This window comes from Microcaecilia unicolor, unplaced genomic scaffold (assembly GCF_901765095.1).
Source record: "Microcaecilia unicolor unplaced genomic scaffold, aMicUni1.1, whole genome shotgun sequence".
Taxonomy (NCBI): domain Eukaryota; kingdom Metazoa; phylum Chordata; class Amphibia; order Gymnophiona; family Siphonopidae; genus Microcaecilia; species Microcaecilia unicolor.
The window spans coordinates 1-136,343 of record NW_021963245.1 but is presented as its reverse complement, the minus strand read 5'-3'; the positions used below and the strand labels follow the sequence as shown (position 1 = coordinate 136,343).

At 43.0% G+C, this 136,343-nt stretch overlaps 1 protein-coding gene and 1 pseudogene across 1 annotated transcript; both read right to left on the bottom strand.

Annotated features, from left to right (window-relative positions):
• Nucleotides 1-31,349: 31,349 nt before the first annotated feature.
• Nucleotides 31,350-81,752, bottom strand: LOC115459104 (annotated as a pseudogene).
• A 23,846-nt stretch (nt 81,753-105,598) lies between these two features.
• LOC115459103 (TRPM8 channel-associated factor homolog) lies at nt 105,599-125,018 on the bottom strand. Its single transcript, XM_030188970.1, has 5 exons — nt 124,983-125,018; nt 121,448-121,682; nt 112,975-113,214; nt 107,952-108,289; nt 105,599-106,123 (listed from the first exon to the last, which is right to left on the bottom strand). The coding sequence occupies exons 1-5, from the start codon at nt 125,016-125,018 to the stop codon at nt 105,800-105,802; spliced, it is 1,173 nt and encodes a 390-aa protein (XP_030044830.1). The 3' UTR covers nt 105,599-105,799.
• Nucleotides 125,019-136,343: the final 11,325 nt, after the last annotated feature.

Here is a 136,343-nt window from a genome sequence, read left to right as displayed (position 1 = left end):
GTATTGTCCATGTGAAAGTGATTGGAGGGCATGAAATTATCTCAACAGCCCAATAGAGAGAAAGACCCAACCCAATTGGATAATATATAATATAAGAATGGGGTCAGTCACTTTCTCTCTCTCCCCCCTCTCTGGAGGCAAATGCCTGGTGGAGATATCTATCTCATATTAGATAAATGGCAAGTTATACCCTCCCTATGTGGGGACATGGTGAAGGTGTATGTCACATGTCAAAAGCAGGAAGCTAAGCAGGTGCAACCCTGGTCAAGAACTGGATGTGTCAAAGTAGGGGACCAAAATCAGTGTTGTAACCTTTTGCTGTATTGTCCATCTGAAAGTGATTGGAGGGCATGAAACTATCTCAACAGCCCAATAGAGAGAAAGACCTCAACCCAATTGGATAATATATAATATATGAATGGGGTCAGTCTCTTTCTCTCTCTCCCCCCTCTCTGGAGGCAAATGCCTGGTGGAGGTGATCTATCCAGATAAATAGGCAAGTTATGCCCTCCCTATGTGGGGCCACCCACATGGTGAAGGTGTATGTCACATGGCAAAAGCAGGAAGCTAAGCAGGTGCAACCCTGGTCAGGAACTGGATGGGTCAAAGTAGGGGACCAAAATCAGTGATGTAACCTTTTGCTGTATTGTCCATGTGAAAGTGATTGGAGGGCATGAAACTATCTCAACAGCCCAATAGAGAGAAAGACCTCAACCCAATTGGATATATATATATGAATGGGGTCAGTCTCTTTCTCTCTCTCCCACCTTTCTGGAGGCAAATGCCTGGTGGAGGTGTGTATCCCAGATTAGATAAATGGCAAGTTATGCCCTCCCTATGTGGGGCCACCCATGTGGTGAAGGTGTATGTCACATGGCAAAAGCAGGAAGCTAAGCAGGTGCAACCCTGGTCAGGAACTGGATGGGTCAAAGTAGGGGACCAAAATCAGTGATGTAACCTTTTGCTGTATTGTCCATGTGAAAGTGATTAGGAGGGCATGAAATTATCTCAACAGCCCAATAGAGAGAAAGACCCCAACCCAATTGCATAATATATAATATATGAATGGGGTCAGTCACTTTCTCTCTCTCCCCCCTCTCTGGAGGCAAATGCCTGGTGGAGGTATCTATCTCATATTAGATAAATGGCAAGTTATGCCCTCACTATGTGAGGCCACCCACATGGTGAAGGTGTATGTCACATGGCAAAAGCAGAAAGCTAAGCAGGTGCAACCCTGGTCAGGAACTGGATGGGTCAAAGTAGGGGACCAAAATCAGTGATGTAACCTTTTGCTGTATTGTCCATGTGAAAGTGATTGGAGGGCATGAAATTATCTCAACAGCCCAATAGAGAGAAAGACCCCAACCCAATTGGATAATATATGAATGGGGTCAGTCTCTTTCCTCTCTCCCACCTTTCTAGAGGCAAATGCCTGGTGGAGGTATCTATCTCATATTAGATAAATGGCAAGTTATGCCCTCCCTATGGTGAAGGTGTATGTCACATGGCAAAAGCAAGAAGCTAAGCAGGTACAACCCTGGTCAGGAACTGGATGGGTCAAAGTAGGGGACCAAAATCAGTGATGTAACCTTTTGCTGTATTGTCCATGTGAAAGTGATTAGAGGGCATGAAATTATCTCTACAGCCCAATAGAGAGAAAGACCCCAACCCAATTGGATAATATATGAATGGGGTCAGTCTCTTTCTCTCTCTCCCCCCTCTCTGGAGGCAAATGCCTGGTGGAGGTATCTATCTCATATTAGATAAATGGCAAGTTATGCCCTCACTATGTGAGGCCACCCACATGGTGAAGGTGTATGTCACATGGCAAAAGCAGAAAGCTAAGCAGGTGCAACCCTGGTCAGGAACTGGATGGGTCAAAGTAGGGGACCAAAATCAGTGATGTAACCTTTTGCTGTATTGTCCATGTGAAAGTGATTGGAGGGCATGAAATTATCTCAACAGCCCAATAGAGACAAAGACCCCAACCCAATTGGATAATATATAATATATAATATATGAATGGGGTCAGTCTCTTTTCCTCTCTCCCACCTTTCTAGAGGCAAATGCCTGGTGGAGGTATCTATCTCATATTAGATAAATGGCAAGTTATGCCCTCCATATGTGGGGCCACCCACATGGTGAAAGTGCATGTCACATGGCAAAAGCAAGAAGCTAAGCAGGTACAACCCTGGTCAGGAACTAGATGGGTCAAAGTAGGGGACCAAAATCAGTGGTGTAACCTTTTGCTGTATTGTCCATCTGAAAGTGATTGGAGGGCATGAAACTATCTCAACAGCCCAATAGAGACAAAGACCCCAACCCAATTGGATAATATATGAATGGGGTCAGTCTCTTTCTCTCTCTCCCCCCTCTCTGGAGGCAAATGCCTGGTGGAGGTATCTATCTCATATTAGATAAATGGCAAGTTAAGCCCTCACTATGTGGGGCCACCCACATGGTGAAGGTGTATGTCACATGGCAAAAGCAGAAAGCTAAGCAGGTGCAACCCTGGTCAGGAACTGGATGGGTCAAAGTAGGGGACCAAAATCAGTGTTCTAACCTTTTGCTGTATTGTCCATCTGAAAGTGATTGGAGGGCATGAAACTATCTCAACAGCCCAATAGAGAGAAAGACCTCAACCCAATTGGATAATATATAATATATGAATGGGGTCAGTCACTTTCTCTCTCTCCCCCCTCTCTGGAGGCAAATGCCTGGTGGAGGTATCTATATTAGATAAATGGCAAGTTATGCCCTCCCTATTTATTTATTTATTTATTTATTGCATTTGTATCCCACATTTTCCCACCTTTTTGCGGGCTCAGTGTGGCTTACAATAAGATATGAATAATAGAAATACATTTGTAATAGCTTGAATATGGAGTACATTGTACAGAGTTGTGTGAGACATTCGATTATCATTAGGAATATAACAATGGGACATCAACATAGAAACATTGGGAGGAGACATTGGGGCAATTGATTACAGGATGAGGGATCTGAAGTGGATGTATGTTGCATTGGTGAACAGTGAGTATGGACTCTATGTGTTTTGGTTCTTTCCGTAAGTTTGTTCAAACAGATACGTCTTCAGTAGTTTTCGGAAGGAAGCTTGTTCGTTAATCGTTCTTAGGTTGCGCGGTAGTGTATTCCAGGCCTGCGTGCTCATGTGGGAAAAGGTTGACGCGTGTAGCGTCTTGTATTTCAGGCCCTTGCAAGTGGGGAAGTGGAGGTTGAGGTATGTTCGGGATGACCTTTTAGCGTTTCTGGGTGGTAGATCTATTAGATCAGACATGTACGCTGGGGCTTCGCCGTAGATGATTTTATGGACTAGTGTGCAAACTTTGAAAGTAACGCGTTCCTTAAGTGGAAGCCAATGTAATTTCTCTCGTAGTGGTTTCGCCCTTTCGTATCTTGGTTTTCCGAGGATGAGCCTGGCTGCTGTGTTCTGGGCTGTTTGAAGTTTCTTCATTATTTGCTCTTTGCAGCCCGCGTATAGTGAGTTGCAGTAATCCAGGTGGCTGAGGACGAGGGATTGCACTAGGCTGCGGAAGACGAATCTTGGGAAGAATGGTCTTATCCTTTTCAATTTCCACATGCCGTAGAACATCTTCTTGGTTGTATTGTTTGCGTGGGTTTCGAGTGTTAGGTGGCGATCGATGGTGACTCCGAGGATTTTTAGTGTTTCTGAGACTGGGAGGTTTAGGGTTGGTGTGTTTATAGCGCTGAATTCATTTGTGTTGTATTGGGAGGTGAGTATCAGGCATCGGGTTTATGTGGGGCCACCCATGTGGTGAAGGTGTATGTCACATGGCAAAAGCAGGAAGCTAAGCAGGTACAACCCTGATCAGGAACTGGATGGGTCAAAGTAGGGGACCAAAATCAGTGATGTAACCTTTTGCTGTATTGTCCATGTGAAAGTGATTGGAGGGCATGAAATTATCTCAACAGCCCAATAGAGACAAAGACCCCAACCCATTTGGATAATATAATATATAATATATGAATGGGGTCAGTCACTTTCTCTCTCTCCCCCCTCTCTGGAGGCAAATGCCTGGTGGAGGTATCTATATTAGATAAATGGCAAGTTATGCCCTCCCTATGTGGGGCCACCCATGTGGTGAAGGTGTATGTCACATGGCAAAAGCAGGAAGCTAAGCAGGTACAACCCTGATCAGGAACTGGATGGGTCAAAGTAGGGGACCAAAATCAGTGATGTAACCTTTTGCTGTATTGTCCATGTGAAAGTGATTGGAGGGCATGAAATTATCTCAAAAGCCCAATAGAGAGAAAGACCCCAACCCAATTGGATAATATATGAATGGGGTCAGTCTCTTTCTCTCTCTCCCCCCTCTCTGGAGGCAAATGCCTGGTGGAGGTATCTATCTCATATTAGATAAATGGCAAGTTATGCCCTCCCTATGTGGGGACATGGTGAAGGTGTATGTCACATGGCAAAAGCAGAAAGCTAAGCAGGTGCAACCCTGGTCAGGAACTGGATGGGTCAAAGTAGGGGACCAAAATCAGTGATGTAACCTTTTGCTGTATTGTCCATGTGAAAGTGATTAGAGGGCATGAAATTATCTCTACAGCCCAATAGAGAGAAAGACCCCAACCCAATTGGATAATATATGAATGGGGTCAGTCTCTTTCTCTCTCTCCCCCCTCTCTGGAGGCAAATGCCTGGTGGAGGTATCTATCTCATATTAGATAAATGGCAAGTTATGCCCTCACTATGTGAGGCCACCCACATGGTGAAGGTGTATGTCACATGGCAAAAGCAGAAAGCTAAGCAGGTGCAACCCTAGTCAGGAACTGGATGGGTCAAAGTAGGGGACCAAAATCAGTGATGTAACCTTTTGCTGTATTGTCCATGTGAAAGTGATTGGAGGGCATGAAATTATCTCAACAGCCCAATAGAGACAAAGACCCCAACCCAATTGGATAATATATAATATATGAATGGGGTCAGTCTCTTTTCCTCTCTCCCACCTTTCTAGAGGCAAATGCCTGGTGGAGGTATCTATCTCATATTAGATAAATGGCAAGTTATGCCCTCCATATGTGGGGCCACCCACATGGTGAAGGTGCATGTCACATGGCAAAAGCAAGAAGCTAAGCAGGTACAACCCTGGTCAGGAACTAGATGGGTCAAAGTAGGGGACCAAAATCAGTGGTGTAACCTTTTGCTGTATTGTCCATCTGAAAGTGATTGGAGGGCATGAAACTATCTCAACAGCCCAATAGAGACAAAGACCCCAACCCAATTGGATAATATATAATATATGAATGGGTCAGTCACTTTCTCTCTCTCCCCCCTCTCTGGAGGCAAATGCCTGGTGGAGGTATCTATCTCATATTAGATAAATGGCAAGTTATGCCCTCACTATGTGGGGCCACCCACATGGTGAAGGTGTATGTCACATGGCAAAAGCAGGAAGCTAAGCAGGTACAACCCTGATCAGGAACTGGATGGGTCAAAGTAGGGGACCAAAATCAGTGATGTAACCTTTTGCTGTATTGTCCATCTGAAAGTGATTGGAGGGCATGAAATTATCTCAACAGCCCAATAGAGAGAAAGACCCCAACCCAATTGGATAATATATAATATATGAATGGGGTCAGTCACTTTCTCTCTCTCCCCCCTCTCTGGAGGCAAATGCCTGGTGGAGGTATCTATATTAGATAAATGGCAAGTTATGCCCTCCCTATGTGGGGCCACCCATGTGGTGAAGGTGTATGTCACATGGCAAAAGCAGGAAGCTAAGCAGGTACAACCCTGATCAGGAACTGGATGGGTCAAAGTAGGGGACCAAAATCAGTGATGTAACCTTTTGCTGTATTGTCCATGTGAAAGTGATTGGAGGGCATGAAATTATCTCAACAGCCCAATAGAGACAAAGACCCCAACCCAATTGGATAATATATAATATATGAATGGGGTCAGTCTCTTTCTCTCTCTCCCCCCTTTCTAGGAGGCAAATGCCTGGTGGAGGTATCTATCTCATATTAGATAAATGGCAAGTTATGCCCTCCCTATGTGGGGCCACCCACATGGTGAAGGTGTATGTCACATGGCAAAAGCAGGAAGCTAAGCAGGTGCAACCCTGGTCAGGAACTGGATGGGTCAAAGTAGGGGACCAAAATCAGTGATGTAACCTTTTGCTGTATTGTCCATGTGAAAGTGATTGGAGGGCATGAAATTATCTCAACAGCCCAATAGAGAGAAAGACCCCAACCCAATTGGATAATATATAATATATGAATGGGGTCAGTCACTTTCTCTCTCTCCCCCCTCTCTGGAGGCAAATGCCTGGTGGAGGTATCTATCTCATATTAGATAAATGGCAAGTTATGCCCTCACTATGTGGGGCCACCCACATGGTGAAGGTGTATGTCACATGGCAAAAGCAGGAAGCTAAGCAGGTGCAACCCTGGTCAGGAACTGGATGGGTCAAAGTAGGGGACCAAAATCAGTGATGTAACCTTTTGCTGTATTGTCCATGTGAAAGTGATTGGAGGGCATGAAACTATCTCAACAGCCCAATAGAGAGAAAGACCCCAACCCAATTGGATAATATATAATATATGAATGGGGTCAGTCTCTTTCTCTCTCTCCCCCCTCTCTGGAGGCAAATGCCTGGTGGAGGTGTGTATCCCAGATTAGATAAATGGCAAGTTATGCCCTCCCTATGTGGGGCCACCCACATGGTGAAGGTGTATGTCACATGGCAAAAGCAGGAAGCTAAGCAGGTGCAACCCTGGTCAGGAACTGGATGGGTCAAAGTAGGGGACCAAAATCAGTGATGTAACCTTTTGCTGTATTGTCCATGTGAAAGTGATTAGAGGGCATGAAATTATCTCAACAGCCCAATAGAGAGAAAGACCCCAACCCAATTGGATAATATATAATATATGAATGGGGTCAGTCACTTTCTCTCTCTCCCCCCTCTCTGGAGGCAAATGCCTGGTGGAGGTATCTAGCATATTAGATAAATGGCAAGTTATGCCCTCCCTATGTGGGGCCACCCACATGGTGAAGGTGTATGTCACATGGCAAAAGCAGGAAGCTAAGCAGGTACAACCCTGGTCAGGAACTGGATGGGTCAAAGTAGGGGACCAAAATCAGTGATGTAACCTTTTGCTGTATTGTCCATGTGAAAGTGATTGGAGGGCATGAAATTATCTCAACAGCCCAATAGAGAGAAAGACCCCAACCCAATTGGATAATATATAATATATGAATGGGTCAGTCACTTTCTCTCTCTCCCCCCTCTCTGGAGGCAAATGCCTGGTGGAGGTATCTATCTCATATTAGATAAATGGCAAGTTATGCCCTCCCTATGTGGGGCCACCCACATGGTGAAGGTGTATGTCACATGGCAAAAGCAGGAAGCTAAGCAGGTGCAACCCTGGTCAGGAACTGGATGGGTCAAAGTAGGGGACCAAAATCAGTGATGTAACCTTTTGCTGTATTGTCCATCTGAAAGTGATTGGAGGGCATGAAATTATCTCAACAGCCCAATAGAGAGAAAGACCCCAACCCAATTGGATAATATATAATATATGAATGGGGTCAGTCACTTTCTCTCTCTCCCCCCTCTCTGGAGGCAAATGCCTGGTGGAGGTATCTATCTCATATTAGATAAATGGCAAGTTATGCCCTCCCTATGTGGGGCCACCCACATGGTGAAGGTGTATGTCACATGGCAAAAGCAGGAAGCTAAGCAGGTGCAACCCTGGTCAGGAACTGGATGGGTCAAAGTAGGGGACCAAAATCAGTGATGTAACCTTTTGCTGTATTGTCCATGTGAAAGTGATTGGAGGGCATGAAATTATCTCAACAGCCCAATAGAGAGAAAGACCCCAACCCAATTGGATAATATATAATATATGAATGGGGTCAGTCTCTTTCTCTCTCTCCCCCCTCTCTGGAGGCAAATGCCTGGTGGAGGTATCTATCTCATATTAGATAAATGGCAAGTTATGCCCTCCCTATGTGGGGCCACCCACGTGGTGAAGGTGTATGTCACATGGCAAAAGCAGGAAGCTAAGCAGGTGCAACCCTGGTCAGGAACTGGATGGGTCAAAGTAGGGGACCAAAATCAGTGATGTAACCTTTTGCTGTATTGTCCATGTGAAAGTGATTGGAGGGCATGAAATTATCTCAACAGCCCAATAGAGAGAAAGACCCCAACCCAATTGGATAATATATAATATATGAATGGGGTCAGTCTCTTTCTCTCTCTCCCCCCTCTCTGGAGGCAAATGCCTGGTGGAGGTATCTATCTCATATTAGATAAATGGCAAGTTATGCCCTCACTATGTGGGGCCACCCACATGGTGAAGGTGTATGTCACATGGCAAAAGCAGAAAGCTAAGCAGGTGCAACCCTGGTCAGGAACTGGATGGGTCAAAGTAGGGGACCAAAATCAGTGATGTAACCTTTTGCTGTATTGTCCATGTGAAAGTGATTGGAGGGCATGAAACTATCTCAACAGCCCAATAGAGAGAAAGACCCCAACCCAATTGGATAATATATAATATATGAATGGGGTCAGTCACTTTCTCTCTCTCCCCCCTCTCTGGAGGCAAATGCCTGGTGGAGGTGTCTATCTCATATTAGATAAATGGCAAGTTATGCCCTCCCTATGTGGGGCCACCCACATGGTGAAGGTGTATGTCACATGGCAAAAGCAGGAAGCTAAGCAGGTGCAACCCTGGTCAGGAACTGGATGGGTCAAAGTAGGGGACCAAAATCAGTGATGTAACCTTTTGCTGTATTGTCCATGTGAAAGTGATTGGAGGGCATGAAATTATCTCAACAGCCCAATAGAGAGAAAGACCCCAACCCAATTGGATAATATATAATATATGAATGGGGTCAGTCTCTTTCTCTCTCTCCCCCCTCTCTGGAGGCAAATGCCTGGTGGAGGTATCTATCTCATATTAGATAAATGGCAAGTTATGCCCTCCCTATGTGGGGCCACCCACATGGTGAAGGTGTATGTCACATGGCAAAAGCAGGAAGCTAAGCAGGTGCAACCCTGGTCAGGAACTGGATGGGTCAAAGTAGGGGACCAAAATCAGTGATGTAACCTTTTGCTGTATTGTCCATGTGAAAGTGATTGGAGGGCATGAAACTATCTCAACAGCCCAATAGAGAGAAAGACCCCAACCCAATTGGATAATATATAATATATGAATGGGGTCAGTCACTTTCTCTCTCTCCCCCCTCTCTGGAGGCAAATGCCTGGTGGAGGTATCTATCTCATATTAGATAAATGGCAAGTTATGCCCTCCCTATGTGGGGCCACCCACATGGTGAAGGTGTATGTCACATGGCAAAAGCAGGAAGCTAAGCAGGTGCAACCCTGGTCAGGAACTGGATGGGTCAAAGTAGGGGACCAAAATCAGTGATGTAACCTTTTGCTGTATTGTCCATGTGAAAGTGATTAGAGGGCATGAAATTATCTCAACAGCCCAATAGAGAGAAAGACCCCAACCCAATTGGATAATATATAATATATGAATGGGGTCAGTCTCTTTCTCTCTCTCCCCCCTCTCTGGAGGCAAATGCCTGGTGGAGGTATCTATCTCATATTAGATAAATGGCAAGTTATGCCCTCCCTAAATGGGCTCATCCACATGGTGAAGGTGTATGTCACATGGCAAAAGCAGGAAGCTAAGCAGGTGCAACCCTGGTCAGGAACTGGATGGGTCAAAGTAGGGCACCAAATTCAGTGGTGTGACCTTTTGCTGTATTGTCCATGTGAAAGTGATTGGAGGGCATGAAACTATCTCAACAGCCCAATAGAGAGAAAGACCCCAACCCAATTGGATAATATAATATATGAATGGGGTCAGTCTCTTTCTCTCTCTCCCCCCTCTCTGGAGGCAAATGCCTGGTGGAGGTATCTATCTCATATTAGATAAATGGCAAGTTATGCCCTCCCTATGTGGGGACATGGTGAAGGTGTATGTCACATGGCAAAAGCAGGAAGCTAAGCAGGTGCAACCCTGGTCAGGAACTGGATGGGTCAAAGTAGGGGACCAAAATCAGTGATGTAACCTTTTGCTGTATTGTCCATGTGAAAGTGATTGGAGGGCATGAAATTATCTCAACAGCCCAATAGAGAGAAAGACCCCAACCCAATTGGATAATATATATATATGAATGGGGTCAGTCTCTTTCTCTCTCTCCCCCCTCTCTGGAGGCAAATGCCTGGTGGAGGTATCTATCTCATATTAGATAAATGGCAAGTTATGCCCTCCCTATGTGGGGCCACCCACATGGTGAAGGTGTATGTCACATGGCAAAAGCAGGAAGCTAAGCAGGTGCAACCCTGGTCAGGAACTGGATGGGTCAAAGTAGGGGACCAAAATCAGTGATGTAACCTTTTGCTGTATTGTCCATGTGAAAGTGATTGGAGGGCATGAAATTATCTCAACAGCCCAATAGAGAGAAAGACCCCAACCCAATTGGATAATATATAATATATGAATGGGTCAGTCACTTTCTCTCTCTCCCCCCTCTCTGGAGGCAAATGCCTGGTGGAGGTATCTATCTCATATTAGATAAATGGCAAGTTATGCCCTCACTATGTGGGGCCACCCACATGGTGAAGGTGTATGTCACATGGCAAAAGCAGAAAGCTAAGCAGGTGCAACCCTGGTCAGGAACTGGATGGGTCAAAGTAGGGGACCAAAATCAGTGATGTAACCTTTTGCTGTATTGTCCATGTGAAAGTGATTAGAGGGCATGAAATTATCTCTACAGCCCAATAGAGAGAAAGACCCCAACCCAATTGGATAATATATGAATGGGGTCAGTCTCTTTCTCTCTCTCCCCCCTCTCTGGAGGCAAATGCCTGGTGGAGGTATCTATCTCATATTAGATAAATGGCAAGTTATGCCCTCACTATGTGGGGCCACCCACATGGTGAAGGTGTATGTCACATGGCAAAAGCAGAAAGCTAAGCAGGTGCAACCCTGGTCAGGAACTGGATGGGTCAAAGTAGGGGACCAAAATCAGTGATGTAACCTTTTGCTGTATTGTCCATGTGAAAGTGATTGGAGGGCATGAAACTATCTCAACAGCCCAATAGAGAGAAAGACCTCAACCCAATTGGATAATATATAATATATGAATGGGGTCAGTCTCTTTCTCTCTCTCCCACCTTTCTGGAGGCAAATGCCTGGTGGAGGTGTGTATCCCAGATTAGATAAATGGCAAGTTATGCCCTCCCTATGTGGGGCCACCCATGTGGTGAAGGTGTATGTCACATAGCAAAAGCAGGAAGCTAAGCAGGTGCAACCCTGGTCAGGAACTGGATGGGTCAAAGTAGGGGACCAAAATCAGTGATGTAACCTTTTGCTGTATTGTCCATGTGAAAGTGATTGGAGGGCATGAAATTATCTCAACAGCCCAATAGAGAGAAAGACCCCAACCCAATTGCATAATATATAATATATGAATGGGGTCAGTCACTTTCTCTCTCTCCCCCCTCTCTGGAGGCAAATGCCTGGTGGAGGTATCTATATTAGATAAATGGCAAGTTATGCCCTCCCTATGTGGGGCCACCCACATGGTGAAGGTGTATGTCACATGGCAAAAGCAGGAAGCTAAGCAGGTACAACCCTGGTCAGGAACTGGATGGGTCAAAGTAGGGGACCAAAATCAGTGATGTAACCTTTTGCTGTATTGTCCATGTGAAAGTGATTGGAGGGCATGAAATTATCTCAACAGCCCAATAGAGAGAAAGACCCCAACCCAATTGGATAATATATAATATATGAATGGGGTCAGTCACTTTCTCTCTCTCCCCCCTCTCTGGAGGCAAATGCCTGGTGGAGGTATCTATCTCATATTAGATAAATGGCAAGTTATGCCCTCACTATGTGGGGCCACCCACATGGTGAAGGTGTATGTCACATGGCAAAAGCAGGAAGCTAAGCAGGTGCAACCCTGGTCAGGAACTGGATGGGTCAAAGTAGGGGACCAAAATCAGTGATGTAACCTTTTGCTGTATTGTCCATGTGAAAGTGATTGGAGGGCATGAAATTATCTCAACAGCCCAATAGAGAGAAAGACCCCAACCCAATTGGATAATATATAATATATGAATGGGGTCAGTCACTTTCTCTCTCTCCCCCCTCTCTGGAGGCAAATGCCTGGTGGAGGTATCTATATTAGATAAATGGCAAGTTATGCCCTCCCTATGTGGGGCCACCCACATGGTGAAGGTGTATGTCACATGGCAAAAGCAGGAAGCTAAGCAGGTGCAACCCTGGTCAGGAACTGGATGGGTCAAAGTAGGGGACCAAAATCAGTGATGTAACCTTTTGCTGTATTGTCCATGTGAAAGTGATTGGAGGGCATGAAATTATCTCAACAGCCCAATAGAGAGAAAGACCCCAACCCAATTGGATAATATATAATATATGAATGGGGTCAGTCTCTTTTCCTCTCTCCCACCTTTCTAGAGGCAAATGCCTGGTGGAGGTATCTATCTCATATTAGATAAATGGCAAGTTATGCCCTCCCTATGTGGGGCCACCCACATGGTGAAGGTGTATGTCACATGGCAAAAGCAGGAAGCTAAGCAGGTGCAACCCTGGTCAGGAACTGGATGGGTCAAAGTAGGGGACCAAAATCAGTGATGTAACCTTTTGCTGTATTGTCCATGTGAAAGTGATTGGAGGGCATGAAATTATCTCAACAGCCCAATAGAGAGAAAGACCCCAACCCAATTGGATAATATATAATATATGAATGGGGTCAGTCACTTTCTCTCTCTCCCCCCTCTCTGGAGGCAAATGCCTGGTGGAGGTATCTATCTCATATTAGATAAATGGCAAGTTATGCCCTCACTATGTGGGGCCACCCACATGGTGAAGGTGTATGTCACATGGCAAAAGCAGAAGCTAAGCAGGTGCAACCCTGGTCAGGAACTGGATGGGTCAAAGTAGGGGACCAAAATCAGTGATGTAACCTTTTGCTGTATTGTCCATGTGAAAGTGATTGGAGGGCATGAAACTATCTCAACAGCCCAATAGAGAGAAAGACCCCAACCCAATTGGATAATATATAATATATGAATGGGGTCAGTCTCTTTCTCTCTCTCCCCCCTCTCTGGAGGCAAATGCCTGGTGGAGGTGTGTATCCCAGATTAGATAAATGGCAAGTTATGCCCTCCCTATGTGGGGCCACCCACATGGTGAAGGTGTATGTCACATGGCAAAAGCAGGAAGCTAAGCAGGTGCAACCCTGGTCAGGAACTGGATGGGTCAAAGTAGGGGACCAAAATCAGTGATGTAACCTTTTGCTGTATTGTCCATGTGAAAGTGATTGGAGGGCATGAAATTATCTCAACAGCCCAATAGAGAGAAAGACCCCAACCCAATTGGATAATATATAATATATGAATGGGGTCAGTCACTTTCTCTCTCTCCCCCCTCTCTGGAGGCAAATGCCTGGTGGAGGTATCTATCTCATATTAGATAAATGGCAAGTTATGCCCTCCCTATGTGGGGCCACCCACATGGTGAAGGTGTATGTCACATGGCAAAAGCAGGAAGCTAAGCAGGTACAACCCTGGTCAGGAACTGGATGGGTCAAAGTAGGGGACCAAAATCAGTGGTGTAACCTTTTGCTGTATTGTCCATCTGAAAGTGATTGGAGGGCATGAAACTATCTCAACAGCCCAATAGAGAGAAAGACCCCAACCCAATTGGATAATATATAATATATGAATGGGTCAGTCACTTTCTCTCTCTCCCCCCTCTCTGGAGGCAAATGCCTGGTGGAGGTATCTATCTCATATTAGATAAATGGCAAGTTATGCCCTCACTATGTGGGGCCACCCACATGGTGAAGGTGTATGTCACATGGCAAAAGCAGAAGCTAAGCAGGTGCAACCCTGGTCAGGAACTGGATGGGTCAAAGTAGGGGACCAAAATCAGTGATGTAACCTTTTGCTGTATTGTCCATGTGAAAGTGATTAGAGGGCATGAAATTATCTCAACAGCCCAATAGAGAGAAAGACCCCAACCCAATTGGATAATATATATATGAATGGGGTCAGTCTCTTTCTCTCTCTCCCCCCTCTCTGGAGGCAAATGCCTGGTGGAGGTATCTATCTCATATTAGATAAATGGCAAGTTATGCCCTCACTATGTGGGGCCACCCACATGGTGAAGGTGTATGTCACATGGCAAAAGCAGGAAGCTAAGCAGGTGCAACCCTGGTCAGGAACTGGATGGGTCAAAGTAGGGGACCAAAATCAGTGGTGTAACCTTTTGCTGTATTGTCCATCTGAAAGTGATTGGAGGGCATGAAACTATCTCAACAGCCCAATAGAGAGAAAGACCCCAACCCAATTGGATAATATATATATGAATGGGGTCAGTCTCTTTCTCTCTCTCCCCCCTCTCTGGAGGCAAATGCCTGGTGGAGGTATCTATCTCATATTAGATAAATGGCAAGTTATGCCCTCACTATGTGGGGCCACCCACATGGTGAAGGTGTATGTCACATGGCAAAAGCAGAAAGCTAAGCAGGTGCAACCCTGGTCAGGAACTGGATGGGTCAAAGTAGGGGACCAAAATCAGTGTTGTAACCTTTTGCTGTATTGTCCATCTGAAAGTGATTGGAGGGCATGAAACTATCTCAACAGCCCAATAGAGAGAAAGACCTCAACCCAATTGGATAATATATAATATATGAATGGGGTCAGTCTCTTTCTCTCTCTCCCACCTTTCTGGAGGCAAATGCCTGGTGGAGGTGTGTATCCCAGATTAGATAAATGGCAAGTTATGCCCTCCCCTTTGTGGGGCCACCCATGTGGTGAAGGTGTATGTCACATAGCAAAAGCAGGAAGCTAAGCAGGTGCAACCCTGGTCAGGAACTGGATGGGTCAAAGTAGGGGACCAAAATCAGTGATGTAACCTTTTGCTGTATTGTCCATGTGAAAGTGATTGGAGGGCATGAAATTATCTCAACAGCCCAATAGAGAGAAAGACCCCAACCCAATTGGATAATATATAATATATGAATGGGGTCAGTCTCTTTCTCTCTCTCCCCCCTCTCTGGAGGCAAATGCCTGGTGGAGGTATCTATCTCATATTAGATAAATGGCAAGTTATGCCCTCCCTATGTGGGGCCACCCATGTGGTGAAGGTGTATGTCACATGGCAAAAGCAGGAAGCTAAGCAGGTACAACCCTGGTCAGGAACTGGATGGGTCAAAGTAGGGGACCAAAATCAGTGATGTAACCTTTTGCTGTATTGTCCATGTGAAAGTGATTGGAGGGCATGAAATTATCTCAACAGCCCAATAGAGAGAAAGACCCCAACCCAATTGGATAATATATAATATATGAATGGGGTCAGTCACTTTCTCTCTCTCCCCCCTCTCTGGAGGCAAATGCCTGGTGGAGGTATCTATCTCATATTAGATAAATGGCAAGTTATGCCCTCCCTATGTGGGGCCACCCACATGGTGAAGGTGTATGTCACATGGCAAAAGCAGGAAGCTAAGCAGGTGCAACCCTGGTCAGGAACTGGATGGGTCAAAGTAGGGGACCAAAATCAGTGATGTAACCTTTTGCTGTATTGTCCATGTGAAAGTGATTGGAGGGCATGAAACTATCTCAACAGCCCAATAGAGAGAAAGACCCCAACCCAATTGGATAATATATAATATATGAATGGGGTCAGTCACTTTCTCTCTCTCCCCCCTCTCTGGAGGCAAATGCCTGGTGGAGGTATCTATCTCATATTAGATAAATGGCAAGTTATGCCCTCCCTATGTGGGGCCACCCACATGGTGAAGGTGCATGTCACATGGCAAAAGCAGGAAGCTAAGCAGGTACAACCCTGGTCAGGAACTGGATGGGTCAAAGTAGGGGACCAAAATCAGTGTTGTAACCTTTTGCTGTATTGTCCATGTGAAAGTGATTGGAGGGCATGAAACTATCTCAACAGCCCAATAGAGAGAAAGACCTCAACCCAATTGGATAATATATAATATATGAATGGGGTCAGTCACTTTCTCTCTCTCCCCCCTCTCTGGAGGCAAATGCCTGGTGGAGGTATCTATCTCATATTAGATAAATGGCAAGTTATGCCCTCCCTATGTGGGGCCACCCACATGGTGAAGGTGTATGTCACATGGCAAAAGCAGGAAGCTAAGCAGGTACAACCCTGGTCAGGAACTGGATGGGTCAAAGTAGGGGACCAAAATCAGTGATGTAACCTTTTGCTGTATTGTCCATGTGAAAGTGATTGGAGGGCATGAAATTATCTCAACAGCCCAATAGAGAGAAAGACCCCAACCCAATTGGATAATATATAATATATGAATGGGGTCAGTCACTTTCTCTCTCTCCCCCCTCTCTGGAGGCAAATGCCTGGTGGAGGTATCTATCTCATATTAGATAAATGGCAAGTTATGCCCTCCCTATGTGGGGCCACCCACATGGTGAAGGTGTATGTCACATGGCAAAAGCAGGAAGCTAAGCAGGTGCAACCCTGGTCAGGAACTGGATGGGTCAAAGTAGGGGACCAAAATCAGTGATGTAACCTTTTGCTGTATTGTCCATGTGAAAGTGATTGGAGGGCATGAAACTATCTCAACAGCCCAATAGAGAGAAAGACCCCAACCCAATTGGATAATATATAATATATGAATGGGGTCAGTCTCTTTCTCTCTCTCCCACCTTTCTGGAGGCAAATGCCTGGTGGAGGTGTGTATCCCAGATTAGATAAATGGCAAGTTATGCCCTCCCTATGTGGGGCCACCCACATGGTGAAGGTGTATGTCACATGGCAAAAGCAGGAAGCTAAGCAGGTGCAACCCTGGTCAGGAACTGGATGGGTCAAAGTAGGGGACCAAAATCAGTGATGTAACCTTTTGCTGTATTGTCCATGTGAAAGTGATTGGAGGGCATGAAATTATCTCAACAGCCCAATAGAGACAAAGACCCCAACCCAATTGGATAATATATAATATATGAATGGGGTCAGTCTCTTTCTCTCTCTCCCCCCTCTCTGGAGGCAAATGCCTGGTGGAGGTATCTATCTCATATTAGATAAATGGCAAGTTATGCCCTCCCTATGTGGGGCCACCCACATGGTGAAGGTGTATGTCACATGGCAAAAGCAGGAAGCTAAGCAGGTGCAACCCTGGTCAGGAACTGGATGGGTCAAAGTAGGGGACCAAAATCAGTGTTGTAACCTTTTGCTGTATTGTCCATCTGAAAGTGATTGGAGGGCATGAAACTATCTCAACAGCCCAATAGAGAGAAAGACCTCAACCCAATTGGATAATATATGAATGGGGTCAGTCACTTTCTCTCTCTCCCCCCTCTCTGGAGGCAAATGCCTGGTGGAGGTATCTATCGATAAATGGCAAGTTATGCCCTCACTATGTGGGGTCACCCACATGGTGAAGGTGTACAGTGGGGGAAATAAGTATTTGATCCCTTGCTGATTTTGTAAGTTTGCCCACTGACAAAGACATGAGCAGCCCATAATTGAAGGGTAGGTTATTGGTAACAGTGAGAGATAGCACATCACAAATTAAATCCGGAAAATCACATTGTGGAAAGTATATGAATTTATTTGCATTCTGCAGAGGGAAATAAGTATTTGATCCCCCACCAACCAGTAAGAGATCTGGCCCCTACAGACCAGGTAGATGCTCCAAATCAACTCGTTACCTGCATGACAGACAGCTGTCGGCAATGGTCACCTGTATGAAAGACACCTGTCCACAGACTCAGTGAATCAGTCAGACTCTAACCTCTACAAAATGGCCAAGAGCAAGGAGCTGTCTAAGGATGTCAGGGACAAGATCATACACCTGCACAAGGCTGGAATGGGCTACAAAACCATCAGTAAGACGCTGGGCGAGAAGGAGACAACTGTTGGTGCCATAGTAAGAAAATGGAAGAAGTACAAAATGACTGTCAATCGACAAAGATCTGGGGCTCCACGCAAAATCTCACCTCGTGGGGTATCCTTGATCATGAGGAAGGTTAGAAATCAGCCTACAACTACAAGGGGGGAACTTGTCAATGATCTCAAGGCAGCTGGGACCACTGTCACCACGAAAACCATTGGTAACACATTACGACATAACGGATTGCAATCCTGCAGTGCCCACAAGGTCCCCCTGCTCCGGAAGGCACATGTGACGGCCCGTCTGAAGTTGCCAGTGAACACCTGGATGATGCCGAGAGTGATTGGGAGAAGGTGCTGTGGTCAGATGAGACAAAAATTGAGCTCTTTGGCATGAACTCAACTCGCCGTGTTTGGAGGAAGAGAAATGCTGCCTATGACCCAAAGAACACCGTCCCCACTGTCAAGCATGGAGGTGGAAATGTTATGTTTTGGGGGTGTTTCTCTGCTAAGGGCACAGGACTACTTCACCGCATCAATGGGAGAATGGATGGGGCCATGTACCGTACAATTCTGAGTGACAACCTCCTTCCCTCCGCCAGGGCCTTAAAAATGGGTCGTGGCTGGGTCTTCCAGCACGACAATGACCCAAAACATACAGCCAAGGCAACAAAGGAGTGGCTCAGGAAGAAGCACATTAGGGTCATGGAGTGGCCTAGCCAGTCACCAGACCTTAATCCCATTGAAAACTTATGGAGGGAGCTGAAGCTGCGAGTTGCCAAGCGACAGCCCAGAACTCTTAATGATTTAGAGATGATCTGCAAAGAGGAGTGGACCAAAATTCCTCCTGACATGTGTGCAAACCTCATCATCAACTACAGAAGACGTCTGACCGCTGTGCTTGCCAACAAGGGTTTTGCCACCAAGTATTAGGTCTTGTTTGCCAGAGGGATCAAATACTTATTTCCCTCTGCAGAATGCAAATAAATTCATATACTTTCCAAAATGTGATTTTCCGGATTTAATTTGTGATGTGCTATCTCTCACTGTTACCAATAACCTACCCTTCAATTATGGCCTGCTCATGTCTTTGTCAGTGGGCAAACTTACAAAATCAGCAAGGGATCAAATACTTATTTCCCCCACTGTATGTCACATGGCAAAAGCAGAAAGCTAAGCAGGTGCAACCCTGGTCAGGAACTGGATGGGTCAAAGTAGGGGACCAAAATCAGTGATGTAACCTTTTGCTGTATTGTCCATGTGAAAGTGATTGGAGGGCATGATATTATCTCAACAGCCCAATAGAGAGAAAGACCCCAACCCAATTGGATAATATATAATATATGAATGGGGTCAGTCTCTTTCTCTCTCTCCCACCTTTCTGGAGGCAAATGCCTGGTGGAGGTGTGTATCCCAGATTAGATAAATGGCAAGTTATGCCCTCCCTATGTGGGGACATGGTGAAGGTGTATGTCACATGGCAAAAGCAGGAAGCTAAGCAGGTGCAACCCTGGTCAGGAACTGGATGGGTCAAAGTAGGGGACCAAAATCAGTGATGTAACCTTTTGCTGTATTGTCCATGTGAAAGTGATTGGAGGGCATGAAATTATCTCAACAGCCCAATAGAGACAAAGACCCCAACCCAATTGGATAATATATAATATATAATATATGAATGGGGTCAGTCTCTTTTCCTCTCTCCCACCTTTCTAGAGGCAAATGCCTGGTGGAGGTATCTATCTCATATTAGATAAATGGCAAGTTATGCCCTCTCTATGTGGGGCCACCCACGTGGTGAAGGTGTATGTCACATGGCAAAAGCAGGAAGCTAAACAGGTGCAACCTGGTCAGGAACTGGATGGGTCAAAGTAGGGGACAAAAATCAGTGATGTAACCTTTTGCTGTATTGTCCATGTGAAAGTGATTGGAGAATTTGAAAGTACTGGATCTTTTCTTAATATTTTTCCTTTATTCTCCTTTGTTATGAGAATTGGAACTACTAATTGTAGTGGACTTGAACTGAATAATTTCTGGGGAGGGGAAGTTTCATGATAGCATTGTACTTATTATTTAAATCAGTTTTGTTTGTACAAGTTTAGCTTCATTTGTCTTTATTTGAAATTTCATAAATAAAAAAAAGTTCTAAAAATGGAATAATCTTATCAATGGGGTGGAGCTAGGGTGGGGGCGGAGCTAGGTGGGGCAGGGCTAGAGTGAGGCCCCACCAAATTGGTCTGCATAGGGCCCCGCACTTGCTAAGACCGGCCCTGAACTCGACGATCTCGAGAATCGGGGTCGTCGGAATAATTTGCGCTTTCGCGGGGTGCCGGAGAGTGGAGGAGGAGAAGATGTGCCTACTATAATTCGTGCACTCTGTGAACGGATCCTGGGAGAAGCACTTACCCCGGGTGAATTGCTGATTGAGCGAGCGCATCGGTCGTTGGGAAAACCTATGGGAAACCGACCACGAGACATAGTAGTGCGCTTTGCGTTGCACCCTTTTAAAGAGCGCATCTGGCAACATTCCCGTAAATTGACCACGTTGGAATATAATGAAGCTCGGGTTTCAGTCTATCAGGACCTTTCGACTTACACCCTGGCACAGAGACGGGCCATGAAACCTGTCCTGGAAATTTTGCAAAAGGAGAAAATCGCCTACCGCTGGAGTTTTCCTTTTGCGGTGTGCTTCGCGTTGAGAGGCAAGCAACTTCGGTTCCGCCGAGTGGTGGAAGCCTGGCACAACCTTCATGAAGCAGGCCTAACTGCAACGGAGACTCCTCCGATGGGGCTGACTCCAGCTACGCAAGCGAAACTTCAGAAGTGGAAGCGAGTAGGGCAGAAGTCATCAAAGCATGGGACCTGAACTGGTTTGCTTATAGTTGAACTTGCATAAATGTGCAGTGTTATTGTTTTTGGGTTAAGTCTGCTATACCATAAGATGGACATTGCTCCAGCTGTAATTCCTATTGAGGTGGCGGAGGGGTATTGGGTATATTGGTAATATGTGATATAGAATAAAAGGAGTTGAAGGTGTATGAGTGGGGTGGGGGAGGGGAGGTCGGGTGGTTTGTTGGGTTGGTGGCTCACTTTATCCTTCGTATCCCATTCAGTGCTAGATGGCATTGTCTGGTGGTTGGAAGGAGGGGGGAGGGGGGGAAGTTGGAGTCTGGATGCATGTTGTGTGTGTGGCAAGGGGGAGGAGGGAAGGGAGGGGGGTTGGGGGGGTTGGGGGCGGGGGTGGAATAGACAAGGGCAATGGGACAGGGACTGCAGAGGTAGGACATGGGGAGTAGCATTGACCCTAACCTTCCGAGGTGCCATCAACTGTCTCACAGTTTGTTTGGTTTTTTTTTTGTGTTCACTGTTTTGCACATGTGCTTACTACGCGCTAAATGTTGAGTATGGACTTGAAAGTATTATCATATAATGTCAAAGGCCTTAATATGCCCCAAAAAAGGCAAAAGATATACAAAGAGATACAGCATTATAGCCCACAAGTGGTACTTCTACAAGAGACACACCTTCGTCGTAGGCATGTTAAGCTTCTCTCCTGCCCGGGTTACCCAGAGGTATATTGTGCTTCAGCAGAGGCCTCTAAAACCTGTGGTGTGGCTATTTTGATTCATTCTTCGGTGGGGGCGCAGTTAATGGACATTAAGAGGGATCCGGGTGGATGTTTTATCTTTATGCATGTTCAAATTCAACAGGTGGATTTAACCATAGCATCTGTCTATGCTCCCAATACTGGGCAGGTGGAATTTTTTACTAAGGTGAAGAACTCTTTGGCAGGGTTTGTAAAGGGCTCCCTAATTCTGGGGGGGGGGGGGGGACTTCAATGCAGTGATGAATCCTGCCCAGGACCGTTCTGGAAATCCTAAAACTGAAGGGGGAAAGAGGGAGGCGTCTGCTTTAGAATCTTTGGTACATTCCCTGGGAACTTTAGATTTGTGGTGGCTGACACATGTGGCGGACAAAGATTACACATTCCACTCACGGGTTCACGACTCATATTCACGAATAGATTACATATTTGTGGATGTTGCCTTGGTGGAGAGGGGACCGGCGGCGGGATTGGGCAGTGCGACAATATCGGACCATGCTCCGGTGTGGGTTACACTGCCCAACCTGCGGGCTGAACCCAAAGAAAGGAGATGGACTTTAAACACTAGTTTGCTTCTTGACCCAGAGGTGGAGGGGGGTTATCGCATTATGTTGCAGGAGTACCTGGAGCTGAATAGACAATCAGGACCACCCCTGTCCATTGTCTGGGATGCTATGAAAGCGGTTTCGCGGGGTTACTTCCTGCAGGTAGCCAGTAAGCGTGCTAGGGTACGTAGGAGTCAAATAGCCAGTTGCCTGGAGCGGATACGCCAATTGGAGAGCCAACATAAAGTAGACCGATCTCCCCATACCCTTCAACAACTGAGTGGGGAACGGATGAAGTTAGATTCTATTTACTCAGAGCAGCTAAGTTGGACACGGGCCAGGCATAGAGTGGGAACGTATGAGTTCTCTAATAAGGCGGGTCGGCTCCTTGCTACTAAGCTACGTAGGCAGAAGGTAGACCGCATGGTGAAGCAGGTGAGAGATGAGAGTGGCGAAGTGCTGTTTACCTCCGAGCAGATTCGTAACCGTTTTGTGGAATTTTATACCACATTATACGATCAGGAGATTCACCCCTCTATGGAATCTATCGAGGACTATTTGGCGTACTGCCCACTTGCACCTCTGGCGGGTCGGCATAGGGACCAGCTTGAGGAACCGGTTACCCCGCTTGAGGTGCAGGAGGCTATTAGAGGTTTGCCCTCCAGCAAGTCCCCTGGGCTGGATGGATTGCCCAATGAATTCTATAAAAAGTTTGCCCCTGACTTGGCGCCGTTGCTTGCTGATCTTTTTAACCAGGTGGGAGGGGAGGGTGCTCTGCCTTCCTCTATGATGGAGGCATGGATCGCGGTATTGCCCAAACCAGATAAAGATCTAGCAGAATGCGGCTTATACCGACCCATTTCGGTTTTGAACGCAGACGTAAAAATACTGGCTAAGGTATTAGCTAATAGACTTGGACCTCTCATGCCGACTCTTATTCACCCTGATCAAGTGGGCTTTGTGGCCCATCGTAAGGCCATAGATAATATTCGGCGTACATTGGACCTTATGTTCTTTGCAAAAAGAAGTCAGAAACCATTGTGCCTTCTTGGCTTAGATGCTGAGAAGGCCTTTGATAGAGTCCACTGGCCTTTTATGTATAAGGTCCTAGAGGTTATGGGCTTTGGTGCACACTTTCGAAGTTGGATTCGGGCATTTTATGCGGAACCTAAGGCTTGTGTCAGGGTGAATGGAAGTAATTCCGCTCTGTTTGCATTGCATAGGGGGACAAGACAGGGCTGCCCGCTTTCACCGCTATTGTTCACCATGGTTATGGAGCCCTTCGCTGCCCGGGTGCGGTCTGATGTGGGCATTTCAGGAGCCCGAGTGGCAGAGACTACGCATAAGATGGCCCTTTTTGCAGATGATATCCTGTTGTATATTACTCGCCCAGTGACTATGGTCCCTACCTTGTTGAATCATATAGAGGAGTATTCTGCAGTGTCGGGATTTAAAGTTAATATGAGCAAGTCAGAAGCTTTGAATGTGACACTATCGGCAGAAGTAGTTTCTTCCATGAAAGCGTCGGCGCCTTTTCGGTGGGCAACCAAGAGCATTAAATATTTAGGGGTAAATATAACAACAGATTTGTCAGAGTTATTTGTAGCTAATTATAAAGGGCTGGCTAGCAGGATAAGGGGAGATTTGGAAAAATGGGGGGATCAGGAATTTTCCTGGTTCGGGCAGATAGCCATCGTCAAGATGAACGTGTTGCCGCGGCTGCTTTATTTATTTCAGGCCCTGCCTGTGATGATGCCCAGGCGATTCCTTGCTTCCTTACAGGACTCAGTAATGCGCTTCGTCTGGGCAGGCAAGCGTCCGAGACTAGCTCGTCAGCTGCTTTATCAAGACAAGAAAAGGGGGGGGATGGGGGTCCCTAACCTTAATTGGTACTATAGGGCTAGTCAGGGAAGAGCCGCCATTGAATGGTACCAAGAATACCCTGATAGACAATGGGTGCACCTGGAGCAACACTCTTTGGGGTCCACGCCGTTGGGGGCCCTCATGTGGCTGCCTAGGCAGTTTCGGCAGCTGGGTGAGGAGGTGTGTCCGTCCATATGTGTCACATTCCACTATTGGGATAGTCTATTTCCCCAGGGTCATTGTGTGCTAACCCAGATGTCACCCATAGCCTTTAACCCGTTGTTTAAGCCAGGGACAGTAGCTGGACCTTTCAGGAGGTGGTATAGGGAGGGATTGAGGACTTGGGGACAATTGTTAGAGAACAGTTCGCTGATGTCTTTTGCCACACTGCAATCTACATATTCAGTTAGAGAGGGGGATGCATATGCCTATCAGCAACTTACCCACTTCCTTAAAACGAAGGCGGTGGGTCAGGTAATACAGAGGCAAAGACTGGAAGTGGAGGAGATTTGTTTTAAATTTGTTTCATCAAGAGGCTTGATAGGACGCTTATACAAAAGTGTCAATGCACAGGTTTCCAGCTACACCCAGCATAGGTCCAGTTGGGAGCGGGAACTAGGAGTGTCTCTGGGTGGACCCGAGTGGGAGAGAATAGAAAGAGCAGCGAGTGGTGTGTCTGTTCATGTCCCCCTTAAAGAGAATGCGTTGAAGGTTCTGTTTCGGTGGTACCTTACGCCAGATCGTCTCCAGCGCATCTTTCCGACCACACTGGGCCTGTGCTGGAGAGGGTGTGGCCATAAGGGGACTATGGGGCATGTGTGGTGGGGATGTGTGAAGATTCGGGCGTTTTGGAAATCAGTACACCACCGGCTACAGAGTTGGGTGGGGTGTGTGGTTCCGTGGACCCCCAAGTTTTTCTTGTTCTCTGCAGACATGCATGGCTTAAAACCACATCATCAAGCTCTGTTGCGGCAGGCGGTGGGGGCTGCTAGAGTAGTAATCGCAGCACATTGGAAGCAGAAGGGGGTTCCTCCCATTAAGAAGTGGGAAAACAAGTTGACATACATATGTGAAATGATGGCCGAAAGAAAACATCAGCTGCACAGATGGCAGTCTATATGGGAGTACTTTTTGAGAAAGTAAGCTTTACAGGTCAAACGAAAGATGAACTGTTACATTCGGACTATAGGGTCAAAGAGCAGGGGTATGGGAAGGTCAGGGAGGGTGGGATGTCGGGGGGTTGGGGGGCTAGGGATTCCAACTGTTCAGTTCAGTTCCAGTTAATCAATACATGTAATATAAAAAAATTAACATAAATAAATAAAAATTCAGAAGTTACCTATGGGAAAGTTACAATGTAAATGTAGCGTGCTGGGTAGGTGTTTATTCTTTTTCTACTATCCACAGCAGAAGCGCATTGTACCCAACCAATATGAAGCTGTATTGTATTGATATTTGGTTTAAGAAAGACTTCTTGTAAACAAAAAAAAAAAGGTAGGCTCAGGGAGGGCACCCTGAGGCTCGTGGGGTGGGGGGCAGTAAGATGAGCCAGCCAGCCCAGAAACCCGGACAAACAGGCAGGCTTAACAAAACCGCACGGACACCCAACAGTCATCTGGAAAGGAGGACATGTCTGGGGAAACCCGAAAGTATGGCAATCCTACTTTTTCCAATCACAAGAGTGTATTCAAATTAGCATCTAGCTCTAAACAGATACTGGCAATAGGGCTCTCTCACATCCCTTTAAAAACCTTCTAAAACAGCAAGGCTGGCTCTTATCTGGACACCACCCAGCATTCAAGAACTTTCCAGTATCATCTTCCACCCCAGCTATTATATTAATCCACAAAAAGGAAAAAAAAAAGTACCAAAAACCCCACTTGGTTTCAGTTCATTTTGTTAGCAGCCTGTCTCCTCAGGTCAAATTATGCCTGCCTGCCTTGCCTACTGTCCACTCTTCAAATAATATACTCAAATTAAACAAGACTCTGGTTGGTACCTCTGTTTAAAGTTCTATCTATCCAAAGCTGTCACCAAAGTCATGCTTCATTTCTCTTTTTCCTTCCTGGATATTTATGGCAGGGTTTTTTTTTTTCTGTCAGGACATCTCAGTTCATCAGTTCACAGCTCCTGGGTTGGGGCTCTTCCTTTCAAACCCCACCCTTTCACTCATCTCACAGGAGTTTATGCCTTTACTTTATTTCTTATTAGTCGCTGATATTCTCATATAGAATTCAATGCGATTTACATCAAGAAATTACCATTTCTCCTCCCACTACTCTGGGATTAGACAGTTTATAGTTGATTTTAATATACTGCTTTTCATAATTAACAGCAAGACAGCTTACAATAAAAAACTAATTTAAAAGTAGAAAAGGACCTACAAAATTAAGGGGCCCTTTTACTAACAGGTTGCCGCGTGGCAACCCGGAACTACAGCTTGCCCAGTGTGGGTGCCAGCAGTAGTTCCATCCCCAGTGCGTACCATTTCCAGGTGGCAGTAAGTGCTCCCCCCGAAATGGCCGCATGGCAAGCAGTGATGTAGCTACAGGGGGGCTTGGGGGCCACAGCCCCTGCATTCTTGAATCAGCCCCCCCCCCCCAGCAAAGGTGGCCAGCCAGGTGCCTGCATGTCCATGCACTGCACCCCTGCCCCGACTGTCCACGGATGCTCCCGATGCAAGCATCCCCCCTTCTCTCTCCCTGCGGTCCTTTCACTTCGCCTCCGCAGCGGAACCACAGTGATTGAAGCACCGCAGCAATTAAAGTAGGACTGCCTCAGAGCCTCGGCCATCCTTGGAGCATACCCCGCCCTCCTCTGTAACTTCATTTCCAGCTTCCGCCTGGCTTCAGAGAAGAGTAGGGCAGGGTACATTCCAGGGAAGGCCGAGGCTCCAAGGCAGTCCTACTTCAATTGCTGCGGTGCCGCTACGGAGGCAAGGTAGGAAAACTGCTTGGAGAGAGAGGGAAGGGTGCTGGATCCAATAAAGAAATGTTACTCTGCTGGGTTGGGTTGGGTTGGGCTGGGGAGGTGGGAGGGAGAGAAGGTGGTGTAGATCATTGAGAACAGGAAACTGTATGAGCCTACCTAGCCCATTATTTGGGCTGAAGCCACCCAAAACAATAGCAAAAGATTATTACAAATAAGGGACAGCCTATGTGTGGTCCATCTATAAAAAGTCAAAAGCTGTTCCAGTTGGATAGGCAGTGCCTTAAAGGGTAGAGGACAAAAGATTTTTTTAAACTTATTTGACAGCTTTTTATTTTTTTGAAAGCTTCACATATATAGAATATCAACAGCTTAAAATTATTATGGCTGGTGGAAACAGCAATTATAAACTCTGTATTTTGTGCTCATTTTTCTACACTTCTTTATACAATACAGATGGCTAAATTTCAGTGAGGATAGCCTGTTTCCTGATGGGTTCATCTTAACTGTTGTTGTAATTTGCCTTGGGAAGCCTGGTGTTATAAAGATGGAATATACTGAAATTAAATGGAAGTAAAATTAAACTCTCCTTTCATTGGGACAGGTGGAATCACATTCATTTAATCTGTTTTGTAGAAATTTACATTTTAAATACACAAATGGATTATTCAGTTCTGAGCATATTTCAAGGATAAGCGGTTTTATAAGTCAAAATAAAAATAAATATTTTGTTTCATGCACATCTCTCATTTGTTTAAACATAACCAAATGGGCTATCAGCCCTTAATGCAGTCCATTGGTTTTCTTATATTTTGTTCTTGTGCTGACGTGCTGTGCCAAAACTAAAGACTCTTATCTCTTCTAAATGGTCGATAATAAAACACTATCCACCCTAAAAGGTTTTTTTGTAGCTGTACATGAGGAATTGTGATATTAATATATGCTTATGTTCCTAGACATGTATCCAAAGGTTATATAATCCTTTCAAGAAAGCCAGTTAATCGTTTAACTTATTAGTGTACATAACCATTCTATGGTCACATTTTAAATATGGTAATACTAGAGCCCAGCTAAGAAACAGGTTATTTTGAGTTAGTCTTCACTGGACCACACTTGCTTTCCTTGTGACATCACCATTCAGTTGGATAGGCAGTACCTTAAAAGATGGAGGATAAAGGCTTTTAAAAAAATATTTATATCCCACATTATCCCATGCAAACTTGGGTTCAATGTGGCTTACATTTGAAAATACAGTGAGCCATAATTCAGTAAAATCATGGGAGCAAGTAGATGGATATGTCTGAAACATGTTTGAGATTAGCACATATATTCAACTGGGCATTTAAAATTATGTCCTTTAAAGATGCTGCATGTTCAGAAATCATAGCCATATGTATAGACAGTTATTCAAACGTTATCACATACACACACCAGGACAGTCATCCATACACATGTTGCAAAAGTAAACAACTTCTACAGAGTACATTCAAAACTTAATTTTTATTTTCTCATTTCCATCTTCCAAAATTCTAGACAGCAGATGTACAGATCAGTAGGACCCAAAGCAATCCAAAACAAGTAAAGTCATAGTAACATAGTAGATGACAGCAGAAAAAGACCTGAACGGTCCATCTAGTCTGCCCAAGAAATGTGCCACTTTTTGTGTATACCTTACCTTGATTTGTACTTGTCTTTTTCAGGGCACAGACCGTACAAGTCTGCCCAGCAATATCCCCGCCTCCCACCATTGGCTCTGGCACAGACCGTATAAGTCTGCCCGGCACTATCCCCGCCTCCCACTACCGGCTCTGTTATCCAATCTCGGCTAAGCTCCTGAGGATCAATGTCTTCTGAACAGGATTCCTTTATGTTTATCCCATGCATGTTTGAATTCTGTTACCGTTTTCATCTCCACCACCTCCCGCGGGAGGGCATTCCAAGCATCCACCACTCTCTCCGTGAAAAAATACTTCCTGACATTTTTCTTGAGTCTGCCACCCTTCAATCTCATTTCATGTCCTCTCGTTCTACCGCCTTCGTATCTCCGGAAAAGGTTCGTTTGCTGATTAATACCTTTCAAATATTTGAACGTCTGTATCATATCACCCCTGTTTCTCCTTTCCTCCAGGGTATACATGTTCAGGTCAGCAAGTCTCTCCTCATACGTCTTGTAACGCAAATCCCATACCATTCTTGTAGCTTTTCTTTGCACCACTTCAATTCTTTTTACATCCTTAACAAGATACGGCCTCCAAAACTGAACACAATACTCCAGGTGGGGCCTCACCAACGACTTATACAGGGGCATCAACACCCCCTTTCTTCTGCTGGTCACACCTCTCTCTATACAGCCTAACAACCTTCTAGCTACGGCCACCGCCTTGTCACACTGTTTCGTTGCCTTCAAATCCTCAGAACAACACAGTTGATATCTAACTGTTCAGCCATCATTACGATTTGACTTTTGGTTTAAAAAGCAATGTAAGATCTGGATAAACGAATTAAAACAATCAAAAGTTTAAAGCAAATGCCCATAATATATAATACTTGGCAGAAATAATGAAACAGTGATGGAATATTCACATAGCAAGTAGCCTGAGCCAACAGATTTATTTTCCACTGAACATAATTAACTTTATATGAACTTGACAGCTAATAGTGTGATGAACTAACTGGGCAATGTTGGCACATTTAGACTGCATCTGGGCAGCACTTCTGCATGTAGGAAGCCCTTCCCTCATTATTTAATACCTCTCTGTGTAGTAGTAGTAATAAAAAAAAAAAGTGCATTTACATAATATACCACTGAATTCCACAAAATAAAAGGAGCAAGCTCCCATTACCATCTTTCTCTTTGGATATACACGCAGAAAAAATAATATGCCAAATGCTCCCAGCTTTCAACCTAATTAATGTTTTTAAAATAAATTGTACCTATAAGTAGTAAATCTGATTATTGAGCACCTGATTCTAATAACATAATGTCTGTTTTGGTGGCTCTTTACTAGGTGAAAACATCTCTGCATGAATACAGGGAGTCCCTATAACCAGCCCCTCCAAATATCACAATGATCATGATTTAGAACTAATTACTACTATTCAGATCCGAGGGTGTGGCTGACTGCTTAAAAGCCTGATTCTTTATTGAAGCCTGATTTAAGGTGATAGATAAAATCTGGATACAGATCCAGTCTATTTCCCTATATGCATGCTTTATTGGTATTAGTGCTAAAGGGTGTGGAGTAATGTTGATCGGCTCTGTTGTATTCCCCCACCCTTCCCCTGATTTACTTGCACTGAGATTGAGGGACCCAGTTGGGCAAGAGGTGCTTTATTTTTGTAACAGGTGTAAATGTTCGGAATATTAACGTGTAGATGATGAGTATGTGTCCACTTACACACGTATATGCCAGTATGTTGTCTAATTGCTATTCGGTAAATACCCACCTAATTAACACGGCGTGTCTTTGCAGAATATATTTAAACACTGTGGCTGAAGACACTAGTCCCACAAAGTTTTAACATTTCATGGGTATCCAGATAATTTATTTGTGGGTTTTATTTTGGGATAGAAAGTAAGCTTGCAGTTTGCCTCCTACGGTAGAGAATGAATTTTTATTTCTCCTGTGTTGTACTCCTTATAGAGAATACTCACACCTATATGCCTAGTGCCCCCCCCCCATGTTAACTCTGGGCCCCCCCCAAAAGAAATGTCATCTGGCTACACCCCTGGTGGCAAGTGCGAACTTACCGTATAGCCATTTTTTTCATTATTTTCACCCACTGCAGTAAAAGGGGCCCTGGCATGCAGCAAAAATGGCTGCCACTGTTAGCACAGGACTCCTTTCACCATATCTTGGTAAAAGGGCCCCTAAAATAAGAAAAGATAAGGGCAGAGCTTTCACTTCATTATTCATGGAGCTGAGGGTGTTTCCTTAATAAAGATCTGGTAGCTCACCTCAAGAGCTCTTACCATTTTCTCCTCCCCCTCTCTTTAAAGAGACATACCTTCTGAGGGGCAGGGATCTCTTCTCTCAGGTTCCAGTGCTACTCTATAGCTACCCTGGAGCACTCAAACAAAAGAGTGCAATGTGGATGCCCTAACAGTTTCTTCCAAAACGCCTGTTAAGAGATTCTGAGCCTGTGACAAGGACCTTAAGGACTCTTGGCTCTGTTTTTTGTCACAAAAGATATAGATGAGGGACCCTTTTATTAAACCACAGTAAAATTTGCAGTTACCATGGCTTGATGTGAGACTTACAATAATAGACAATGAGGCATATTTTCAAAGCACTTTGGGAGGCTAAGTTCCATAGGTTTCTATGGAACTTTGGGAGGCTAAGTGCTTTGAAAATGAGCCTTATAGGATGTCAAAAAAGACGAATTAAGAAATTACAAATAATCCAGAATACAGTTGCATTTGTAATGTAATGTTTGTGTATGTGAGCACCTGCTGCTGACAAATACCCAAGCATATTTCTCACTTTCTCCTACATCTCCCAGTGTTACTTTGTATTTTTCTGGCACACAAACTATGCAGGCATGTACTCTTTCATTGGATTTTCCTTCCACTCTGGGAATGAGGAAAGCTCTTGGGACACTTTATCCTTGATTGGCCAGCCCCATGCCTGAAAGAATGGAGCCAGGTTCCTCTTCACGTGCTCAGAAAACAGTTTTGCCCAGAGGTTCATCTTATCAGTGTTGTCTTTACTGATCTTGGTCATCTTCTGATAGTCTGAAAAGAGCTGAATAAAGGGCTTCCAGCCAAAACCTTCCTGCAACTGAAAGAATACCATATTTATAATTTGTGAGATTGCAAAATTTGTCCAAGGACAGTGCTAAGCAAAGTAATTCTCAGCAGCTTGCCACAAAAAGAATATTATCAATGTACCTCAAAAGACTAAGATCACTGCAAAGAATTATATTTGCTGAAGACTACTTTCAGATCGGAAATCCATAATGGCAGCAACTACACTATATATAGCAAAAGAGAGGGAACAAAGTACAAACTAAAGTCCAAACAAAAAAAAACAGCACCATGGGCCTTTAAAAATGGAACACAGTTTTTTAATGAATAAGACCTGACACGGGCCGTGTTTCGGTGACTAGCACCTGCGTCAGGGGTCACAGTGATGACATGGAGAACTCGGGAAATAACTCGAATATATTCCTCTACAATACATTATTCCTTACCCCACGTTTCATATAGTAAAAGCTTCAAAGCAACAAGGCACTTTCACTTTCTGTTTCCAAAGTACACTACACTATAGGCATCTCTAGCACTAAATCATCAATGAGTGATTACAGAATATGCATTCTTAGACACTTAAATTTTCCTGTGTGTATATGTATATACATACAAACAAATTATATATATATATATATATATATATATATATATATATATATATATATACATACACACACACACAAGACGAACAGGTAGATTGATAGACCACAAGTCGAAGTATATGCAGTTCTGTCAGCCTGCTATTTCAGGTTATCCCCCATCCCCCAGAAAAAAACATTTTTTACATTAATCAATCAATTCTCAGGTTACCTGCAAGTAAGTCTCCAGACATGTCCACACCTCCCATTTTTCCAGCTTTCCACCATTTTTCATATGCTTTTTAATTCTGTTGACTCTCCGTTCTGGAAGTAATTGCTCATGGGCTTTTTGTCTGGGAATCCCTAGCACCTCTTCATGGACATACACTGACCAGAGGTTGCAGGTAGCCTCAGTTGTGTGAGGACGAATCTCCCATCCATCTTTCTGTTGATTGTGGCCCAGTTCATGAATAACACCCCAGGTCCCTTTGGCTTTTATACATGTCAAGTCCAGCATTTCATTTACAGACTCCAAGTGACACATGATAGGGTATCCTGAATGCATCCACCCTACAAATAGTAAATGCAAAACTACACGCTGATTGACACGAGTAAACAGAAGATGCAAACACTTAGCAAGTCATCCTATGCAAGGTCTATTTGAAGCCAATATTAGGGAGAATGAAGACCTTTTAGTTACCCAAACCATCGAAAGTAGGTTCCAATAGCAAGAATAATTGTATTTGTGTAAGTGCCAGGAAGAATAGACATATATGTGCATAGTTCCACGGATTCTATAAAGGTCGCTCAAACTTGGGCGCACATCCCAGATCAGCACCCAAAATAATTAGCTAATGGGCTCCAATGATTTTTGGAGATAACAAGTACTTAATTGGAACGTGGCTGCAGACTATTCTGTAACAATGGATACCTAAATTGGATCATGGCCATGGGAGGAGCATGGGCAGGTCAAGGGCATTCACAAAAGATGCGCACAGAGTTAGTAGGGATCCGCATCCAACTTGTGCATCAGGATTTACACCAGGTTTCAGCTGGCTTAAGTCCTCATGCCCAAAGTTCAGCACAGAATTCAGCACTAAAGAGTGATCCTCCGTGGAGCTCCCATTATAGAATAAAGCAGAGTGCCACATTTTATCAGTACCTAATTTTCAGCACCATTTATAGAACTTCCCCCAGTCCCCTGGATTCTATGTACGGCACTGAGTTGCATGCGTAAATTTGGGGAGTACGCTCGATTTGCATGTGCAACTTAACTGAATAATGAGCCAATCATGTTGATAATAGGCAATAATCAACTACTGGCACTAATTGGCATTAATCAAAATTTACGAGTGCATCTTTTTAGGCATATTCTATAAAGAGGTGTGCATAAATTCTAGTATGCAGATGGGGCATGGCCATATTTGAGGGCATTCCTGCAATTTCTACACATTGTTATGGAATTAGGGGGATCCATGCCTAATTTACTAACGAGGATTTACAACAGGTTTTTATTGGTGTAAATGGTCACACCTAAATATAATCCTGGTTCCCAGCATTAAATGCTATTCTATAAACTGTGCTTAACTTTAAGCACAGTTTATAGATAGTGCTAAGTGCTATTTTTTCAGCGCAGACTTTTTAGGCATCATTTATACAATCTAGTCCAATATGTGCATAAGCACCAATCCCACTCACACTGTCACTCTGCGCCCCAGGAATACCTGTGTATATTTAGTATGAAAGCGGGCACTATGCTTCTGTGCATGTACTTTTTATTTGCATATATCGCTGGACAATTTTATATTAGTCTAGCTGAGCATTTAACATTTTGATCTGTACACTCAAATCCCTTTAAAAATACCCTCCCGAGAATAAAGTACATTTTCATTATCTAGAGAATTAGAATACTGTTTGGATGAATGGTTCTACACATCTCCAAACTATTATTCCTCTGGGTGTTTAACAAACGCACTACACTTACCAGCAGATATCTGAACGTCAGCTACAATCCTCTCCTGATGCTGTAGAGGTGCTGGAGTCGCAGCCAGTTCACAAATGGCTCTCATTACTTTATCCCAGAAAGAGAGCAGAACCGCAGGATTCTCTATGGGGCGCACATCCTCAGATGGAACTGTGAAAATGATGCTCTCGGTAGCCAGTTCCGCCCATGGAGCAGGGTAATGGCGGATGGTTTGTAGCCAGTCAGACTGACTGGTCTTTCCTGTAACATTGTGGCAGTGTCATATAACTAGCTAAGTATGATAACAGCAAAGGATTGAAACAAAGACACTATAGCAAGACACATGTTTTGTCCTCCATAAATATTTAGAACTGATTTGGACAATACTTACCCATCATATAAAAGCATAATTATAATTTGTACAGTAAGCATTTAGTTTGTGTCTGTACATGATTTACAAGCATCACGGACTCTAATTCATGTTCTGTTTTATATTCTCTTCCTTATAACTAAGACTATTCTGTGCTTGTCACTTGAATTTTTTCACCAGTTTCTCCATCATCCCTATTACAAAGATGTTTCTGTGGAAATATTCTTCCTTTTGTTGCTTCTGAGTCTGCTGTTCTCCAGCTTGAAAGCATGGACCTGTTCTCTCCTCAGTAAAGATTAGTATGCAGTAGGGTGTGATGGGGGGGGGGGGGCAAGGCTGTCAAAATCTTACACCACCTGTGGCTTCTGAGGGGAAGCATTCCTGACAAAACCTGATGCCTTTGAATGCAGTACTTAAATCTGGACTCTTCCACCAATCAATTGATGAAATCCTGCATTACAGAGGGTGTAGTATATGAGAACAAAAAAGTATTTAGATGCCATCACATGCATGCATACCAAAGGCTGCCCACCCCTGTTCTACACCTTTCATCTACTGAAAAAATGATTCACAATTCTGCATTATAGGAGGCAATTCTATAACAGGTCCTGGGAATGATTTTGGACTCCTCACTGACGATGAAGTCTCAGGTTAATAGTTTGGTCTGGAAAGCTTTCTTTAAACTTATATAATTACACTTAGTGTGTTCTTGCTTTTCCCCCGATCATTATAAAATTATTGTCCAGCTGTCAATTTTGTCACTAATTGACTATTGCAATTCTCTTTATTTAGGCATCTCTGCTACATTAGTACATATGATTCAGCTTATTCAGAATACAGCATCAAGTTTGACCTATTGTAAGTCTAAGTTTGACCATGTCTCTCCACTGTTTAAAGAGCTGCTCTCAGTGCAGGCCTGAATATATTTTTAAAGTGGGGTGTCTGATTTGTAAAACCTTAGAAGGCCATCGCCCAATGGATTGGACCCTTTAATTCATTTGCTGGGTTTATTTATAGAAAGTTGGAAGTGTAATTATCTGCTTTTGGGATTCCCCTCCATCAGAAATGTTAAATACCTAATGCTATATGCTATTTTCATTTTCAAAACTTGGTAAAATCATATTTATTTCCTACATTTCTATAATAGGTTTCTCTCTCTTTGCTTTAGTGATGACTATATAATACTGTAAATCCTGGCTACTGTACTAGTAATTTCTTTTGTTACTCCACTTTGAACCTTATTAAGGGATTAGGTGGGTAATAAGTCCCTCAAGAAAAAGGAAAGGCACTACATTTCCACGGGCGCTGCAAGCCTATTCTATAAGAACACTTAAGCACGTAAGGGTTCTTACAGAATACTAGCGTAAACCCGTATCAACGTGCCTCAATTTAAGTATGCGCATTTATGACAGCACTTAAATTTGCATGACCTGTTACAGAATGAAGGGGGTATGTGCACACTTTCGAAATCTGACTGTATTTTTTCTATGCCTCTCTCCCTGACTTTCAGAATATGCATTTTCAAGTCTTTAAATCAAATGGTTTAGGCTGCAGACCATATCAAACTTTGCAATCCTCCGTTATTTATGGGGGTCTCTTTACAAAGTTGTGTCGTTAGAACCCCAATTCATTAACTAATTAACTATAACACAAGGAGTGGAATTTTAGAAAGGATGTACAAATCAGAACTGAGACATCCACGTTCAGACACATCAAAATTCCACTAGTATTTTAGAACAGGATCTGCCACTGTAAAAACCTGTTGTAAAATACATGGAGAATCTGATATTTCTGCATGAGTTGCGTGCAGCAGATGCATCCATTTTAGAATTTTAAACGTCTAAAATATCAACATGTAAATATGGCTACATAAATGTTTATGCAAAAGACCGTTTATGCCTCAGACCGTGGCTCCTTCGGAGTTGGTCTGCTAGGCTCCGTAGATCAGGCCCCATTATGACAAGCAACCAATGAAAACCAAACCCACTCACAGCTGATATAACCCCCGTCTCCCCCAACCACAAACTGGTGCGCGCATATTTGATAGCTAACAGAAAAGGCTCGAAGCTGCCGCCCTCCCAAAACACTACTGACGCGGACCACAACCTCCCTCCACAGATACCGGTGTCAGCAAAAAACCAGAAACAGCTACACACTGCCTGACACGAAACACTCCCTCCAAAATCGCCACTCCCGCCCCTACCCCTCTGTCTCACACACACACAATATGGTCTTTACCTGTCTTCGTTTTTCTCTGTTTCTAGGACTGGCCAAAAAAAGTCTTCCCGAACTGGGTAACTTGGAAATTCTACAATACTTATAACATCACCCGCACTGGTTTATTTCGCTGGTAAGAACTTTAATAAGAGAACAAAAGTAAAACATTCACAATACTGTTTTAAATATCTGTACATTAATATTTTAGGTCAGTAGTCTGTAAGGCATCTTAATGGCGCATGCGTACTAGGTGGTAACAGGGCTCGAGCGGAAGGAGGAATATTGCTTCCATGGAACAGAAATACTGTGTGTAAGGTTTCCAAGGAAACAGTGGCGAGTGCAGCAATGGCTGCACTTTTGAGCAGTACTTCCGTACAGTCAGCTGAGACCAGTGAAGACCCAGATCCGGAGGATGATTTTCTACCGCCGACATTTCACCCTGACCCTGGGGCGGCTCCGTTCAGGAACTTCCCATGTTATTACCGTTTCCACCCACCGCCAGCTCGTCTAAATCTGTTGCCACATGTGCTGCTCTGAAGCCTTTTCCCAGCACCAACATCAAGTTGTCTGCGAGCCCCGCCACTGCTTGCACTGGACGTGGGCTGCAACTCGGGGGTAAGCAATAAGGAGGGTTACACTGAGAACAGCAGGGGACGGGGTGAGCCCAGGTTTATTAACCCTCCTTGGGTGAGCCTATCTAGCCCATTGTAAGGGTTGAAGCCAGTAGGTGGGCATTTCTCAACAGCCCCCCTTCTGCTTCCAGCAGCCAACAGGGCACAAATTTGCATAAATTGCAGGCTCTTGTTCCCACACTATTGCACAATTGTGCTCATTGCAATTTCAAACATTACCCTTCAGTTTAGGGCTTTCCCTAAACTTGCCCACATATTTTTATATTTTTAATAATTTTAATTGGTGGTTCGGGGCTATAAATGCTCTGAATTAACTTCAGAGCTCATCAGGCCAACTTCCCCCATCTCAAATGCGCGACTGATGACGTCTTTGTGCATTGTAACATCACGGAGCCAATTGGAAGCCTCCCAGCTCCACAGCAGGCCTCAGGGAAGCCAGGGGCTTTCCCAGATGCTCTGCCTGCCTGCTTTATCTTCGGGTTGGCCCGATTCATCACAGGAATGCAACACTTGCATTGGGTCTGCCCCAACATGTGGCCAACTCCTAGACTTCTCCTTAGCACCCCCAAGCTCCCAGACATCAAGAGCCAGGTAAATTTTAAAGTAAAAATATTTTTCCTCTGTTTACATTACTCTTAAATAGCTTGCTCAGATCCTCAAGGGCAAGAGTGCTTTCCAGTTGCTCTGCCCTCACAGTGTGAAAATTCAAATTAGCACTGGCTGATTTGACAGTCTTCTTTGCCACGTGTGGAAAGAATAGAGGTTGGGTACTTTCTTGGCAGAGCACTAGATGACAATTGCGGGCCAGGGGAAGAGGGAATGAATAACAAGTGTTACCTTGGTCAGTAATTTACATATGCTACCACTACTAGAATTCACTCAGGGTTTTGCATCCTTTCTTAAATCTTCATTTGCTACAGGATATTAACACGTATTAAAAATATGTGAGAAGGTGCAATGATAATGTGTTTTACTAAACAGGCCCCTATATGCTTTTGAGATGCAAATTCCTGAACTGGACACAATACTATATATAAGGAGACAATCAAAATGTCTTCTGCAAGCACACAATGCACACTTCTTGATGTAAACGTTGTAACCACTGTAGAGGGGACATAGATTCTGCCTACTAACAGCAGCTTGGGCAGAGACCTACCAGCAATATTACCTGTTCAGCCTGATTGAAAAACTCTCCAAAACAGACCATGCCTATCAATAGCAGAAGAAGACAACCTTTACGAAGGAAATTGGCTCTTTGCTCCGCTGGCCACTGCACTATTAAGTAAGGGGGGAGTTGGGACTGACTAACACAGACAGTGCATAAGGGAAAAGAAGGAGTGGAAAACAATATCAGAACCCAGAAAGTTGATGCACTGATTCCAGGTGAAGCTTGAGTAGGCACCAGAGTATCGACACTGCCTTCACCTTCACAGGAGTAGAAACAAGCAAGAAAGATATCCATCTGGAGGAACCAGAAGGGACCGAGGAGGGTCCCAACTAAAGAATGACATCTGTATGGGGACACACGGTAAACAGCAGTCAATCCATGTTAATGGTAATATTTTAACAGAATTACCATGGGGACGGGGTGGGAGATGGAGTTTAAATCTGCAGAGATGAAGTGGGGATGGGGACAAACCCCCGTGTCATTCTCTAGAAAGGATAACTAGACTGAATCCTGAGATTGTTGACTTATTATTTGTCCATGGATTAAAATCATAGTAGTATTTTGATTAAAATTTTAAAATATACATGTGGGGCCCGATATTCAGGCCGTTGGAGGCAGCCCGCATAAGTGCTGTGATCGGCGTCGACCTAGGATATTCAATGCCAGGCTATTTACGATGAATCTGATTTTTTATTGGCCGCTAAAAACTTAACTGGCTATACTGATATTCAGTGCTAACCGGTTAACTTTTAGTGGTCAAAGATAGGCTTGCTATTTAAGCAAGATAACTGGCTATCTCCCAATGAATATCCGTGGTTAGGCACTTAAACCCTATTTAACCGGCCAGGAGCTGTTCATGGCTGGTTAAATAGTTTTGAATATCGGGGGTGGGGGGTGGAGGTGTAAGGTTTTTCTTTGGATATATTGGTTATAGGCCTACAAAAGGCCCTACATAATATATAAAAACGTAAAACATTCAGGAGTGGGGTCAAACTTTGTCCCTATGTCATTCTCTAGTCTCAACCTCATCTCCAAGGATAAAGAGATCTATCACAGAGTTCCACTGGGGAGAAAATCCTCTACCAAAGTAGGAAATTTGTGATGGAATGCTCAAGGAGCACAACTCCTACAATATAAAGGATTTACAACTAACAAAGACTATATCAGGATCCTCTGACTTAGAAGAGCCATATAATGAACCTGACTTCCTACTTTAAGTGTTAATCTGGCTTTCTAGTGGACCCTTGGCTGAATAGGAGTTGTCCCCTTTTTTTCCTTCAACATCCAAATTAAAAAAAAAACCTATTGGTTAGAATTTCAACTTCTGGATTGGACTGACTTATTATATGAAAAAAGAATCCCGAGGGAATGGACTGCAGTGCCTTTCAGCCTCCCAGCTTGCTGGTCCAAGCCCTGTGCTGTTTAGTCCTATTTTCAGTAGCCGTAATGTCCGATGCTTGCAGTGAGCACTAAACTCAAATTAAGCACAGGAAGCACACTTCCCTTCTGGTTTTTATTTTCCTTTTCCTTTAACATCTGCATCAACATTAAATCCTTTTAACAATTTTCTGTAAACCCGTATATATCTTAACCACAATGTTTCCTCAGACTGTGCTGACTTCCTAGCCATGCTGAAACGGAATCTTATTCACAGATATGTGTTTTCTGCCTATGGATAGAACGGTAACTTTTCACCCCCCCTTCCCTCAAATGCTAAGCCTGTTCTGTTCGTCATCATTAAGCATTGTATTTGGACTGCTTGATTCAATATGTTATATACTGTAAACTTGAAGTTTATGATGAAAGAATGACACGTTTTAATTTGCTTTTCTAACCTGCTTTGCAACACCCTTTCTGTCAAACAGGAACATGCAAGTTTCTATTAGTAACTAAAACTGTTTTTATAACACAGCCTTATTAAGGAACCATATTCAGAGCTGTAAAAGCATTTCAGTACAAGGGCCGTACAGCTGGAAACGGACAGAACAATAACTTATGTGCTTTTTCCAAATGATTGCTAGTCTTGATCTGACTCTAAATAATTCTATAGCTACCGGAAACTACAGGAAACCACAGATAATTTATCTGACTTTGAATATAAGTGCATAGTTTCCCCGTAGCCACTTTTAGCTACACTTCCGGGTTTACTTTTCTCTGCATTAATCCCGTCTCTGCCACTTTCGACACCTTTCTGTCATACTCACTATATATGCAACTATTACTACGCTCTAAGTCTTCTACCTTTGTATTTTGTCTTTGCTAAAAGTCCTAAAAGTCCTGCACCGATCCTGACAGTAAGCTGCCGTTGTTACTGCTTCTCAGAGTGAATTTGTCACTTTTTCTGTACCCCCTCACTCCTGTCACAGCTTTGGCTGTAAGACTGTTAAACTTATCTCACTTCCACCTATACTTTCTCCTTGCAAAAGGTCTCTTGTCCATTATACAGCATTCTCCTGTCCCCTGTCTCTGTGACTTGTTTTTCTAAGCTATCTGGACTTCAGAAGCATGCTCTTCTCCTTCATGTACTGTCAGTACTTTATACTATAATTTATGGCTGGCTATCATAGTATATGGCCATCTTCCGGTTTGCATTACTCACTTTTTTATTGCTTTTGCGTGTTTAATCCACTGGGTGTCAAATAAAATATAACTAATGTTATTTCATAGTCGCTATTCTATTGCCTTGTCCTTGTTAATTGCTCCTGTATAGTTGCTACTGTGAAATGTATTCCTTTTTAATTTTCAGTTGTAATTTTAAATTTGTACTTGTCCTAGTAGCTGTTATCACACCCTTTTAATTCACAATTTGTTTTGGGACAATGTTATACTTTCAATTAATAATGCTTAAGGTTTGTCATTTATTTTCCTATCTGTTTGTATTATACTGCCCTAGATATGAGGGGATCTTATACACCCTTTAGATAATATTCTCATATGCTTTTGATCTCCGATACTCATATAGTTTTGGTTTCTTGTGCTCTGTTTTAATGGCGTACTCGTTTAAAAGAAATATAAGCTACAGCCCCTGCACCGTACTATCGTGTTAGTTTTTTCAGGATGCTTTTTAATACTTTTTAATCATCGGTGAGCCTGACTATATTATAACGTTATCTACAGGAAATACTGCACTTCCTCGTTTGCGTTGTGGTTTTCGTCCTCCGAGTGCATACAGCCTGCACTGGCTTATTTTAAACACTTGCAGTAATGACTTATGTTATAATGTTTCCGGATGAATATTTCCACGTCCTGAGAATGACAATCGCTTTTAAATAATATGGTTCTATAAAGAGTTAAATTGTGTAAGTCTTTATAACAAGTTTGATATGAACTAGGATGCAACACAGAAAGTCACATGAAATTACAATGGATTATTGTTACATTAACAGTTAGATAACCCCTTGTATAACTTATATGATAGTAGAACTATTATGTACTATATAGCAGCATTTCTTTGCTTTTACCTTAACAGATATGCATATAAAATATGTTTTACCTTTCCGGTTGAGAAGATGATGGCTGCGTACCAGGAGAATACAGCGTTGCTTAACTTCTTCAGTTATTTCCTGTTGGTTCTTTATAACCCAACCTTCTCTTTCCTTCTAATGCTGCAGCTGTTCTGTTTGTCATCATTTAGACATAACATTTCAGTCACTGACTAGTATGTATGTTTTATGCCGAATCATTAGAAGTTCTTGATGTAAGAATCACATGCTTTAATTTGTTTTTTTCCCTTCACCTGTTTAGCCACAAAAGCTTCCTGCCATTGCATTCGGGTTTATTTTATTTACTATGTCCCTTTTCTGAGTGTATATTTATGGGTATGAGCTTGTCATCTTTACACCACGATTCTGGTGTCCTGTTTCAAAATTTATTGATTTATATGCTTCTCTTATATTTAATATGTCTTTGTTAATATACATTTTCTTGCCTTTTGTTGAAATCGGTGTTTCCTTTCACTGGCTTGTTGGATGGAAAATTCTATTTTCCATTGCTGCATGACAAGTGATGTCTTTGGCATTTTTAGTTCTGGCTAATGTGTTCCAACTAATGACTTTTTTGTGACTGTGCCTTCCCCGAAGAGCTTACATTTGTTTTGTTTTGCCTTGGAATATTTCGTTTTTCTCTCTATTTTTCTACCACTTCTATAGTAATTTTCAGGGGCTTTTCCCTGGAACATACTATACTTTCTTATATACCAGTGTCACGCTATAACTATTGGGTTTGATATCGATGCCTGGGGCTTACATCCATCGAAGGTGGATGACGGTATCGCAATTATTAGATTTTAAGCAGAACCCCATTCTATTTTCGGAATGGCCTGCATTCACTGAATTGGACTATTGCCCATATAGAAGTTACCGGTACAGATGCGCGCTGGGGATATACAGAGACGTCTAAAATCCTTTAGTTGCAAATTTAGACAGGTTGACTGGGGCCCTAAATTTTTGTTCTCTTCTAGACGAATATTTAAGCATCTATTGGGGGTTAGCGACAAAATGGCGAGTGTATTCCCATATATGGCGAGTGTATTCCCATATTTCTAACCGGCGAAAACCAATTAGATCGCTGCCCTTTAATTTTAGAGAACTTATTTTCGCTGTTTGCTAAAATCTTTTTTTTGGAGTTTTTGCTTCCCCCACTTTTGGGGTTTTCAATATGGCGAGTGTTATCCCATATCCAAATTCATGGCGAGTGTTATCCCATGTGCGATCCCAGGCGAGTGTAGTCCCATCACATGGCGAGTGTTATCCCATGTCAAAATTCATGGCGAGTGTTATCCCATGGTCAATTTCTATAGAAGCATACTCTGGAGGGCAGTATTTTTAGAGTAGGATATATATAGTAAGTGACACAACTGACTCTTGCACTATTCTCATGTTCAAGGCTATCATTTCTTTGTTAATATAACCTGCGGCAAAAGCATTGAGCTTTCCGCCAATTAGTAATTTATATTTTAGGTTCCATTTCTGGGACGCTCTTGAAGACGCGTGAGTATAAAGGTGTTTTCTGTACGCATGATGCATGTTTTCGTTTAAATAATTTCCCTTTGCACATTTTTTTTATATATATTTATAGAGGCACGTATTATGATTCTTTGAACTAGGATCCAACTTGAGATTTCTTTTGCCATTTTACACTGCACACCTATGTGGATTGTTTTCCCCTTATTTTTAATTCCATTATGTCCACTCAGTCCTCCACTAGCCCCCTGGAAAGAGTTCTCAACTTTTTCCCCGCTGATAGAAAAGAACTTTCCCGTTTATGTCAAACCTGGCATACCGTTTGGTCTGCTAAAGACCCGGGATTGGATTGGCCACCAAAGGGCTCATTCGATCAGGGTAAGCTCCAAGCCTTGGTCTGCTATAATGAATCCAACAAAACAGGAAAATCTAGGGATAAGCATTTAGCTGCTATTAATAAATTTATACTTATTGCACAAAACCAGCATGACAGAGCCCTAGCGAAGTCTGATTGCGATCAAGCCCCTTACCAAGAGGCAATAACACCTACTGCCCCACCACCCTATGATGCTGCTACCGCTGCAGGTACTACCAAGCTTCTACCATGTGCAGTGGGATATACACCAATACCCCCAGGATATTGTGATAAACCTCAGCTACAGATTTCTCAGGGATCTCAGACACAGACCCCCTTATCTCAAGGATCTCAGACAGTGATACCCTCGCTGCCTGCGGTACCTCCCGCTCCTATGATATTTGACCCACCTACTACCGTACACATTGCCGGGGTAGTTGATCTATCTCTTCCCTCATCACCAAAGGACCCAATTCCAATATCTCAGGGGTCAGTACAAACTCAGACGCCTTTAACCCCTTCAACAATCCCAGTGGCCCAACCAGTAGCCCTGACTTCGGCCCAATTACCCACTGTTACCTCCGCTCCAACGATGCAAGTAACAACCCAGACGCTAACCCCACCACCGCCTCATGTATATCGTACTATTGGAGGCTATGAGATTGAGATACCCCCACCCATTATTGAGCAATATCCTTGTGTCCCGAACCCATCGGTTCTGGCCACCATCCAGCACCCTACTAACAGTCAAATTGACGTGGCTGCCCAAACCTCCATCTATCCTGGGCTAGGATCAGGATTGACCTCACACATGACCACCCAAACGACTACCTACCCATATATGGGGCACACAACTCAAACATCACCTCCACCACTACATTTTGACTCCTCTGTCCAAACTGGTCCCTTGCCCGCTGAACCCCTACAGTCTATCCTGTCCCAATTACGACAAATGGGTTTCATTCCATGTAGTCCTGCTACACAGGCACGGACTATTTGTCAGGAACTCTATGATCGGGGTTTCCTTAAAGCACCCCCGGTTCCAGTGAACTCTTCCATGCCTACTCTAGAACCTGAGTGTTCTACTCCTCCTAGATGGGAGCAATTGGGCGCACACCCCAAGGGAAAAATTCCCCAATTAGCAGAGGATCTGGCTCTTCTCCGCCGTCCTCTCATACTTCCAGCCAAACCAGGTACTGGGGATCTACCAAAAGTAATATCTTCCCCATTAGAAGAAGCATGGGAAGTTTTAAAACAACAACTTCCAATTAAAACAGATTTGATGGATATTCGAAACGAACCCCCCCCGATACTAAGTTTCTCCTCCTCGATGGAAGGAGATTCTTCTCACCTTGACCTACCCAAGCCCCTCCCCCTTGACACGCCAGTCCCTTCAGGTGCAGGCTGTCTACCGTCACCCGGCCTCACCTTAGCCACTATAGGAGATGATCTCGTATACGTTTCAGAAGGACTTCGTTCCCTACGTAAATCCATGTTGGCACCCCCTGACACTATTGCATCTGCTACATCAAAATCCGAAATACCCCAGATACCCCAACAACATGATGCTATTTCTCATCATACTAGACAGCGCGATCCTCACAGTTATCTTACTGATGAAGGATCTAGCCGCTGCCTTGCAGTCATTGACAGTCCCCAACACCCTACAAGACTGAATATCAGTACAGAACCCATCCTATCTGGTCCACCTAACACACCTGCCCAATATGTGGCTTTGCATGAGAATTCATGGCATTATGTCCAACCATGGGTTGATAACCTTGCAGGATGGTCTGAGGCGCTCCAGCCCCAGTCCGCCCTCTTCCCACGTGAAGGATCTTTACGATCAGACAAGCTTTCACTTGTAAGAGATCTTATTTATGACCACCCCGACCCCCATTGGGATCAGAAAACAACCCTTTATCTAATCCAAGGTCTTCAGGTTTGGAAAAAGTATGAGAATCAGTTTCCCCCAACCACCTCGATTGATCTCCTTAAATCAGTGAAACTTTTTCCCCTGCTGAATAAAATGTCAGGTGGTGTCCCTCATACGGAATACACCCCACTTTCAGCTGTTGAATTGAATAGCCTCATACTACAGCTCCCGGATATTGCACAGGGAGGTAACCGCTGGTTAAAGAAATTACAGGACATAACCCTGGGGACTACTCTATCAGTCGGCGATATAAAAGCGCTCCTGGGCAGAACCCCACACGCTAGTGTCACTGACATATTTACTCAATCGGGCTATGCAAAATTTGTTACAGATACTCAGTATGATGGTAATCCTTTGACTGAAATTCAGACAAAAGTATTCCAGGAAATCCGGACCATGTATCCGACCCTTAAAGACTTTTCGGTTATCACTTCCCAAAGATGGGAAATGGATTCAGAGCCTATTGAGGCCTATTTACTCAGACTCCAAGACCTCTATAAGGAAGAAACAGAGGAAAAATTTGACTCTGATAATGCCCTCCCAGTATTCTACCATTTACTGAAGGGAACCTTACCTTCAGAAATTAAACTTAAGTTAGAGAACACCGTGGGTCTCCAATTAGAAAAATGGCCTAAAATTCGTGAACACATCCTTCATCATTGCAGACGACTTATTAAAAGCAAGCAACATGAAGCCCAACATCGTAAGACAGTACACACTAACTTGGAGGTGCTACAGACTGAAGATCTCAAAGAGAAAAGAGCCTCTAAGAGCTCTGACACCAATACCAATACTCCTAACACTTCTCCCCCTGTTATTGTTATGTATGCTGATCAACGCTATGACAATAACACCCGAAATCAGGGCCCACGGCCCTACCGCCCAGACCGTAGAATTGATTACTCTGAAGAAAGAGGTCGTCGCTCTCAACCCCAGCGAGGTCCCCCAAGGGGCCCTCTTGGAGATACTAGGCGACAACGAGACTATCGTTCCTGGCCTAGCCCTGATCGCTATCCTGATGTGCTCTGTTATCGCTGCCAACAATACGGTCATTATGCTGCTGAATGTCTTCAGACACAGCCATATAGATTTAGAAAATCGCAGATCCGTCAAAATCCCCCTGAACGGCAGTCATTCCCTTTATGGAACCCGGATCAACACCATCCGCAGTGACCACAGATTTAGGGATCAATATTACCCACCCCATAATGACTAGGCGTAATCCGAACACGATTTGATTTTGTTGCTCTCAGTTACTCATACCACTCAGCTCCTCATTTAGTATCCAGAAACCATTTATCTGTATATGTGTTGCTGTGATGTTTCTGTTTCTATTACAGGTAACATGTTTTTATTTTATATTTCTCCTGGTTTAATTTCAAGTGTATATTTATGATATCATACAAATGACCTAACTGAGTCAGCAAGTTATTTATTTATTTCTCTGCATACCTTCCCTGGGGAGTTCTTATCAACTGCAGGGATGAGCGATCCCCAGAGGATGTTCATTTTATGTTTTCTATATGTATACCTGAACTGACTTATTTATGCCATTTTACTTTATACGGGATCCCTTTTTAATAAAAGCTGTGTATTGCACATTTTTAAAATGTATTCTGCTTTAACTGTTATGCTGTTTAAATTGATGTGACATTCACTTCTTTAATTTTTTCATGAATATAAAGCCTTCATTTTTGAAATCTCTCTATGGTATGTGTGATATCTGAAGGCTTTTCATTATTTCCTTGTCCAAGAAAGCAAAATATTAAATAACCATTATCCGATTATATGGAATAAATGCGAGAAATATTCCCTTGAACTGGCCATTTGGGGGAGCATTTTGCGCTGATCATAGATTTTATAGTATTCTTGGACTGAGAATTGGTGAAGCTTTCAGACATAAATTAGGAAAATTATACACTCCACTTTCTGATTCCTTTCTATTCAAAACAGCAACTATTACTCTTTTTATCTCTCTGTCTTTCACTGTGAGTGATTGTGAGAAGAGTTGGTGTACATTATTTGTGTGCAGCGGTCCTGGAATTTATGCTTTGTGTATTTAACTAACACCTTGCTTCAACTAATTCTTACCACGTGGTGGCTTTGTCTTAAAGCGATATGCTTTTCCCTACTTCTTTGACTGATTGAAAAAGGTTACTTAAACTCTATGTGAGGTCAATCACTGGTGTCTGCACTTTTGAATGTTTTTTTCATTTGTCTTTTTCAAGGAACCTTTTTCTTGCATTGCCATCTGAATATGCCTTGTTACAATTCAGATATATCATATTTTGTTTTATTTTTATTTTTTCTTTTAAGCCTATTTTTATCCTACACCCTTCAGGGTGCTTTTTTTTAAATATTTTAATCTTTTTTAATTTTTTTAATTTTTTTTTAATTTTTTCATTCTCGATGCTTTGTTTTTTTTTCCATGCCTCCTTCCTGGACCCCATTTATACTTACGGCCCGCCTCCTAGCAGGATGACTTCATTCAATAAGTTTACCACATAAATTGCACTAATGGTCTGTTTAAGTTTTGCCTTTCCCCAGATGGATACAGGAATCCCGTTGACGTCCCTCACCGAGGAGACGACTGCTAGCAAAGAACAGCTACCCGATAATGTATCCGATCTGAAGGTTATGTTACAGCAAAGAATCGCTAAATTAAAAGACAGATGCACAGACCCCAACATTACCTGGTTTCAGAAACGAGACATTATTGAGCGTGAGTTTCAACAGATGCATCAATTGGTCCATGAACAAAAGAGACAGGCTCTCCACTTACTGAAGTTGCAAGAAAATTTGGCCTCTACCCTTCTTTTTGAATCATCTAACTTATAAGTCCTGCTGGCCTCCTGCAGCTGAGGGCTCAACCCTTGGTGAATGTTAGTCATCGCAGGTGAAGATTCCATATCTATTGGCGATAGATGGCAACACATTGCCCTCCATACATCAATAACTTGAACATTTACCATCATCTCTAAATTTTTATTGTTAGTTTTTGTACTTTTTTTGTTCCATATACTTAACCATTGTTATTTTGATCATGTGTTCGTTAAAATTACCAATCTGTCTCGCACGTTATGCAAGCCAGAAGTGGGGATATATTATGCACATCCCAATTTCTAGTATTAAGAGGGTTGCAATTGACCCCTACCAAACAGGAGATATAATTTTATATATACTATTGCTATTTATGAAAATTGGCTTTTCATTATTTAACCCTTATGGTTTCCCTTTTGTTTTTGCACTTAATTAGCACTGATTTCTCCATGTTTACATTGTCTTTCATTTCTCTTGACATTTATATATTATTTTTGCTTATTCAATTCACACTGATTATGCCCACCAAGATATAGCAATGTATCATTCAGGCATACAGTTATTTTGCTTATTCCTTTGCCAGCCTCTGACTCTTGATGGACTTGATGGTATATGCCTAGAATAAAGACATGGAAAGATCCAAGTTTGTACACCATAAATACGTCTTCAAGATCTATCCAGGCCCAAATGATGTTAGATCCCCTAAGGTTGTGGCAATGATCTTTACACCTTGCAAACTACTGGACCACAAGTCTTGGGTCCATGTGAAAGATATACGTGTTTACTCAGTCGCAGAACCTGATGTTACCAGCCTAACCATCTCAAGACCAGCCACTTCCTTCAGCAGGCCAACCATGAAAATCCAGCCCTGTTAGATCTTCCAGATCTCCGTCCAGATTCTTCAGCGCTTCCACCGCCTCAACCATGATCGATGAAAGAGAGTTCAGAACTGATACTTCATTTGAGATTAACTGTTGCTGTTTATGGACATTATAGATTCATATTTTGTTTTATTTTCCAGTTTAGCAGCAATCCTGTCTATATATATTGAAAAGGTTTTATTTTTATTTTCCTATTATTTCCTTTATTGTTCTAATTGTTTTTCTAAGAGTTTCCCCGTTATTTCTGTTTATGTAATGCAGGTGTAAACCCTGCTTGTATCAACCTGTTATGCAATTGTTTAACTTTGGTATAGGCTTACTTAAGCTGCATGTCTTTCTGTAGGTTTGACTAAGCTCCAAGTGGGGTAACGGATATATAAAATGCTTCCCATACTTCCAGGTCATTATGCATATGTCAATATCCATGCATGACCTTTGTTAATATAAATTTTCCTAGGATTGACCCTTTTTGCTGGATATGACAACCTCATACTTGTTTAAGGATTCTGAATACCTACAACCTAAAACAGCCTGCAATCTGAGTACTAACCATATATTTGTTGAGCCACCATAACAATGCTTAATCAAAACCACTGTTCCTTCCGAGGACCACTGAGATAGATACATTAGATTATCTCCCCATGTACTATGCAACAGATGCAATAGAAGTCATAGCAAGACCTGAAAGTATTTATTAGTATGATCCACCTGAAATTGCTATTACCCACATACCTATACTTCATGAGATTTTGCAGATGAACTCATGGATTTGTCCCATTCATAAACCTCTCTCACTACAGGTTTGAGTTAGCCTCAAGAGGGGTAACATCAAGATTAAGGCCCAAGGGATTGAGTAATATAAAGGGAATTCCATATGCCCAAATAATATATCACCTGAGAATGAAGTTTCCTATCTTGCACCATACCTTCTAACAATTTGTAAGACCAAAACTCCCCCTCTCGTTTGATAGCTTACCACCTTCTGGAATGGATGATGACAAGCTTGACGAGCTTTGTGTCACCCCTCTCCAGAGGGGGTGACAAGTGGGGAATGTATAATTATACTACAGCAAGAGGCCCTCACTGGATGCCCACCGAAAGGGTGGAAGGCCAGATTTTAGGACTCAGGCTGTAAAAATACCAGCTAGGTTTAAAAATCTATGACTGGCTGAGCATGGACTTGCTTTTCCTGCAAGTTAATATGTGTTCTACCCTAAGATCTATCCACTGGAATAGTGGCAGGCCAAACTACATAGCTTTGTACAGCTGAAAAGCACTGCCTAGGCCTGATAACCTACTAATGGCCTTATAGAACAAAATCAGGTACAAATTGAATGTAGCACTTATTAAAATGGAGTTTGTCTTTCTATAAGATGAAACTTAGATCATAAGATAATAGAAAAAGGGGAAGTGAAACTGAAATGCTAAGAATAAGATGTTCTGGCAGAAGAGAAAAACATGTTGACAAAAGAGGAAATTGCGAAATAACTTGCAATAGCTGGAACGGAAAGAGTTGGGTACAGAACAACAGATGGCAGGACAGGACAGTTTAACCACAGAAATTGAGAAATAGTTGAAAAAAAACAGGTCCCAAAATAGGTCCAGCCATAGACTTCTATTGAGAGAAGAGAGTATAAAAGAAGGGTGATTTGGGCTTAATTTCGGAGTCGTCCCCAACACTTCTCAGACGGCAGAGCGCTGTGCCATTGAACCCAGAATCTGTCCGATGTCTGTACTACTTTGAAACTTTGGTAAGAATAAATGCCTTCTATCTGAAACCTATCTCTGTCTTCATTTTCAAGTATTCCTTACCTGTCACTTATTTTACAAACTAAACTAAACCCACACCAGACACTCATTTTGTGCACAAAATACTGATAAATTCAAATAGACTATATGTGGGAACATAAATGGCCCAGAATACACCTAGATCCAGAAAGGCAGAAAGCAGAGGTCATGGGGATCAGTTTTGAATTACGCCTTCTGATGCCTCCCCAGAACCAACCACCCTGGGATTGGAGGGAAACTATAAAGAATCTTCTGGATGAACTTAAGATGTTCCCCTCCCCATTTGGAAAAGTCCAGAAGGGGTCTAAAAGAGGTCAATTTAAAACACCTCATAAGATAGTCCTAAACATACTTAAAATAACCTGCCATAATACTCATGGGATAAAGTAAGGTTACAATACTACAACGCAAATACAAAGTATGCAGATACTTTATACCCAAGGTATGCACACCACGAACATTTACAAAAAGAAACTATGGGGAAGTTTACCCTTTGAAAATGCTATTCCACAATCAAGAGAGCAATGTATTCCTTCACATGGAGTCTGAAAACTGGTCCCAAGGTGTGCAAGGTTCTCTATGATACTTTTCAACATATTATACCAAATCACCCTACTATTCTTTTGCTAGATTGTTAATGAGAGAAAACTTCAACAAAACCACTTACTAAATTTTACTCAAATGAAACCTCAACTGCCGAGGAAGGTCAGCAAAACGCTGTCTATTCTCAAGTGGCTTCCTATTACCGGTTTCTTAATAATACACTTGGTAAAAAAGAGCAATGAAAACCCCCCAAAAACAAATATGGGTGAAAAGATTGCTCCCAAAAAGCCGAACGTATGATACCACACAAAAAATTTGAATGCCAAAGTTCTCTCAGCAGTCTCTGAAGCGGAAGGCTGTAAACTCCAAAACAGAGCCAAAAGTAACTGCACAGCAAAACGTAATCACTTATCTGACCATGTATCCTTTTAATTGTTATTCATTCACCAAAAGGATAAAATCCAAAATCGCTGTAACTTAGTTGAACATCCTTGACAAGGAATCAGGATCTGCCTTGTTTTCACTGCTGCATCAGCAGAACATAAGAATAGCAATACTGGGTCAGACTAATGGTCCATCTAGCCCAGTATCCTGTTTTCAACAATGGCCAAGCCAGGTCACAAGTACCTGGCAGAAATCCAAACATAGCAACATGCCATGCTACCAATCCCAGCACAAGCAGTGGCTTCCCCATGTCTGTCTCAATAGAAGAATATGGACTTTTCCTCCAGGAACTTGTCCAAACCTTTTTAAACCCAGATACGCTAACCGCTGTTACCACATCCTCCTGCAAAGAGTTCCAGAGCTTAACTATTCATTGAGTGAAAAAATATTTCCTCCTATTTGTTTTAAAAGTATTTTCATGTAACTTCCTTGAGTGTCATCTAATCTTTGTACTTTTTGAATGAGTAAAAAAAAAAAAAAATCGATTCACTTCTACTCAATCTACACCACTCAAGATTTTGTGGACCTCAATCATATCTCCCCTCTGCCATCTGTTTTCCAAGCTGAAGAGCCCTAACCCCTTTAGCCTTTCCTCATATGAGTTCCATCCCCTTTATCATTTTGGTCGCTCTTCTTTGAAACTTTTCTATTTCCGCTATATCTTTTTTGAGATATAGCAACCAGAACTGAACACAATACTCAAGGTGAGGTCACACCGTGGAGCGATACAGAGGCATTATAGTATTTTCGGTCTTATTTTCCATTCCTTTCCTAATAATTTCTAGCATCGTGCTTGCTTTTTTGGCCACCACCACACACTGGACAGAAGATTTCAGCATATTGTCTACAATGACACCTAGAACCTTTTCTTGGGTGCTGACCCCCAAAGTGGACCATAGCATCAGGTAATTATGATTTGGATTATTCTTTCCAATGTGCATCACTTTGCATTTTTCTACATTAAATTTCATTTGCCATTTGGATGCCCACTCTTCCAATTTCCTAAGGTCTTCCTGCAATTTTTCACAGTCCGCATGTGTTTTAACAACCCTGAATAGTTTTGAGTCATCTGCAAATTTAATCACCTCACTTGTCATTTCGATTTCCAGATCATTTATAAATATGTTAAATAGCACTGGTCCCAGTACAGATCCCTGTTGCTCTCCACTATTCACCCTCCACCATTGAGAAAAATGGCCATTCCAATAACCTATTCCTAATCCACAACAGACTATTGCCTCCTATACCATGACTTTTTAATTTTCTCAAGTGTTTCTCATGAGGAAGTTTGTCGAAAGCTTTCTGAAAATCTAGATACACTACATCAACCGGCTCACCTTTATCCACATCTTTATTCACCCCTTCAAAGGCATGAATCAAATTTACATGGGGATATGCTTTTAAACTAGAGGCCTTCAGTAAATATATGGGGTTTTTTAAAATATAAAACATCCAGAGTGGTTCTACTCTTACAGTGCTGAAACCCTCCTTGATACTGATAATAGCTCCAGAGCTCCATGTGGACAGTGTGGAGAGATGAAGCTGCCATTTTCATTCTCTAGCCCCTCTGACTCCCTGATGACTTGTTCTTTCAATATTGAACAGTATACAACAGTGGCCTAGCTACATGGGGCTAGGGGGGCCTGGGTCCCCCATAGATTTGGCCCTGGACCCCCCTGCCAACGACCCTCTTGACCCCCCCTCCAGCCGTCGCCTGCCTTTGCTTGTGGGGGACCCCGCCAGCCGAGGTCCTCTTCTTCCCGCAAAAGGCTTCCTTCTGTTTCTGACGTCGATGTCGATGTCAGACTCACAGCTTATCTGCAAGGCTTCGTGCAGGACGTCAGAAACAGAAGGAAGCCTTGCGCGGGAAGAGGACCTCGGCTGGCAGGGGTTGGGGTCCCCCGCCAGCAAAGGTAGGTGACGGCGGGTTGGCGGCGGGAGGGGAGGGGTTCGAGATGGTCGTCGGCGGGGGGGGGGGGGCAAAGTTGGTGGTAGCGGCGGCGGGGTTGGCAATGGTGGTGGGGGGGGGTTGGTGGCACCAGGGGAGGGGCTAAAATGTGCTCCCTCACTTCGGGCTCTGTACCCCTCCCCCGCCAAAGTCTGGCTACGCACCTGGTATACAGAGGATAAAGTTTTCTTTCAAGAATCTAAGGTCACCAACTTCGATTTCACTACCTCTTAATTCAGCACTTTACTTCCTTCCTCTCCTCAAGAAAAAGATAGATGGAAAGGTTTATCTGCTGTGAGTCACAAGAACATAATCCTTACAGTTAAACAAAAACAAACACGTAGACTATATTATATATCCAGAAATGCCATGTCCAGCACTACCTCTCACTCAGTCACAGAACATTTGACTAGCCCAATCCAAGATGGCGCTCTGGTTATAAAGATGCTGAAGATTAAGCTCCACCCACTAAGGCGACGTTACAAATCAGTACTCATTTAAGGACCTGTCCTAAATACTCAAACAAAATTCAGTAGAATGCCACCCACACTTTCCAAAAATACTAGGACAAGGGGGCATGCAATGAAGCTGCAGTGTAGTAAATTTAAAACGAATTGGAGGAAATGTTTCTTCACTCAACGTGTAGTTAGACTCTGGAATTCATTGCCAGAAAAAGTGGTTAAGGCGGTTGACTTAGCGGACTTTAAAAAAGGTTTGGACGGCTTCCTGGAGGAAAAGGCCATAGAATGTTATTGAATGGACGTGGGAATAATCCACTATTTCTGGGATGGGCGGGACAAATTGTTTGTTCTTTTGGCCACTGTCGGAGACAGGGCGCTGGGCTCAATGGACCCTTGGTCTGTCCCGGCATGGCGATGCTTATGTACTTAATTGAAAAATCCATTTTTGTTCATGCTGATGAAGTAATTTAGGGATATCACCTCTATGTCCATTTCACCTGATCTGGTCAATAGCCATGCATTTCAGTTCCTCCAACTTCTGCTGATGTTCCTGACAGTGTCATACCAAAGAATCCTCTATTTTACCAGTAGGAATGCAATGTTTATGCTTTATGAGTCTCATTTTCAACATCTGCTTTGTTTGACCAATGTACTTCAAATTGCATGGACACTGTGAGGAGCAAATAAACTACAAAGCCCAGAAGGCAGTGCAGCTTCAGAGGAATCAAGAAATAAGAAACTACAAAACCCAGAAAGCAGTGCAGCAGCAGGAAAATCAGGACCCGAGAAACTACAAACCCCAGAAGGCAGTGCAGCAGCAGAGGAATCAGGGAAAAGGAGAGGCTGGCATGCATGAAAGGGAAGAGACCGGGGGGGGGGGGGGGGGGGGGGGGGGGGGGGGGTGATTGGGAAATGGAATCAGATGTGGAAGGGGAGGAGCCCTGAGATCGAGAGGAAGGGGAGGAGAGAATGTATGAAGTCTTTATTGAACATTTATCAAAACAGCATAACAAAATACAGCACTCCAGAACAAGTAAGTAATAGCATAACTGATCAGCTCCAGGTCTCTCTCAGTCAATCACAGCGTGTTTAGCTGATACCAGTAACAGCTAAACGCGCTGGGATTGGCTGAGAAAGGCCTGGAGGGCGGGACGTCCAAAAAGTTTTCATTTTGACGTCCTTGCAAGTCTCGATCCTGTGGGGGGGGGGGGGGGGTGCAAGCTGAAAACAACCTTGGAGGAGACTGTTGAGAGAACTGTGGTTCTGGTCAGTTCAGGCAGGTAAGAGAAACACGTCCAAGAAGGACGCCCATCACAAAAACTGCAGGAAGATGTCCAAATCAAAATTTTGGACTTCCCGCCCTCCAGGTCTCTCTCAGCCAATCCCAGCGCGTTTAGCTATTACTGGTATCAGCTAAACGCACTGTGATTGGCTGAGAGAGACCTGGAGGGAGGGACATCCAAAATGTTTTCATTTGGACGTACTTGCAAGTCCCGATCCTATGGGGGGGGGGCGCAACTGTGGTTCTGGTCAGTTCAGGCAGGTAAGAGAAACACGTCCAAGAAGGACGCCCATCACAAAAACTGCAGGAAGATGTTCAGCTCGTCCAAGTGCTCGTCAGGGACTTCCCCCCCCCCTTCCATAAAGGATGTCCTTGGCATGCGCAGAGCAGCCAGCATAACGCTTGGCTGCTCTGCGCATGCTTGACCGGCCGACTGTTTTCCGATGGAATAGAGCATGCAAGTGAGCTACAACGAGCAGCTCATTTGCATTCCCTTTCATTGATGCATAGCCGTTCCCTACCGATTCACTATGGAATCGATAAGGGAAGGGCTCTTCCGAGGACTTTAGTGCACCTCCCCCTTAATTGTTCTAAACTGGGTGAGAAGCTTTTCTACCATAAGCTGCAGGGGAATATCTGATTAAACTGAACTGTGAGGAATTTTGCTAAGGTGAGCTACAGTAAGCAGCTTAATTGGAGCTGTGCTGAAGAAGCTGCAGTGGAAACCTAATTTAACTGAACTGTGCGGAAAAGGGAACTGCAGCAAAAAGGGGACTAATCTGAAGGGAGTAGGAGAGTCTTATACAGATTGAACTGTGAGAGAAGTGTGACTTTGCCGGACGGAGGGCTAGATGCATCAACCAAACGTTAAAAAATCTAAATCGTAAAAGTGCTTAACGAATTTGAAACAACGAAGAATGCACAAAAAAACAGCTCAGAAATGTTCGGTGAGTATTGAAAAGTACAATGTATCATACGTTCGTAATCCCTGTCGTTAATTTGCCCCTTAAGCATGCGCAGAGCAGCCAAGCGTTATGCTGGCTGCTCTGAGCATGCCACAAACATATTAAACCTACATAGGTTGCTTACGTCAGACTGGGGCGTGCGAGGGGGGGATCGCAACCTGCAAGCCCTTTAGCTGTCTGATCTAGCAGAAGAGTGCAGTTGAAGATAACTCTAAAAAGAACGACCCTCGTAAACCCCCTTTTGTAACAAAAGACCTCTTTGCAGCTTGTTTACAGTACTGGGAAAATTGGCTTCAGGGGATAGCAGAGAGTGTTAATTTTCAAAGCTGTGGGAGAAGGAGAGAGAGACAGGATTTTTAAGCTGCAGGGAGAAGCAGTATGTTTAGTTTTGTAGTGATGCAGGGGGGAACGGAGAGCCACGTGTTTGTGTTTGTATCTCACTTTTCTTTTTAAACATGCCGGCTTGGATTTTTATGGTGTAGGGGGCAGCGGGGAGATGACAGCTCAGGCCTTAAAGACAGGTCTGAGCGCACGTAAAATTTCTGACGGTAAATGATTCGTTGCAATCATCGGTATGGTTAGTGCATTCCGAATTGTCCACATTTCAATGGTAGTTTCTCGTTTGCATTCCGTTTTCGTTAGCTGCTTGCTTCGTAGGAAAAAGGCCTTTAATGCATTTAATGCATGCAATGGTTAGGAATTTCCTTCGTTAAAGGGTTGTTAGAGGGTCGGTTAGGAATTTCCTTCCTTAAAGGGTTGTTAGAGGGTCGTTAAGGTTTAGTGCATCTAGCCCAGAGGGAGAAGTCTGATTGAATCTGAATAAGAACAAATGTTGTAAGGAGATAATAAAGCTTTTTTGGAGAATTTCCTGTTTGCCTGAGGCACTATTTGCAGGACTTAAATCCTCAGACTGGATGATGTGTGGAACTGAGGAAAGAAAGACTGTGAAGTTGCTGGGGTTGTGAAGAAACAGAGGGTGATCCTGACATATTGTTATCATGTAAATAACTGCCTTAGAAGTAAATGTAGTAGAGCAAGTCAATTGAAACATACGTTGATGCTTTTCACTCCAAAATTGTGTTGCTTCAATAGTGACCACATAAATCCCACATTTACACACATTTTATGTCCCTTAGGTTCAGAATTGTGTATTTTCCAAACATCAGATCGACGAAACATAAGCCATAGGGAAAGTGGAATATGAAGCACACAGTTTAAAGATTTTCAATTATAGCAACTTAATTGTCAAGCATTTATTTGATAAAGAGGGCATATTACTGTATGTCACATTTCTACCAGGGATACTCATGTCCAATTTGAGCGTGCACAGACTGCAAACAACATGCACTATTCACAACTGGTGCATAACAAGCAATAATGTATGCTGCTTGGGGACTAACACACAATAAGTTCAAGTAGAATAACAGCCCTTTGACCACACTTCACTAACCCCCCTTCCCCAAAACACCTACCATACCTCAGGGCAAGCTGATGTTTGAGGAGCAGAACTGGCTCAGCAGCATCACTCTTGTTCCTTAAGATATCACTTTACCAGCAGGAGGAGGAGGGAGGGGGAGAAGGGGAAAGGGAGAGGGGGAGATGGGATTAAGGGATGTAATTTTCTCCTAGCATTTTTGATGTGCTCTTCTATTAAAACTTTATTCTTAACAGAAATTAAACCTCTCTGATCTTCTTCCACTATTTGGGAAAAATAATGGGCCTGATCAAAATAAGGTTATGCTCCTACATTTAGGAACAAAATTTAGTTATGTGCCTAAATGTATCCCTTATTACATAGTAACATAGTAGATGACGGCAGAAAGACCTGCATGGTCCATCTAGTCTGCCCAACAAGATAAACTGATATGTGCTACTTCTTGTGTATACCTTACCTTGATTTGTATCTGCCATTTTCAGGACACAGACCGTAGAAGTCTTGCCCAGAACTAGCCCCACCACCCAAACACCATCTCCGCCTCCCAATCTCGGCTAAGCTTCTGAGGATCCATTCCTTCTGCACAGGATTCCTTTATGTTTATCCCACACATGCTTGATTTCCGCTACCGTTTTCATCTCCACCACCTCCCGCAGGAGGGCATTCCAAGCATCCACCACTCTCTCCGTGAAAAAATACTTCCTGACATTTCTCTTGAGTCTGCCCCCCTTCACTCTCATATCATTATTATCAACCAAACTTATGAATTCTGCTTTGCAATTGAAAATTCAATTTATGCCCGCCATTCATTTGCTTAGATTTTTGTGCCTAAATCAGTACTAAGCTCCTAATTTTTCCCCACCCTAAATCCACCACTCTTGACATCCACTTCTCCAAGAGGCCAATTTCAGAGCCAGCTCTGACAGGAACTTAAAAACCTTTCAAAATTGTACTACACGTACCATGTATAAATAAGGAGCTTGCACTACCCCTTCCACCGTTATGGTGACTTTGCCAAGCTGACAGTCAGCAGGTACTATGATGTACAGAAGACCTCCCCACAGACTAGAGATAACCACCTTCTCCTGCTTCACTGGAAACCTTTGTATAACCACAGGGGCACGACAAAATTGCTGAGCATTGCTGAGATCATCAGAATGACAGCCAATTTGTACCTGAAATAGAGAGATTTTTTGATTTACTGCCACATTGGACAAACACAAAATTAAGGTTCATGAGCACAAATATAATATAGTCATTTTTGGGGCTGGAAGTTTTCAAAAAAACTTTAATTAGGTCACCACATATCACATGATGAAAAGCAGAAATAACTATTGTTCTTTGCTAGAATAGCTTGCAAAATAATGACCTGTGACTAACAAACACAATTTGAGGCTTAGAATGCATTTTTATATGGCCAGTTTTTGAAAACTGCCCTTTGCCATGTACAGATCGGTATTCAAAGCAATTTAACCAGCCAGAAATGGTTCCTTGCCAGTTAAATCGCCTGTTTGGGGCTAACCCTCATTTTCAGCGGCACTTAACCAGTTAGTGCCGCTGAAAAGAAACGGTTAACGCCAAACTGCAAACTAACAATTTTGGAGGCATTCTGTGGGACGGATTCAGCACTTGGCCGGTTACATGCCAAAAATTCAGCACTTACCCTGCCAAGTTAACTACACAAATGGGTCCCACATAAAAGGCTATTCTATCTTTATGCAAATGCTGAATATCGGACATCACTGGCTGTGTCAAAACTGGATAGGTCCTGGCATTGGAAACAGTCTACTGCGCCTTCATTGGTGAAATGGCTCACTAAGATGTGGTATATTTGTGAACTGGAGCGTCTGTTAGCAGAGCGTTGACACCAGAGATGTAAATGGGAGACCATCTGGGAGCCTTTCATCTCCCAGTGTTCTGTTTGAACAATGTGTGAACTGGGTAAAATAATGGATGTATCTTCTTGTTCCGGAGAGTGGGAGGGTTGGGGAGGGAGGAGGGGTGGTGGGATACGAAATACCCTAAAAAGACTTGAAATGTCACTAAGTTGTATTATGGGCATTTAGACTGGTGGAAAGGTGTTCTTATTTGTATATTTGTTTATATTGCTACTATATACTTGTATATGTAAGATACGAGAATGATATTGGAGATTCCATGTATGTTTCCTTTCATGTCTGAACAATTAATAAAGACTTTATGCAAATTAAAAAAAAAAGTTAGGCACCAACGCCCAGGAAATTGCACCTAACTTTAGGCGAAGCCATCTGTACAAACTGAAACATGGTGCAAATGTACATGCCTAATTTAGGCGCATATCACCCATATTGTATAATAACGTGCGTAAATGCTAGGAACGCCCCCCATTCTGCCCATGACCCTCCCATTTCCACCTATGACTCTCCAATTTTACTCAAGTGTAAAATTTAAGCATTGATCCCATGGGTAAGTTCCGATTAAATCTAATTAGTACCAATGATTGCTTGTTAAAATGCCAATTATTGGCACTAATTAGATTATCTAATTAAACTGTGTATGCAAATTGGGTGCGCGCCCAAATTTGCGCACTCAATTTTTGGCAAACTTTATAGAATTAGGGGGAAAAGCTGCAATTTTGTTTTTTGTAAGTATGTAACCCTAGTAGCGCTTTAGAAATGTTAAGTAGTAGTAGTAGTAAATGATAGCAGAGGAGGTGCTTTTCGACACCAGAAAGGTGAGCACAATTCCCCCTTCAAGCACTCCTCTAAGCCCCAGGGCAAAATTCTGAGCTAGATACAGTTTATGCAGACATAAGCAGGCAAAAATGCCAAAGGGGAAATGTTCTAAGGCATACATGTATTTATTCTAAAATATGAATACATTTAGGCTGTTCAAACCAAGCCTAGAACCTGCCTCCTTAAATCTCTCTGAGCAAAATATCCCACTTGAAAAACATTTTACTAGAAACAAAATTATTCCACTGGAAAAATTTTTGAAGAAAATGGGAGTAAAAAAAAAAATCGATCCCCCTCAGCTTTTTGATAGATAAGTTCTACATTTAGCAGGCAACTTTAGAAAACTTAGGGGTCCTTTTACTAAGGTGCACTGAAAAATGGCCTGCGGTAGTGTAGACGTGTTTTGGGCGTGCGCAGAATCATTTTTTAGCGCACCTGCAAAAAATGCCTTTTTAAAATTTTTGACGAAAATGGACGTGCAGCAAAATGAAATTTGCTGCGCATCCATTTTGTGTCCGAGACCTTACCACTAGCCATTGACCTAGCGGTAAAGTCTCATGCGGTAACTGGGTGGTAATAACCTACTTGCATCAAATGCCACTTGCTGCGCGTAGCTGATACGGGCCAGAAAATAAAAAATATCTTTCAGACGCACATAGTGGATGCGCGCCAAAAATTAAATTACCGCAAGGGCCATGCTGAGGCTGGGCGGTAACTCAGAATTGGCGCGTGTAGGCGCATACGCAGCTTAGTAAAGGGCCCCTTAGGAAACTGAACTAACTTGATTTTTTGTTGTTGTTGTAGAATAATTGTTCTTCCTAAAGGTACCCTGATGGAGACGCATAGTGCCACACTGAGGACTAAAAGAGACTTGATTCTTTGTTAATGGAAGAAGATAAGCCATTAAATAATTGAACTTGCTGAAAATGTCATTTTTTACTATTTTTTTTGTATGATTTGGTGATTTGTCTCCTAAGAAGTATATATTAAGAAAACCTCTAAATTTATTGGACAATGGGAAAAAGGTTTTAGATAATGTAGGATTTGTTAATGTGGAACAGCATTTTAGAAAAGACGTTCAACTCAGAATGTGAATATCCCAGTCAAAATGTCACAAATGGATGCCCATCTGACACGTATTTTAGAACAGGATACAGCCTGTTCTAAAATACATGTGAGATGAAGCCACACTGAGCCCGCAAAAAGGTGGGAAAATGTGGGATACAAATGCAATAAATAATAATTATAATGAACATCTATGTACGGGAAATATCCAGAGTGAATATCCATATTAAAGCTGAAATGTCCAAATTACTAACAGGGAAACCAAGGGACATGCACATCTGTGCGGCAGCATAGGAATATCCACCTTATAAAATGGCTGCAAAGACATCCAGGCAGAGCAGAGGGGTAACCTAATGGTTAAAGCACTGGGTTAAGAAACAAGGGACCCAGGTTCAAATCCCACATCAGCTGTTTGTGATGTTTTTTTAAATTGTTAAGTCCTCCAGGGACAGAAACATATTTACTGCGCCTGAATACATAAAACATCTGGAAGCCTGAAGGCTATTGAAGTGGTGCACATTCAGGTACGGTAGGTATTTTTCTGTCCCTAGAGGGCCCACAATTATAAAAATATTAATAAAAAAAAAAAGGTTAAGTGGGATTTGGTTTTCAGTCCACTGCACTAAACATTAGGCAACTCCTCAAATCTGCAAACTGTTCTGTTAAGAATGGCCATAGTACCTAAAGCTGTCAAACAGCCTGGTATCCCTTGTCGATTTCACATTTGGGGGTGAGAAAGAGAGACAGCAAACACAGGGGGATTAAGGAGGTGTCATGCCTTAATTCCTCAGTGGACAGTTGCTCAATCAAAGAACCTTTCTGCAACCTAGATGTACCCAGTACCAGGTCTAAAAAAAAAAGTCCTTTAAGTCATGGAGGTCTTTTCCCCTTCTGTGATCAGAATTGCATGTCCAAATTTTGACTACTCCCTAGTCCCGCACTACATACACCCAGGCTACGACCCCTTGCCATATGGACATATTGCTGTGCTACATATTCATTTCCTGGATTTATATAATTGGGATTTGGATGTCCATGCAATACGAGAATCTAAATATCAGTTTTCAGACATCCAACTAGAGTTTATCAACATTTTTTTTCTATATGATGATTACACGTGGAGGGGCATAATTGAACAGGGACGACCATCTCTAAGGATGCCCATCTCTGAGGACGTCCCCACGAATGGGCGGGACATCCCGTATTATCGAAGCAAGATGGATGTCCATCTTTCGTTTCGATAATACGGTCGGGGACGCCCAAATCTCAGCATTTAGGTCGACCTTACAGATGGTCGACCTAAATGTTGAGATGGTCGACCTTAGAGATGGGCGACCTCGGTTTTCGGCGATAATGGAAACCGAGGACACCCATGTGAAAAACGACCAAATCCAAGGCATCTGGTCGTGGGAGGAGCCAGCATTCGTAGTGCACTGGTCCCCCTCGCATGCCAGGACACCAACCGGGGACCCTAGGGGGCACTGCAATGGACTTCACAAATTGCTCCCAGGTGCATAGCTCCCTTACCTTCAGTACTGAGCCCCCCAAAACCCACTCCCCACAACTGTACACCACTACCATAGCCCTTAGAGATAAAGGGGGGAACCTACATGTGGGTACAGTGGGTTTTGGGTGGGTTTTGGAGGGCTCACATTTACCACCACAAGTGTAACAGGTGGGGAGGGATGGGCCTGGGTCCGCCTGCCTGAAGTGCACTGCACCCACTAAAAACTGCTCCACGGACCTGCATACTGCTGTGATGGAGCTGGGTATGACATTTGAGGCTGGTATAGAGGCTGAAAAAAAATGTTCTTTAATTTTTTTATTGGGTGGGAGGGGGTTGGTGACCACTGGGGGAGTAAGGGGAGGTCATCCCCGTTTCCCTCCGGTGGTTATCTGGTCAGTTCGGCACCTTTTCAAGGCTTGGTCGTGAAAAAAAAGGGACCAAGTAAAGTTGGCCAAATGCTCGTCAGGGACACCCTTCTCTTTTACATTATCGACCGAGGACGCCCATCTCTTAACCACACTCCCGTCCCGCCTTCGCTACGCTGCCGAACCCCCCCCCCCCCCCCCCCGTAAACTTTGGTCATCCTCACGACGGAAAGCAGTTGAGGACACCCAAAATCGGCCTTCGATTATGCTGATTTGGGCGACCCTGACAGAAGGACGCCCATCTCCCGATTTGTGTCGAAAGATGGGCACCCTTCTCTTTCGATTATGCCCCTGATAATAACTAAATCTTCCCTTCAGGGATGTGATTTTTACCAGTATGAGCAAACTTTTTCACCGAAATATGTTTTTAATAGGATAAAACAAATTAAACTCTGGAATTCGTTGCCAGAGAATGTGGTAAAGGCGGTTAGCTTAGCGGGATTTAAAATGGACTTGGGGAAAAATCCACTGCTTATTTCTGGGATAAGCAGCACAAAATGTATTGAACTTTTTCGGGATCTTGCCAGGTATTTGTATTTGTGACCTGGATTGGCTACTGTTGGAAACAGAATGCCTGGCTTGATGGACCTTTGGTGTGTCCCAGTGTGGCAATACTTACATACTTGCACAGTCCATCCAGTCTGCCCAACAAGGTGGCCAGAGCTGCACCCACTACTCTGTGTGGCCCCAGCCAGCCATCTTAAACACGGATTATCAAGTGTCCAACATGTCTCCATCAGCCAAACACATGGAGAATTTAAAAATTATTATCTGTCATTGCTTCATTTGCTTACTAACAAATACCCAGTGTGCCTGAATATAACTCATTTTTGAGCAGTGCCGCATGAAAATCGCTAGCGCAGCTTGATCAAAGAGGTCCAAAGGGGAAAATACAACTGTTGGAATCTTTAGGACAACCCTCAATTAAGGATAGAAATTATATGTTTCGACGTTTAGAATATTTGAAAAATAAAACAAGAAAACTTAATTTGAGGTTTACCAATTTCCCAAGATCCCCTCTAATTATGCCAATTGATATGGTAAAAAAATATATGACTGATATATTGGGGATGTCGAATGAGTCACTACCTCCAATTGTGCAGGTACAATATTTACAAGAAAAATCAGAGGAAACAAATTTTCAACCAAAGGAATGCAGACTCAACTTTACTGGAACACTGTAATATTACAGGAGTCTTCAAATACATTCAAGATATTTCCACATCTATTGCCTTCATATATTCATTGCTTTCTTAACTAGGAGCAGTCAGTTGTCCGTAAACCAGATATATGCCCCAGTACTGTCAGATATATAGTATCTGCTTTACAGAGGCCGCTTTCTCCCTGTTCTGAGTGCTGGAAACTGCTCTCCCAATGTACTACTACTACTACTACTATTTAGCATTTCTATAGCGCTACAAGGCATACACAGCGCTGCACAAACATAGAATGTACAAAGCAGCAAAGGACTTGAAGCAGGTGAAGAGCTCAGAAGGCAGCACACATTCAAATAACAATACAGTTAGTGACGTCACCCACCGCTATCTGCTTTACAGAGGCAAATATTGTTAAAATATTGTTTACATTATAACAATAATATTGTGTGTATCCCTGGCACCGAGGTCATAGCACACCAGAAAAAAGCTTTGTAACATTTGTTTTAAATACTCACCTGAAGGCTGTTTCCAACGACAGATGGATGGAAGGTCACTACTGCAGTGTTATTTGGTGAAATATAAAGTCCTGTGCTTCTCCAAACTGTAGGGCCTAAAATTAATCAAACAAGTCATTACTAGGCCATTATTATGAATATGTGACAGTGTGCTCATTCTTATCAGTCAAACACTGAAATGCTCATCACACCTACCAGACAACTGACTGCATCATTATGGTAGAAATATATGGTAGAAATATACTTTTATACTAACGCAGAGCTATTTCTCTCATCCAGCACAGTAAAGGAATCCACTTCCCCCTACTTTCTGTTTAACGGAACCTGCTAATGACATGAAGCACTACTGCCTGACACAGAATGAAGAATTTGTCATGTCTAACTGCTGTCTTTAGTAGCAGCAATAGTAAGAATAATGATAAATGTTGTGCCTTCTTTTTCTTTACTCTCAAACTTTTATTCAACCAGATTACCAAAACATGTGCTACCATCCACTATCCAGATGGTTACAGGGTTGCTTATTTATTGCTGAAGTACACATCGGAGTTCCATTTGGACATACGGATGTGAACCAATTGAAATTACCTCTACCTTATCTTTTTTGTATCTTCAGTGAAAGTATACAGTAATCTATTACTCACTGTCCTTCCAAGTAACATACAGTAGTTATAATTTTCAAGAAAGATTTCTCACCTATGTTTGTGCAATTGATGTGAAGACTCACGGGACAGAGACTTGACTGAGGTGCAGTACAACTAATTTTCAATTTCTGGCGTGTAGGTTCTTGACCACATAGGCAGCTGCTATGGAGTTCTGCCCTTAGACTGAGCAGAAAGGCTTCCTTGGAATTCTTATGGACAGGACATTTTTTATCAACTTTTGGTATTCCGCTGCCAGAAACCATCTCCACAAGTTGTTTGTGAATAGAAGAGAAAGCAGGAAAATCTTGATGTGGCACTTTTACCAGTTCTGTGCACTCCTTTCTCAATGTTTCCATCCAAGGTGAAAGTTGTGATCCTAATTTACCCTTACCATTGATATCCTGCTGAAGCTGAGAGAGAGCCTTGCGGAAGTGGTAATGGCCAAACTCATCACCATGGCACAGTGGATCACAGCTAGTTGAACTCACAGTATGATGCAGAATGCTGATACCAAATTTATTGAGGATTTTGTTTCCCGGATACTCGGTGATTAGATTTTTACCTGTGTTCTGATAAGACCACCACCAGGCTTGACCTCCAATAAGCAAGCCCCCTCCTTCTGCAACAAACTCATGTATCTTGTCGGCTTCTCGTTCACTGTAGGACATACAGCAGTACACACTAAGATTTGGAACCAGCCCTGTTAGTTGACAATCAATCTTTTCCAGAACAAGTAGATCGTAGAGACCCTTTAAGCTGGGCTCAACGCCAACCTTCCCTTGTCTTCCATTGACCAGCCAGGACACTGCATTAAGAATAAACTTCTTTAACTGAGGGCATGAAAGCTGAGCTTCGTGGCTTGTCACCACAACTCGGCCATTACCATAATATGCTGCTGCTAGCAATGACCGGTAGGAATCATTCAGTCCAACAGAAAAAGCCAACGATCCATGAACAAATAGTGCTGATGGAATCCCACCTGTTTTTATGTTGAAATCAGTCACTCCCTCTAACAGAAACTTCAGATCTCTGGTGGTATCAATTCCATGCCTACAAAAAACAATGAGAAAAATAGCCATTCAAATAAAGGTCTACATTAGGCTTACTAATGTGCATTACTGAACTAACATGCATTACTGTTGCTTAGTATGAATTATTGCTATTTAACACTAAGAAACAGGACCCAATGACAACAATAGGACCTTGTGGTAAGTTACAAATGAAATAAAGATAATTACAATCACAGTTACCAAGACCCCAACCCCACTTCTGCAATAACACAAAACATCCCAAACATGTATACAGCTCTAATTATTGTACTCAGATCTGATATATATATTTTTCCGTTTGTGTGCACACAATAATGTTACCAGTATATCAAATCTTCGCTAGCGTCGCTGCTTTCTTGCGTTAGGTACCTTGGTCTTCTCCACAACCCTGTCTCCTCGGTTGGCGAGGTCAGCTCACCGGCTCAGGAACTCCAGGATACCTACTGCTCTGACTCAAAAAAACTCAAAAAAAGGAAAACCCTGACTTTCTGTGCTCGGTGTATGTGCTAACCTCAATCAGTAGTTTCTTTGGCAAGGAACTTGTGGACTAACTAGATAAAAAAAAAAAACAGATAAGCAGGGGAAATTCCTATCTAAACCGCAATTTGACAAATATTTATTTGTTTATTTGGATTTTGCTCACACCTTTTTCAGTAGTAGCTCAAGGTGAGTTACATTCAGGTAAACTGGATATTTCTCTGTCCCAGGAGGGCTCACAATCTAAGTTTGTACCTGAGGCAATGGAGGGTTAAGTGACTTGCTTAAGATCACAAGGAACAGCAGTGGGATTTGAACCAGCCACCTTGAAAGGCTTTAGTTGCTGCTGAACACAGCAGCTTGGTTTCTTTGCAAAGTATGTAAGTTTGACCACGTCATCCTATTGCTCTTCAGTTCGCACTGGCTGCCAGTTCATTTCCAGATTAAGTTTTATCCTCAGTTTTATATGGCTTTGCATGAGGGAATATTTCTTTATTTATCAATTTTATCCATCCCTTATGTCCCCAGCCACTCACTTCCATCAGCTATTAAACAACGTTTAGTTTTGCCACCTACAGTACACACTCATTTTGGATCCACGAGAAACGGGGCCTTTTTCTTTTTGAGCTTAAGTCTCCAAAATAATCTGCCTTCCTCAATGTGTGGTGAATTGTCTTTTAAGAAATTTAAATCTGCTCTTAAAGCTTCATTTTCTTCAGCTACCTTTTAGAAACCAACTTATCTGAGACTCAAAAGTGGATTATGTTTCCCTCCATACAACTGGAATGACCAAGCTATCTAGTTCAAGTGGCATTCCTTTCTATTTCTTGGTTTAGTTGTAAACCGCTTTGACACACCTGCCAGATAAGATTGTTTAATAATAACAAACATAAGTGGGTTCTGAGTTAGGAGTCACCACCCAACAAAAAGATCTTGGAATTACTGTGGACAGTATGTTGAAATTTTCAACTCAGTATGCAACAGAAGCTAAAAAAAAAAGCAAAGAGAATGTCGAGCATTATCTGAAAATGGATGGAGACGAAAACTTAGAATACCATTATGCCTCTATTTAGGTCCCTGGTACCTTAATTTTTGTGCATAGGTCCAGTTGCTCTCTATCTCAAAAGGATGTAGTGTAACTAGAAAAGGTTCAGAGAAGTGTGGCAAAAATAAAAAAAGGGGATGAACACCTTCCTTATGAAGAGAGGCCGAACAGGTTAAGATTCTTCAGCTTGGAGAAAATACAACTAACAGGAGATACAATAGAAGTTTATAAAATTATGAGTGGGGTAGAATGGTTAAATAGGGAACAGTTATTTAATCTGTTGAACAACACATATATAAAAGAGGACACCCCATGAGACTATTGACCAGACGAGTAAAAACAAAGGAGTCGATATTCAAAATGATTTAAACAGTCAGAATCAGCTCCTGGTTCATTAAATTGCCTCTTTGGGGCTAGTTGATGAAAATAACCAGTTAGCACCGAACTGAAAACCAGCTATTTTCAAGGTATTGCAGGGGTGATAGCTTTTTCCCGCATGAGAAACCTCAAAGAGATTTTGAGTCCAGCTGCATTACCGGCGGAGCACAAACCACAGGATGACAGCTTACCAGCAGGACACTTCAAATATAACAAACGCAATTGTAGCATGTGTCCAATAGCTATTCAGGCAGACAATTTCAGGAACAGGGTTGATAACAAAGATATCTAAATTTAAACATCATACAAATTGCCTAACTCCTAGAGCGATATATTACTACTACTACTACTATTTAGCATTTCTATAGCGCTACAAGGCGTACGCAGCGCTACACAAACATAGAAGAAAGACAATCCCTGCTCAAAGAGCTTACAATCTAATAGACAAAAAATAAAGTAAGCAAATCAAATCAATTAATGTGTATGGGAAGGAAGAGAGGAGGGTAGGTGGAGGCGAGTGGTTACGAGTCAAAAGCAATGTTAAAGAGGTGGGCTTTCAGTCTAGATTTAAAGGTGGCCAAGGATGGGGCAAGACGTAGGGGCTCAGGAAGTTTATTCCAGGCGTAGGGTGCAGCGAGACAGAAGGTGCGAAGTCTGGAGTTGGCAGTAGTGGAGAAGGGAACAGATAAGGATTTATCCATGGAGCGGAGTGCACGGGAAGGGGTGTAGGGAAGGACGAGTGTGGAGAGATACTGGGGAGCAGCAGAGTGAGTACATTTATAGGTTAGTAGAAGAAGTTTGAACAGGATGCGAAAACGGATAGGGAGCCAGTGAAGCGACTTGAGGAGAGGGGTAGTATGAGTAAAGCGACCCTGGTGGAAGACGAGACGGGCAGCAGATGCCCATGCAACAAGTTTTACATAGGTACATAAGTACATAAGTACATAAGTAATGCCACACTGGGAAAAGACCAAGGGTCCATCGAGCCCAGCATCCTGTCCACGACAGCGGCCAATCCAGGCCAAGGGCACCTGGCAAGCTTCCCAATTCAAGAATGGGCTAAACACAACAAACTGTGCCTGAACCCAAGTAAAACCAAGCTTCTCTGGGTCCCTAACATCAAAATCCCTTTTGGGAAGTACAAACTCCCCCTTAAATCACAAGTCAGGAACCTTGGAATAAAGTTATATTCCGCACTTACTCTGATTCCCCAAATCCAAGCAACCTTCAAGAGCTGCTTCTACTATTTACGACATGCACTACATGCACTACATGCACACATGGTTGAGCATCGCTCCCGTTTCACGCAACAACTGATTGGAGCCCCGCTGGTACAACACAGTGTCTCTCATACACATGCTTTTGATGATCTACAATGCATGACTATTGATCATCTTACTTTGTCCCAACGGGGAGGCGACATTAACAGGACACTACTGCAGAAAGAATTGTTCTGGATTTACCATTTGAACACCATGGAACCATTGGGTCTCAACACACATATGCATTGGGGATGTTATACGTGACCGCGTTGATTTTGTTGACACTACTCAGCTGATTTCAGGTTCCGGTTATTTCATCTATCATTTCCGTTTTTTGATCTTTAAAACAAGATGCTGCTGCTGCCATTTTTTTTAAACAATTGGTGGCGTGCACGTTATAATGAATTGCACCTAGTAAGTACACGCTGGTTTTGGGGAGTTTTATAAGTTCACTTAATTGCGTGGGTTCTTATTTTTACTCTCTTTTTTAGGAGAGCACCAATACAGCAGACCGGACTAGCCGTGACCCCTTCACAAAGCGTTCTGCAAAACGGGTGCCTGTCGGGGTCCTGTTGGTGAACAAACAGACTGGACATTATAGATAAGTTTGGCTGGTCTTTTGGGTGCGTTAGTCCTTATGGCCACCACAAGTTATATTTTGTAAAAGGGAGGTGTTTTTTTTTTAAGCAAACTGCATAAAAAAAAGAATCTATACACATTAGGAGAGTTTTTAGTGTGCACAGCAAGCACTTTTTGGATAAAAACTAAAATTTAAAATTTGGTAGGAGGGGGATTAGTCGATGATTACAAAAGGACATCACTGGGCAGATACCCCCAAAAATATAGGGGATAAAAAGCCGTGTGAAAGCCCGTGAGGAGTATATGAGATTTGTTTTCTCCCCCTCAGACTAAATGTGAGACAGTGTTGCAACATATAGATGTGAACTTCTGACTATCACTGGTTTTTAAGTGGTTACTTCTTGATGATAGATCAGTATTGACTTATGGACTTTTCTTTTAAAAAGCTAGCCAAACCTTTTTTAAACACCGCTAAGCTAACTGCTTTTACCACATTTTCTGGCAACGAATTCCAGAGTTTAATTACACTTTCAGTGAAGAAATATTTTCTCCAATTTGTTTTAAATTTACTACTTTGTAGCTTCATTGCGTGCCCCCTAGTCCTAGTATTTTTGAAAAGAGTAAACAAGCGATTCACGTCTACCGTTCCACTCCACTCATTACTTTATCAACCTCTATCATATCTCCCCCTCAGCCATCTTTTCTCCAAGCTGAAGAGTCCCAGCCACTTTAGCCTTTCCTCATAGGGAAGTTGTCCAATCCCCTTTATCATTTTTGTTGCCCTTCTCTGTACCTTTTGTGACAAGGCAAGCCCCAGAGATTCCCCAGTGAAGCAGCTGAGCCCAGAACTACAGGTCCCAAAAGTCCTTGCAAGAATGAGTGAGAAGAGTAGTCCTAAAAAGATGGAATGCATTCCCAGCCCCAGCAGGGGGAGCAATGGCTCGAGGCAGGGTGAGCCTGCTACTCCCTTCCCCACTAGAGGGAGTGGGAAGGATGAAGCTCAGTTTCCCTGGCTTCGCCATCAGTACATAATTCCCCCCAGCTGTGAGAAGAACAGGGCAGATTTCCTGGAGGCTCTCAGTCACCAGGAGAGAGGAGAGACAAAGGGAGAGAGAGATTCCATGGAGTATGTGGAGGAAGGAAGTAGCCTGCCACTAGAGCTGCCTAAGGGAGAGGAGCCAGCTACCATGGACTGGGAGAATTCAAAGGTTGCCCTGTCCAGCACTTGAAGGCAGTGGAGGAGGCCACACCAGGCGTGGTGCTGAGAGGTGGGAGAAACTGCCAACCAGGGCCGGTCTTAGGACGGTGCGGGTGGTGCGACCGCACAGGGCCTCGTGCTCTAAGGGGCCCCGGGCAGTGGCCTCCTTCCCGCCCTCAGCCCGACCGGCAACACTCCTCTGCTCCGTTCCTCCCTCCTCCTCCGTTACCCCTCTCCGCTCCGTCCCCCCCCCCCACGCAAGAGTGTTGAACCTGTCCTTTTTCTTTCAGTAGCAGCAAGCGACGTGAAGGCACTGCTTCAAGTTCTCCCTTTCCTCTTCACACAGTGTCCATCCCGCCTTTACGATGACGTATTTCCTGTTTCCACGAAGGCGGGACGGACACTGTGTGAAGACAGGGAAGGGAGAACTTGAAGCTGGCGAGCTTGCAGTGCCTTCACGTCGCTCACTGCTACTGAAAGAAAAAGGACAGGTTCAACACACTCGTGTGCGCGGGGGGGGGGGGGACGGAGAGGACTCGGAGGGCTGTTGGGGAGCTGAGGCAGGGCAGGGAGAATCGCTGGCCATGGATGGGATGGGAGGGCAGGGGGAGGGAGTGGGAGAGAACAGATCGCTGGACATGGAGAGGAGGGCGGGGGGAAAGAACAGATCGCTGGAGGGGAGGGAAGAGAGGAAATTGCTGGACATCGGGACATGGATGGATGGAGGGAGGGGAGAGAGGAAATACTGGACATGGATGAGGAGAGGGGAAGGCAGGGGGAGAGAACATATGGACACAGGAGGATGGTGAGTGAAAAAATATCAAATGGAAAGAAGACACTGCATAAAACAGAAGACACTGGGACCAAAGTGAATAGAAAAACTAAATGATCAGACAACAAAGGTAGAAAACATTTTTTAATTCAGAATTTATTAATTGGAATATGTCAGCTTTTGGAAATGTGCATCTGTGATATTTTGCATGTAAGTTTCAATTTTTCTAGTATTGCTGCATGCTGAGTCTGACTTCTTGAGGTAACTTTCCAGTTCAGAAATTTGCCTTCATATCTGTTGTGTCATGTGTTTTTCATGTGTGATCAAGATGCAGTATTCTGCTAGCGTGTAGTATTTGCAGTCTTTTTTGTTTTGTTTTTGTTTCACTAGGTTGTGTACTGGTGTTTTAGAGCCCGGTGTAATTATAGTGCTGCCTTTCCACGCATAAGGTTGTAGCTCATCTTGTCCTTGGAATTAGTGCTGTTATGGTTTGGTAAGGTTACGAGTGTGTTTTTGCACAAGTTTGTGTATAGTGTTTTGCAGTGGAGAGATTGTGTGTTGGCCTTACTGAGGTGGCACCAAAACATTAGAAAGGGTGTAGAGCCTAAATCATGACACACTACCTCTTGAAGGATCTATATATGGTCGTTAATAAAAGGAGCTCATTGTGAACACTATCCACCCTAAAAAGGTGTTTTGTGGCTCTATATGAGAATTGTGATATGATCCCTTGTTTCATATTGTTGACGGTCTGCATTTTCCGTATGGGCGGTATATTGGTGTATTAGGGTCTGCCCAGTGTAATATTTATGGTACAGTAAGGTTCTGAGTGTGTTTTTGCACAAATTTGTGCTTTGTGTTTTGCAGTTGAGCGATTGTGGTTAGTATATGCTTTGAGCAACCACTTTATTCTTTGACATATGATACATATCTAATATCTAAAATTCTTTGACATATGATACATATCTAATATCTAAATTTAATTAAAGGTATTAATTGTCTATGGGGTGGAGCTAGGGTGGGGTGGAGCTAGGTGGGGCAGGGCTAGGATGGGGCCCCACCAAATTGGTCTGCACAGGGCCCCGCACTTGCTAAGACCGGCCCTGCTGCCAACCCGGCTCCTTACAGGGTTCCCTCTGTGCTGGGAAAAGGCAGGTGATTTGTGGTATTGGTTTGACGTTCAAAGACTGTCCATGAAGATTTGTTCTGAACTGTTGTGCTATATTGGAAGTGTGCTGAACTCTTACTAAACCCTTCTGAAGGAGGGGGAAGGGAAAGCTAATGCCCAAATAGAAGACCTGAGGTCTTGAGAAGCTGAGCGTTTGCTGAGGGATTTTGGGACCGGGACTGTACCTTTTTTTTTAAGATTATCTTATGAGGACTGTACCTTTTTCTTTTGAAGACTATATTAAAAGGGCTGTACCTTTTGTTATGAAGAATTAATTATGATTTTTGGTATGAAATTGCCTTGACAATAAAATACTTTGGCCCTTGGTCCCAGTATCAGCAGTATTCTGTCCAGGAACCCTGGGAGCCCTGCAGGCTTGCCGGATCCACCCAAGAGGAGGAAGCGGACCCCCCTTTACACTTTTCTATATCTTTTTTGAGATGCGGTGACCAGAATTGCACATGGTATTTTAGGTGTGGTTGCACTATAGAGCGATACAAAGGCATTATAATGTCCTCATTTTTGTTTTCCATTCCTTTCCTAATAATACCTATTTGCTTTCTTCGCCACCTCTACACACTGAGCAGAGGGTTTCAACGTATCATCAACAATGACAACTAGATCCCTTTCCTGGTCTGTGACTCCTAATGTGGAGCCTTGCATTATTGTAACTATAGTTTGAATTCCTCTTTCTCACATGCATCACTTCGCACTTGCTCACATTAAGCATTATCTGCCATTTGGATGCGAAGTCTCCCAGTCTTGTAAGGTCCTCTTGTAATTTTTCACAGTAAACAACTTCGAATAACTTTGTGTCATCAGCAAATTTAGGGTTTCTTTTACGAATGCCCATCCCTATTATTTCTCTCTTCACTTTTTGTGTCCTTCTCCCTCATCTTCCTTAATATTGGAAGAAACCCTACACTTTAAGCAAACCTCTCAGTGACGAAAACTTAGAAATATTTTTTCCTAAAGACACACAACGCTATGTTTCTGTTATCTTTTAAAATAAAATATAACATTTAAAGGAACAACTGATGAAATACTTACTTCACCATCAGTGGAATTAGAGGCATTTCTTCAGAGATAGGAAAAACCCCAGTGTCTGCATAGTTGGAAGTGAAATGGATTCCTGCAACAGATGCAACCTTATTTCCAGGAAACAACAATATATCTTTTTTGGATTTCTTCTTCTGGGTCCATGACCAGGCCTGACCAGCTATAAGCAGTCCTCCTCCTCTCTTCATGAATGCCACCAGCTCCTCTGCTTGGTCATCGTTATAGGCATCCATACAGTACACTCCAAAGGTATCCAAGAACTTAGCATTTGACTGTGTGCGGGTGCCGTTACTGGAAAGAGTCTTCTCCAAGAACTTAAACCTCACTTGGACACCTACCAAGACCTCTGGAGAGGGTTTTAGCCAGATAATAGCATTCTGAAGAAACAAGGAAAACTTGGGGCTGTTCAGGTATCCCTCATGCGAGATCACTACTATTCGCCCTTTTCCATATTGAGAAGCAGAGATCAGAACTTGATTTCTGTGGTTCACCAGCACTGGGAAGGATTTATCTCCAGTCAGCAACAAGTCACATGGAACACAATTTCCAGTGAAATCCAGTTCATTAATACCGTTGACCAAACTTTTATATGCATCCAAGGATCTCATTTTGCTTCTGTGGAAAAAAGGAAATACAATTTTTATACTCTTCATAACTCATTAGTTGTAATTCTGACCACATATTTATGGAAAAACTGTCACAAAAAAGTAAAACCAAACAACAAAATACATGTTAACAATTTAAATACATTTACACACATAAAACATGAAAGTGAATCCATATGAGAGCGTATTGAAGTGCAGGCATTACAAAGTTATCTGCAAGGAGTTTTTCGACATCTTCATTGGGTAAAATTTGTGGTTTCTTGGAAAAAAGATTCCATGCTACCTAACCCCTGGATAAATACTGGCTTTCCCCAGGTCTACCTTAATAACAGTTTATGGACTTTGCCTTCAGAAATTTGTTCAAACATTTTTTAAACAGCTATATTGACTGCTTTTACAACTTGCTCCAGCAATGATTTCTAGAGCTTAACTATATATTGAATGAAAATTTTCTCCTATTTGTTTTAAATGTGTTATTATGTATCTTTATGGAGTGCCCCCTAGTCTTTGTACTTTTTGAAAAAGTAAACAATCAATTTTCGTTACTCATTTCACTCCAATCGGGATTTTTATAGGCTCCCATCATATCTCCCTTCACCCATCTCTGCTCCAAGCTGAAAAGCCTGAACGTCTTTAGCCTTTACTCATATGACAGTTGTTCCTTACCCTTTACCATTTTGGTTGCCCATCTCTGTATCTTTTCCAGTTCCACGATATATTTTTTGAGATGCAACAACCAGAATTGCACACAGTATTCAAGGTGCAATCTCACCATGGGGAATTACAGAGATATTATGATATTCTTTCTTTTATTCTCTATAACTTTCCAATAATTCCTAACATTCCATTTGCTTTTTTGGCCACCACCACACCCTAAGCAGAACATTTCAATGTACTATCCATGTCCTCAGTAGTGGCTCCTAATGTGAAACCTAGCATCATATAGTATAATTTGATTTATTCTTCCAAGCCATCAGCACAGAAAATGTAAGTAAATAAATAAATAAGAGCATACATATAACATAGTAACATAGTAGATGACGGCAGAAAAAGACCTGCACGGTCCATCCAGTCTGCCCAACAAGATAACTCATATGTGCTAATTTTTGTGTATACCCTACTTTGATTTGTACCTGTGTTCTTCAGGGCACAGACCGGTTAAGTCTGCCCAGCACTATCCCCGCCTCCCAACCACCAGCCCCGCCTCAGACCGTATAAGTCTGCCCAGCACTATCCCCGCCTCGCAACCACCAGCCCCGCCTCCCACCACCGGCTCTGGCACAGACCGTATAAGTCTGCCCAGCACTATCCCTGCCTCCCATCACCGGCTCTGGCATCATGTGAATCATATAAACAGGCATCATGTGACTAGCTGGCTTACACAAGCTTACCCTTTCTTTTCATTGGCTTCTCCTTGCTCCACTCCAAGTCCTCACTTGTCCTTGTCATGTGACCCGGACGGAATGGCAATGAACTGAAGAATCAGTCTCTAGCCCAGATGCATTAACTCCACGGAAAAAGCCCCTCCCTTACCAATCCCCGGCTGCTGTTTAACGATCGGAAAAAAACAGGCATGCATGAAGAAAACTGATTGCAAATGAGCTGCTCGCTGTTAGCTCATTTACATGTGATTTCTTTCCTGGGGGGAGAAAGCCAGTCGGTCAGCTGAGCATGCGCAGAGCAGCCAAAGACGGCTTCATACACGCAGACAAGCTGTATGTATAACAGATGTCTACAGTCTACATTAAATTGCCACAAAAGTGTTATGCTTCTTGCATTAAAAAAAAAAAAAGACGTGCCTGCCAATCACAGCGCATTTAGCTGTCACTGGTGTCAGCTAAATGTGCTGTGATTGGCTGAGACAGACCTGGGTCTCCCTTGGATCTTTGCTATCTACCTCTGCGTAAAGGGGAAACTTCTCTTTCCAGGGTCCTGCTCTCTCTCCCTCTGCTGCACAATGCCAAAGACGGATTCATACGTGCAGACAAGCTATGTGTATAACAGGGGCGTAGCCAGATCTTGCGGCGGAAGGGGGCCAGAGCCCAAGGTGAGGGGGGCACACTTTGGCCTGCCGCCCCACCGCCACCACAATTTAATATCTTGGCTGGCAGAGGTCCCCAACCCCCACCAGCTGAAGCCTTCATCCAGCCCCGGTCTCGGTTCTGCCACGTTGCCTGCCCTGCTTGCTCCTTTTAGTGAAACCAGGGGGTCATAAGAAATTTGGGGGAGGGGCAAGACCCTGTGACCCCACGTAGCTACACTGCTGATGTATAATAACCGTCTACAACCTCCAATAAATTGCCACAGAAGTGCCTGTTATGCTTCTTGCACGAGCAACAGCTCACTGCAGCCCCAGTCAGGCATTAACAAGAGATGCAGACCTCCCGTTAGTAGCGCTCTAGAAATGTTAAGTAGTAGTAGTAGTAGTTTTCCATGGTAAAGGTAGGGACTGCTTTTGTGCATGGGTCGGAAAACGGCTGTGCACTGCCTTGTATGCCCATTATAATACTAATTAGCTCATTTGCATTCCGTTTTCATTAGCTGCTATTGTGACAGGAAAATGGCTCGGAGAACCCTTTTGTGCCATTAATAAGACAGGAAAGATGTACCTCATTCACACCATACAAACAAGGAATCAAACATACAAATTATGGAAAGCAGGAGCAGGAAGGAAGGGAAAAAGGGAAAGGGAAGATAGAAAGTAAAAGATAAAAAGGTCAGTGAGATTGAAGTGGGAAAGAAAGAAAGAAAGAGCCTTGGAGGGGAAAAGATAGGGAATGAATCTGGGGGAAATCTGGGGTCTGGATGAGTAAATGAGCTGGGGTGAGCGCAGGTGAATGAGCTTTTGTGGATAAGAGTGGACGTCTGGGAAATTGAGCCTGAAGAAGAGGAAGACAAAGGGAATGAAAAGACCAAAATGAAATGTGCTTGGTGGCGAGACAGAGAGAAAGAGAAGCTAGGAAGGAATTGCTGAGTGTTTGAGCCTGGGAGTGAGAGTGGATGAGTGGCTGAATCTGGGTGTGCAGGATCATGAGCCTTTGATTGGAGGGTAAGAGATGGAATATAAAGAAAAGAAAGGGGTTAAAAAGAGGTTGAGAGTAGAGAAAAGAAAGGAGAAAGGAGCAAAGAAGGTTCAGAGCAGATAGAAGAGCAGAGGGAAGGCGGAGATGGAAAGAGAAGAAGGGGTTGAAAAAGGGTGGCTCAAGCATCACACCTTCTCAAAAATACCACACTCATTCATTCAACCCCATGCAGTCACACACAAATACACACCAAATCCACTCAAACACTCATCCCTATGCACTCACTTCACACAGCACATGTATATACCAACCCCACCTACATACTTGGTACACATCCCCCACTCACTCAAAAAAAGCATACAGCATCCAGTCTCACACCCACCACCACCACTCACTGTCTCTCTCTCTCTCTCTCTCTCTCTTTCCTGCCCTTTCAGAGATGTCCAGCACAATGACTGGCAGGAACCTAAACTAATACCCCAATCATTCACCAGGAGGCAGTGGCATAACCACAGATGGGCCTGGTTGGGCCAGGGCCCACCCAACAGTACAACACATTTAGTTATAGCTGGTGGGGATCCCAAGCTCCACCAGCTGAAGACTTCCCCCTGATGGTAATGAAAATGTTACTCTCCATGATACCGGCACCTGCACATGCTCAGTTTTCAGCACATCCCTGCTGCAGACTGCCAAGGTGGAAAAAAGCATTTTTCCCGCCAGCTGAGATATTTTTTTGGGTGGGGAAGGGGGGGGGGGAGTAGAACACTTGGTGCCCACTACTTCTTACCTAGGCCCACCCAAAATCTGTTGTCTGGCTACGCCCCTGCCAGGAGGAGACTCAGCTCTTAGTTCCAACTGTTCTTTAATGCAAACAAAATAAACAGCATGAAAATGCAGAAGAATCAAGAGTGCTACCACAAGCAGGAAAGTCTGTCTGTTGTTTCAGTTCAACCCTTCAGACCACGAAGAGCTGTGAGCTTAGTTACTGGAAAAAAAAGCTGATGAATGTGTTCTTTAGAATGAGGTACAGTACAGGATGGCATGCAATATATGTAGTAGAAAGGCAATGCAAGTTCAGGGGTTAAAGAAAGCAAGCCAGGAGCAGCTCTTCTCCTTGAACAAGATGGGAGGGACTTCTTACCCAGTAGGCATGGAGGCAGAACCCTGAGCCAATAACCAAGACCATATGACTGAGGGCGCAGAGGTTACACCATAAGCGTGAAACTACAAACTCACCAGGAAATAAGACAACAACTGGTAGTTCAAAGTACAACTGGACTGCAAATGTAAACAGTATAGCATGCACACAAAGTGGTGGCAGAACACTCCCCCTATCTGGTATCGGTAGATTCCTCTACTATAACTCTATAAACCATCAAACATATTAACATGAAAAGTCAATGGCTCTCCATTGTCTGAAGGATTATTTCTTCATTTCCAGGCTCTCTTTCATCCTGAGAATGTCTTCTTCATCATTTCAAAGGCGCAAAACAAAAGACAAACAACACAACACTGGACAACACAAAGATAGAAAGAGAGAGACTGAGTCTTCTGGAGAAGACAAAAATCAACAGAGTTCATGTCTGTTCATGAGGAGCACTGCTTCCGTCTGACTGGTCTTTGGGGCCTTTCCTCTGCCGCATCCCGCCCCTCCGATGCAATGAGCAGAACGTGGCAGAGGAAAGGATCCGCAGGTTGGCTAAAGTCAAGCTGTGTGGAGTGCTGCCGCTGCTGACAACCTAAGGCTAGCTGGAGGCGTAGAGAGAGTGAGAATTGCCAGAAAATGGGATCCCAGGGCAAGCAATGGCTTTCCCCATGTCTATCTGCCAGTCACTGGTGACCTGGATTGGACACTGTTGGAAGCAGGATACTGGGTTAGATGGACCATTGGTCAGACCCAGTATAGCTTTTCTTATGTTCTCATGTTTATGTATATAGGAGTATTACTAAATAGTTTATGCTTATTAGGCCTCAGACTAAAAAAGGAGGCACATTACAACCACAGAGCAGTGAATAATAACTAAAAAGTAATCGACACAACAAATAAGTTATCATAAACAATAACACCTTACAGTACTTACTTTGACAAACTGGCATAATAAGGCTACATAACATGACTAGTCAAATTCAGGTCCAACACAAAATATATTGTAGAAAGCTAAAAAATAAATGTGTTCAGCATCAATTTAAAACAATCCGTACAGACTAAACCCATCCTCTGCCCTACTAATTTTACATATAAAAATTGATTAAAACCAGAAAAGGTTCCTTACAATCAGACAAGATTTGTGTGTTGTGGCTACTAAAATACAACATTTAAGAGAACTCTCCTCCCTGCCCAATTAAGTAGGAAGTGAAGTTTAGGTTCTATGCTTGAGAAAGTACATAAAATGGTCCATTAGATGCTAACATTTTTATTAAAGAAATATTATTAAACTAATACGTAATAACAATGAGGTCCCTTGTAATGTGAGGCCCTAAGCTGTAGCTAATCTAATTTACAGGTGAATCCTGCCCTGCCCTGTTTACAATGAATGAGAAAATAGCTCCCGCCTCAATCCACCGTTTCAGCAGCAGTAAAGCAGTAGGAATCATATTCCTCCCGTAGACAATCAGGCGATATACAGTGAAAAAAAAACTAGTAAGAAGCCAGAACATGTTTAAATAATTATTGCCACTTAACAACACCATAAGAAGAAAAATCGTCTTTTAAAATTTACCTCTACATGAAGAGAGCAGCTCTCCGGACTCAATACCTGTTTTTACCTTTTACTTTCGTTTTCTAATGTTTTCCCGGCAGCACAGCAGTGAATCATCAGGAACTGGAAACCCCCTAGAAAATGCTGCATTTAGAAGAAGGAAGTGCTGTTGGAGTTGTTAGCTATTAATAAACGTGACCCTCTGAGTTGGTTAAGCTGCTCTCTTCATTTCTCATTTGGATGTAATCTTAAAGATTTTTTCTTTCCTATGATGTGTTTGTGGGGGGGTTACTTGAAGTTTTATTGAACAGTGAAAACATAACACATAATGTCTTTCGTTACAATGCAAGAGTTATATTTTTAACATCCAAATTTTTTGTTAACTCTCAATGCCCCCACCTCTCTCCCGTACATAGACTAAATAATTCTGGAACATACCCAACCAAGCTTTCTCAGAAGAGTCAGATCTATTTACTTACAAGCAACTATCTTGTCTATTCGTTCTACATAACGTAGTCTTTGGTGCCATCTAGCGGTTAAAAGAAGATGATTAATTCTCCAGTTAGAAGCTATTACAGATCTTGCAAGTAGATCATAGGTTCCCAGTACCCGAAGGGATACCCGAGACATCGGTAGGGGGTATACAGCACCCAGGCATAGGTGCTAACTGATCAAAATTATTGGGGGTGCTAAGCCCAATGGAAATAACCCCTCTCTGGACACTTACAAGGTATTTTCTCAATATTGGGGGTGCTCAAGCACCCACAGCACCCACAGAGTCGGCTCCTATGCACCCAGGGCCCAACCATTGCCTTCTCATCCCTGCAACCACTTTCTCACCTGCCAGACCATAGCAAGAAGACGTGGAAACGGTGCTCTTCCCTTCCCTGCTGCCTTCTCAACGCTGTTGCTGCAAGCAAACTGAAACTAGGTGTGGGGCCATGGCCACCATGGCCTTGTGAGTTGCCAGATGGCGAAAAATTTTCCAGCCCAAAAGTAGCACCAAAATAGCCCAATAGTAGTATAAATACAGTGCAATTCGCTTAAGTGCAAGGGTCTGGGACCAAAGAAATACATGCAGTTAACCGGAGCGTGCATTTCTGTTGTGACCCAAAGAAGCTTGACATCTGATAAACATATGTACAGTACTGTTTATTATACAGTGGGGGAAATAAGTATTTGATCCCTTGCTGATTTTGTAAGTTTGCCCACTGACAAAGACATGAGCAGCCCATAATTGAAGGGTAGGTTATTGGTAACAGTGAGAGATAGCACATCACAAATTAAATCCGGAAAATCACATTGTGGAAAGTATATGAATTTATTTGCATTCTGCAGAGGGAAATAAGTATTTGATCCCTCTGGCAAACAAGACCTAAAACTTGGTGGCAAAACCCTTGTTGGCAAGCACAGCGGTCAGACGTCTTCTGTAGTTGATGATGAGGTTTGCACACATGTCAGGAGGAATTTTGGTCCACTCCTCTTTGCAGATCATCTCTAAATCATTAAGAGTTCTGGGCTGTCGCTTGGCAACTCGCAGCTTCAGCTCCCTCCATAAGTTTTCAATGGGATTAAGGTCTGGTGACTGGCTAGGCCACTCCATGACCCTAATGTGCTTCTTCCTGAGCCACTCCTTTGTTGCCTTGGCTGTATGTTTTGGGTCATTGTCGTGCTGGAAGACCCAGCCACAACCCATTTTTAAGGCCCTGGCGGAGGGAAGGAGGTTGTCACTCAGAATTGTACGGTACATGGCCCCATCCATTCTCCCATTGATGCGGTGAAGTAGTCCTGTGCCCTTAGCAGAGAAACACCCCCAAAACATAACATTTCCACCTCCATGCTTGACAGTGGGGACGGTGTTCTTTGGGTCATAGGCAGCATTTCTCTTCCTCCAAACACGGCGAGTTGAGTTCATGCCAAAGAGCTCAATTTTTGTCTCATCTGACCACAGCACCTTCTCCCAATCACTCTCGGCATCATCCAGGTGTTCACTGGCAAACTTCAGACGGGCCGTCACATGTGCCTTCCGGAGCAGGGGGACCTTGCGGGCACTGCAGGATTGCAATCCGTTATGTCGTAATGTGTTACCAATGGTTTTCGTGGTGACAGTGGTCCCAGCTGCCTTGAGATCATTGACAAGTTCCCCCCTTGTAGTTGTAGGCTGATTTCTAACCTTCCTCATGATCAAGGATACCCCACGAGGTGAGATTTTGCGTGGAGCCCCAGATCTTTGTCGATTGACAGTCATTTTGTACTTCTTCCATTTTCTTACTATGGCACCAACAGTTGTTTCCTTCTCGCCCAGCGTCTTACTGATGGTTTTGTAGCCCATTCCAGCCTTGTGCAGGTGTATGATCTTGTCCCTGACATCCTTAGACAGCTCCTTGCTCTTGGCCATTTTGTAGAGGTTAGAGTCTGACTGATTCACTGAGTCTGTGGACAGGTGTCTTTCATACAGGTGACCATTGCTGACAGCTGTCTGTCATGCAGGTAACGAGTTGATTTGGAGCATCTACCTGGTCTGTAGGGGCCAGATCTCTTACTGGTTGGTGGGGGATCAAATACTTATTTCCCTCTGCAGAATGCAAATAAATTCATATACTTTCCACAATGTGATTTTCCGGATTTAATTTGTGATGTGCTATCTCTCACTGTTACCAATAACCTACCCTTCAATTATGGGCTGCTCATGTCTTTGTCAGTGGGCAAACTTACAAAATCAGCAAGGGATCAAATACTTATTTCCCCCACTGTATGTACAGTATACAGTCTCCGTTAACTGACATTAGGCTTACTTGAAGTAATCAGTCATATTCCACTGTACACTCTTGTGTCTGTGAGTTCCATAGACTACGTCTGCCAGATGGTAAAAACTGTCATAGAACTGACATCCAATGGCCTCCAGATAGGCCCGCACGGTGTTGAGACTCTCCAGCGCTCTTGCAAAAGTGACAGGAGGTTGTTGAATTTCGTCAGCATGTGCCTCGCTGCTCATTTCATCATCTGTTTCATCATCAGCCGTGTAGGCGCATATCTCGACATCAGTGCTATCGTCAGCTGTTTGTAGATCGTAATCAACAGCTACGTAGTGATGAAACTCCTCTTCAGTAACACCGGCTGGGATGTCAATAGCCTGTTCATTTGACAGGTTTGCAACAGCTGCATCTGTTTCGTCCCTATTTTCATGTCATCTGCAAAAAGGCACACCTTTCCATCCAACCCTTCAGCAATATCTCCCACAAATATATTAAACAGAATAGGCCCCAGCACCAACCCCCTGAGGAACTCCACTGCTCACCTTCCTTTCCTCCGAGCGGATTCCATTTCCCACCACCCTCTGCCACCTGTCGGTCGACCAGTTTCTTATCCAGTTCAGCACTTTCGGTCCTAAGTTCAACCTTTCAGCTTATTCACGAGTCTTCTGTGGGGGATCGTATCAAAGACTTTGCTGAAGTCCAAGTAGATTACATCTAGCGCACATCCCTCATCCAGTTCTTTGGTCACCCAGTCAAAAAAGTCAATAAGATTCATTTGGCAGGATTTTCCTTTGGTAAAGCCATGTTGCCTCGGGTCCTGTAACCTGTTGGATTCTAGAAAGTTAACTGTCCTTTCTTTCAGCAGCGACTCCATTATTTTTCCTACCACCGACGTGAGACTTACCGGTCTATAGTTTCACACTTCTTCCCTGTCTCTACTTTTGTAAAGAGGGACCACATCTGCTTGTCTCCAATCAGGGCCACAGAGAGACAGAGCTAGGCCTGGGGCAGGGCTGCAGCAGCCACCGCCCCCCCCCCCCCACTCGGGATACAGCTGCTGTCCCCTCACTCAGGCTGCTGTCACTGCCCCTCACTCACTGAAGCCACCACCGCCACCTGCCCCTACCTCCCTGTATCAGTGTGTTTGCTCCTCCCTGACCTCCAAGGAGGGGCCCAGCACTGGGGTATGTCTCTCTCCTGTTCCTCTGTGCCAGGACTGAGTTATCACATTAATGTAATCACCCATGTCCCAACAGTAGCAAGAGAGAGAGACAGACCTCGGTGCTGGGTCCCCTTGAAGGCCAGGCCTGGGGAATTTTTGCCCCCTCTGCCCCCCCCAGTGGCCCTGAATTCCACTGTTGCACTGAACATGGGAGCAAGCTCCACTTAACCTGTTCTGATGTCAGATGCCACGGGAATTTTATGTGGTGATCTGACTTCCTTGCTCAGCACTACATTCTGCCAACAGTACGACTGTATTCTGTGCTGCTCAAGTGGTGATTTGGCTTTTGCTACTGTTGTTATCTTCCTCGGGGCATGGGAGCAAGCTCCGTTCTGTGCTGATTCCACTCTTGCATTGAACGTGGGAGCAAGTTCCGCCTACCTATCAGATGCTGTGGGAATTTTACTGCTGCCCCTAGCAGCATGTTGCTGCTTAGTGAGCTGCATAAGGTGCGTGCTGAAGGCATGCACCTTAGCACATGCCTTTCGTGGCACCTGGCTTGGTGACTGTATAGTTTGTTATTGGCAATTGTCTCTCAAAAGTCTTTTTAGCTATTATTTTTTAGTTATTTTTAGTTTTTGTTAGTCTGAATTCTAAATTTGGTTATACTGGATTTTATTATTTGTGTTGGTTTGAGTTTTGTGTTATTATGAAATGGGTTTGTTGTCTTATAATAGTTTTTCTGGGTTTGGGTGGGTTAGTAGGGACTAACAATGACAGTTTTAGTCATTCTATTCTAGTGTTATGTTCTGTTAATGATAAAGTTAGATATAAGAGGAAAGTTGATGTTGCTCAGTCTTAGTTGACTGATTACTCTGTATGTTCTTTGAGTCCTATATTGCTGATTATTGGCCTCAAAAAGCTGTATTTAAGAAAGCTCAGAGAAATTCAGCTAATTTATCTTCAATCGTGAGAATTCATTAGGGTCTCCTCTAGTTCCTGTTCCCTGTGTGTCTGTTAATACCAGATTGGTTAAGAACAAGTTACTTTTTGTAAAGACCTCTGACTCCTAGCCCCCTGTCTCTCTATCGTACAGTCTAACACATGTCTATTGATACTAACAGTGTCCACCACTGAAGCAAATAGAACTTGTTATAATTACAAGAAAGAGAGGAGACAGACTTCAGAAGGCTTTTTCAATTGTATGAGAAGAAGCAAATTTATTATTACAATTTCCATTACTTACCAAAATAAGAGTACAATGATTATTTCAAATCAGGCAATACAGCATCAATCAAAATACAGGCCTCAGGCTTGTTCTCATAGAAAGGTAGTAATTCTGGTCACAAGAACGTGAATACACAGGCTTACATCTCTGATCCTTATTAATCTGGCTACATCTTATATAGATTTACGTTTACATTGAAGTCTATTGAGCACTTGTCATATTACATCACAAACTCCGCCTCTTGCTAGTTCCTAAAATGTTAGTTTCTACTTAGTTTCTACTTCTCCTTTTGACCACCTGTCATTCTGTTTATCAGCGTTGATTTCCATGTAATCAGCAGACATATTTACATATCAACTTACTTCATATACTATTTACAAGAAATGGGCCTACTTCTAATTGCTGAGGGTCATTCTCACTTGACTATCCAATCACAGGTTTTGTTTACCTATATTCATCTTCCTTATTCTCTTTCATTCCCTTCACATAATCTAAGTCATAGCTCATTTACTCTGAAACACATATTTATATTTTATTGTGAATTTTACTGTGAATTGTCTATACTTCCTTGTTCTTTTCATATCATAGGGTCATTTCTCTTAGCAACTGTTATCATCACTTTCTCAGTAACACAATTCTACTGTTCTAGTATTTTTCCAAATTGCCATTTAATTATTAACCTTTTTGAGGCCTGGTTACACACTTAAAGCAGGCTATTGATCAGCCTGTAACATGGCCGTCAGTCATGACCAGCATAGACTGTCAGGCTCATATTAACATTTTACTTCATGATTTAATTACTGCAGGTGATTTTGGGTTTGTTTTTTGTGGTGGAAACATGGCATCCTGAATAAAGTTGCCTCATCTTTGTCCATCTGGTTTTAGTATTCTCCACTCTCTTAGGCAGGATAAACAGTGTGGAGGATTAGCAGTAATTTATAAAAGTTTTTTTCACTTGATTTTGATTGATTCAGTTGTCACTCCTTTTTTAGAATATATGCTTTGTAAACTCCAAGATTATTCAAATACAATTTATAGTAGTATTGGAATCTTGTTGATTAATAGACCTCCTGGACCTTGGCCTGATATTCAAGAAAAGTTATATGAAATGTTGTCTTCATTTCTTTCTCATTTTTCAAAGCTTATTATTGTTGGAGATTTGAATCTCCCACTTGAGTTAGATCAAGATTCTAGGGTTATAAGTTTTAAATCTTTTTTTGTTTCATATGATTTATCACTTGGTATTCTGACTCCTACACATGAAAAAGGTCATGCTCTTGACATGACTATTTCTTATCCAGTTTCCTTGTTGTCTGAAGTTACATAGACTGCGGTTCCATGGTCTGATCATTTTCTGGCTCAATGTACTTTATATATTTGTATGACTTCTATTTGGAATAAACAAGTAAAGCCTACTGTAAAAACGAGGGAAAATAGATCCTGTTGAAATTTGGAATTTGGTTTCTGATAGTCTTAGTTTGCAGCAAACAGATCCTGTTGCTATGAAATTAGAATAGGATTCAGTAATGAAAATTCTTTGGATACCATTGCCCCTGTGAAAATTCAGACAGTTAGATCAGCTAAACCCAATCTTTGGTATACCTATCTATTAAGAGATCTCAAGAAAACTTGTAGGTGTTTTGAAAGGATTTGGGGGAAAACTTTTGATTATTCTGTGGAGTGAAGGAGTGGCCTAGTGGTTAGAGCATGGGCCTTGACATCTAAAGGTGGGTGGTTCAAACCCCACTACTGCTCCTTGTAATCTTGCGCAAGTCACTTAACCCTCCATTGCCTCAGGTACAAACTTAGACTGAAAAAGGTGTGAGCAAAATCCAAATAAATACATTTAAAATGGAAAGAGGCCTTAAGATCCTATAAACGTCATTGTTCTGATGCAAAAATGGCCTATTATACTATAATTAGTGGTACTGGTTTGGTTGATTCCAAAAAGTTATTTACATTAGTGAATGATCTTTCTTGTCCTTGTGCTGATAAACAGATATTTAACATGGAACCTAGTGCACAGGAATTGGCTGATTTTTTTTTTCATACAAAAGTTCAGAAAATTCATGATGACCTTTCTCAAAATCAGTTGCAGGTAATGGTTCCTTGTCTTTCAGTTTCAGTCTCTAATTTAGAGCCCATTACTACTAGTGATCTTTATTAAAAGAGAGCCTTTTTCAAATGAAGGAGAGCTCTGGAATGAAAGGGCATATGACAAAGTTAAGAGGGAATAGGCTTAGGAGTAACCTAAGGAAGTATTATTTCACAGAAAGGGTGGTAGAGGCGTGGAATGGCCTCCCAGTGGAGGTGGTGGAGTCGAGGACTGTTCCAGAATTTAAAAAGGCATGGGATAAGCATGTGGGGTCGCTTAGGAACAAGAAGAATTAGGGGTTAAAGAGGCTGTGCAGACTGGATGGGTCATATGGCCTTTATCTGCCGTCATGTTTCTATGTTTCTATTCACTGCTTCCTAAGATGCCATCTTGTCATTCTGTGTTACAGTGGCGTAGCTACGTGGGGCCTGAGGGGGCCTGGGCCCCTGTAGATTCCAGCCCAGACCCCCCTCCCGGCGAACCCACCCCCGCCGCCTCCTACCTTCGCTTTTGCTGGCGGGGTACCCCAATCCCCGCCAGCCGACGTCCTCTCCGTCCTGCTGAGAGAAAAAAGTCTTCTTCTGGCTGTTGCATGCTGACGTTCTGTTCTCTGAGTCTGACGTCCTGCAAGTACAACGTGCAGGACGTCAGCATGCAACAGCCGGAAGAAGACTTTTTTCTCTCAGCAGGACGGAAAGGACGTCGGCTGGCGGGGATTGGGGTCCCCTGCCAGCAAAAGCGAAGGTAGGCGGTGGCGAGGGAGGGTTCGTGACGGGAGGGGGGTCGACAAAGATGTGGGGGACGGCAATGGCGGTGCCGGGGGGGGGGGCTAAAATGTGCCCCCTCCCTTCGGGCTCTGGACCCCCCTCCCACGGAAGTCTGGCTACGCCCCTGCTGTGTTAGATATTTGTCCTTTTACATTGTTTTCTAATTTGCCAAATACTACAATGTTTTGGTTAGTCTCCTTTTTTAATCATTTGTTGATGGCTGGGAAATTTCCTACTGCGAATTTGAATTTATTGCTTAATTCAAGCTTTATACCTAAAGCAGAGATTCTCCTGCTTACTAAACTGTTGGAGACTATTAGTCAACTATTGTCAAAATATATTGTTAGACATTCATGTTATCATTTTACTCAAATTGGGTTTAGATCCCAGCATAGTACTGAGTATTACCGCTGTTACCCACTATTGTTAAAGAATATCTGAGTAAGGGTAAACAGATTATTTTGCTTCAATATGATATTTTGGCTGCTTTTTATGCAGTTGACCATGGAATGTTGATGACTGGATTGCATGAGTTAGGGTTTATCTGGTTCAGTGTTAAACTGGTTTAGGGATTTTTTTGATGAACATGTCTTATTCTGTATGGAAAGGGGGTATAATGTCAAAAAGTTGGGAGTCCACATGTGGGGTGCCTCAGGGTTCAACGTTATCCCCTATGTTATTTACTCTTTTTATGGGATCTCTTTCTCATATGCTATTGATGGGAGTAAATGCTTGTTTTCTTATGCAGACAATATTTTAATACTGGTTCCCACTTGTGCTTCTTTGCATGAAACATCTGCTAGAATATTTTGTGCTATGAATAAAATTCAGAAATGGGCTGTTGAACATATGTCACAATCGAATCTGGGCAAAATCAAAGTTTTATGGTTTTCTAATTTTGAAGAAGATATTCCTCTTGATTTAACTGTGCTAATGGAATAGTTTTAAATGTAGAAAAGGAATCTAGGTTTCTAGGTGTCATCTTGGATTATTCATTAACCTTGGAAACCCAGATTCAGCAGGTTTGGAAAAACAAATCTTTATTCTGTTTGCATCAGTAAAGACTGATAAGGCCTTAGTTTCATAAATCTCATTGTTTTGCCAGTGGCATACCAAGGGGGGGGGGTGGTGGGGGCGGTCCGCCCAGGGTGTCAGTGGGTGGGGGGGTGATCCGCTTCGCTCCTGCTGCTCCCACCCTACCTTTAAAAAATTTTTTTTGAAGCGTCGTTGCAGGCAGCGCCTGGCGTCTGCCCTGCAGAAGTAAATCTCTTCGCTTCGAAGTTCGTCGTCGTCGGGCCTCACTATGTCCCGCCCTCGCGGAAATAGGAAGTTTCCTCAGAGGAGGGCGGGACATAGTGAGGCCCAACGACGATGAACTTGGAAGCGAAGAGATTTACTTCTGCAGGGCAGACGCCAGGCGCTGCCTGCAACGACGCTGCAAAAAAAATTTTTAAAGGTAGAGTGGGAGCAGGAGAGTCGGGTCGGGGTCCTCAGATGGGAGAGGGGTATTGTGGGGGGTTCTCACATGGGGAGGGGGTTTTCATATGGGAGAAGGGGACTGAGTGGGGAGGGGGTTCTCAGATGAGAGAGGGGTGTTGTGGGGGTTCTCACATGGGGAGGGGAGGGGGTTTTTATATGGGAGAAGGGACTGGGGTGGGGAGGGGGTTCTCAGATGGGAGAGGGGTGTTGTGGGGGTTCTCACATGGGGAGGGGAGGGGGTTTTATATGGGAGAAGGGGACTGGGGTGGGGAGGGGGTTCTCAGATGGGAGAGGGGTGTTCTGGGGGTTCTTAGATGGGGAGGGGGTTTTCAGATGGGAGAAGGGGACAGGAGTGGGGAGGGGGTTTCCAGATGGGAGAAGGGGACTGGGGTGGGGAGGAGGTTCTCAGTTGGGAGAGGAGAGGGGTGTTCTGGGGGTTCTCAAATGGGAGAAGGGGTGGGGAGGGGTTCTCAGATGGGAGGAGGGGGCTCTCAAATGGGAGAAGGGGGCTGGAACTGGGGTCTGAGAAGGGGTCATGATGGAAAATGGGGCATGCCTGGGTCAGGTGGGAGAATGGGTCGGGCTGAAAAGGGGGGCAAGGCATGTGGATGAAGGTGGCTGAAACTGGGGGCTAAAGGAGGGTAGGTGGGATAAGGGGGCTAGTACTGGGACTGGGGGCTGAAAGGCAGCAGGGGCTGAACAGGAGACAGGGAGAAGTGGCTGGGGCTGAAGCTCAGGACTGGTGACAGAAAAGGGCTGGGGTTGAAACTGGGGGCTAAAAAGGGGACAGGGAGAAGTGGCTGGGGGCTAAAGCTCAGGACTGGTGGGAGAAAAGGACTGGGGCTGAAACTGGGGACTGGTGGGATAGTGGGGCTGGAACTAGGGGCTGGAAAAAAGGGGCAGAGAGGGGACAGATCCTGGATGGAAGGGGGAGTGAGAGGGAGGGCAGACCCTAGATGGATGGGAGAGGGAGGGCAAATGGTGGATTGAGCGGACAGAGAGAAAGGGCAGACAGTGGATGGAAGCGATAGAAAGGGCAGAGAGTGAATGGAAGGGGGAGAGAGAGAGGGCAGATGTAGATGGGAGAGAGGGCAGACATTGGATGGAGGGGACAGCAGAGAGGGCAGACACTGGATGGCAGAGAGAGAAGAAAGACAGATGCTGGATGGAAGGAAGACAGTGAAAAGAAGATGAGGAAAGCAGAAACCAGAGACAACAAACTGTAAATAAAATATATATTTTTATTTTTGTTGCTTTAGGATAAAGTAGTATTGTAGCTGTGTTAATGTTTATAATAGAACATGTAAACAAGGTAATCTTTTTATTGGACTAATTTTAATACATTTTGGCTAACTTTCGGAGAACAAAACCCCCTTCCTCAGGTCCGGATAGGATATTGTAACAACACTATACTGTATTGACCTGAGGAAGGATGTTTTGGCCTCTGAAAGCTAAATGTATTAGTCCAATAAAATGGTATTATTTTACTTTCTATATTTGTTTTATTTCTATTTGTTAATTTGTAAAGTGGTGATTGGTACTTGTTAGTTTTTTCAAATTTACATCTGCTGTCTTTATGTTTTGCACAGTACTAGGGGACATTTTCTGTTTCTGTGGTGTTGCATTGTATGCAGAGTCTGGCATCTTGGGGGTTCAGTTTAATTTTTGTCTAAATAGAAAGTTTATTATTGCTTATTCTATAGTGGATTAGGGTGTATCTGTGTTTGTGAAAAAGACATGGCTTTCGGTTGGCATTGACTGTGCAAGATGGACGATCTGTGTTATTCTGCCTGGTTTTGTTTTACAGTAGGTGAATTGATGTTCTAGTGCTCATTGTAGTGTTTAAGATGCTTTCCTTTTCCTTGTGTGACTTGTAGAAATGACTGCTTATGGTATGCTAGAATTGCTCTATAGGTCCTGAGTGTTTTGTATTCTCGGCATGCCTAGTACTAGATTTTGGAGAGGGGGGTTGTTAAAAAATGACCGGCCCCGGGTGTCAACTACCCTAGGTACGCCACTGTGTTTTGCTGGTCCACATGTTGGCTTTATCTAATCTTGATTATTGTAATTCATTGTATCTCAGTCTGAATAGTAAGTTGTCAGCTAAATTACAACTATTGCTGAATACGGCTGTACAGCTGATTTTTCGATTACGAAAATATGATAGTGTTTCCAGTTAGTTGAAAGAATTACATTGGCTTTGTGTTCGTACATGAATTATCTTTAAAACTGTATGTTTAGTTTTTCAGGTGTTACATAGGAATACATCAGAATTATTGATTCAACTTTTTTTCTTGTTTTTTTTTTTTAATTTGGTTTGAGTTCATAATAGTTTACTATTAAAATTTCCAGTTTTCAAGAATATACGATTCAAGCGTCAGCTTGGTTCTATGTTTCTTTTTCAAGCTATCTCTGAATGGAATAATTTACCTAGTTTAATTTGTTCAGAATTAGATTATATACAATTGCATAAGAAGTTGAAAACGTTTTTAATTGTTAATTTTTATGTTTTTATTTTATGTATTTTGTTATTCCTCACTTTCTGTGAGTTCTTAAAAATCATCTAGAACCTTCTGCTGAAATAGGTGTGGTATGTAAGAAGTGAATTAGATTAGATTGTTTGAGCTTGATTTATCAGGGACATCAGATTTCAAGATTATCACAGATCCTGCAGTCACCATGTGGACTAACGCTGCTCCAGCAAACTTTAGCTGTATAATTTGTAGGACCTATGTTGCTATATAGCTGCCTGTCCAGACATACATAAATATCTCAAATTAAAATATACTAACCCTCTCTTTTCCTTTCCCCAGGTAAACATGTTAGCCTTGGAAAGTGAGCCTCACTGAGATGTAAAACCATTGAAAACCTGAAGAGAATACATTTATGCTAGAGCAAGTTATCTGATACATATTATGCCTTCATTGTCTCTTTGTTTCTATCCTGTGTAGGGGGGGGGGGGGTAACCTCCCCTCAAGCTGTCAGGATCTAGAAGAGATGTAACTATGTATAGCTCTAGGTATGGACTAAAGAGGTACTGGCTTATCTTTCAGAAACATGTCCTTTGCGGTGAGGGCCTGAGTTTCCTTTTACTTATAAGCATAATGTACCAGTCACAGGTCAATTAATTGAAAGGCTGAGCCTGCCCTCAGCTCCCCGACCTTACCATTCCTGCCGTGGCCGCCCGGCGTTTAAACCTTTTTAAGTCGCAGTGATGGCTCACCTCCGCTCCAGTGTCTTGCTCAGTGTCCCGCCTTCCTCTGATGAGGTATTTCCTGTTTCCGCGAGGGCGGGACACTTGAGCGAGAAGCGAGAAGGAAAAGGCTGGAGTGGAGGTGAGCCATCGCTGCGACTTAAAAAGGTTTAAACGCCGGGCAGCCACGGCAAGAATGGAAAGGTCAGGGAGCTGAGGGCGGGCTCAGCAGGGGGTGGGCGGCGGTGGCTTTTGTTTTGGCATCGGGGCTATATGTGGAGGAGGAGGCAGGCGAGGAAAGGTCACAGCTTGACTGGGGAGGCAAGCCTCTTATACAGGGCGCCTATAGTTCCCAGTAACCAAATGTGTCTCCTTCTTTCAAGTTACTACCATACTCAGGACTTACAACATATCATTAATTTGTCAGAAACACCTAGCCTCTAAGTACCAAGCAGACTTTGGGATGAGACTTCCCAATAGAAGTCATTGATCTTGGGAAGAAGAAACATTTACTGATCAAATATTTGGGAGTGGATCTCTATACTGTACTCACAGATACTATCCAATTTAATGCAGAGTTAATACTTAGGAATCTCAAATCTCTTCTGCACTCCTGGCATCCGTTAAATCTATCCTGGTGGGGTTGGCTCGAAACCATTAAAATGATGATCTCTCCTAAGATCAATTATATTCTAAGTATGCTTCCAATTCTCTTTTCTTCCTCATTTTATTTACAGATTGATAAGCTCTTATCCTCTTTTCTATGGTCGTCCAAGCACCCTAGAATTGCTCTGAGAAAACTTAAATGTGCCAGAGGCAGGTGGGGTTTTGTTTCCTGATTTTCCAACTTATCATAAATCTTTTATCTCTCAGCAAGGTTGCAGGTGGTTCTTACATGAAGTTGCCTACAAGCCTACATGGCTGCAGCTAGAAGAGACAATGATAGCCCCTTTTACTTTGCCGCTTCTTCTCACCTCCACCTCATTTCCATCCAGCAGAACGGACCAAATTATAGTCTCAACGATTAAATGTCTCTTGGATCTAGATAAGCTTCAAAATACTCCCCTCAGCAGATCTCTCTGTATGTCACTTTGGTACAACCCACATATCTTAATCAACAAGATTCCATTCTTCTGGAAGGAATGGATAAACAAGGGAGTTTTCTGTCTGTCCAACATTGTTAACCCAGATATGAGTTTTGGGACCTTCTCAGAATTGATATCTAAATTCTCTTTGTCTTAATCTCAATATTTTCAATGGTTACAACTCTTGCACAGTGTCCATGCGTTAATGAAGTCAACATCCTTGTCACCTCAGCTGCCATCGCTATACTCTCACAAACAAGCATTGGTATTAAGTGGTCATACGGCCTCTGCCATTTATACAATTTTGGTCAATGTAACATATAATTTTAATACTGTTCTTCAAAGTAATTGGCAAGTTGACACTGGTTGTGTTTTGACAGAAAAATTGTGATCTCGTTTCTGGTCTAAGGTAATGAAACCCCTCTCCTCTGCATCTGTACTACAGTCAATGGTTTTTTCTCTATCATTGGACTCCTTGGAAACTGGCTCTTGCTGGTCTGAACTCAACAGATAAATGTTGGCATTGTTCTCAGAATGTAGGCACTCTCCTTCACATGATGTTTGAGTGTCCAATGATTCTTACATTTTGGAGGGACGTTTGGAGCATCATACAAGAGGTGTTATCAATTGACGATGACCTGTCTTACTCCATTGTAATATTTAAATCTGCCTCTAAGCCTTTTGATTTGCCAGCGTCACAAGCAAGATTATTAGACATTCTACTTACCATTGCCCAAAAATCTATATTGCAAAACTGGAAATCTGCACACTTATTGAACGTACACTTTTGGTGGAATACAGTTCTGCAACATCAGAAATTTGAATTTGCATTGGCAGAAAAATTTCAGACGATAGTCTCTACAAAAAGAATTTGGTCACCAGTGGAACACTATCTTCAATTGATTCAGACATAATGTTGGCCCAATGTTAAAGACTTATGGGACAAGCACATGGGCATCCCCCCCCCTTTTTTGTTTTTCAATTCCGTAGTTTCTTTACCCTCTTTTGCTGTTCTTTAAGTCTGTTATACTTGGAAAATTAATAAAATGTTTTGAAATGAAAAAAACATTTACTGGTTATTTGCAATATCAGGTTCATATTCATCACTAACTGTTCTATTCTGTTTTGTTACAGAAAGTAATCATCTCATGATTTGAAGGAGGCTTACTAATAATATTTTCTTTCTTTGCAGAGCTTACTGCTTCTCTGAAAGTGAGGAGGGGTGAAAAAGTTTATATTACTAATTTTCTAGTTCTCTTTAATGTTAGAGTGTCATGTCTAATACTAACTTCTGAGTTGTCCCCTAACTAACCAAGTAATACCCTGTAAATACTGTTGGTGTTATACTGTTGAGGACAGTATTGTTGTCCCTTGTTTTTTTTTTAAGTGTACACTGTCCAGCTGATTGCTGAACCATTTTTGAGGCAACATATTGGCCTTTCATGTAAAGGTAGTGTTTGTGTCATGGATCCTGAGAACTACAAACACAAAATCATTTGTGCCAATGGGCACCCCCTTTTTCCATTATAATTTTCATTTGCAATGAGTATGTGATCACTAGTTTTGATATACTATAGGAAAGAAATAAACCATGGTTCAGTTTTTGCTTTTGGCTATGGCCATAGCATCTTTTGCCTTATGCATTAACTTTGGTTTTATGATTTTTGCCAACAAATAAATCAAGTGATGACTTACATATGTATTTATACATTAAAGTCTAAAAGCAATAACATAAATGCTTATGTTGAAAAACTGTGGTGCACCTTTTGAAATTGAAATTCCAATTCAATTTCAAAATTATAAGCATACATTTCATACGTCCAAAAACAGATCTGTTATCCTAAATAATGCATGTACATACATACCTTCTAAGCAAAGGAGGGTATAAGATACAGGTTTCCTTTCTACATTATACATATATACCTATTATCATAACAGGTTTAGTTAAGTACATAAACACTTTTACACCTATCTTTCTTAGGTATTATACAGACTTTTTCATTACACATATTTGTTTTTTTTATTTGCATATTAACATAATACATCAAAGAAAACACTTTGATAAGAAATCCAGAACATTACAATACAATCAAATTGTTCTATAAAAGAACATATAGGAAACATATCTTCAGCTTAGTCCACATTAAGGAGGAAACCAAGAAAGTAAATTCATTGGAAGATGGATATAAATTATAAGAAAATAGCTAAAAGAAGAAAATAAAAAGTAAGAATCCCCTCACATATAGCTAACAGACCAAAACTGACCCTAAGAAGCTGGGCATCAGAGAAGAGTGACACCTTTCCCTTCAAGAAAAAATCTTAGCTGAACGGAATCATAGAAAATATACCGAACATTTTGATATACCACCAAACATTTACAAGGGAATCTAAGTTGAAAGGAAGCTCCTAAAGAGGTAACAGTGAAACGTAAATCCAAAAACAACTTCTGTCTAGATAGAATGCGTCCACTTACAGAGATTAGGAAACACCTGCACCTTCTCAACCATATATGAGGTATCTGCTGTCTTGCAATACAATTTCAATATTGAGTCTCTATCCAGATGGAAAACAAAGGAAACTAATAAGGTAGCTCCAGCTGTTACATCTACTTCTGAAGATTCCAAAATTTCTGAAATATTCAAGTCTTCAGGGACATCAGGTATTTTTTTTGCTTGTTGAGGTCACATAAAATATTTTTTACAGAGGTGGAAAAGCCGCTTCCAGATATTTTAACACAATTTGCAAAAGAATTACAAAAGAGATTTCTCACCGGGTTCAGTCTTGATTGTGGAAAGTTAAGAAATCTTAATTTCAGACCTTTGAGAGTTCTCTAAGTTTTCAATTTTCTTCTACATTAATGGTTTATCTTGTATTAGAAGTGATTGAGAAGAGTTAATCTCAGCAGTAGTTTTATCCAACATGTCAATCCGCCTGAACCGCCTCCGTGACACCAGAATTACTGGCATCCTCCACTCCTTGCAGTAAGAGAGGTTGAGCGGCACTTCCGGGAATCCGGGGGGGGGGGGGGGGGGGGGGGGGGGGGGGTAGTAGGTCCTCCTGGGCTCAATGAAGTTTCACAGTCCAAGACAGGATACCAAATAAGATGTAATTGTGGCTTGTTATATAGGCTGGGAGCCAGTGGAGCCCCTGCATTTAGGCATTTTGCAATTGCAACAAAAGGTAAGAAGAAATCACCAACGCAGGAGCACTCAGCACTAGCATCTTACTCCGATGCCATCTTGGTTCCCTGCACATATATGTTTTACCTATGATAGCTACAATTTGGTTTTCCTTTGTGTATTTGTTTTGATAGGTCACATATATGTAGTCAGTATTAGTTAGTAGAAAGGTTTAATTTACTTGTCTTTCACATATTTAAGTGTTTTTCATATTATAATGTATATGCTTGTTGGTACCAACACTTGTTTCAACTTTTATATCAATACTTGCATCATTTCACACTGATTGTGTTATTTCGCTGACAATGTTATATATTTAAGTGGTTCGTTTCTCTTAAGTTTTATGCTTGGCTAGTATATTATTGTTATTTGATATGATAAGAGATGTATTAGAACTAATCAATATTGAACTCCTTAATTTGGTTACTTTAATTTTACTATTATTATTTAATGCTATACTTTATCCTACATTTTACATGTCTGATATGTATTAATTTATTTCTTTACTTCCAATTTTCTTGGTATCTTATGTACCTTAATTGTAATAATACTCTGTTCTTCTCATTCCGTTAATGGCGATTGCCATTGCGGCATAATGTAAGCCACATTGAGCCTGCAAAGATGTGGGATAATGTGGGATACAAATGCAGCAAATAAATAAATAAGGTTTTCTCTATTGTTATGGTTTTACTTACAGTACACATAGTGCAGTTTATCTATATCTTATAAGGTAGACCAAGTATTATTACTTCATGTGTCACTAAAGTGGTGTATTAAACACTACCTTCAACCCTGTGGTTGATCACTCAGTTGTCGCAATGCTTTGCTTTATGTGACTTTTCTCCCATGAACTCATAAGTCATCTGACTTTTATGGACATTTGTTTATGTATTTCGAAGTCACTTAACCACATTTTCTAATGAATATCATTGCATGCAATTTAATGTGCTTTGCTTCATTCCATAATACTATATACAAGTACATTACCATAGTTGTATGCAGTTAGTTTTTTCTAGCAAAAAAGGTGCCGGTACTCATATGCTTGGTCATCCTTCAGGGGTGGGGTGATCACTGAGGGATCCACTCCACAATAGCCAGGCCCCCTGCAACCAGTCACAGAATCTATGACAAGGCAGTATTGATGTGTAGAGCCTGAGCTCTTTCATTACAACTTGGGGTCCATGGGCCAATTTTAGCAAACAACTGGAAAAGGTGCCGGTACTCAGTACCCCCAAGTACCCCCTCGAAAAAAGCCCTGGTTGTATGCCTATTATATTAAGCTATTGTTTAAAACTTGATTACAATGTTATCTGTTTAGCTCATTTATTAAGTTTAGATGCATGAATGTAGGCTAGCATGCTTAGTAAAATATTTTAAGGGCATTTGTTGCAATTGAGTAAACACACTATTGTTTGTTCAGCTAGTGTTTCAAGCTGCTGAGTTCCCCTTAGAGCTGAACCTTTGAAAGGGGTGTAATGTAGGAGCAAAACGAGCACTATGAAGCACTATATGTGTTTCTATATAGCAAACACATTTGGGATTATAATACATGGCACTATCCAGCATTAATAACCTGACTTCAAAAATGCAAACTCAAGCTTATTCCATCTTTCAATGCAAAGCCTATTATTTGCTGAAGCTGCAACCTTGCATATAGATGAAGACTGCTGACAAGGGTCCCAATGTGCTAGAATAACAAGGTTGTAATCAGCATCAATGTCATGGCCAAACAGCCAAGGACTCTTGGAATTACCCTTGCAGCTGGAGAGACAGTATGGCTGGCAAATTGCACAATGTTTCTTAAACCCTGACTTCTCGACAAGGTGACTCTTTCAATGTGGTGCCAGTGAGATCAGTTGTCCCTTGAAGCCACAATATTTGGGGTAAACAAAGTTATGTGTGCATCACCCCAAGGCCATAATGTACATCATTAACACTGCAGCAACCCATGATTTCTGTATAAAAATGGGCTCTTATCTGAGGCAAGGGATTGCTTTGTTAACATTCCATCCATGGAACAGACTGTGCTGAATCTGATTGAATATCAGAGGAACACACTGCCACCTGCTAGAAGTCTGCATCGGGTTGTATGTGTGCCATGTACTTTTGCATACATGCTGTGGGCTCAGTGTGACTCTTTTATTTAGGAGTCTAGATTAGGGATTCAAGTGTGTTTATTCCAAGCTATATCTATGATAAGACTTCTTGTGTCTTTATTCTTGCCTTCTTTGCACATAATCTTTGCTGCTGTTGTAAATAAATGCACACTCTATTTTTATAATACTTGGGTGGTTGTGGGGTTAGTTCTTTCTGTTGTTTAGGGCACAGTGAGCTTGGATCTAAGGATAAGAGGGAGCATATTGGTTAATGACACATTACTCACTAAGACTGGTATTACCAGAGACCTATTCCTTTTAGAAATTATGCTAAGTGTCAAGTACGCCAATAACACCCCAACAAGGGTTGTATCTGTATGTGCTTATATATGGATATTTTTATTATTAAGAGATTGATCAGTGGGTATGCTAGAAGGGCTCAGCCTCAGTCTGGTTGGTGCAGTTGCCACTTATATATGAACAGGTGGCAGCTTTGTTTGGGGTAATGAGGGAGGTTTGCCATTTACCTTTTTATGTGGTTCTTTTCAGTTGGCATTTACAGTCTGTTTTTTGCTGCTTTTCATGTGGGAGGGTTGGTGTCTCCTTCAAAATGTACGGATGGGTCCACTGGGATTTTGTGGAAGGATTTTTTCTTACAGCCTCAAAATTTACGCCTACAGATTTCTCATTCTAAGACAGAAACAGCGGATAAGGGTAATTGGGTGTATCATCAAGCTTCTGCCAATCTGGTGACTTGACAGTATGTTGTGCTGTGGCTTATGCATGGTTATGGCTGCCTGGTGGTTTGTTTTGGCTTGTCCATGAGAATGGGACTCCTTTGACCCATTTTCAGTTTGATGCTGTTCTGCAGGTGGACCTTGCTCATTTGGGGTATGAGCCTTCTCATTTTGGGAGTCACTTCTGTATTAGGGCAGCTTCATCTGCTGCTCAGCAGGGGGGGGGGGGGGGGGTCGCATGATGTTACCTGGTTTATGTCTGTTGTCAAGTGAATTAATTTGCTTTTATTTATTTTGTGAGTTTCTTTTTTAGGGCTGCTTCTCCCTGACCTCCTGATTTCTACACTTGGCTCTGTGGACATTTTCACATATTCTGGGCCTGGTAGAAGGCAGTTGAGTCATGGTGGGGAGTGAACCTTGGTTTAACAGAAGAAGGCATTTGGATCTGCTGATTGGGGATTTGTGGCATGTTGTGGGACCAACTGCTGCCTACTTTTTTTCAAGCGCACCATTTTTCATAACCAGAATTTATTTTAGCTCATTTGGGAGGGAATGATTTATATAGGGTGAAGAGGATTGATGCAATTCGTCAAATGAAGAGGGATTTGTTTGTGGTAAAGGGTTATTTTCTTTCTGCATGTTCAATGTGGCCTTGTATTAATCCTCATTTGGTCTGTAGGATTTCAAGGAAAGTGGAAGCTATTGAGCGCCTCCATAAGCATGTGAATTCTGAGGTGGTGAGATTTGTAGTGAGTTTAGAGAGAATGGTTCTTACTCATGAATTGCTTCTGGGAGGACTAGACATTTTAAGGTGCAGCTGTAGTAGGAATGGTGATGTGCTAGAAGATGAATGCAGCAAACTCTACACTTCCCTTTAGTGGTGTTGCTGTGCTGCCTGCAAGCCCTTTAATCATCCATATAGCCAGTCAATGTGAGACGCAAGAAGCACTTAAATTCTTCCTCTCCCACTATCATGAGGCCATGTTTTGTGGTATGATAGGCGATAGGAAGGGTGGGGAAAGGGTAGTAGGAGATGGAAGGCAATTCCTCCATATTCTCTACTGCACCCTGACACGTTTCCTGGGCACCCACCTCAAATACCCCACCCCCTTTTTCTGGTGGAAATTATGCAACAACTGTGTAATGCAGAATTTATACAGCATTACCCCCTCCCTGTAGAATTTAGCTAGTCACCAGAATCAAAAAGCTGTGGGGCTCCTCTACTTTGCTCCACTTGTAGGATTCTTATACTGCTTGGAGTAGCTCATAGATTTGGGTACCATGCAGTTCTCAATATCTTTGATCTACAAGGAGCCTGTACTCTCCTGCTGAGTTCTTGTTTAATTCTCACAAGAATAGAGTAAGGCACTAAGGGTTAAACATATTGAGCCTCACGGTGCTGGAATCAGAGCCATTTCAGGCACTATTGCTCTACTTGCAGAGTTTTCTTGTGCCTCAAACAGCTCATAAGTTCCAACACTGCACAGCTGGCATAATTTTTGAGTTTCACAGTCCCTGTAATCTCATACCCCAGCTTCAGAATCCTACCCACAGCAGACACTCCAAATTCTCTGTTACTGTGCCAGATAGTCCCTAAACATTCCACATGTATCCCTCTATGCTCTATATACTACCCAGGTACCCCACTCTATACGCCATAACTCCATCCCCTACCTACATGCTCTTGGCTCTGACTCCCATACACCATCTCTGCACTCAACATTCATCCCCCTCCTCCCCCCATGACTCCAACCACCCCATAATTTCCATATATACACTTAAACCCTTTTTCCTGCTCCTTGACTGAAACTTTCATGGGCATCCCCCTCCCCCACCCCTACTATACTCACTATATTATCTTGGTCAACATAGTATGTAGTGTCTCTCATCCCCTTTCATCAAAGCTAATTTGCATATTTTGACAGGTGGCCATGCCCACTTCTGGGCCTAACAGCCAATCAGAATAAAGGACATGTTCAAGCCCCACCCACTTCCAGTCTAAGCCCCATCCAAGTGGATAGGGGGTATATGATTAGCCGGACATTACATCTCCCTGTGTAGAGTGGCCTAACTCTCCTGGGAGGGAAGGAAAAAATTACCTATGTATATGTAAGCCACTTTGTTTCTAAGCACAGAAAGGTGGTATAGGTATATCAAACCCCATCCCCTTTCCATTGTTTGTTGTTGCACAGGACAGAGACAATCAAACCAAGAAGTACATCATGATCTTAAAAAAACAAAACAAAAAAAAATAAAATAAGCTCACACCGAAGTGTAACAGTTTCTTGAAAAAGCAAGGAGATCCCTATAAGTTTGCTTATCTGTAACGCTAAAGAACCCCTGTATGAAGTATTTATCTGACTGCAGTCAGTTAGGTGTTGCTGCTTTTGCTAAAGGAGAGGGATGATCTCTGGGGAAAGGGGAGGGGGTGCAGTTGAGGCTGTAGACTAATTGATCTTACACAGACAGTACAGTGTGGTTACAAAGCAAGCAGTTAACACAGTCATTTCAGAGGCTTTTTTACGTCATGTTAGTTCTGTGTTTTCCTCGGTTACGCTGTAACCACAACTTTGCATTTTCTGTCTGACTGCAGCAGGTTGGGGGCTGCTACTTTTGCTAAAGGATTGCATATGCTTTACTTAACTTTTCTTAAAACATTGTATGCTTCCTAGTTGAATACTGTTAGGGCAAAGCAATCCCCCTCCCCCCCCCCCCCCCCCCCCCCATATAAAGCATTTGTTCTGCCACTAATTTTCATTGCTATTTCTTTTACTGATGCTGTACTTAACTTTTTTTTTAAACTAGTATATTTACAAGGTTAACACTGTTAAAGCATTTAAAAAGAAAAAAACCGGTGAGTACAGGGTTAAAAAAAGCCTATTTTCTTTCTTATGAGAAAAAAGTTAAGCTGCGTACATTCGTTCAAGGCTGTAGATGGCAGTATTGGGGGGGTTTTTGACATCAGAGACTGGTGATTGATATGTGACCCCATTCAAGATGGCGGCCAGTAGTGGAAATTAGCTGTAGTGGGAGGTGTCAGAGTTTGTTTGATGTCACTTCCTATCATGTGACCCCATCCAAGAAGGTAGTCATTAGTGAAAACAGGAAGTGATGTAGGGGCGGGATTTGGGTGGGGGTTATGCAAAAAATGGACAGGGTTAGGGGCAATGTTATGCAAATAAGGCAGGGTTATACAAAAGGTGCAGGTCTGTGATGACATATCTGTTTATATCAAAGAGGCATGGCCGGGGTGGTACTTAGGCCAGAAGTAGGTGGGGCTTGGGCACGTGCTCAATTCTGATTAGTTGTCAGGACTGAAAGTGGGCGTGCCCACCTGTCAAAAATATGCAAATTAGCTTTGACGAAAGAGGTAAGATACACTACTAAGGTATTACATCTTAATTTTTTTTGTCAGGCTCCATTCAATCCTAGCTATGCCACTGGCCTCATTCAAAGCTTTACACTATAGAAATTTATAAAGTACCATTTAGGCCACACAACTGACCTGAGCTGTCAATCAAATAGGCAAAAAAGTCCAGAATGGGATCCTGCTATCCCCCATGTTCTCCACAGTTCAAATGCTCTCACACCTCTCATCTTCCTTTCTCTACAATGTAAGCACTCTCACTTTTCAACTATCCTCATCCCTCCTGCTTTCTCTTCCTGGTGCTCTTCCCTTCCACTCCATCCCTGCTTCTCTCTCTCTCTCTTCCTATCCCCCTCCCCCCCCCCCCCCCCCCCCCCCCCCCCCCCCCCGTCCATGCTGCTTTTTTTCTTTGCTCATTTCATCTGCTCTCCAGGGCTTGTGCAGTTGTGCTTTCTGTGACTCACTGGTAAAAGGAGAACCAAGGGAGGAAATCAAGGAGGGGAATCAGAACTGAACCGGTTTTGTAGACTTTAAGCTGAATTATTAATTTAGAATGCATTACATCTGGTTCATTTTTAATTTTTATACTAAACTATATTTGTCTTTCTTCAATAAATGTGCTGGAATCCATCTCTCTTCTGTGTGTAATCCTGTTACGTAGCTGAGGTCCATCATTTACCCCCTCTACAACGACTACTGCACTAAATGTAGTTAAGTACTACTTTTCTCACACCCCTTACAAAACATTAGTACTCGGTGTCTTTCAGAAGCAAGTATTATTTTTATTAATCATCCTGCCAAAGCATTCTACCAAACTGAGAATCCATTCCTTGCACTTTCCAACTCTAGGATATTTTAGATATAATTTATGTATATATGTGTGTCTGTGTGTATGCCTTGGAACATCTGCATTTGTATATGTGCATGTCAAGTTTATACATGAGAAGCCTCTGTTGATGAATATCCAGCATATTTCTCACTCTCTTCTGCATGTCCCAGTGTCACTTTCTATTTTTCTGGCACACAACTGTGCAGGCATGTACTCTTTCACTGGATTTTCCTTCCACTCTTTCATTGGATTTTCCTTCCACTCTGGGAATGAGGAAAGCTCTTGGGACACTTTATCCGTGATTGGCCAGCCCCATGCCTGAAAGAATGGAGCCAGGTTCCTCTTCACCTGCTCAGAAAACAGTTTTGCCCAGAGGTTCATCTTATCACTGTTGTCTTTACTGATCTTTGTCATCTTCTGATAGTCTGAGAAGAGCTGAATGAAGGGCTTCCAGCCAAAACCTTCCTGCAACTAAAAAGAACATCATATTTACAATTTATAAGATTGCAAACTTTGTCCACGTACAGTGCTAACCAAGGTAATTCACACAGTAGTACAGGGGTTTGCCTCAAAAAGAATACTTATCAATCTACCTTAGAAGACTCATTGAGTAAATCGAGCCTGCATCGTCTGCAACTGGTGCAGAATATGGCTGCTCGTCTAATAAGGGTCCAAACCAGTGGTTCCCAAGCCTGGTCCTGGAGGCACCCCAGCCAGTCAGGTTTTCAAGATATCCACAACGAATATTCATTGTAGGTATCCTGAAAACCTGACTGACATGTGTAAAGCCTGGTTTTAGAAAGCCAGCATTTACTGTGTGAATCTGCACTATGTGTAAGATTGTAATGAATAGGGTTTAGGCAGGCTGGAGCAAAACTAAAATCTACAAGTGTATTCCCCTTTTGAGAATGCATATGTATGTCCCAATATAACAATGTCAGGATTTACAGCTGCTCTCTCGCACATATAGGCTTATTAAAAGCTTGTTTGGGCCGGCCCCAGTTTTCCCTTTTATCCCCCCCCCCATTTGAAAATACAATTGTTAATTAGTGACATGCATACATGTACTGTACGTTCACAAAATGGCAGGCATATGAGAGTGGAGGGGTAGCCTAATGTTTAGACCTGCAGGCTGTAGCTGCTCACGGTCACAGGAAGTCACTTAACCCTCCACTGCCTCAGGCACGAACTTAGATTGTGAGCTCTCTGGGGGCAACAAAATACCTACTGTACCCGACTGAGACAAAATGAAGTACTGACACTTACATGTGTAGATTGTGGAACGCCACCTTACAGTTCTAAACTGCTGTATTTTTTCCATCTTTATAAAATAGCCACTCCTACTACACATGTAGCCAATACATGTGCACTCAATAATGGAGTTGCACACATCCTGACCTAGACATATCAATTCAGATTTCTATATTCTACCTAAAATGGGACTGCATGTGTATTTTTGTGTGTGTGTACATATAGATATGTATGTGGGACTGCACATGTGTTTGTTTGTTTGTGTGTGCGTGTGTATATAGATATCTGTACCCATCTCCTCCATTGCCAACTCCAGACTCTGTTCATTTTATCTTGCTGCACCATATACCTGGAATAGACTTCCTGAGTCAGTACGTCAAGCTCCAGCTCTGGCCATCTTCAAATCTAGGCTAAAAGCCCACCTTTTTGAGACTGCTTTTAACTCCCAGCTCCTATTCACTTGTTCAGAACCTATGTCTGTTTTATCATTCCCACCTTAAGTAATTCCCTTATCCCTTATTTGTCCTGTTTGTCTGTCTTGATTAGATTGTAAGCTCTGTTGAGCAGGGACTGTCTCTTACATCTTTAGTGTACAGCACTGCTTATGTCTAGTAGTGTTATAGAAATGATAAGAAGTAGTATATAGATAGACACACACACACACATATAACATAAGTACTGTATGATAGCTAGGGTAGATGAATAGAAACAGAGTAGATATGTACTTACAGAGAGCTTAGTACTACTCAGCAGTACAATTAGGAAGTAAGACCAGTGCCAGGCAGACTTCTACGGTCTGTGCCTCAAAATTGGCAGGGAGAGATAAAGATTAAGTGCACCAGTGTTTAATCACGAAGAAATGGAGCCTATGCACAGTGTTAGACTGAACTCTGGCCACCTTGTTGAGCAGGCTGGATGGACTGGGCAGGTCTTTATCTGCCAACAATACTTGGCATAAGATAGTATGAATGCAGTATTCTGATCCCAATATTTTAGGATATGATCCCCCTCCTCCAATTATATATAAATCAATCAATTTCCAGGTTACCTGTAAGTACGTCTCCAGACATGTCCATATCTTCCATTCTTCCAGCTTTGCGCCATTTCTCACGTACTGTTCGATCTTTTTGACTCTTTGTTTTGGTTGTAGGTCATTGTGGGCCTTATGTCTGGGAATCCCTAGCACCTCTTCATGGACATACACTGCCCAGAGATTACAGGTGGCCTCAGATGTGTGAGGATGAAAGTCCCATCCAGATCGCTGTTGGTTGTGGCCCAATTCATGGGTAAGACCCCAGGTCCCTTTGGCTTTTATATGTTCCAAGTCCAGCATTTCCTTTACAGATCCTAAGTGACACATTATGGGATAGCCTGCATGCATCCAGCCTACAAACAGGAAATACAAAACCTCTAGTTGACTGACTCTCATAAACAGAAGGACTATTCAATGCCAGTTTTAAGGAAAGAAAAGACCTTGGATGAATCTTGACCATTTTGTATGTTTGTATTGAGACTGAAAAGGCTAGCTAGCTGTTCCACTTTGGATTCAACAGATAGAGAGAGAAAAAAAAACACATGAGATTTTCGTATGCAATATTCTAAAAGCAAAAATAAAGACCACAGAAAAGCTTTTTGCAGTAATATATGAAGCTAGTTTGGGCTACAAGGAACAGAATAACCACTGACAGACTTTGTCAATTTTCCTTTGAATTTATGAGCTAGCCCAAAAACATTAGGAGCCAGTGGCTGAGACCTTTCACCTCCTCTTCCCCATGGTCTTTAATGAAGTTGAAGAGCAGGGTGGGAGAGGGGAGAGAAATCCCTGCCAAAATCTAATGAAGCTCCTTTAAGGCATGATTTATCTCATTCTCTACCGAAGGGAAAAGAAGGCTTAGTAAATCAGGGCTTTAATCCAGCAATGAAGAGCAATGGCCCAGCTACATTTGTCAATTATTAGTTCCACCCTCACATCAATGGGGGCCAGGGTAGATATTAAAGTACAGTAACAGTTGGTGTTTTACCACACCTTAGTTTACTGCAGGATTCACTAACCTGCAGTAAGACGGTACCACAAATTACTAAGTTCCACAGTACAGGAATAATACAACATACACATATGATCAGACACTTAACCACTGCTAATGTCCCTTTGGACCCCTGCAGCACTATGTGGTTAGTGCCAGGGCAGTCTGGAATTATACTGGTGCCTGCATAGTTAAGTGGGCACATATGATTATCCAAAAAGCAGTCCATCTTTACCCACTTAACTATACAGATGCCAGCAGTGAATATTAGCCAGCACCTGCAAAACTTCCAGGTGGGTGGCTAACCTTGATATTCATTTCCACAGCAAGGACATGGCCTCAGCACTGCATATGTAGGTTAGATTCAGTCTACAGCTGTCAGTGGCTGTATGAGCACTGCCTGTCACAGACTGAATATTGGGCAGTTTATGAATAATCTTGAACTGGATCTCTTCCAAGTGCACATTCATAATAATACCTGGTTGATATTCAGCCAGTGCTGGTGAACATTTTGTTAAATGCTTAAGTATATAATTATTGCCATACTAGGACAGACCGAAGGTTCATAAAGCCCAGAATCCTATTTCCAACAGTAGCCAATCCAGGTTACAAGTACAAGATCACAAAACAGTACAATACATTTTATGCTGCTTATCCTAGAAATAAGCAGTGGAGTTTCCCCAAGTCCATTTTAATAATGGCTTATGGACTTTTCTTTTAGGAAGCTATCCAAACCTTTTTTTAAACCCTGCTAAGCTAACTGTTTTTACTATATTCTCTGGCAACGAATTCCAGAGTTTAATTACACGTTGAGTGAAAAATGGCAATGAATTCCATAGTTTAATTACACCTTGCTTGCTCAGACGTAGATATTCAGTGCCGGGCCATGTGCAATCTTTAGGGTTTGAAACACTGGTATAGCCAGACCCAGTATTTTGAATGGGCCCAGAGTTAACTTGGATGGTCCCTTCCATGCCCCCCTCCCCCAATCTTCCCAGAGATATGAAAATAAATTACAGGGTTTTTTCACCTATCCCGCATCCAACTTCTCTCCCCTCTCTGGCATTCCCGTATCTGCCCTCCTGTCCCTGAACCCCGTCCCTCCCCAGTGTACCTTGCAGATGCCCCTTGCACTTGTAGAGATTCATTTTCGCTGCTTGTGCCAAACCCGCAGGCTTCCATCTGCCATGCCCCACCAGAATGACGTCAGCAAGGGTGGGACATGGCAGATGGAAGCCTGTGGGGCCAGCACAAGCAGAAAAAATTAATCACTGTAGGTGACAAGGACTCCTGTAAGATACACTGGGGAGAGACGGGGTTAAGAAACAGTAGGGAAGATTCTGGGACACTGCGGAGGAAAGAGGGGATGACCACCGATAGAAGGAAGAATAAGCGAAGGAAGAATACCAGATTGGTGAGGCAAGATTTCCCTAAGCAGATAACATGGGGGTTTACCATGGCAGCCACTATGGTAAATCCCCACGTCAGCTGTTTAATAAGTGGGAGGAGTAGCTGGCTATGACAGCTAGCACACGGGTCAATGCTGTGCGTTAGTTGTCAGTATTGCCAATAGCACAGCTGAAGTTACCACCACCTCAAGAGGAGGAAGTAAGTGCAGCTAAACTACCAGCAATCCAGTACTGCAACATGCTGTCAGCGGTGGTGCAGTGGTGCATCCCCTGACCCTCCAATTGTTCACCCCACCCTCCTGATAGAGGCTCAATCCCCTCCGATGCAGCACCTGCAACCCTCCAACACAGTCCCAACATCCTGATCAGTCAGTTGCACCTCTTGACACTGACCCTGACACCCCAACACTGACCCCAACATTCCAGGCAGTCGCATGCAATAACCTCACACTCCATGAACCCCCATGACAGCCCTAACCCTCAATCAACTGGGACAACCAGTGCCCTCCTTTCCCCAAACCCCATTCCTTAGACATTAACACCCTGCCCCTGCCAGAGCCCTATCCTCCCCATCCCTCCCCAGGGACTTATCCTGGGGTCAACATTGGTAATTAAGTGGTCCCAGGCGGCAGGGACCCTCCTTTTCTGCAGCTCAGGTACGTGCCCAAATCCAAAATGGCACCAATGGCCCCTAATGGTAGTCTGGTGGATGAACCACCTGGGTTCATCTTCCATAGATAGAGATTCATCTCCACATATGTAAGGATGACCCCTAGGCAGTATTCTGGCAGAGGGCGGGGTGTTAAGGTCTAATGGCCGGGGTTTGTGGAAGAGGCAGGCTGGTTGTGCTGGCACCTCAGTGTTGACTATGGATAATGCCTATCATGGGGGGGGGGGGAATTTAAGGAGTGTTGGCATCAGTGTTGGGGGTGTGCGTGACTGATTGGGGCACTGGGATTGGGTCAGGGAGCAGTGCGAGTGCTGCATTGGAGGGCTGATGAATTGACTGATATATGCAAATGGTGCAAATACCTATGTTAATTCTTAGATATAGAAAGGTTATAAATGCAATTTAATGAGTGTGAATATTGATAGTTTATACCATAAATATTCATATGCCCATTTTGCCATGTTGATATTTTAGACATCTATCCTGCTTATTTTCGAAGGAGATGGGCACCCATCTTCCGACACAAATCATGAGATGGGCGTCCTTCTCCTAAGGCCACCCAAATCGGCATAATTGAAAGCCGATTTTGGGCATCCTCAACTGCTTTCCATTGCAGGGACGACCAAAGTTCAAGGGGGCGTATCGGCAATGTACCGAAGGCGGGACGGGGGCGTGGTTAAGAGATGGGCATCCTCAGCCGATAATGGAAAAAAGAAGGGCATCCCTGACGAGCATTTGGCCGACTTTACTTGCCCCACGCATTGAAAAGGTGCCCGAACTGACCAGATGACCACCAGAGGGAATCGGGGATCACCTCCCCTTACTCCCCCAGTGGTCAGCAACCCCCTCCCACCCAAAAAAAATTACAACACATTTTTTTCCAGCCTCTATGCCAGCCTCAAATGTCATACCCAGCTCCATCACAGCAGTATGCAGGTCCTGGAGCAGTTTTTAGTGGGTGCAGTGCACTTCAGGCAGGCGGACCCAGGCCCATCCCCCCTACCTATTACACGTGTGGTGGTAAAATGGGAAGCCCTCCAAAACCCACTCGAAACCCACTGTACCCACATGTAGGTGCCTCCCTTCATCCCTAAGGGCTATGGTAGTGGTGTAGAGTTGTGGGTAGTGGGTTTTGGGGGGCTCAGCACAAAAGGTAAGGGAGCTATGCAGCCGAAGCAATTTGTGATGTCCACTGCAGTGCCCCCTAGGGTGCCCGGTTGGTGTCCTGGCATGTGAGGGGGTCCAGTGCACTACGAATGCTGGCTCCTCCCACGACCAAATGACTTGGATTTGGTCGTTTCTGAGATGGGCATCCTCGGTTTCCATTATCGCCGAAAACCGAGGTCGCCCATCTCTAAGGTCGACCTAAATGTCAAGATTTGGCGTCCATGGTCGTATTATCGAAACGAAAGATGGACGCCCATCTTGTTTCGATAATACGGATGCCCCGCCCCTTCGCCGGGACATCCTTAGAGATGGGCGCCCTTAAAGATGGGCGCCCAGTTCGATTATAGCCCTCCACATTGCTAAAATGGATGTTTCTGCCACATATATAACCAGTGCATAAATGTCCATTTCTCCCTGAATTTTACAACAGGCTCTTCATCAGCAGAGTTTATTCTAAATTACTTGCAGAACTTAAGACATCCTGGTCTGGATGCTTCATTTTCAATTTGTATGTTCTTTCTAAACAGCAGTTAAAAGTTAAAAGTAGGCATTATACTTCTCTGTGTCTACTTTATATGCACATTTACCCTTGGGAAATTCTAGAAGAGCCTAATGGAACACATAAAATGCTGTTCTACACATTCAAGTCCCTTAAAAAAAAATCCACAGAAGATATAGTATATTTTAAATATCAGAAAAGTTAAATGGTAAAGTGAGTTGAAATATTTTTTGGGGATGAAAGGCTCTGCACATATCTAAGTTATTAGTCCTCTGACTATACAACAAACAGACTACACTTACCAGCAGATATCTGAACATCAGCTATAATCCTCTCCTTGCGCTGTAGAGGTGCTGGAGTCGCAGCCAGTTTACAGATGGCTCTCATTGCTTTATCCCAGAATGAGAGCAGAACTGCAGGGTTCTCAATGGTGCGAACACTCTCAGATGGAACTGTGAAAATGATGCTCTCAGTAGCCAGTTCAGCCCATGGAGCAGGGTAATGGCGGATGGTTTGCAGCCAGTCAGACTGGCTGGTCTTTCCTGTAGCATTGTGAAAAATAGGTCATAAACTGCAATGTCAAACAACCAGGTGAGTTCAGTGAGATGTATTTACAATTTCTTGATACCACCCGCTTACAGTCAATAAGACCCTCAAGCTGCATAAAACACATAAAAACTCATACCCACCCTACCACCCACCTTAAAATCCTCCTCTCTTCCCCTCAGCCCTCCTTCACAAAAGCTCCCTCAAACAACCACACCTTAACAAATGTCCTAAAGTGCAATTAATTTGCCTCTGATTTAGCTTTCGCTGGGAGCTTATTCCACAGCTCTGGTGCAAAGCAACAGAAACTATTATGTTGAGTCAGAATTGCCTTGACCTGGGGATGATATACATCCAAGTGTAACATCTGTGAAAAGCACAAATTCTCTTAGGTGTATACGGGTGAATTAACTGTACTAAATAGACAGAAGCACCCACACAGTATTTTAAATTCTGTTCTCTGAACTACCAGCAATCAGTGTATTCTCTCAAGGTAGGAAGGAAGCAAGTTGGATTTAGCTCACTCCTTTTTTGGTTGTACTACTACTACTACTACTACTTTTAAGATAAGTTACAGGAGGTATTTTGTATCCCCCAAGTCTAAGTTAGTACCTGAGGCAAAGAGGATTAAGTGACTTGTTCAAGATTGTAAGGAACCATAGTGGGATTTGAACCTGGATTTCTTGGTTCTCAGCCTTCTACGCTAACCATCACGTTACTATCTCCATTCCTGGGGTGCTATATCATCAAAGGGTCCTTTTACAAAGGTACGCTGAGAAGTGGCTTGCGGTAGTGTAGGCGTGTGTTTTGGGCACGCGTAGAATCATTTTTCAGTGCTCCTATAAAAAAGGGTGTGCGGCAAAATCAAAATTGTCATGTGTCCATTTTGGGTCTCTGACCTTACCGCCAGCCATAGACCTAGCGGTAAGAATTTGGGCGGTAAGGACCTACGCACATCAGATGCCACTTGGCGTGCATCCGAAAATAATTTTTCAGATGCACATAGCGGGTGTGTGCCAAAAACGAAATTACCGCAAGAGCCACGTTAGTCGGGCAGTGTCCATTTTGGGCGCATGTTGGGCACGCTTAGATGCCAACGCGGCTTAGTAAAAGGGGGCCCCACATTTGCTATTGGTACAGATCATTTTAGCAACTGTGTTTTGTACCAACTGAGCCTTTTCAACTGGCATCCTGGTAAATTTAAACACATGCTTTACTGCAATCTATGTGGGATGTAATCACTGTATGGGTGATGGTCAACAATTCTTTCCTGCTAGATATGAGTGTAATTTTTGAACTTCATATAATGCTGTAAACCAATGTTTCCCCCAAGTCCAGTCCTGGAGTACCCCTTGCCAGTCAGGTTTTCAGGATATCCACAATGAATATGCATGAACTGGATTTGTAAACACGGCCTCCATTATATGCAAATCTCTTTCATGCATATTCATTGTGGATATCCTGAAAACCTGACTGGCAAGGGGTACTCCAGGAACGGACTTGGGAAACACTGCTCTAAACCACTCCTACAATCTTTTTGTGTAGATAGAGCTGATTATCCACTTGAACACTCAAACTCTTAATCTCCGCCAGTTCTAACAGATGTCTAACCCCCAGTTTATGTCCTCTTCTGATATATCAAATCATTTCATGTTCCTGCAAGTTTAATTTCAATCTGGTCATTTGCAATCAGAAGACTACGTCCCTAAGGCTCCCTTCCTTGTTCCAATTTCCTATGCCTATCCTGACTAACATGAATAGGTACAATCAAATCACATCAATCAGTGTAAACATGCCTTTCCAATTCATATCTTTCTAACACCCTACCCAAGGATACCTTGAAAATGTTACAACAAAAGTGATGATAAAAGACCCTTGAGGATATAACATAAGAATTGCTATACTGGTTAGACCAATGGTCCATCTAGCCCAGTATCCTGCTTTCAGCAGTAACCAATTCATATCACAAGTAGGTGATAGAATCCCACATAGTAGCAAGATTCATGCTACTGATTCCAGGGACAAGCAGTGGCTTTCCCATGTCTATCTCAATAGCAGAATATGGACTTTCCTCCAAGAATTTTGCCAAACCTGTTTTAAACCGAAATACACTAACCACTGTTACCATATCCTCTGACAACGAGTTCCAGAGCTTAACTATTCATTGATTGAACAAATATTTACTCCTGTTCATTTTAAAAGTAGTACCATGTTACTTCAGTGAGTGTCCCCTAGTCTTTGTACTTTTTGAAAGAGTAAAAAAAATCAGTTTACTTTTACTCTTTCTACACCACTAAGTATTTTGTAAACCTCTATCATACCCCCCTCAGCTGTCTGTTTTCCAAACCGAAGAGTCCTAACCTCTTTAGACTTTCCTCATATGAGAGAGTTCCGTCTCTTTAATGATTCTGGTCGCTCTTCTTTAAACCTTTTCTAATTCATTATATCTTTGTTAGATAAGGCAACCAGAACTGCACACAATATTCAAGGTGTGGGCTCACCATGGAGGCATTATAATATTCTTTGTCTTATTTTCTCTCCCTTTCCTAATAATTCTAGCATCCTTTTTGCTTTTTTTGACTGCACTACACAATGGGCAGAAGATTTCAGCATATGTCTACAATGACACCTAGATCTTTTTCTTGGGTGCTGACTCCTAAGGTGGATCTTAGCATCAAGTAAATATGATTTTATTCTTCCCAATGTGCATCACTTTGCATTTGTCCACATTAAATTTAATCTGCCATTTGGATTGCACAATCTCTAACTTCCTAAGGTCTTCTTACATTTTTTTCACAATCCACATGCGTTCTAACAACTCTGAATAGTTTGGTGTCATCTGCAAATTTAATCACTTCACTCATCGTTCCCATTTTCAGATCATTAATAGATATGTTAAATAGTATCTGTTCCAGTACAGATCTATGGGGCACTTCACTATTCACCCCCTCTACTTACAGAATTGGTCATTTTACCCTACCCTCTGTTTTCTATCCATCAACATGACACTCCTAGATTGAGAGTATTGTTCTTTCCATTAAAAAGATCATACCCATAGCAGTACAACACCCTATATGCCACACTTTTCTAATCATTGCAACAGATGTTCATGAGACATAGTACCTTATGCAGCCATAGATCAAATGTAATAATCACACAATCAAGCCCATTATCTGCCATCACCACAAAGCTAATATTGCCAAATGAACAGTTTTCATGGTATGATGCACTCAATATTCCAATTGAATCACCTGCAAAAATTTATTTGATTCCAAAAAACTCATAACTGATTAAAAGCAGTACAGATCAATTTTGCCCAAAAAAGGCAATAACAAGATGGGATAAATTCTGCACATGGAAAAAAAATCCCTAACAATCCCTCTAACTAATGACCCTTTTAAGCCCTTACCCTACTAGATAAGTGCCTGACCCCAATGAGTCATTCACAATAGCAACCACCCATTGCAATGGTCCATAACTACCCAGCTTTCCATATTTGGCCAGTAATGGATCAATAGGCAGGAGGACCAGCCTAGTGGTTACCACCTAAGCCAGGTTCAAATCCCACTACTGCTTCTTTGATCTTGGACAAGTCACTCAACCCTCAGGTACAAAATTAGAATGTAAGCTCTCTGAAGACAGGGAGATATCTAGGGTACCTAAATATAACTCACCTCAAGCTACATCTCTAAATAAATAACAACACTAGACATTGGGAGCATTTGCTTGAGTAAATGCTGCCAAGCTAGTACCATCAACTTACTCGCCACATCACCATTAACTTCTCCGTCTAAATATCAAATAACATCTATCCTCCTCTACATCCGGAGCACTCATTATAGCAAGGCAGCTGCTTTTTTCTCTATGTATATTTAGATATAATTAGAAATGCATGAGACAATATAACAAAGTTACCTGTAACAGGTGGTCTCCTCGGAGATACCTGTAGTAGGCTTTCTCTGTGGACAGCTGGATACAAGTCCTGACAGATGGGTGATATCACCAGCAGAGCCTGGGGCAGATTAAATGCTTCTCCTATTTCTACCCTCTGAAAAGCTTTTCAGAAGTCTCACGACACATGTGTATCACTTCGCATCTGCCGCTGTTGTGAGGGGGACTGTCTCAGTCTTTAATATAACTGAAAGTAGACCACAACTCTTTGGGAAGAAGGTGGGTAGTTATGTGAGGACTTGTATCCTGCTGTCCATGGAGAACATGTGCTATTAATATGCTCGCTATAAATCACATGCAATAGTTGCTTCACTGGCTTTTACCTGAGAGCCAGCTTTTCAGAAGGGTACAACAGTTTGGCATTCAAGAAGATCTTACAGTAATGTACTGAAATATATGTTTATGTAATTTTATACCAAACATATGAAATTTCCTTTCCGGTAATAATATAAGGACATGAAGGAGTCCATGGAGCTCACTTTCGAAAGAGAAAAATGACCAAAAAGTGGCATCAAAGCAGCATTTGGACGTTTTGCTCACAAAAACGTCCAAATCAGTATTTTCAAAAAACCTATTTTTAGATGTTTTTCTATGAAGTCCGTCAGAAGTGAGTTCAAATCACAAGGGGACATGTCAGGGGCATTTAAAGGCAGGATTAGGGAATATCTAACACTTGGACGTTTTACAGCCATATGCAACAAAAGAAAAATGTCCAGGACTAAAACCAAGATGTTTTGGTCTAAACCTGTTTTCAGAATGAAAAAGGCACAAAAAGGTGCCTTAAATGACCAGATGGCCACTGAAGGGAATCAGGGGTCACCCCCCCCCCCAATACCTCCCCCCAGTGGTCACTGACTCCTTCCCACCCCCAAAAAATGTGGATAAAAATATGACTTACTAGCCGCTATGACAGCTGCAGATGTTAAAGTCAGGTCTATTAGAGCAGGCCATGCAGGTCCCTGGAGTAGTCTAGTGGTTGGTGCAGTACACAGTGGGGGACCCAGGTCCCTATCTCCCTCTACCTGTCACACTTGTGGTGGAAACTATGACCCCCTTCCAAGGTTATCAAACTATACTGTACCCACTTCACCTATAAGGGCTATTGTAGTGGTGTATCAGTGGGAACAGTGGGTTTTGGAGAGCTCAGGGGACAAGATAAGGAAGCAAGGTGAGATGTGTACTTGGGACCATTTTTATGGCGTGCACAGAAGTACCCTTTAGGGTGCCTCATTGCTCTCTTCGGATGTCTGGGAGAACCAGTCTACTAAAAATGCTGGCTCCTCCTACATCCCATTATGCACCTATTCAAATTTTTTTTAATGGACCAAAAAACAAACGTCCAAATCACAAAACCTTGTTCAAAACAATATTTTTGAAAAAAACAGGATAGGCATTTTTCTTTTTTGAAAATGATCTCTTTCCTATTTGGATTATGGACATGCAAAAACATCCTAAATCAGACTTACACGTCATATCGAAAATGTCCCTCCATGTGTATTTACCGGAACACACAGCAGAGAGCATCCATTTTACTAATCAGCAGCATGAAATTACCAACATCTACATGGACATGCTGGCAAGTCCATGTGGAAGCTGCGATTTCACAGTTTCTGCATGAGTGGTACCACTTCCATGTACTATAGTCATTTTATACATCTATATATATCAGTGCCAGCAATTAAGTACTAAGACCACAATTTGTTTTTCACTCTGGAGGTGAAAATAAACAATAGGGGATTAAGAAGAATTACTTCCTTACACCCTCATGTAAATCCTTAGCAAAGCGAGCACTTTAAAAAAATCTGCAAGCTCCTCTATGCTGGTGCAAAATCTGATGGGGAAAATCTATATTATTCTCATTGTAAAGTGGTGAATACACAAACAGATTTTTGGCTCCACCCAAACTCTGCATGATGTGGAGTGCAACATGTAAAATAATGGCTTTCTGAATAGCTATTTACACATGTATATTAATGTCAGTATTTGCACTTGGAGATGTTTCTAAAATAATCTCATGTGTATTACACATACCAATGTATAAAATAAGGAGCTTGTACTGGCCCCTTCTACTTTTATGGTGACTTTGCCAAGTTGACAGTTAGTGGGTACTATGATGTACAAGAAGCCTCCCCACAGACTAGAGATTACCATCTTCTCCTGGTTCACAGGAATCTTCGTATAACCACAGGGGCACGATGGAATTTTTGAGGCTCTGCTGAGGTCATCAGAATGACAGCCAATCTGTATCTAAAAGGTAGACATTTTTGCTTAGCTGTCAAGTTGGGAAACATACAATTTTAAGATTTCATGAGCACAAATGTTATATAGTAATTTCTGAAGCTTAAAGTTTTCAAAAGAACTTTAATTAGGCCATCGCATATCACAAGATGAAAACTACTTACTACTTATCATTTCTATAGCACTACTAGATGTATGCAGCGCTGTATACTTGAACACGTAAGAGACAGTCCCTGCTCAACAGAATTTACAATCTAATCAGGACAGACAAACAGGACAAATAAGGAATAAGGGAATTACTAAGGTGGGAATGATAAAACAGACATGGGTGCTGAAGAAGTGAATCGGAGTTAGGAGCTAAAAGCAGCATCAAAAAGGTGGGCTTTAGCCTAGATTTGAAGGCGTCCAGAGATGGAGCTTGATGTACTGGCTCAGGAAGTCTATTCCAGGCATATGGCACAGGAAGATAAAGGAATGGAGTCTAGAGTTAGCAGTGGAGGAGAAGGGTACAGATAAGAGAGATTTACCTAATGAACAGAGTTCCCAGGGAGGAGTGTAGGGAGATATAAGAGTGGAGAGGTACTGAAGAGCTGCAGAGTGAATGCACTTGTGAGTCAATAAGAGGAGTTTGAACTGTATGCGGAAATGAATATGGGAGCCAATGAAGCGACTTGAGGAGAAGGCTAATATGAGCATAGCAACGCTGGCAGAATATAAATCATGCAGCAGAATTTTGAACAGATTGAAGGGAGAGAGATGGCTAAGTGGGAGACGCTGTGAGCAGTGCCGTAGCGAGGGCTAATGACACCCGGGAGCGGGTCGCCGCTGCGCACTCCTTCCCGGGTGCAGCACGGCACGACCCCCCCCTCTGCGGCGCACCCCCCCCTCGGGAGCGGCAACCCCCCCCCCCCGGACTGCATTCTTACCTGCGGGAGGGCCGATCCGCCCCGAGTGCACATCACTCGGAGCTGCGTCGGCCCCGCTGGTTCGCTGCTCTCTCTGCCCCGGTACAGGAAGTAACCTGTTCCTGGGCAGAGGGAGCAGGGAACCAGCGGGGCCGGCAACCCCCCGAGCGCGTGCACCCGGGATGGACGCCCCTCCCGCCCCCCCCCCCTTCCTACGCCACTGCCTGTAAGAAGCAGTTGCAATAGTCTAAGCGAGAGGTTATAAGAGTGTGGATAAGGGTTTTTGGTAGTGTGCTCTGAAATGAAAGGACGAATTGTGGTGATATTATAGAGAAAGAAATGACAGGTTTTAGCAGTTTGTTTAATATGTGCAGAGAGAGAGAGAGAGAGGAAGGAGCTTTGTGTTAAGCGGAGCCTTCAGGGAGTGCATTCCACAGTGTGGGGGCTATTCGGAGAAGGCTCACTTGCAGGTATCACATCATGTAATGTCTTTTGGAGAGGGTGTGGTTAGGGATACCCCTTGGGAGTGTTCTTGGAGGTGTGTAGAGGGTCATCCTATTCTTCAAATACTCTGGCCCATTCCTTTAAGGGCCTTGAAGATCAAGCTATCAAATTATCAAACGAGGTGCTGTATGATCATGTTTCCATACTCAACATGAAAACTTATATGTATAGTCCCCAAACACTGGACAAACAATATTAATATAACAAAAACTAATGTACAAATTCTGTCATAATAAACTTCAATCTCTGTTAATATATATGTACATGCTGGGCAGAATAAGATGCTAAATCCAATGATATAATCATAAAATGAAGGGGGCGGAGCAAGATGGCGGCAGCAACACCACCTCGCGAGTAACATCGAGTAGTCAGCAGGAGTACAAACCCTTTCTCTATTACCTAAAAAATTGTTTTACCTCTAAAGAAATATGCCGCATACAAAGAGAAAGGCGTTTGTTAGAGCTGCAGCCCAGGCAGCTCTAACTTCTACACCTACCCAGCAGACGCTCGATAGTTTTCTCGCGAGAACCGCGACGACGGCGTTTGGAGGTCCCGCTGAGTTTGCAGCGCCAGGAGAAGCTGACCTCTTGGGAGGCAGGATATTTCGTTATCCCCTCCTACGCGATCTCACCGCCACAACCAACTGGGGCCGAATTATGTAGGCGACCCGTAAAACCGCGGTGGCAGCGAAGTGGCGAGTCAACTGGGCCCCATATCGATTTCCCCAGTCGAAGCCTGTGTTCATCTAAGGCCCGAAAGTGCCGGTATCGACTCGAGGCTATATTGGGAGACACTTCAAACGTCTTAACCTCAACTAGCAAGATCCGACTCTCTTGTGAGTAACGTTCAGATTTTGTCAAAAAGACCTTATAGCAATGAAAAATGAAGTCTCAGAAAGATGAAACATTTATCTGATGAAAACGTAAAATGAAAGAAGTTTCAGCAAAGCTTATACAAGATAATACATTGATTCATACCAGATTGGAGTATTTTAAAAACTACAACAGGAGGCTCAACTTGCGTCTGTTGAATTTTCCAAGAACTTTAGTTTATTCCCCTTTGGATATTTTCAAACGATATTTGATGGAAAATTTGAAATTTACAGAAGATAAAATACCTCCACTCAATAAAGTATATTATTTGCCAGCAAGAAAATTGAAAGATGGCCCCCAAGAACTATTACAAACAGAACCTGTCTTAAATGTTTCGGAACTATTAGAATCATCCTTGACTGAAAAAACTGAAAAACAAACTCTTTTAGTATCCTTTATTTTTCAACAGGACCTGGAACTGGTTAGAAAAACTGCAATTAAAGCATTTACAAACCCATTTTATGGAAAAAAGTACTAGTCTTTCCAGATGTCACTAAACAGAACTCAGGCTAGAAGGAAAGAGTTTTTGGCATTAAGATCTGCAACATTAGCCTTGGGAGCCTCTTTTAATCTCAATTATCCATGTAAAATGTAATGTGAAATTTTTAGGGGTTAAATATGTAGTTTTGTTTCTGAGCACTTGAAACAGTTTATTACACAGAAAAAGGTTTTATAATTTATGTTGGAGTTTAGTAGGTCTGATTAGCCTTGGAAAAAGTGACTAATGAAAAAGTAAAATGCGCGGTATATACTGTTAAGCCTTTACCTTTTATTTTTGAAAGATATTTGAAACTAATCTCCTGAGTAGTAATTAAGGTCCAGGCCCCTTCAATTTGGGGTCTAATACAAGTTGATAATCTATAATTTCCTTATTTAATTTTTTCTTTAGAGAAAATTGCCTGTAACCTGTTAAACTGCTTTACATGTTCAAGATATATTCTTGTAAAGTAATGAAATAATAAATAAAGAATTTAAAAAATAGTAATCATAAAATAATCTAATAAATTCTGATAGAGGGTATCCCTCAGAACAGTTGTTACCTGCTGCATGACTATTTGCAGCTGTTTTTCAGGTGATATGATTTCCTTCTTCATATAACTACCTTTAAGTGCACTTACAGCTTATAATCGAACGAGAGAAACGCCCAAGTTCCGACCCTAAATCGGGAGATGGGACGTTTATCTCACAAAAACGAATAAAGCGGTATAATCGAAAGCCGATTTTTGGGCGTTTTCAACTGCACTCCGTCGCGGATGCGGACAAAGTTTATGGGGGCGTGTCAGAGGTGTGGCGAAGGCGGAACTGGGGCGTGGTTATCTGCCGAACAAAGATGGGCGCATTTCAGCGATAATGGGAAGAAAGTATGCGTTTTTAGCTAGAATTTAGGACACTTTTCCTGGACCCTGTTTTTTTCACGAATAAGGCCCCAAAAAGTGCCCTAAATGACCAGAGACCACTGGAGGGAATCGGTGGATGACCTCCCCTGACTCCCCCATTGGTACCTAACCCCCTCCACCACAAAAAAATGATGTTTCACACATTGTTATTTTCACCCTCAAATGTCATACCCAGCTCCCTTGCAGCAGTATGCAGGTCACTGGAGGAGTTGTTAGGGGGTGCAGTGGACTTCAGGCAGGTGGACCCAGGCCATCCCCCCTACCTGTTACAATTGTGCTGCTTAATGCTTATTAGTTGTCCAACCCCCCCAAACCCACTGTACCCACTGTAGGTGCCCCCCTTCACCCCTTAGGGCTATAGTAATGGTGTAGACTTGTGGGCAGTGGGTTTTGAGGGGGATTTGGGGGCTCAACACACAAGGGAAGGGTGCTAATGCACCTGGGAGCTCTTTGACCTTTTTTTTTGTTTTTGTAAAGTGCCCCCTAGGGTGCCCGGTTGATGTCCTGGGCATGTGAGGGGGACCAGTGCACTACGATCCTGGGCCCCTCCCACGAATAAATGTCTTGGATTATTCGTTTTTGAGCTGGGCGCTTTCATTTTCTATTATCGCTGAAAAACAAAAACTGCCCAGCTCACACATTGTTGAATAAAACATGGGCGTCTATTTTTTTCGAACATACGGTTCGGTCCGCCCCTTCACTGACACCGTTCTCGGAGATAAACGCCCATGGAGATAGGCTTTTCGTTCAATTATGCCCCCTCCATGTTAAAATAAATATTTGCCTCCACAGTGCATAATAAATAATTCAAATAAATATTGTCTAAAAAGCTCTAATGAAGTCACAAAAGCAGAATAGTATTCCTCAATGTACTGTTGATGCAAACACCAAGCTCTTGAACCAGCAACACATACCGCTTCTTGGAATTAAAGTGAAAGTATATCCTCACCCTGTCCCCTAATGCAGTTTCTAGAAACAAAACCCATGGAGTCGGGTGTTAAGGGGCGTTATGATAGCAGTGCAATGAACATAACTGTGGTGTTGCATCAACAATTTGTGGCTTTATTAAAGGTTGTTTGGGACTATAAGTTCATGTTCCCTTGGCACACTTAGACGCCTGCAATTATGTCAGGTCTATGACTGATGCACTAGGAGCACCCAGATGATGCCCGATAGCAGGTTAAAATACAGGTTTATAATGGAATCTGGGTGCCCAGAAACAATTACAGAATAGGCTCTCACTGTGCAGCATCTGGGCACCTTAAAGAAGACGTCCACTAAAGAATTACCATTAATACAGAAGATGGCCCAAATTTATGCATCCATATCACTGCTTTGCAGATTGTATTAAGCAATGATGAGACTTCAACTCTAGAGCTGTGAGGAGCATCTGCTTGTCGATAACAAAAATGAAGTAGGCTGCCAGCCAGCGTTATAGCAGGGGCGTAGCCAGAAAACAGATTTTGGATGGGCCTAGGCAAGAATTAGGTGGGGCACCAAGTGTTCTCCCCCCACCACCAAAAAAAAAATCTCAGACTGGCGGGGAAAATGCTTCTTTCCACCTTGGCAGTCTGCAGCAGGCATGCGCTGAAAACTGAGCATGTGCAGGTGCCAGTATCATGGAGAGTAGCGCTTTCGTTACCATCGGGGGAAGCCTTCAGCTGACAGAGCTTGGGATCCCCACCAGCTACCACTAAATATGTGGTACTGTTGGTTGGGCCTGAGCCCTAAGTGGGTGGGCCCTGGCCCACCCAGGCCCACCTGTGGCTACGCCACTATGTTGTAGAATCCTTTTTGGACTAGTGTGCCAGTTCTGTTGTTCTCAAAGGAGATGAACTACTATGTACATTTTCTGAATGGCTCAGTACTTTTAAGGTAGTATGTGAGGATCACTCACCTTTCTAGCTGAGGTTACTGCAATGATGAAGAGCATCTTCCAGGTGAGAAGCTTCAAGGGGACTCAAAAGGTGGCTTCATTAATGAAGCTAGCACTAGGTTTAAGGCCCAAGGAATGGAGGGACTTCTATAGTGGAGGCTTGACATAGAGAAATCCCTTCATGTAACAAGCAATAATAGTACAGTGGGAAGCTGGAAGATATCCACTGGGGCTTGCTGAGTTGAGGGATTCTGAAGGTTTAAGAAAGACATGATGCACATGGGATGCAGAAATGTGAAGGAGATATATGAGATAGGAGGTGAGAGACTGATAAGCCCAATTCAGAAGAAGGACGTTGGAGTGATAATGTCTATGGATCTCAAGGTGGTGAAACAACGTGACAAGGAAGTGGCCACTGCCAGAAGAGTGCTAGGCTGCACAGAGAGAGAGAGAGAGGGATAACCAGTAGAAAAAGGAGGTGTTAATGTCCATGTACAATTCATTGGTGAGGCCCTACTTCAAATGTTGTGCTCAGTTTTGAAGACTGTATCTCACTAAGAACATAAGAAGACCTAATGCAGTTTAGAGAAAAGTGGCGAAAATGGTATGGAGTTTGCATCACAAAATGTATGAGAAGAGATTGATGATGTAAATATGTATACCCTGAAGGAAAGGAGGTACAGGTTTGATATGATACAGACATTTTAATATTTGAAAGGTATTCATATACAAACAAACCTTTTCCAGAGATGATGAAGTGATAGAACTAGAGGACATGAACTGAGGCTGCGGGGGTGGGGGAGGAGGTCGACTTAAGAGTAATGTCAGGAAGAACGTTTCCCACAGAGAGGGTGGTGGACACCTGAAATGCCATCCCATGGGAGATGGTAAAGAAGAAAACTGTAAAAGAATTCAAAAATGCATGGTATAAACGCAAAGGATTCCTATATGGAAAGAGAAACAAAACTTAGTGGTGCTTAGACGGCAAGTCCACTAATTGGGCAGATGTCTATGATCTGTACACCGATTATGGCTAGACAGATCTGGATGGACTGGAGTGGGATTCAATGGTAACTTCAGTAGTTGAGGAGTAAGACCAGTGCCGGGCAGACCAAGGACCAAGGACAGATCAAGATCAAGTATGCATATGTTATATCACATATCATATCATATACTATCCCTTTTGCTGTCTATTAAGATGTTTTAATGTGTATTGTGTTGACACTGTAAGTAGCATACTATGGTATAATGCAGTGGTTCTCAAACCTGGTCCTGGAGGCACCCCAGCCAGTCAGGTTTTCAGGATACTCACAATGATTATTGATGAGATACATTTGTATGCAGTGGATGCAGTGCATGCAGACCTCTCTCATGAATATTCATTGTGGGTAACCTGAAAACCTGACTGGCTGAGGTGCCTCTAGGACCAGGTTTGGGAACCACTGGTATAACGTACAGTGTTATTTAATTATTGTACTGTTTTATTCATTGCCTATGTCTGGGTTACACTTGCTATACACCGAAGGGTGAATTTCTTCAAAAAAAGGGTAAATAAATCCAAATAAATAAGAAATGTCCCATATGGAGATTCATTCCTGGCCAGCAGAGAAGACAGATCAGATTGAACACTCACAGAATCTTTTTTGGTGTCATTGAGCATAAGGCAGCGGGAGGGAGTATCAAAGGGGTCAACAGACTCTGTCTGAAATGTGATGGAGTCTGAAAAGGACAGCGGTAGTAAATATGCTAGCTCCTGTTCAGAATTAGATGTAATAGGAAAGACACTATAATGCTTGAGAAGGCCAATCCTCTCTCTGTGTCAGGTAACTCCAGTCAAAAGCTCCTGATTGATAGTTCACATTAGATAAGTCCTTATGACAAACTTTTACAAACTCATCAAACATTTTTGCAGGAACTAGTGTGGTTGTTCCTGTAAAACTATGGAATACAGAAGATGAGGAGGACTCGACAGCTACTGTGACCAGCACCAGTGTAGAAGTTGTCTATTACAAAAGTACATAAGTACTGCCATACTGGGAAAGGCCAAAGGTCCATCAAGCCCAGCATCCTGTTTCCAACAGTGGCCAACCCAGGTCACAAATACCTGGCAAGATCCCAAAAAAGTACAAAACATTTTATACTGCTTATCCCAGAAATAGTGGATTTTCCCCAAGTCCATTTAATAATGGTCTATGGACTTTTCCTTTAGGAAGCCGTCCAAACCTTTTTTAAACTCCGCTAAGCTAGCTGCCTTTACCACATTCTCTGGCACCGAATTCCAGAGTTTAATTACACATTGAGTGAAGAAAAATTTTCTCCGATTCGTTTTAAATTGTGCAAAGGACTACACAGAAGCAGAAGAGATAGCACGGAACAGCTCTCATTCTATATCTGGAATTTCTGCACAAGTGGGAAATGAACTGCAGAGGGGCTGCAGCTAGGTAAAGGAGTCTAAGTGCTGCTTCAAGACCTGAGTTGATAGTGTGTTGATATGCTTATATTCTTCCAAGAATGAGGAAAAGGTAGAAAAGGCCACTTTCCCCTCAGACTTTTGCAGGCACTTTGATAGCAACTATGCTACAGGCCTAGTAGACTTCAGGGTCAGCTTTTCTCTGTTTAGAGTCATTCAGATTCCCTTAGTCAACAGAAGCCCACAGATCACCATGCTCAAAGATTGAAGGCAGCTCCATTGAAGATGCTTGACTCATATGAACAGGGGTTGTGGCCGGATACACAAAACTGACCCTTTTCTGACTTTTTCTTGCAGGAAACTCTTCACTGCTGTGATCAGGAAGGCTGATTATTCACTTCCCTGTTACCTCACTTCACAGGGGACAGACTGAAAGCAGCCCAAGAGAACCTCAGCCTGGTACTAAAGCCCTGGGAAGGGAGGTAAATCTGGGCTGGAATCCCACAGGTCAGAGGAGCATATAGAAAACCTATAGGGAGAAAATCTGAGGAGGAAGGGGGAGTGTCCAGGGGCAAGCACCAATCCTCAGACTTACAAACCAGAAAATAAAAGACCTGGTCAGTAGGGGAGAATCACAGCCTGGGAAAGAAGCCACCCAGAGTATTCTGCCTAACAAGATCAGAAATGAAATGTTTTCCTAATGTATATGTTGTGGGTTAATATAACATCTGGGGATGGAAGATTCTATTTTCAAAGTTTGTGTGTGTTTGGCAGTGGCTGTCAAGCTGAGTGTGTCTGTTGAAAGGCAGCCAGCCTTTTTGGTTCTTGGTTGTGTTTTTAAAGGAGTTCTGAAAAGGAAAATACTCCCAAGACAGTGGGTTTAAGTCCAACCTGTGAGGCTATGAAATGAGCCTGTGATTGTGGGTTCAAGCCCACATGAGAAGCTAAAAACTGATTTGCATATTGCTTGAGCCTGGGACTGTGAGTTCAAGTACCACCTGAGCTCCCAAGAAGCTCTGAGAGAAAAGGACATTTCTCTGGTAAGTGAACATTATTTTGCTTTGTGCTTTGGGAACTTAAAGATTTATTTATTTATTTATTTGTAGCATTTGTATCCCACATTTTCCCGCCAATTAGCAGGCTCAATGTGGCTTACATTTGCCGTAGTGGCGATTGCCATTTCTGGTAACAGAATTACATTCGGTATTGCATTAAGGTGCATACATACATGGTAAAGAAGAATACATTATGGTATTTCACATAGGTTCCAGTAATAGTTTAGTTTGTAACATTTGTTAGGTCATCAATTATCTAAAAATCGTTTTCGACATTAGTATTAAAGTGGTATTGCTTGTTCGTTGATAGTAATGAGGTTGGTCAGTCAAGTGATAAGAGATTGGGGTTAAAGGGGGAATTGTAGGTTATTGATAAGCAGAATAAAAATAAAAGCAAACTTTATCAACTAATCTCCATACTCTTTCCCCCCTAGTTTAAAACTTGATCTTTGTACCACAGCATTAACAGATAGCCTCTAGCAGGCACTGCAGGACCTAGTTTAGTCTTCATTATAGTCAGTTCTTCTAATTAGGATAATAAGCGAGGAGTGCTCTTACAGAGTTTTAATTACATTCCATTACTTTCTAAGAAGAAAACACTAAATAAATCACACAATATACCATATAAGCTAAAGACATTTTTATATTAGACCAATATCCTTAATACTTTAGCAAGTTTTAAATGATTGAAAACTCAAAAATACTAGGATGGAGTCAGCAGTCCAGCAGCAAGAGGGTGCTATCCAGTCTTTTGCTTTGAGTGTCACATGTATGATTACCTCCCAGTTAGTGAGCGGTTATATGTGTGTGCCCGATGCAAAGAGCTCCTAGCTGTCAGAGAATGGGACGGTCTCTTGAGGCTAGAATAGCAGACTAACAGAGAGATACATAGAGGAGACTTATAGGGACGTTGTAGAGTCTCACCTCCAGTCTGGCAGCCTCTGTGCTGCCTTGGAGAAGGGAGGTCTCCTAGAAGGAGAGCATCACCCTGGTGAAGTAGGAAGTACTCCTGGAGCCAGGACCCGCCCACCAGGGATGCAATATCCTCTTGCACCAAGGATATATCTCTGAGAATTTCTGCCCAGGCAGGAAGGGTTAGGACAGCTGTTATAGTTGGTAATTCGATCATTAGACATGTAGATAGCTGGATGGCTGGTGCATGTAAGAATCGCCTGGTCACTTGCCTGCCTGGTGCGAAGGTGGCGGACCTCATGCGTCACCTAGACAGGATCTTAGATAGTGCTGGGTAGGAGTTGGCTGTCTTGGTACATATGGGTAACAATGACATAGTAAAATGTGGGAGAGAGGTTCTGGAAGCCACATTTAGGCTCTTAGGTAGAAAGCTGAAGTCTAGATCCTCCAGGGTAACATTTTCAGATATGCTCCCCGTTCCATACGCAGGACCCAAAAGGCAGGCAGAGCCCCGAAGTCTCATCAATGCATGGTTGAGATGGTGGAGCAGGGATGAGGGATTTAGATTTGTTAGGAACTGGTGACATTCTGGGAAAGGGGGAGACTGTTCTGAAAGGATGGGCTCCACCCGAATGAAACCAGGCTGCTGGTGCTAACTTTTAAAAAGGAGATAGAGCAGCTTTTAAACTAGAATAGGGGGGGGGGGGATCAACAATCTCCCAGGAGCACATGGCTCAGTCTGGAGTATCCCCGCAGAGAGTTTCAACAATGCTGAAAGTAAGCCAGGTATGCTTAATGAGAGAACAGGATAAAGGATGCAAATTATCCCCTTCAACTTCTAAACAGTTTGTAGGTCAAAGGAAAAAACACAATTTGAAGTGCCTGTATACAAATGCTAGAAGCCTAGAAAATAAGATGGGAGAGTTAGAATATATAGCACTAAATGATGAGGTAGATATAATAGGCATCTAAGAGACTTGGTGGAAAAGAACAATCAGTGGGACACTGTCAGGGGCATTTTCGAAAGAGAAGGGCGCCCATCTTCCGACACAAATCAGGAGGTAGGCGTCCTTCCTCAGGGTTGCTCAAATCGGCATAATTGAAAGCCGATTTTGGGGCTCCTCAACTGCTTTCCATTGTGGGGACAACCAAAGTTCACGGGGGTGTGTCGGAGCGTTGCAAAGTGGGACTGGGGCGTGCCTAACACATGGGCGTCCTCGACGATAATGGAAAAAAGAAGGGCGTCCCTGATGAGCATTTGGCCGACTTTACCTGGTCCCTTGTTTTTCACGACCATGTCTCGAAAAGGTGCCCGAACTGACCAGATGACCACCGGAGGGAATCGGGGATCACCTCCCCTTAATCTCCCAGTGGTCACTAACCCCCTCCCACCCTCAAAAAAACAACTAAAAACATTTTTTGCCAGCCTGAAATGTCATACTCAGGTCCATTGCAGCAGTATGCAGGTCCCTGGGAGGGGAGGTATGTGTGTGTCAGCGGAGGCATAGCGAAGGCATGGACGTCCTTCTTTCAAACATTTTGGACGTCCTGAATTGCCCCCCCACAGGGACAGCCAAATTTCAAAGGAGTAGAGAGGAGTGGCCCAGTGGTTAGCACACTGGTTTTGCAATCCAGAGGTGGGTGGTTCAAATCCCACTGCTGCTACTTGTGATCCAAAATCCAAATAAATAAAGGGGGTGTCAGAGGCATAGCAGGCATGGATGTCCTTCTCACAGAAACATCCAGGCATGGACATCCTTCTCACAGAAACATCACATTTTGGACATCCTCAACTGCCATCGCAGGGACGGAGGCATAGCCAAGTACGTCCTTCACCCATACTCTAAAAAAAAAAGATGTCCCTGACGAGCAGTTGGACGTTTTCACCTGGACTTGTATTTTTCAAAGGTTGTAGATGGCAATTTATTTAAGGTTGTAGACGGCAATTTATTTAAGGTTGTAGACAGCTATTATACACACAGCTTGTCTGCATGTATGAAGCCATCTTTGGCATGCGCAGAGCAACCACGCATAATGCTTGGCTGCTCTGCACTGGCTTCCCCTCCTTAGGAAGGAAATCATGTGCAAATGAGCTAACAGTGAGCAGCTCATTTGCATGCGATTTCCTTCATGCATGCCCGTTCCTTTCCAAATCGCTAAGGGATCGGTAAGGGAAAGGCTTTTTCTGTTCAGTTAGTGCATCAGTTAGTCCACTGCAGTGCCCCCTAGGGTGCCTGACTGGTGTCCTGGCATGTGAGGGGGACCAGTGCACTACGAATGCTGGCTCCTCCCACAACCAAATGAGTTGGATTTGGTCGTTTTTGAGAAGGGCGTCCTCGGTTTCCATTATGGCCGAAAACCGGGGTCGACCATCTCAACATTTATGTCAACCCTCTAAGGTCGAACTAAATGTTGAGATTTGGGCATCCTCGACCATTATCGAAATGAAAGATGGACGTCCATCTTGTTTCGATAATACGGGTTTCCGCGCCCCTTCGCGGGGATGTCCTGCGAGGACGCCCTCAGGAAAACTTGGGCGCCCCGTTCGATTTTGCCCCTCTGTGTTAACAGGGTACAAATTGTATTGCAATGATGGAGAGGATCAAATTGGATGGAGGTTGTGCTTTATGTTAAAGAGGGAATTGAGTCAAATAAAATAAACACTCCATATGACACAGATAGTGGCGTGGAATCATTATGGATAGGAACTCCATCTGTGAAGGGAAGGAGTATTCTTGTAGGGCTGTACTACTGTCCACCGGGACAGAGCGAACAGATGGATGGATAACATTTCTATATGTAATAAATGACTGCTTCTTGCAGCAACTGGTCCAGGAACTGAGGAGAGGGGAAGCCAGTTTGGATCTGGTCCTTGGTGGCATGCAGGGCATTGTGTGAGAGGTGGTGCTGTTGGGTCCCCTGGGAAACAGTGATCATAAAATTATCAAATTTGAGCTACTATCTGGCATGAACCCGCAAAGAAAATCTACTGTAGCTGCATTTAATTTTCAAAGGATGACTATAATAAAATGAAGAAAATGGTTAAAAAGAAACTAAAAAGATGGGCTGCAAAGGTTAGGACACTAAATTAGGTGTGGACATTATTCAAAAATACCATCTTAGAAGCCCAGTCCAGATGTATTCCACGTACTTGCAAAGGTGGAAAGAAGAAAAAACGCCAGCCAGTATAATTAAAAGGTGAAATAAAAGAGGCCATTACAGCCAAAAGATTGTCTTTCAAAGAATGGAAAAAGGATCCAAATGAAGAAAATATGAAGCAACATAAGCGCTGGCAAGTCAGATGCAAAGAATTAATAAAGAAGGCTAAGGGAGTTCCGGTGACGTCATGAGCTGAGGAGCAGTGTTCTGGAGGCTCTGGGACCCCGATTCCAAAACAGCGACGTGAACAGGAATAAAGATTCCCTGAAACGATTCCCACTTTTATGGAGAAATACCTTAAAAGTACCCCGACGAATATGGCACAAAAAGCGGCAAAAAAAGAAAGAATAAAGTGGGAAGCGGCGACGCCAAGATGGCGGAAGAAGTACCCCAATCAGGAATGGCGTTCATGGAGCTGCAGCTCGCACAATTAACCCAAGCGGTGGAAAAAGCATGGAGTCCAAGGTGGGCAGAACTCACGACCAAACTAGAAAATTATCAAACGTCGCTTGACGGTCTGGGAATCCGGGTGGGAGATCTGGAGGCCAGGATGTCAGCGACGGAGGACGACTCGCGAGGTTATGGCCCTGATATAGCGTCTTTACAACAACAAGTGAAAGATCAGCGGCAGCTGTTGGATGATTATGAAAACAGAGCCCGCCGGAATAATGTTAGAATAGTGGGGTTGGATGAGGCACTCCTGGAGCGGAACCTGGACATTTGGTTACAGACTTGGCTGTCTCAGGAATTGGGACTCACGGACTCTATGGGCCCTGTAGTGATAGAAAGGGCGCACCGCGTGGGACGTAAAGCAAGTGAGAGAAACAGGCCACGAGTCTGTGGCGAAGATACTGAATTACAAACACAAGGTGGAAATTTTACAAGGATTTAAATTGAAGCGAGACACCTTGAAATACAATGGACGAAATATTTTAATATTTCAAGATTATTCCACCCTAGTCCAAGAAAAGAGGAGGCTATTCCATCCACTATGCTCTGCTTTGGCACAAAAGAACATTCGATTTCAATTACAATATCCAACTCAGCTGAAAGTTTATTTCCAGGACAAGTGGCAAACGTTCACTGCGGCAAAAGAAGCCCAACAGCAGCTGCTGGAAAATAAAGTAATAGACGCTGAGGGACTTTAGAGCACTGCGAGATTTGGTATGTGGGACATGTTAAATGTATAATATATGAAGGTAAGGGAGATATAAGGAATGTTGAGGAGTCGGGGGTCCTAGACATTTGCCGGGGTTTCATTCATCTTCTCACCAGACGAGGGTGGAGGATGAGACAGGGTGCATATTGGAAGAAGGGATACGGGTTTGGGGGGGGAGGATGGGGTTTCGGGTGGGGTAAGGGACTTCTGCAGCAGACTAGAAATACTTCAATGGTAGTCGCCCAGCAGGTGAAACAGTCACAGAGAAGGTATATAGGCGAAGAGTGGGCCCACAAACAGATAACATTGCCAGGGGAAGACCGGAGGCAGGGGGGCATTGATATGTCTATAAACACGCAAGTATGCCCCTTAGAGTGATAACTTGGAATGGGGGGTTATTACTTCCCCCATAAAGAGAAATAAAATATTAACGGCACTAAAGAGACATAGGGCCGACATAGCATGTCTCCAGGAAACCCGTCTAAGTGAGTTGGAGCATGGAAAATTGCAGAGATCCTGGGGGGAGAGTGCCGTGCGGTGGCTTCCAGAGGACGTAAAGGTGGGATAGCAATATTGTTCCGAAGAGGGCTAACATATAGAGTGTTAGAGGTGGTGCCAGGAGAAACAGGCGGCGGTCACTTTCCTTGCGGCTTTGGTTACGGGGGTTGAGCTTACTTTGGTAGTGTATATGGACCAAATGAATATGACCCCCAATTTCTTGGGAAACTGGGGAAAACATTTTACAACAAGAAAAAGGAAAGATGATGGTGGGGGGGATTTTAATTTGGTACATGACCCCCGGGAAGATTCCTCTAATCCCACCTCTGTCCATTACTGTGGCCAAAGGGCAGGAGCATTACAAAGGTTTATTAAAACATTGAATTTAGTAGATGCATGGAGAGCGATGCACCCCGGGGAAAAAGACTATACGCACAGATCAAGAGCACATGGAACAGTAGCGAGGCTGGATTACATCCTGATAGAACGCACTATGTTCTCGTCAGTAAGGGCAGCAAATATTGGCCCAGAGAAGGTTTCGGATCATGCCCCGGTGTGGGTGGATTTGGAATTACCAGCAGATATGATAGCAGGACTGGGCTGGAGATTTCCGGCATACTCCTTTACAGATCCCCAATTTAAGGAATACATTGAAAGCAGATGGAGAGATTATGCAAATAATAACGGGGAGCATGCCCAAGAAAATCCTGTGCGTTTTGGTCTGCCTCTAAGGCAGTACTGAGGGGAGATTTAATTGCGTACAGGCAAAAAAAGAAACGTAGAGCTGCGCAAATCTTACATCTAGAAAATCAATTAATTAAAGCTAGAAGGATTCATATGCAGAGACCCACAGGAGTACATTAGAAAAAGTAAAATCAATACAAATCACATTAAATTCATTGCTTCACAAGAAAGAAACCCAGTCAGCAATATACTATAAATACAAATTACAGCGATTTGGTAATAAACCTGGCAGATTAAATGAAGTCATAAAAAATTGGGGGGGGGGGAGGCAAGAGTAGTGCCAGTGTTGAGAAATGAACAGGGTGAAGTTACCACTGACCAAAAAGAAATTGGACGGCTTTTTAAAATACTTCACCATGCTCTATACATCTACAGCAATCCCCGATAAAGGCAAGATGCAGGAGTACCTGGTACAGGTAGGACTCCCTTCTTTGACAAAAGAGGAATCGGCTGGTTTAAACACCCTTTGACTCTGAAAGAATTGCAATTGGCAATCAAAAGATTGAAATTACGTTCTGCACCGGGGCCTGACGGGTACACAGGGGAGTACTACAAGATGTTGCCCTTGGACGCGCAGGTGGCTCTATTAGATTATTTTGCAAAGGTAACAAAAATGGATGTTTTCCTAAATATGCCAACACGGCCCTGATTACACTAATACCAAAACTTGGGAAAAAATTAGATAGGGCAGAGGATTATAGGCCAATATCCCTCTTAAACGTAGAGGTAAAACTTTTGGCTGGGATTTGGCAGAAAGACTGGCAAAATACCTCCCTAAATTGATAGGCACTGACCAGGTGGGGTTTATCAGGGGCAGACATGCGACGCATAATGTCAGGCGCCTGCTCTTGGCAATGGCATCAAGCCAGGAACTAGGGGTCCCTACCGCAGTGGTTAATTTAGATGCCGATAAGGCGTTTGATCGGGTGGGATGGGACTACCTTTTGATACTCTGACAATCATGGGTGTAACAGGGTGGTTCCTTCAAGCTATTCGAACCTTGTATTACCAACCAAGAGCGAAAGTTCTAGTAAATGGCATAAAAGAGCAGGAATTTGATATACTGCGGGGCACTAGACAGGGCTGCCCTCTCTCCCGGCACTCTTGTGATTTCGGTAGAACCTCTATTGAATACGCTTAGGAGGAAAGTGGAAATCCAGAGAATTGGAGTGGCAGGGCAAGAAGTGAAAGTTTTAGCATTCGTGGATGACCTTTTGGTGACGGTGAAAGACCCATCTAGATCTATGCGGGTCATGCTAGAGGAGATAGAGGGATTTGGCCAGATTTCTGGTTTTAAGTTAAATGTCGCCAAGTCCTCAGTTCTTGAAGTGGTAAAGGGGGGCCACTGCGGCTGGCAAGCTCAATTTCCTTTTAAATGGGCAGAGATATCCATTAAATATTTAGGAGTGTGGATCCCAAAGGACCTAAATAGACTATAGAGCTAA

Excerpts from the sequence above, each read along its gene's own strand:
- LOC115459103 (XM_030188970.1), bottom strand. The coding sequence starts at position 125,018 with ATGCTCTTCATCATTGCAGTAACCTCAGCTAGAAAG. Across the intron at positions 113,215-121,447 it reads GGCCCCAGTTGGTTGTGGCG|GAAAGACCAGCCAGTCTGAC; the intron begins GTGAGATCGCGT and ends ACAATGCTACAG. Across the intron at positions 106,124-107,951 it reads GTCTGGAGACGTACTTACAG|TTGCAGGAAGGTTTTGGCTG; the intron begins GTAACCTGGAAA and ends TGTTCTTTTTAG.